This window comes from Muscardinus avellanarius (assembly GCF_963383645.1).
Source record: "Muscardinus avellanarius genome assembly, chromosome: 7".
Lineage (NCBI taxonomy): Eukaryota > Metazoa > Chordata > Mammalia > Rodentia > Gliridae > Muscardinus > Muscardinus avellanarius.
The window spans coordinates 70,858,765-71,002,943 of record NC_137793.1 but is presented as its reverse complement, the minus strand read 5'-3'; positions in this window follow the sequence as shown (position 1 = coordinate 71,002,943).

Below are 144,179 nucleotides of genomic sequence, written 5' to 3'. Positions count from 1 at the left end.
TGCCTTCTCTCAGGGCCAACATGACCTGCAAGAGAGAGAACAGCTCCCCAAAAGGGGAGGGGGTCCCGAGAGGGAAGAGCCCCAATTTGCCATCCGACTAAGGCAAAGGCCTGACTGTTTGCGACCTCTTTTGATTAGGGTGACTTTGGGAATTCTGGGAAGCAGCTCTCAGGATTTGCATAGGGTATTTGCAAGTCCTTGAAGAATCTCCTTTCAGCAGTGCCAGACTTGTTCAGTGGGTTTGTTGATTAGTAAACAGATGGCTTTTGTGAAGCTCTGGTCCTTCTTATCTCTGAGCCTTTGGAATTTCAGGTATTTGTCACCCCTCAGGAAACTCAGGAAATTAACTTTTTTCTACTGAGGCCTTTTCCCTATCTGCCTATTTCCTTTTTATCTCCTCACTAGGAATACAAGGGGATCAGTATGAGTGTCACAATAAAAAGTAAAACACATCACCTCTCCTTTGTAGAATGATTACAAAAGATAATCTATTTACATATTTGAACAAAATTAATCTCTCCCTACTTTTAATCTTTAACAAAACTATTATTAAAAGTGAAGCTCTGAGTCATTAGTCAAGATGATTAAATGCAATTTTATTCACTCCCTAAACTTCATGCCTCTAAGCTATTTACCCACAATTATGATGTTGAAATAAATATTTTAAATAAATTATTTTTCCATTTTAAAAATAACTTTTACTTTTCTTTTTCATATTTTCTACTTTACTCTTTAATTAGACATGAAACTATCCTTTGACCATAATTTGCTTCCATGGTACCTTTGTATAAATAAGATGACCCCTTTCGACACTGCTTAGTAAGAAGAGATTTAAAAAAAAAAAATGTTACCCACATGTTCCACCAGGCAGGATGGAACATAGGCTGGAATTTAGCTCCCCTTCATGGCAGCCATCTGACATTTATGGGCAGAATTTGGCATAAGCAACCATAAGCATGCAACACCAAAGGGTGTCATTAGAAAATCTCTAGGAATCATTTCAGAAATCTGCCATAGCATTTCTACTGAAACAAAATTTGAAAGATTTCTAGCATTTAGTGAAAGGGGGTCAGCTGTGCTTGATGCTCTGAAATGTCCAGGAACTCACAGAATAATTCCACATACTGCAAAGCAAAACTAATATTATAAAAACTGATATAATCAACTTGAGCTTTATCTTAATCCTTTTACATATAAATGGAAAGATCCATTTAATAGTTTTAGATAAAAATTTAGGAAAAAATGTAACTATTGGGCAAATTTAGAAAACAAATTGAGCTTTGCTACTTTACAAAGGTTTGGCCAACATTTGGAGGTATTTTGCTGCCAAGAAAAACTCTGGTTATAGAGTACTTTCCTAGCATGTATGAAGCCTTGGCTTTGATCCATGGCACAGCAAAAATAAATAAATAAATAAATAAATAAATAAATAACAACAATAACACTAAAGACCCCTACCTTATAGATTATAGCATTTGTGTTTTTAACACAGACACTTGTATTACTAGTAGTTTTTCTATTCATAATGATTGAACAAAAGACAGTACATATACCTTTAAGTATTACTTCAAAATGTCAGTTATAAAGGAAAATAATAACAAAATCAAAATATAAAGTTGTGTTTTATAGTTTTGGCCATAAAAGGGAAGCTATCAAAGTGCCTTCTTTCCCAATGTCCTTTTTTTCCTTTTCCTTTTTTTTTTTTTTTTTTCTTCTTTTTTGGTGGTGGTAGTACTGGGGATTGAATCCAGGGGCATTCTTCCTGCTACACCTCCAGCCCTATTTATTTTTTATTTATTGGGAAATAGGATCTCACTAAGTTGGAGATGGCCTCACAAGGTTGCTGAGCCTAGCAGACCTGTGATCCTCCCATCTCAGCCTCCTAAGTACTGGGATTAAGGCATGGAAACTGCTCCCCACTTTTTTCTAATGAAATAGTAAAATTACCCAAATTAAAGAAACATTTTACCAAAAAAAAATCCTAAAAATGTTGTCAAAAATACGTCTTATTTCTTGCCCCTGGAATATTTAAAAAGTCTTTTCATCAAAAAAAGCAAATCTTATAAAGAGTACATATGATTGCGAAATATGGTAAGCTACACATTATTGGAGAGAAGTTAGTCTTACTACCTGTAAAAGAATTTACTAGAATGATGATAAAAAATGTAAACAAAATAATTTTTTACTTTTTCCATTAAGTAGTGTTCTGATTCAAGGACAGCTGATGAGAGGGCCAGTGGTGTGAAAAATTAATCACATGATGAAATGCGAAAAGCAAGGCTTTTTGACAAGTATATGAAAGCATCCTGTAGGATAATGGAGATTTATTGCTCAATTTTGAAAGATTTGCATGGAAAGAAAGAACTGTAAAGAACTCATTTTCCAAACCCATGAAGTACAGCAAATAATTGCAAGAGTTGGAATTCTTCAAAATACTAAATAGAAAAAAAATCTTATTTCTAATATCATTGTATCATAGATAATGGAACCAGCAATGATTTAAAAATAATAAAACTTTGTCCGCAACTTAAGGTACCACTCTTTGAGCAGTTCATTTTGTTCTTCATCAACAACTACTACACAAGAATCTTTGTGAAACATTTCATTCAGTAGATAAACTTTTAGTCTTAAATTGATAAACACCCAGACCAGTATCTTGACAAGTTATTTAGAAATCTATAAAATTGAAGCCAAAGAATTTCATCACAAATAATTTGATAACCACAGAGTTATAACTTCAAACCCATCTTTTAAAGAAGATGCTAAATTACTTATTATAGCATGTTTAGTTTTCTATTTAGTGGAAAAGAGTTTCAGTGCTTTATTTCTACAAAGGGCAGTTAGTATGAATATACAACAATGACCTCTGTAAATAAAACTAAAAACAGATCAAATAATGGTATGAATTGTTTTAACAAGTCTGAAGCAAAATGTTATCAAATTAGTGGAGTTCCATGAAATCAACATAATCTTATTATGTTTGTATGATTTACTATAAAATGTTTCATATTACTACTCAATATATTTAGCATATATGTGTCCTACCTAGATTAATGATAAGAAACCTTTGCCACAAAAATGCTTATTTATTTCATTTTTGTTGTCTGTTATTTTCCTGATAAATGCAGTATTTATTAAGCCAGTTGTTTCCTTTGAAAGTTAGAATCATAAGTAGTTGTAAGAATTCGGCTTGACTTGACCACAGGCAATTTGAGTTCTAATCATCACTACTGCCCTTGAAAAAGTTTCCCAGCACACTAGAAATAATTAAACCACCAGAGTGCACAAACCCTGGCGCCATCAGTACCAAGAATTGGCCTGGCATCCTCTGATAATCTTGGGATAAACCAAGCTGGCTGTGGTGAAGTCACTTTTATCCTGACAACTCTATGACCTCAGTCAGTTGCCTTCTGTGCAATCTTAGATCTCTCTCCTCAGTCTCAGAGCACCATGGGGCCAGTTCTCATACACCAGGGCCAGGTAGTCTGAGCATAGTATTTTATGCTTTATTTGAAATGTTCATCTTTAAATAGATGTTACCACAGTTCATCTTCAAATACTATAGCATCAACTTTATTGTGTGTGTGTGTGTGTGTGTGTGTGTGTGTGTGTGTGTGTGTGTGTGTGGTACTGGGGTTCCCGGAAGCCCTTCTGCCTCCGAGCTACACTCCCAGACCTATTTTATACTTTTTTATTTTTGGAAACAGGGTCTCTTAAGCCAGGGTGGCTGGCTTTGAACCTGGGAAATCCTCCTGTCTCCGCCTCCCAAGCACGGGGACCCGGCATAACATCAACTTTAAAAGTAACATATGAAGCTTACAGAAGTATACTTTTATTTTCTCCTCATATCCTATGTGATATTACTGTCCTTTAGTTTTCACTCCTGCATGTGTTATAAATTTCATACCTCATTGTTATTTCCTTTACCTTACCTAAGCACAAATATTTGGAGAAACCGGAAAAATGAAAAATCATTCTTTAGTATTTGAATTATATTTGCCATTTCTAACTCTACATTCCATTGTGAAGATCTAGTTTCTAAGTAGTATCCTCCTTCAAAATTTAGATCTTTTAACATTCCTTAAAATGCATGGTAAACAATTATCTCTGCTTTTGATTGTGTAAAAATGTCTTTTATTCATTTTAATTTTTGAAGGATGTTTTTCCTGATTTGAGATCTTGATTAACCAAGCTTGTTTTCTTTAAGTTTTTATTTAAAAAATGTTATTACTTATTTTCTGGCTTGCATTGTTTCTGATGAAGTCAATGGTAATCTTATAAATCTGCTCTTGACACATATTGTGATTCCTCCCCCACAAACAAATACAATGCTACCTTTGAGATTTTCCTTATTCTTATTTGTACATTTTAGTATAATGTTCCTTTTTGCAATTTTTGGGGGTTAAGGTTTAGTAGATTTCTCAGACCTCTGTGTTTATAATTTTCATTACATTAGAAATTTTTTAGTATTATATTTGCAAATCTTCTCTGTATTTTCCTTCTCGATTTTCTTTTCTTTCTTTTGTTTTTACATTCTAATAATTGTAGCATGGTCTTTTTTTATCTCTACTTCGATGTGGACAGCTTCCACTGTTCTGTCGATGTTCATTGATCTTTCCTTGAGGTTTCTATTCTGTTAAGTTCATGCAGTGAAAATTTTCATTCAGATAGAGTGTTTTTCATCTTTAGAAGTTCCATTTGTCTTCTTTTTGTAGCTTCATTTCTCCTTGAGTTTATATCTTTATTTAAATGTTCATTAATGCCAACACCTCTATCATTTTGGTTCTGTTTTTATTCATCATTTTCCTTCTGAAAAATTATTTTATGCTTCTTTGTATACCATACATATGTTAATTGATTTGACTAGGTTGTTCATTTTCTTGATTTTGGTGCTTTCCTTTAACACAAGGTACTGAAATCTTTTTAGCAGCACTTAGCAGGGTTAGTTTGATTCACTACATCCCAATATTATACTTTGGTCAAGCTTTGAATGGCTGCTCATAAGACAGGGCTTTGCTGGGGTCTCCAATCAGTGTTTAATCAGGTCTTTCCACAGAGACTACACCAAATTCAAACTCTTTGCGTCTCCAGTAGCTGCTCAGCTTCTAGCTGCTAGGTGCACACTCTTTACTCAGCTTCCTTAGGTTCAGTAGGACAGTTAATGTAGATTCCTGGAGTTTCTCTTTATTTCTCCTTTCTTTCTGGCTCTCTGACCTGCAAATTCTGGCTCCCACAACCTCTCTAGGTGCTGATCTCTGTCCCTTTATTTCAGAAGGATGGCTGTGCTATGCTCTGTAAAATTTTCTGCTCCCTTAGCCATGGTTCCAGAACATAGCACCAAACTGAAAAAAAAAACAAAAAACAAAAACTCATGACACACCTTCTTGGTTTTCCTTTTCTCAGGAGTACAGACTTTTGTTGGCTTCTGTCCAACATCTAAAAGCATTTGCTTCATGTATTTTACACGGATATGTATTGTTTACCACAGGAAGGCTCTAATAATACTAGTTACTCAGTCACGACTAGGAATTTGAGTCCCTTATTAATTTTAATTTTCTTCTTATACTGCTCCCAGAAGCCTCCTGGATGTATTACTTTTTTTCTTCCTAATTCACCCTCTACTTCCTACCACCTGCCAAAATATTTGGCCTTCAAAGTTTTAATAAACACCCGAAACTGAAAGTATTTCCCAACACATGGAAGGATTTTAAAATAGAAGATATGTTTTTTGTGCTAATCTGTCATTACTTTGCCCTAGGTCTTCCATATGTATTATTTTGACCCTCCACTTATGAGTAAAATACAACTCACTTGCTAGGTTGTCATATTTCCTTGTTTTATTCACCTTCTTGGTCTGCAATTTTTTCCAACGTGTTATCCAAACTTCAGTTAAGGTTACTTCTTTCTTTCCCTTATTATTCATAAATTTGTCTAGGTTGTTAAAGCCTATTTGAACACTACTTGCTATTCAGTGTCTCTCATGCCCTTGCTGTTTCATTATTCAGTAGGAAATAGTGTAATTTCTTGTTTGTCAAAAGACCCAAACTTACTCACTGAAAGCTGGGGAAAACATCTGACTATTCACTATTTCTTCTAAGTAGTTATGTCCAATCACTTATATAGCAAAATAATATGCATTTTGAGTTCCTTATTAATTTTATTAATTATTTTGCTATAATATTTTCTATTTTCCCATTTGAGAGTATTTCATTTATATACATTATATTTATGTATTTGAAATTATGTATAGTAGTTCCCCATTTTCTGCAGGGGTTATATTCGAAGACCCCCACTGGATGCCTGAAACTTCAGAAAATGCCAAACTCTACAATTTAATGTCTTTCCATCTTAACACTTATCATACACTGGGGCCATAATATTTTTTAGTTTAAGATGCAACAGCAAAATGATTTTTTTACCTTCTTCACAATTTCTTAGAAGATTCACATAGATTTTAACAACCTCAGCATAAATTTTTATCATTTTTAAGTAAATAACTTTCACCTTTAAATTTATAGGAACACTTTACTCTTGAGCATATAGGAATTGCCAACATTATTACTCTTGAGCTTTGATGCTTTGTCAAGACAAGGTTGCTGAACAGAAGTACTACCATACCACAATTCCACAACAGACATTCTTATAACCCAGATGGTTAATTGACCAATTGGAAAGTAGAATATACTGCATGGATACTCTGGATAAAGGCAAGATTCATATCTCATATGGGACTAAGAAAGATGGCACCGGATTTTTTTATATTACTCAAAAAGGCATACAATTTAAAACTTATAAATTATTTATTTATGGGATTTTTTATTTAAAAAATTCTGGACCACAGTTGACTGAAACTACAGAATGAGAAAATATGGATAAAGAGGAACCATGGCTTGTGGAAAATTTCTACTCTCTGTTGCTTTACTTTCAGATAGTAAAAGGGACATTACAAAATATTAGCTAAAAGAGGACACTGAGTCTTATAGGTTTAAAAACCACTGATTTACCTATTTACAACTTATGATTTGATTTCCATGTTCAAATCATTATCCTGTTGGAAATATAAAAGTGAAGTGGACATTGTCTGTGTTCTTGAGGAGTTCATGACTTAATAGGAGAAGTATTGTGGAGCTTCATAAACAATTATTGACACAGAGAGGATGGTCAGTAATTGCAAATTAATAAAACTAGGCATGTGAATAGCTTAATAAAAGGCAGTAAGTGAAAATTTACCTAATTATGGTACAAGTGGAATACTGAAGTATCTGGAAGAAGAAAATCTTAGACCTGAAGTGACTGCAACAGGGATGTTGGAAGAAAGGCTTTTACATATAAACCATTGTGTATAAACCAGATTGGTGTAGAGACAAATGGCAAAGACCTTCCTAGGCAAGGCAACAGCAGACCACAAGTGGACAATCACACACTATGTTGAAAGAATGACTAGTAACCAAGTCTGTCTGAACCTTAGTAATTCAGCTCAAGTAGAGGAGTAAGGAGATATGAGGCCTGAAAGTTAAAGCTGGCCTGAGTGTAGACACAACTAAACCACGAATGATGCCACCAGGGATCGTTCCTGACACAGTGAAAAGCATGCGTGGGAGGGTTAATCTGGCTTCAGTGTACAGGGAAAATATGATTTCAAGGGATGAGGCTTAACCTACAGGCCATTCTCCATATCATATGCTCACTAACTATGTAAACCACAGAAAAATATCCTTTTCAAAAGCATGAGACATCAGAATAACATTACTGTTTTTAATATCTTGTATATCTGTAATAAAGAAATAAAGAGAAATGAGGTGGTATTTATGCCATATATAAGTTTAGGCAAAAAATAAAACAACAGAGTGAAATAAAGGAACAATACAATGGAATAATAAGAGGTCATTTTAGGAACCTGAACATGAGAAGGAGGGAGAGGGAAGGGAATGGAGTGAGAATTGGGTAAGGGCTAGTTAGGCGATGTGTGGATGTATGCCTCTACCATCTTGTACTCCATTAAGATGTATGACTACAATGTACCAATAAAAATTTTAAAATAAATAAATAAATAAATCCACTGTTTTTTGTTTGTTTGGGGGTTTTTTGTTTGCTTTTTGGATTTTTTTAGTACTGAAGATTGAACCCAGGGACTTTTCACCTCTGGCCTACAACCTTAATTAATTAATTAATTTATTTATTTATTTACTTATTTATTTATTTATTTTTAAATGGAGTCTCACTAAGTTGCTGAGGCTAGCCTCAAACCTTTCATCCTCCTGTCTCAGCTTCTCAAGTGCTGGGACTACAGGCATGTGCCACCATATCCGGCTATTATAAATACTTTCAACAATATACTGGACCCAAAATGTTGACATATGGGCAGAGTCATAGTTTTAGTTTCAAAAAGTCTGTCCTTAAAGATCTTCCTATGTAGGAGGAAACAGACTCAGATAGAGTGACTTTTGAAACTAATTAAAAACATCTAAAAGGACATGATCAGCAAGCATCAGAAGAATGTGGCTGGATGTTGTTTGTTATCTTTCATCTTCTAGATGCTTTATTATTTCTTTTTTTTTTTTTTTTGGTGTTACTGGAGGTGGAACCCAGAGGCTTTCTACCTCTAGGCTATACTCCCAGACCCATTTTATATTTTATTTGGAAACAGGATCTCACTTAAGTTACTGAGAGCCTCACTAAGTAGCTGAGGCTGGCTTCGAACCTGCGTGATTCTCCTGTCCCAGCCTCCCAAGCGCGGGGATTACAAGCGTGCACCACCACACCCGGCTATTATTTCTTCTCAGTAACACACTCTGTGAGTTTTCCTCTCTTTGGAGTAATTAATTCTATACACTTTGCACTTACCTGTAGAGAACGAATATTGCATGATAGAGATATCTTATCTATACCTCCCTAGGAGCCACAGATTCACTCTCTTAAGGTTTCCCTCTCTGACAACAGACAATACTATTTTAGGTATTTCAGATTCTAGGCAGCAAGATAAAGTCCCTGTCCGCAGACCTAAGCTGAGATGACACATCAAGCCTGGAAAGTGGATTAGAATTTGCAATGGTCAGAAGAGAGAGCAAGGTCTGTAATCTTGTGGTATAACATTAAACTCTCGGCTCACACCACAGAAGTCCATTATGGGCCTCAGAAATCCCCTGGTTACTTCTACTCCCACTCCCTATGAAAATAATTACCAGTCCATGCCCAAAGATTAAAACGGCCACAGCATGAAACAACATCAATGTTCCTCTTAGCATACTTATTTGCTTAAGCCTTCTTCCAGAATATCCCTTCAGTCAGAATTCCAGGCACTGCTTAAAATGTGCAAACTTGCTACGCTTTCATCTCTGCCTATTTTGACTAGGCCCAAGTCTCTTCCTCTAAGTGGGGTGTGATTTTTATTTTTATTCTTTCTCACATAAATCATACCTTTCTTCCAGTTGGTGTCTCCTGTTTTAACTATGGTAACCAGGCCCAAAGCCTCTCCCAAATTGAAGAGAGAAAGAGCGTCTCAGAGGACAGAAACCCATTAAAGGTTTTTTGTTGTTGTTGTTTGTTTGTTTGTTTAGTCCCAAAGTGGATAAATGAAAAAAACTGAACACTGAGTTGGCAAAAGAACAAGCATTCTGTGAATGGATGAGGTGGTTCAAATTCACTTCAGCAATTGAAGTATTAATTTTAATAAACCTCACTCTAGTGAACTATTGGTTTTGAAGGATTTGAATTCACTTTGGATTCTGGTTTTGTTTTGTTTTGTTTTGTGGTACTGGGGTTCCTGAAAGCCCTTCTACCTCTGGGCTACTCTCCCAGACCTATTTTATACTTTTTTATTTTTGGAAACAGGGTCTCTTAAACCAGTGGGGCTGGCTTCGAACCAGCGCGATCCTCCTGTCTCTGCCTCCCAAGCACGGAGATTACAAGTGTGCGCCACCACGCCTGGCTGAATTCTGGTTTTGAATGAATTGAATTCACTTTGTCAATTCAGTTTTTAGTTCTTATCAACCTCATTATAGTGAGCTTTTGGTTTTTAATTATCTGAATTGCAGCAGATTAGGACTCTGATAGCATATAACATGAAAAATAGCAAAGAAATAATATCTTCCAACATTTGTTCAATAAACACTCCTATCCCTTTTGAACGAGATAATGAATAGAATTGCATATATTTACTAATGTCAACTCAAAGCCAAAGAGTACAGCATCCAAAAGTTTGAACTATTATGACTTGAAGTAGAATCTCAGTAAAGTATACTAGCTTCTGTGAATCAAGTTCTGTATCTGTAGTGTTATAAATAACAAAAATATCTGATGTGTATTAAGCATTTAATATTGGTCAAATAAGTGCTTTACATGCACTATTCTCACTTAATTCTTACAGTCTTTTATTACATACTCCTGTAAAATTTACAAAAACAGAAATTGAGACTTAGAAAGGTAAAATTACTTGCCTGAGTAAATTAGTGGGTGATAGGTCTGAGGCTCAAAACTAAAATCTTTTCTTAAACACTGTGATATCTGCTTACTTTTTATAATATCTAGATGACAGTATGCGTTCTAATTATATCTCCAAACATAAGTGTATTTTTTTTTTTTGGTGGTACTGGGGTTCCTGGAAGCCCTTCTACCACCGGGCTACACTCCCAGACCTATTTTATACTTTTTTAGATGGAAACAGGGTCTCTTACGCCAGCGCGGCTGGCTTCGAACCTGCGCGATCCTCCTGTCTCCGCCTCCCAAGCGCGGGGATTACAAGCGTGCGCCACCACTCCCGGACTAACATAAGTGTTTTAAAAGTGTTCTGCTGAATTTGTTAGTTACTTAATAGTTAGGACTAAATTTTATTTCAAGCAGCATTATATATAGCTAAGTGGCTTAAGCAAATTTGGAGATGTTTATTGTCTGATATTCCATGAAGTTGGCTTTTGTACTGGGTTCAAGCAGCTCAATATGGCAGCAAGGACCCATATTCTTTTTCTCCATTTGTTATCATTAAGGGGGAGGAGTGGCATCTCAAACACGTACAATGACCACTAGAGTGCCAGGTGCTGAGTTCATGTTGAAATCAGAAAGGAGGTGAAGTGCTGGAGTTAACTGTATCTATCCCCCCTGTTAGAACATGAGAAGCTTTCTCAGAAGTCTCAGCAAACCCTTCTTATATTCTAGTTTCATGATCTGTGTCATATCACTATATGTAGCTGCAAGAGAGGCTGTAAAAGACGTGATCATTTTGGCAGTTTCTATGAGTGGAAATAAGAGAAAAAGGGATTGGGAGTGAGCACAGCTAGTCACCCAACAGTGTTTCCCAAAAGCAAGTATTCAGAAAGAAGTTGTCAGTTAGCTTTGGTAGCTATAACAAAAGTATCATAGAACGGGTGGCTTAAACAAGTGAACTTTATTTCTCAGCTCTGGATCTTGGAAGGTCCAAAATTAAAGTGGAAACCAACTGGATTCCTGGTAAGGCTCCACATCCTGGTTCATATATGGATACCTTATTACATCTTTACATGGCAGAGAGAGAATGACAGGTCTGTGTCTCTTCCTCTTTACTAATGGGGTTAGCCTCAATGAGGGCCTCACTCTCTGGTCTCATCAAACCCTAAGGCCCCCACCTCCGAATACCATCACACTGGTGATAGGATTTCAACAGATGAATTTGGGGAGGAGGAAGTATAACATTAGGGATTCTGTGATCAATATATTATAGCATCTATCAACTGGTTTTATATATATATATATATATATATATATATATATGTATATATATATGTGTGTGTGTATATATATATTATATATTATATATTATAATATATTATATATAATATATATAATATATATAATATATTATATATAATATATTAATATAATTAATAATATAATTATAATATTAATATAATTAATAATATATATTATATATAATATATTATATATAATATATTATATATATTACATATATTATATATATTATATATATTATATATTATATATAATAAATTATAATATATATTATATATTATATATTCTTATACAGCATATTTTTCCAAAGATGGGGTCTTGTAGGAAGCAAAGAGGTAGAGTTCATTTTGGTAATGTTTACCGAGAAATGGCTGTGTGCAGCTATGTGTCTGGAGCATGCACTTAGTTATAAGCAGTCCACACCCTGGTGTCTTGTGAAGTATGGCAAGGAGATGAGGAAGTGATTCAGATTAACATGCACACAGCTACACAGTAGTGCGCGATACACACTATGAAAGAGCAGCAAGGAAAGTTCAATGGCTGCAGCAGAATGAGAAATTATATTTCACTTGGGGAAGCATTTTGCTACAGAGAGAAGTATGTGGCTATTTTGTAGAGGAGGGAAAGAGAATCCTCAAGTAAATGTCTCTTTAATTTTAAAACTTCAAATACTATAGTTAACTACGTATAAAAGCTAAGAATGACAAGCACAGTATAAACACCAAAACGTGCTGAATGAGTAAGAACGTGCCCTGACCATGTTCAAGCCAGGTAGCAATTGCCAGACCATCATTCGGTGCACTGAAATTCCCCCGAGGCCACGTACATGTGGGCATTCTTGATAATCTTACATTTACATGTCACCATTGAGAACCTTTGGGTTTTCCTCTTTCTTAATCATTTAATGGGCTTGAGATTCTAGCCTGGTCGGAGACTAAGAATTGTTTGGTGTGTTAGAGAAACACATACCATTTTAATTGTGCTTGGAGACAGAGAGACTCAATGAGGGAGACTAATTAAAAAACATAAATAAACTAGGAGTTCTGCTTTGCTTCACATCATATCATTATGGTTCAGAATGAAAGGCAGAGCTTTACTGCGAGTCAAAGAAGCAGCCAAGACCACTGATTTAGGAGCAGGGCTAAGAACTATATGTAATATACAAAGTGAAGAATTGAGGCAACTATAATATTATAATTACTTTTATTGTATGTTATGGTTATAATAAAACATTATTTATGGCATATACATTACATACTCTGGCCATAATCCATGAACACATTATATACATTTTAAATGTATAATTCTCACATTAAAACGATGAGGCAGATACTCTTATTACCTTCATTTTATAAAATAAAAAATAAGGCTTGGGAGTTCAAGAGGCATGCCAAAGCTTATTTCTTCTATTCTGGGTGTTTAACAGATACTAACAGTCAAGTGGCAAGTCTTGTTTCAAATCATGAAATATTCAAAGCTGTGCTTTCAACCATCATGCAAACTGAAATTTCTGTTGCAAAGAAAAGACAATATAGAACTCTTACTTCAAGGATATTTTGGCAGATTCCTGACCTAGACAGTATTATCTTGGAATCAAGTAATCAAGTATAAAGATAGATGATATGAAATATTCAAATGTACATTAAAAGCAGTACCTCAGTTGGATGTATGTGTTATTTCAGCAAACAATACTATGTGTGAATGTTAGTTTTTAGAGCATAATAATAATAACATAATAATAATGGCACTAAATATCCATGCATGTGTAGAGGTTGGCAAACTTTTATGTAAAGGACAGATAGTAATTATTTTTAAATTTTTAGGTAATATAATCTCTATGACAGTTACTCAATCTTTCCATTGCAGTGTGAAAATAATCACAGATGATACACAAATGAATGTGTTTGTGTTCAAAATCAAACTTTATTTATAAAACGGGCAGCATTTTATTTAGATCATGGTCCAAAGTTTGCTAACCCTGATGTTAGAAGTTGAAAATAATCCCATTCTATGAAGGAAACTCTAAATGAGTGCTAAGAAAATAGATGTATTCAAAATGTAAGCAATATCTGAATCTCATTTTTACAAAGGGAAAAAGCTAACTTGGTTTTTTTATTTCACATTCAGTTGTATTAAATGATAAGAGGAAAAGGTCTTATGTTAAACAATAAAAGTAATTTGTAAAAAAAAGTCTAGATTTTTAGATTAACTAAACATTGGAAGGCACTTCAGAGGCAATATTAATATACAAAATAATTTTAGAAGAACTGGAGTGAAGTTCAGTATCAGTCAGTATATATTTAATGACCACATGGTATGTAAGCTCTGTTAGAGAAATATAAAGGTGAAAAAAAAACAGTGAAAGAAACAAACAAGTATTAGAGAGTTACACCTATTTATTGTATGATAAATGATTATGTCATTCTTTATTAAAATATTTTGATATGGTAATCATCCCCAGAGATAGAAAATAGACCATCCTTTATTAAATTTTTAACCATTGAGACAGGCGTGATGGCACAGGCTTGTAATCCCTGCACTTGGGAGGCAGAGACAGGAGGATCGCGCAGGTTCGAAGCCAGCCGTGCTGGCTTAAGAGACCCTGTTTCCATCTAAAAAAGTATAAAATAGGTCTGGGAGTGTATCCCGGAGGTAGAAGGGCTTCCAGGAATTCCAGTACTACCACCAAAAAAAAAAAAAAAAAATTTTAACCATTGGAAATCATGGAGCAGATACATATAAGCTTTTGAAATTAGTTACAACTCAATTACTCCAGAGTTTTATAAAGCAGAGAAAAAATACCTATACATGGATGTACATGTATTAATAGACATCTCTACATATATGTAGATAAATATACAATAATATTTTGTACTATATATGGTATGTATGTACTATATTTAGTGTATATATGTATATGTCTAGTATATGTGGTGCTTGTCTAGTATTTGTGGTGCTTATGCACTGTGTTAGGTGCTTATGCACTGTGTTAGCTTCCCATAACTATAAGGAATGACCTAAGATAATCAACCTAAAAAGTAAAAAGGATTGCTTGGGCTCACAGTCCATAAGTCAATTGGCTCCTTGATTTGGACTTGTGGCATGGAAGTACATCATAGTGGAAGCACAAGGTGGTACAAACCCTTAAAACATAGCCAGGGTGCAAATGTAAACAAACAGAAATTGGGATCCTACTATTCTCTTCACACATATATAGATAATAATACGTAGTCTAGAGATTATAAAAATTTCCACATTATTTGTCTCGTTAGCCTTTACATCAAAAGGTAGTTTTATAAACCTTTGGTGAAATAACAGTGAATAGATTTGTAAAGAGGACATCAACCCTAAGGTACCTGAACCTATCAGTCCTTCCCCAACAGACGGCCTAGAAGGAGGAAAATGAGACCCACATCATGCTGTTCTTCAAACCATTTATCTTCTTTAAAATATGGGAAAGCCATTGAATTGATAAGCAAGACTTTTTTAAGCATGCATAAAACATATTAAATATTTGGCAGCAAGGGATTTCCATTAGGCTTGCATGGGAGTTAATAAATCAACAGAAGCCACTTACTGAAACATTTTCATGGGTCCAGTGGAATTCTAAGCAAATATCAGGTTTAAGAATGAAAAGTCAGTTATATTTTCAACATAATCTAACGTTCAAAGAAGTGTAAAAGATGCTTAAGTGTTAATATTTTATGTTTCCCTGCTCTCAGCAGTAAATGCAGCCCATTAAAAAGAATGCTAAGCCATAGCTGTTAGCACTGGCACAGGACCAAGGAAACACTGAACCTTCACAGAAGGGGGTTAATTGCTACACGAAGAGGTAATTTATTAAGGAACACTGAAGCCCTGTATATTCCCCAATGTGAGGCTGAATGGCAAAATCGTATGCGAATATTACATTTGATAATCAAGGCCTTTTCTATGGTAGACTTCAGAACTAGCTAAGCTAAACAAAAAGGCGAGGTGAAGAAAAATTCCAACACCATTTTTCTTTGTAGCTCCCATAAACCCTAACTTGGTGCCCTCCAGTCTGTTGGCCCCACAACCAGGAAGGGTTGCAGCTCCATAAACTTTTCAGTGGCTGATGAGAAAGTCTCCTATAACTATCAGGTTGAGGAGCAGCATCAATTGTCCTTTATTTGTCCAAATCTGATATCTTCTTCTTAGTGTCAAATTTAAATTTTGCCATCTGTCTTATCATACTGAGCTGGACTTTCTTTTCCATCATAGTTCAGGCCAATGTGATAACTAGTAGCTTATTAAATACCTGGTGTGGAGAAAATACTGAGTCCACCTGTCCCATGCCTAAAGTTCCCTTTTGGCAGAGTTTTATACCATAGACAGTACAGGTTTGGAATCTTCTATTCTAGAGCTGTCTCCTAAACGTGTGTCATATGTTAGGGTCACTTAAGTCTAAACCAGGAGAGAGATTTCTTTCTCAGCCTAAGTGGACTGTACATTCCACCACTCCTCCCTTTTCCAGCCACTACAAAATTCCATTGTTGTTCTTGCCTCTTTTCTATTTAGAGCTTGATGTGCAGGTTGCTGTATTTGGTATGTGATCTTATGGCAAGAAGGCAAGAGACCCACTCTTTCTTTCTACTGAGCAAAGGGGATAGCCCTAAGGCAAGCATTTGATGCTTTCCCCAGGACAGGATGCACTTGTCCTTTGGAGATATCCCAGCAAATGAAAGGCAGGAAGATTTCTTGCTGGAGGAGAGAGAGAAGCTTGGATCTGCTAGGATGCAGATTCATGGGACTTCCCGGATCCTCAAGGTGCTTTCTGTCTTCTTCTTTCTAGCATCCACTTGGAACTCTAGAATCTTTTCTTAGCTATATGGAATTATTCTAAATACTAATAGTTATATACTTATGACAGCTGAAAAATAAAACTAATTTTTAAGATTTTTAATTCAGTATTATTCATTCAGTATTATTTTTGTTGTCATTTGCCCCACAGATACTTTCTTACTTGGATGGATATATCACTGGGCTTCAGAAGCCTCTATTCTGATTTATTTTGCTATTTTGTTCCTCAGCCAACACAGATTTGAAAGGCATTAGGGAACACTATTAAGCTCATAAAATTAAGTCACACATACACATAGAGTCATGCATACACACTTCTAAGAGTTATTCTTGTTTGTTTTTATTTGTTTTAAAGTGTCTGTTGGTTCTTGTTTTCTGTAATTAGTCTACTGAGCAATGTCTTATCTTTTCTCAAAGTTTATCTTGGAATTTATATAAAAGGAATTACTTAGGTCATCAAGGTCAATATCCTCCCTATTTCTTTTTTATTCCTAATCCTCATTTTCAATTTTCTTTCTAAGGAATTGGAAGAAACCACAGGCAGATGAGTAGTTAAACAATCCCAGAACTTTTCATGTCACTTGGACAAGAGCCAGGCACATGTAAAGGTCTTCACTTGCCAAAAAACACACCAGGGACCTCTTAGGCAATCAAAAATTGCTACATGTGTGCAAGAGCTAACATCTTGAACACAATAGAAACCTTTAATTTAATTATCCTGTTTCTCATGCATTTACTCTCTGAGCATCCTGACATGCTAAAATGTGGAACTCTAAACTGGAAACTATTGAGTGTTATTTGCCTGGCAAAGCCACTCCCTCCCGATCACAAGTGGACAAAATGAGGAGCAACAGAGGGCTTAAGTTTATATTCAAGAAGCCCTGAGAAATGAGAAGGGAGAGAAAGAGAAGCAACAGAAGAAAATCCAACTAAACAGAGAATAAACTATAATCAGGACAAACGCTTAGAGTAACAAGAGAAAATCAAAGAAAAACTCAACAAGGTCCAGTTCCTTTTGCTCGTGTAATTCTCTTGGGAACTCTGATAGCATGCTTAGGGACTGACTCTCAATAAAAAGCCTTTATTTGCATGATATAAGGATTTGTTTTCGCTGTTGGCATATGTTCTACTTAAAGAAGGAGGACTACCTCCTGTCTTTCCCACATGTGAGTATTCTATCTAAAGTACACAAGACATTATTTTCTACCTGCCTCTGATAGAAGAATTAGAGAGAGTATCCCCGAGCAGTTTTATACACATTTATTACAGTGAGCCAGATCATTTTCCATAAAAAAGAGAGTAGCTCTCAGCAGGAAAAAGAATGTATAGAATATGCTGATCTTGAATACAGACTATTTATATAATATGTTTTATCACCCATAGATCTTACAGAGCTAGGTTTTCTCCAGGGATACATTGCTAATACTTCAACTTCTGTATATGCCAAATGGAAACAAAGATTGTTTAAAAAGGTAAATACAGTGCTGTCATTCTTCCTAGCATAATACAGATGCAGTAGATGTAACTAGAATTACTACAAAAGCTGAGTACCTTTTACAAGATAAATTTTTACACAAATTATTAGCTCAAGTTAAGTCCCTTAAGCACCCTGTGTTTCTCAGGGGTTTCTAGACTGCAAGTGGCAAAAACTTGGCTCATTAACTTAGGGGAAATTTACTGGTATATAATGAAACATTGCAATTATTAAGCAAGGTATTGAAGTGAAGTGTTGAATAATCAATTTACAAGAGGTATGAGGATGCTGCCAGTCCTCAAAAACAAATGCAAGTAGAGATTCAAGCAGCAAGGGCCTTCTTTCTGTGTCTCTTCTCTTTGCTTTTCTCTGGATATTGTTTTTTATCTTTCTTACCTCCAATTTCCTCTACAGAGCAGGAAATATGCTCCCTGCCCAGTCCTAAGCATCATACTCCACAGCTTTTAACAACAGAAAATTTTTTTGCCCTATTCTTTATTCCCAGTTAGAAAGTGCAAGTGAAAGATTCTGATTGACTGGCTCTATCAAGCACTCGCAACTCACAAGCCAAATAATAACCCTCACCTCAGTGTACTGTAATTTACTCCTTCCTTGTGCAGGAGATGGCTTCATCATATGATTACTATTAAGCAGTGTGAGACTGAGTGTCCTTCCCTTCAGTTCAGCACCAAGCGCAGCATCATGGTAAATAATCTACGATGCATTCAATCAATGTGGGAGTCCTGGATGGGCTACTTGTAAGCTGAGACCTTCAGACAAATCATCCACTCTTTGAGCTTGAGTTTTTTCCTCTATGAAATGGAGAAAAGAAGTTCTATCTCAAAAGAAATACTGAACAATGCAAGCAACATCAATGGATATTAACATTCACTATGCAAATTATTAGTCCCAGTTAAGTCCTTTTAAGCACTCAGTTACTCAGGAACTTTAGATTGCAAGTGGCAATCTAAAGGAAATTTGAAATGAAGGAGGATTTAATGTATCATTCCTATCATGAGATCTTGCAGAAACCAAAACTGTCTTATAGTGATATACCCCAATCAGAGGATGCCTGGGATTCATGGTGGGTTGATTGAGAAAGGTATAAGGGTTTCTTTTAGAAAAATGAAAATGTTCTATGTCTGGATTCAAGAAGGGTTACATGAAAGTATGTATTTGTTGAAGGTCTTTGACCCACACACTTAAAATGTGAGAATCATATTTCATTTAAATTACATCTTAATGAAAGTAAAATTTATTTTTAAAGCATATCTTCCTATGAAGTTCAGTATTACATCAAATGAAACAGGATGCATCAAAAACATTTCAAACATAAAGTAATACACATACAGTATTATTTTTCATTCTAGTAATGTACTATTACAATGCTAATATAGCTAAATATAAGTCAGTCTCTACAACTAGAAATTACCCTACCCCACCTGGTAGGGTATTTTTTTCCCTTCTCATTACAGGGGTTCAGTTAGCTAAATCCCAGTTGATAAAGCTTTTAAAGTTATGCCAACCCTAATACCATGTTAGGGCATTTGATCTGCAAGAGAGCTACAAATCAATGAGGGACAAAGATTCCACATGACATGAGTAACCACTAGACTCTTTCCCCTGTAGGGAAGTAAGTCTCCTGAGCTCGCTAAGTTGAGCTTCCTATGTGCTTCAGTTATTTATTGCTTCTTAATAAACTGCCTCAAAATGTAGGGCTTACGACAGCAATGATTTATTATCCTCCTGACTCTGCGGGTTGGCTGGACCTCAGTTGGACCTTTTCCACTGGTGTCAGCTGGGGTCAGCCATGTGGCCACAGTCAGCTGGGAGCTCGGTTGGGACTGGAACACCCAGGATAGTGGACTCACATATTTGGCACCTCGGCTAGAGTGGCCGGACTGGCCAGGAGCTGGCTGGGTTTTGCTCATTCCATGTGAAGTCATCTAACCCAAGCTTCTTTCAGTGACATCTAGATTTCAAAAGAATAAAAACAGAAGTTGCAAGTCCTCTGAAGGTTTGGCCTCAGAAGTCCCCAGGAAATCACATCCACTGCCTTGTGTTGATGAGAGCTAGTCATAAGTCCATCCCTGACTCAAGAGGTGGGGAATCAGACCCTTAATAAGATGTATGCTATTTATGCCCTGTACTGAGAAGGATTGTCAGTAGACATCTTCAGCAACACACTATTACACACTGCCTTTCATTTCTTCTGCCCATATAAATAACCATGCCCAAGGTCTGTTAGCCAGAAAGATGCAGGCTTCAAAAAGAGAATTTCTAGACACTTCATAAAAGAAGAGATACAAAGGGCCAATAGATACATGAAAAGATATTCTTCATCACTGGCTATCAGGGAGATGCAAATCAAAAGTACACTGAGATTCCATCTAACCCCAGTCAGAGTGGCAAGCATAAAGAAATCAAACAACAACAAATGCTGGCGAGGATGTGGGGAAAGAGGAACTCTTTTACACTGTTGGTGGGAATGCAAACTAGTTCAACCACTATGGAGATCTGTGTGGAGATTCCTAAGAAAGGTGGGAATAGATCCACCATATGATCCAGCTATACCACTCCTGGGTATCTTTCCGAAGGGGTTGAATTTAGAGAAATACAGCAACATATGCATACCTATGTTCATAGCAGCACAATTTGTAATAGCCAAAATATGGAACCAACCCAGATCTCCATCAACAGATGAATGGATAGCAAAACTGTGGGAAATACACACAATGGAATTCTATTCAGCCATAAAGAAGAACAAAATTATATCATTTGCAAGAAGATGGAAAGCCCTGGAGAACATTATGTTGAGATCAGCCAAGCACAGAAGGAGAAGGTACATATGTTTCCTCTAATATGCCCAAACTAGGAAACACAGAGGATACCAGTGGGACTCCAGATAATGGAGGGGAAATATCAGCAAAGTTTGAATGGAAAGATAGGAGAGGAGGAAGGCTGATCTTGATTAATGAGGGTCTACATCTGAACATGTGTAAAATTATGAATATGACATGGTTAACCTGGACAACCATTGGTGGGACGGGGGAAGGAAAAACAGGGGCGGGGGGAGAGGGCACCAAATATAGTTTAAATGTATACTATTTATGTTCAATAAAAAAATGTTAAAAGAAAAAAAAAGAGAATTTCTTTGTTCATGCATGCAAAATAATAAACATTACAAATCTACTATGTGCCAGACACATTGTGTCCTAGACACCAAACAAAACTCTCCTAACCCAGTGATTTACAGGCCAACAAAGTCACCCATACTTTCATCAGATCATATGAAGAAGAGCTTTTATCTACCCAGATTTTAGAAAAAATAAAATACTTTGAAGACAAATTGGCTTTTCCTCTGTCTCTAAGAACCCTTAATCCACTCTATTTTAGCAAGATCATAGTTTTTTGTCCTTTTGGAGATTACTAAGGTTCAGAGTAAATAAATACAAATAAATAGATGATCATGTAAATTAAGGAAGTAGTTTTTAAATGTGAAGATAGTTCATTCTTATTCTACTAATCATTCTATTATTGTCACCTATGTAATCCATTCCATAAAAAATAATTGCATCTTCTCTACTATGCTGCACAGAAATACCACCCTTTGCCTACCTTCTCTTTCAATTTAATAAAACTTCAGAGCCACCATTATAATACTGCAAGCTGAAAGTCATAACTCAAATAGCCTTACCCCTGAAGAAAGTTAGGAAAGGGAGAAACCCCCAAGAGGAATGTAAAACCAGGGTATTAAGAGCCCTTTGCTGGCTGTCCAGAGTTAACACTGGCCATTTCTACAAGATTTGTCTATCTACTATATTCCTTTGACCCTAACATACCTTTTCTTTCCACATTCTCTCTCCAGACCAGAACTTACTGATTCTCTGGCCAAGTCCTTCAAGGGATTAAATTAATCACAAAAGGATGTCAGAAATCCACAGCAGGCTCCTCCTTTACCTCTCCCGGAGGCCTTCACGTTTTGATCCTCAGAACAGAAGCAAATGATCTCAAAGCCATGGAGCCATAATGGAATCAAGCAGTGGCAGGAGGGAGATTCACAGAGACTGAAGTCTCTCCCAGCATCACTACAGTCATATAATATATGCAATTTTTATCTGCCATCAAATAAATTTGGCTACTCCAAAAACTCCACTCATTTTCTCCTGGAAACTTTTTTATTTTAATAGTTAGTAAATGGCTGTCAAGAGACACATCAGAAAAGAGCACTTAATTCCTTGTGGAAGCAGGCCACTGAAACATGCTCATTTGTTTGAGTCAGAGGCCTTTCTAGAGAACTTTGGGTTCTGGGAATTGATTGAATCAAAGATCATGAGGGGAAGACGAGGTCAAGGTCACTATAGCACCGCATGGCTGGGATTTAGTTAATCATTGGTGTGTGGGTTTGCTTTAACAAAGTGGAGCAGACTAATAAACAGAACATTCTATATTTTGGAAAATGAATGAAGTCCAGTACTAGGAGACTTTTGGGTGGAGAGTATTAACACTCTCTGGAGCCAGAAATGGGACCTCTGAGGTTTCTCGTGGAAATTATAACATTTGTGGATTTGAAAATAAAGAAGTGGTCAAATCTTAGAAGCTGAATGAGAAAGACTCGTTTGGGTAAGGTACCTCGCAGGCTGCACAAACAAATCTTGGACATTGTCAGGACTGAAAATGCCCTTAGGTAGGCTCCAATGATTTGATCTCAAGCCTTGGTTATCATGGGAGAATTTACTTCTCAGAATCTGTTTTCCTCTGTCATAAATGAAAATGATAATGAGTGTGTACCTCAAATGCTATAATTAAAATTAAGTAGAAGGTTCTGGAGTATTTTGAACAGTATGTGGCTCAGAGTAAATGCTCTGGAAATGTTCCCTTTTAGTATTTAAGTATTGTCAGCTCTGTGTCATGCTTACTATAGAAATGAGTGGATGAACAGATATCCCCACTGTCATGATGGCACGGGCATCTGCCTCTCACCAGAATGAATCATGGCCTTGCAATTAATTGTTGCAGCAGAAGATGTATTTTCCTAATTATGTTGTCCAAACCTGCATTTTCCAAGCATATCTAGTTGTCCATGAAAGGAGAAGGCCTGACAATATGCAGAATTATAGAAAGAAGGTAGTTTGGACTCTTAACCTTCTTTCAAATATCATAATCTGTAATGTGGGGAACAAAAATGCTAGGTGATCCAGGCTTGGTGGTATATGCTTTAATTTCAGTACTTGGGAGACTGAGACAGGAACATCATAGGTTTATGGCTAACTTCAGTTACTTAGTGAGACCCTATTTAAAAAAAAAATTTTAAATAAAATTAGGGTTGGGGTGTATTAGCTCAGAGGTAGGACACCCAAAGGATTCAATTCTCCCAATACCACACACACACACACACACACACACACACACACACACACACATGATTCAGGTGAATAATTCACAGTATACCTAAATCTCAAATAGCTAAAGAAGCATTGCCTCATTTTAGACAAGGCATCCCTTAGGTTTGCAATGCTAAGTAGAAACACTTTCCCTCCTGACCAAACTAGCCATCACTCTCTCTTGAGAATCAGAATTATTCCAAGAGCGAGGATCTGTGTATCAATCGTGGATGACACAGTAGTTCTCTTATCTAGGTCAAAGTCCATTGTATGTTCTGTATAGATACTAAGCTAGAAGTATGTGTTTTTCATGACAGGATTTATAAAAGTAGACAAACATAATGCAATGTAATGTGCAAACTAGCTGGTGAAGCTGCAGAAGCTCTCTAGGAGGCCCAAAAATAAGTGTTAAGAGATAAAAAAAACCTCTAACCCTTGAGACAACTCAGAAAAATCTCACCGTATAGGAATTACTTTTTTATTATAAAATAATTATCTGATTATTTTCAGGAGGGACTCAAAGGAGGACTCGGACTCGGCCAGCACCCATGCAGTTTCTGGGAGCAATTTTCTCAAACTGTGACAAATCTAGTCAGATATTCTGGATTAGGAAAGAAAAGGGGTGCTATAGTAAGTGAGAAATTTGAAAGAGAAAACACTGGCTATTGTGAATTAATAACTAGGTCAATTAAAAATGCCGGTCGACCAAGAACATTCTGACTTTCTCTTTCAATGATAATAGTGGTTTTGAGCACCTGGTCTGTGCCCACCCTCCTCTCTATTTGTTGGCAATAGAGAACCCCCTGGTTCCTACAGCTTGTAATCTCATAAAAATGACAAATGGTAAGTAAATAATAAAATAAATATATAGTTCAAATTCAGCTAATGCATTGAATAAAAAGAAGATAGGATAAAGGGTGGAGATAACAGAGAAGCCAGGGATGTAATAGCAAGTGGTCAGAAAAGACCAAATAACATGAGTCTCGTGTCTCTGGGACATTATGATGGAGTCAGATGAAGTCCCTGTGGATGGTAAAGTCAGACCCAACTTCTTCCTTCAGATTTGTATCTATTTCTGACTTTTGGTCAAAGGTGTAGAAATAAGAAAGGGCTCAGGCTGAGAAATGAAAGTAATGAATTTTGCTTTAGTTAATTTCCGCCCTATAAGAAGCTTTCCTTTTTCTATTTATCTCTAGGAGCTGAGATTAATTTCCCCAAAGTAGCTTGAAAACTAGTCAGAAGGAAATAGCGAGGACTCTTTGAAGGTTTTGCTGTTCCTCGATTTGCCGTCAGTATAAATAGACCATATTTTTTAAAATGAGCCCCCCAAAACCCAAAAAGGTGGAAAAATAGAGAAGCTAAAAATAGATGACCAAAAGAAAAAAGTTCCTGTAATTTTAGGTTTAAAATACAAGGCTGAGTAATCAAGGAAAGTATTTTTACTGCCTTGTCAATATTTTTCCTGGAAGCTCAAGTAAATAGCCCTTCTTCAGATCTGTAGTGTGCGTGCCTAATGGCCTTAGGTGTCTCTGACCACAGAATAACTTTGTCCCTGAGAAATAGAGCAAACAGGAACTCTGCGGTTTTAGCATTCCCCACAAATAAGTAAATATATGGATGTATGTAAGAAAAGGTTCAGTGCCATAGGAACAGATAATCCAGGTCTAGTTGAGAAGTATTTCCTTCTCTTGGAATCTTTCCATGCGTTACAGGCAGCCTCGCTTGCCGGAAGTGATCCTGTCCCTATTTTCTGCATCATTTGTATTCTCTTTCAACTTAATGCTCAATACCCAAAAACTGTGCAGGAAAGCCAAAGACAAGTTGTCCTTTTTTTCAAGTTGAGCCTCATTTATTTGCCAATGAAAAACTCACTAGTTTTCATTTCTTCTGACTCTGTTGCCAGAAGAAGCAGGCAGTGAGAGTTTAAAATGATGAGGAGGACCTTCAAGTACACAGAAGTCCCCAGTTCTAGCTGTCCCTGGGTTTTATAAGGCATTTGCTCACAGCCCTGCCTCTCAAGCAAGAGGAATGGCATGATTTTGTTGGGTGAGCAGCTCTGTGTCTAGCTGGGACATGTCTCTGCTGACTAATTCATGAGGTCCTGTGATCCTAGACTTTAACACAAATCCATTGTTGGAATAACAGGCATTTCTCCAAACCATAGAGCCATCGTTAGTCAATATTGGGTGGAAAGTAGGTGCTATGAATTGTCAAGGGTAAACAAATAGCCCATCAGATTCTCATACATAACCCTGAAGATTAAGGATGCAATATGCACTTTCCTGTCAGACATGACTGACAAGCTTCAATCTGGATTTGGCCAGCGGGCAGCCAGTATTGTTAACAGTGGGGAAGGCTCATTCTCTTTTCCAGGAAGGTCCAATGTGAACCAATACCTCCATTTATCTGAATGCTTCTGTCTAAAAAGATTTGAAAGATCACTTGGACACTGGAAGATCATAATTCTACCCCAAAAGGAAAAGATATTTCTCATAAAGAAAAAATACAGCGTTGCTCTTCTAGATGGTTTGGCAACATCTGACCTTAGCAAGATGCCAAAACTTTCTGTTAATTTAGTTGAAAAGCCAGTTAGACTGGTCTTTTTCAAGAAAATAATTCTTCAAATAGCAAGTAAAGAATTCATTCCAAGAATTGTGCGGGTTGAAAATATCAAATGCTCTAAGAAAACACAAATAAATTTATCATTGATCAACCTGATGTAACTAATTCTCAAAAAGCTAGCATATCCTAAAGATATCCACAAACAAACCAACAAAAAGGGGGACAACTGCCACATTTTTATGCAAAATGGCTGGAGGAGCCTGTACAAAGAGATAAATGTTACTTGCCTGATATTTTTGAATTTGATAAAATGTGGATAAAAATGAATAAATACTCAGCTGTCATGTTGATGTAGTCTTGTTTTTATTGTTCACAGGAAATATCTGAGATCACTGCACTGTAAACCAGTTTGTCCTCACCATTGACACATCCATGACATTTCTTCCTCCAGAAAGGCTGTAAATACTAAGCAGACTAAGGCAGGGACTGTTTTTCCCACAGCGTCTTGAGTCTGGACCTGTTTATCTTTCTATAACAACAGAAACAGATGTATTTTTGTGCTTGCAACTTCCCAGATGTATTACTCTAAAATGCTGTCTGCTGTTCAGAGATGTTGTTAGTGTTTAGAGGAGAGAAGGATTTGCCAAGTTAACTGATTGACTCAAGATACTACCATTTCTAGATGCAGAGTCCGGTCTCAGCAGGGAATGCTTCATGTGGAGACACTCAGGGTCCTGCTGAGCTGTGCAGTGGTCATCAACTCTCATCAAGGTGGATGTCTACCAAGTTAGGGTTCCGGGAAGAACTGGCTGGCAACAATGAAAAATGAGCTCAAAATTAGTGATTAATCAGATTACTTATGTCCAGCCATCACCTTGGGTCAAAACTCATCATAAGGCCTTGTACAAGGCTCAATGTTGAGTTAAGGTCAGTCTCTTTGGTTATTGAAAAAGCCAGAGCCAGCCAGGTGTGGTGGCGCATGCTAGTAATCCCGGCATTTGGGAAGCTAAGACAGGAGGATCATGGTTTGTGGACAGCCTAAGCTACTTAGCGAGGCCCTTTGCAAATAAGTGAGACCCTGTTTCAAAATAAAGAATTAAAAATAGGGCTGGGGGTATAGCTCAGAGGTAAATTGCCCCTGGGTTCCATCCCCAGTACCACAAAAATAAAAAAAAAGAAAAAATAAGAAAAAAGAAAGGAAGGAAGAAAGAAAGAAAGGAAGGAAGGAAGGAAGGAAGGAAGGAAGGAAGGAAGGAAGGAAAAGCCAGAGCTAAAATTTGGGTACAAAGCAGGCAAAATATGACAACCACCCAAAAATAATTAGAGATGCCTATTTGTAGAGAGCAACCAACATTTCTTCAATAACTGTGTTTGTTGTTTTCACCAATTGTAGCCTTTACCAAAAATCACACTTTTTTTTATCTTTGTACCTCTGTACCAAAATGCTGAGCAACATATACACTAGAAGGACATTCCATTTTGAGTTATGTAAGATTAAAACTATGTAAAACTAAACTCTAACAACAATAAAATATTTATATATATAATATTATATATGATCATATATCACATATCACAGAGCAGTTAGCAAGATAAACAACACATTCAAAGGAGCAGAAATCATACAAACCATGTGATTAGACCACAAAAGACTTAAAATAAACACCAATAACAGAAAGATATTTTTAAATTCCTTAAATATTTGGAGATTAAAGAACAAATTTCTAAATAACTCATGATTCAAAGAGAAGTTCTGGAGGAAATTTTTAAATCCTTTAAGCTAAGAAAAACATGTAACAAAATATGTTGTATGCCACTAATGAAGTGATTATAATTCACTTAAAGAAAATATCACTTCTGACCCCTCAAGCATTCAGAGAATAATATAGGAACAGTAAATAATTTTATGCCTATTAATTCAACAATTTGGTGTCCTAATTTCTTGAAAGACACACTAATAAAAATCATAAAAGAAAAAATAATCTTAATAGTCCTAACTTTTAATGAAATTGAATTTGTAGTTAAATATCTTTATGTAAAGAAAATCCTAAACATGGGTTATTTCACTGTTTAATTCATCAAAAATTTAATGAATTCTAAACAATCTCTACTAGAAAACAGAAAGGAAAGGAACACTCACCAACTCATTTTATAAGGCAATTATTATTTTAATGTCAAAACCAAAGATATTACAATAAAACAGAAGGCATATATCCTTCATGAATATAAACACAAAAATCCTCAAAACATGTTAGCAGATAAAGTTCAGCAATATATAAAACAGGTAATATATCATAACCAAATAGTTTTTATCCTAACACAATACTGGTTCAACATTTGAAAATCAATCAGTGTAATGTAATAGCCTTCACTCATTTTACTGCACTTTACTGAATTTTGCAGATATTATCCTTTTTACAAATTGAAGATTTTTGGCATCCTGTCATCAAACAAGTCTGTTGGCAACATTATTTCCAATAGCATGTGTTGACTTCATGCCTCTGGTCATGTTTTACTAATTTTCATGGCATTTGAAATTGTTTTATTATGATTGTCATCTCTTATGATACAATCTGTGATCAGTGGTCTTTGATATTTCTATTGTTTTGGAACATCGAAAGCTGTGCCCATAAAAGGTATCAAACTTAATCTATAAATGTATGTGTTCTGATCACTCCACTGATGGGTAGTGCCACCTCCTCTTTCCCTCTCCTCCTGTTCCCTGGATAAAATAATACTGAATAAGATCAATGAATAATTATACAATGGCCTCTGAGTATCCAAATGGAAGGAAGAGTTGCATACCTCTCATTTTATATCAAGAGTTAAACATGCATGATAGCACACACCTGTAATCCCAGCATTTGGGAGGCTGAGACAGAAAGATCACAGATTTGAGGCCAGCCTCAGAAACTTAGGAAAGTCCTCAGTAATTTACCAAGCCTCTGTTTCAAAAAGAAAATTAAATAGGACTGGAGGCGTAGCTCAGCTTTAGAACTAAGGTAAGGCTCTTGCAACAAACAGCCAAGTTCTGAATACAAAGGAAAAGTATGTGAATTAAATTTCAAATGTACTCCAGTGAATGGTAAAAAAGTGAAACATCCTCATTGTTGATATGGGAAAAGGGTTAGTGATCCGTTTAGACCATCAAACCAGCCACAACATTCCCTTAAGTCGAGACCTAACCCCAAGAAAGGCTCTAAGTTCCTCCAAGACTGTGAAGGCTGAGAAAAGTAAGGAGCCTACAGAAGAATATTTTGAATCTTCCAGAGTTTGGTTTATGAGGTTTAAGGGAAAAGGCCATCCCCATAACATAAAAGTGAAGCAAAGCCACAAGAACTGAAAAAGAGGCCACAGCTAGTCATCCCTAAGACATGGCTAAGATATTGATGATGGTTGCTTCACTAAATAGATTTTCAATGCTCATGAAACATCATTCTAATGGGAGAAGATGCCATCTAGGATTCTCATAGGTAGAGAGGAGAAGTTAATGTCTGGTTTTAAATTTTCAAGAACAAGCTGACTTTCCTATTAAAGGCAAATGCACTGGTAACTTTCAGTTGAAGCCAATGCTTACTTACTATTACCAAAAAAAAATCCTAGGGCCCTTAAAAATATTACTAAATATACTCATCCTGTCCTTTATATGTGGAACAATAAAGCCTGGGTAACAGCACATTGTTTTTCAGTATGGTTTACTCAATATTTTAAGCACACTGTTGAGAACTACTGCTCTATTACTGCCCGTTGACAATTTACCTGGTCACCCAACAACTTTGATGGAGATGTACAATGAGATTAAATTTTTTTCATGTTGCTAATACAGGCTCCATTCTCAGCCCATGGATAAAGGAGTAATTTCAACTTTTAAGTCATATCATTTTAGAAATACATTTTGTAAGGCTATAGCTTCCAGAGACAATGATTTCTCTGATATATCTCAAGACAATAAATTAAAAATATTCTTAAAACAATTTGCCACTCTAGATGTCATCAAGAGCCTTCATGATTCGTAGGAGGAGGTCAAAATACCAACTTTAGCAGGCTGATTTCAACTATCATGGACTTTGAGCAGTTAGGTCTTCAGTGGAAAAAATTATCTACCAAGGTGGCAGAAATACCAAAAGAACTAGAATTAGAAGTCGATTCTGAAGATGTAACTGAATTTCCACAATCTCCCGATAAAATTTTAGCAGATGAGAATTTGCTTCTTAAAGACAAGCAAAGAAAAATAGTTTCTTAAGATGGAATCTATTTTTGGTAAAGATTCTGAAAACATTACTGAAATGACAACAAAATTCAGAATATTATATAAAATTAGTTGGCAAAGCAGTTTCAGAGGTTGAGAGGATCCAATTTTAAAAGAAGTGCTACTGAAGTAAAGTTCTTCAAATCAGCATTGGGTGCCACAGAGGAATTTTTTTTATAAAAGAAAGAGTTAATCAATGTGGCCAATTTCACTGGTTTTTCTTTTAAGAAATTGCCACAGCCACCCCAACCTTAAACAATAACATCCCTGATCAGATAGCAGCTATCAGCATTGAGGCAAAACCCTCCATCAATAAAAGATGTAGATGTACTGATGGCTTGGGTAGTCATTCTTACTTTTCAGCAATAAAGTATTTTAAAATTAAGGTATGTATGTTTTGTAAACATAATGTTGTTGCACACTTAGTAGACTAGAATGTAGTATAAAAATAACTTTATATGGATTGGGAAACCAAAAATTTTTTATTTTATTGAATTATTAACTTTATTGCAGAGATCTATAGTAATAGACTAAGAAAAATTATATAGTCCTCTCAATAGATATAAAGTACTTAACAAATTCAGCATATAAAGTGATTTTAATTCTTAGCAAACTGAAAGTCAAAAAAATAAGTATCCTTAATTTGATTAAAAGCATCTACCACAAATAAACACCCTGTTCCTTAGTATTGCACTTGCTGGCAAGAATCTGAGGTCCTAAATGCTATCTTAGGGGAACTATTCAGCATCATATCAAATGTCCTAATCAGTGCAATAATGCAATAAAAATAAATCAAATGTATACAAAGAAAAATAAAACTAAGATTATCTCTTTTCACAGAAGACTTGATTGTGGACATAGAGAATCCCAAAGAATTAACCAAAATAGTTAATAGAACTACTAAGTAAGTTTACTAAGGTTGCACAGAACAAGGCCAATACACAAAAATAATTTGTAGTTCTATAATTAATGGTGGAAAACTGAAGTAAAATACCATTTACAATAGCATTCTAAAACTGCAAATCTGGGTATAAATCTCTTAAATTTTTGGAAAATCAATATGGTGAAAAATATAAAGCACCAATCAAAGAAATACTTAAATTGAGAAGTAAAATTTGTTTATAAAGTATAAGACTCATTACTAAGCTATCACCTTCCTCTAATTTAATCTCTAGATTTAATGAAATCCAAGCAAATTTTTATAGATTTTTTTTTTGTTTTTTTTGTTTTGTTTTTTTTTTGGTGGTACTGGGGTTCCTGGAAGCCCTTCTACATCCGGGCTACACTCCCAGACCTATTTTTACATTTTTATTTGGAAACAGGGTCTCCTAAGCCAGCGCGCGCGGCTGGCTTCGAACCTGCGCGATCCTCCTGTCTCTGCCTCCCAAGCGCGGGGATTACAAGCGTGCGCCACCACGCCCGGCTTTATAGATGTTTTAAACTGGTTCTAAGTTGTATACAAAAAGGCAAAGAAAAGAAAATAGAAATAAAAACTTTTGAAGAATAACAAAGTTAAAAGATTATACTCCATATTAAGACTTACTATAACACTCACCACCAACCAATTTTCCTCATGAACAGACACACAAAATCCTCAACGAAATAATAGCAAATCAAATCTAGTAATATATAAAAGGCTAAACTATGTAAGCCAAGTGGTGCTTATCCCAGAAATGCAAGATAAATATCCAATAATTAAGATGGCATGTTATTAGTGAAAAGATACACTTGTGCAAAGGGTCTCATGTGATTTTAATCAAGGTATCAGTTGTAGGTTACTCTGCTCTAAAGATTTGAAAAAAAGAATCTGCTTCCAAGTTCACGTGGGTATTGACAGAATACAGTTCCTAACAGTTGTAGAACTGAGGTTTTCTTTGCCTTCTGGTTTCTGCAGGCCAGCTGCAGCCCTTGTCATATGGCTCTCTCCATCTGCCAGCTAAAAAGAGCATATCAAATCCTTCTCAGGATTAAAAATTTTGAACTTACTTTTCTACCAACTGGAGAAAACATTCTATTTTTAATAAGGCAGAACAGAAAAACAACTGCATAAATACTACAGTCTAGTTAGTAAATTAGGTTATTCCCACACCAATAACTTCCTTGTTGGTAATCCCACAAGTCAACAAATCTGTAATAAACCTCAATGACATTTGCATAGCCTTTTATGCTCTGTAAAATAACAAAATCAGGATATGTTCTTTTATCATAAAAAGGGTCCAGACACTTGGAGGAAAAAATCTTAATAGGGCAATGTTAGAGTTCTTCCTACCACAGGATCTAAATGCAAAAGAACCTTAACTATAGTTTTTTCATGCATAATATTTATTTATTTATTTTATTTTTTTATTTTTTTATTGGTGCACTGTATTCATACATCATAATGAGTTTTAAAAAAAACTTTTGTAGACATACATGCACACATCACCCAATTAGCCCCTACCCTATCCCCACACCATTCCCTCCCCATCCCTCCTTCCCATGCTTGGCTTAATGGTTGACATCTAGTATTATAGCAATTAACAATGATAATCTCACAGAACAGTTTCATTTGTCTGATACCAAGCTTTTGATGACATAAAGACAACATTTCAATATTTCTTTTTGCTTTCTTTCTTACCAGAGAATTCTTTTTCTTTTTCTTTTTATTTTTATTTTCTTTTTTTTTGGGGGGGGTGAAACTATCATACATTTATTTATTTCTTTTTCAGAAAAAATCTATCCTAATGTGGAATATGGACTCTAGAAACCCAAAACGATCTCAAAAAAGAATATAGCTAGAAGATGTATGTTTTCTGATTTCAAACCATATAAAGCTACAATCATTGAAACAGTGTAGTACTGTTATAAAGGCAGATATATAAACCACTGGAGTTAAATAAAAACCTAGAAATAAGTTCTTCCATATATTGTCAAGTTATTTTTGACAAGGTTTCCACGAACATTTGGTGGAGGAAATAATAATCTTTTAACTAAATATTGTTGAAAAATAATAATTACATGAAAAAGAATAAAATTGGACCCTTACCTAATACCATATACAAATATTAACTCAAAATAGATAAAAGACCTAAATATAAATCTTAAGACTATAAACTTTTAGAAAAAAATTTGGGTCATTAAACCTCACAACATTGAAATTGGCAGTGATTTCTTGTATATGATTGCAATGGCACAGGCAACAGAAGGGTAAACAAACTCCCTAAAAAATAAAAAAATATTGTATATCCAAAGACAATGTAAACAGTTAAAAGTTACTGATAGAATGGGATAAAATATTTCCAAATGCTATATCTGAAGGTATATTAATATTCCAACTAGAAATCCTAAAAATTAGCAACAATAAAAGCACACAATACAATTCAGATATAGGTAAAGGACTAACATAAATAATGAATCTCCACAGATAACCAATCTTAGTTGTCTGTTGGATGGAAAATCTTGTTTCTCTGGTTCTGGTGTGTGTTACCTATTTCTTCTTTGTAGTTAATCTCTTTGAGTATTTTCTCTAGCACTGGTTTTGAAGACATAAATTCCTTCAGTTTCTGTTTTTCATGGAAGCTTCTTATTTCCCCATCTAATTTGGTAGAAAGTTTTGATGGGTAGGAAATTTTTGGCCGGAAGTTGTTTTCTTTCAGAGTTTGAAATATTTTACTCCAAGCCCTTCTGGCTTTCATAACTTGGTTTGGGAAGTCTGGACTAATTCTAATTGGTTTGCCTCTGAATGTCAGTTGGCCCTTTGTTTTTGTTGCCTTTAAGATTCTCTGCTTGGCTTCCACATTGGTCATTTTGACAATTATATGGCGTGGGGATCCTCTTCTCCGATCCTGTCTAAAGGGGGTTCTATAAGTTTCCTGGACCTGTGGATTGACCTCTTGCTCTGTTTGGAAAATTTTCTGCTATTACTTCCTTGAAGAGATTGTTGATCCCTTTGGTTTCACCTTCTTTTCTCTCCTCTATTCCAATTATTCTTAGGTTAGCTCTCTTAAAATGGGCCCATATTTCTTCAATGTCAGATTCCTGCTGTCGGATATTTTTTTCTAGATTAGAACCTATGCGTTCCTTTTTGAATTGCTCATCTTCTAAGAGCGAGATTCTATTCTCCATGTGGTCTAATCGGTTGTTTGTACTCTGAATTGAGGCCTTTACTTCATTAATTGCATCCTTTATCTCTCTTTGGCTCTCTCTGAATTCTTCTCAAAACACCCCTATTATTTCTACAGTTATTTTCCTGATTTGATCTTCTAGAAATCTCTGAATTTCTGTTTTATCAGGTTCTGATGTTGTGGGGTTGTGGGCATTCATTGCTCCATTGTTATTTCTCTTTTCCATGATTTCGGAAGTTTGTGCCTTCTCTGGGTTCTTTCCTTGGGTCGCTAAGACTTCACTTAAGGTGCTCTGGATCTCGAGTCTGTGGTATCTCAGTCCCCACTACTCCTTTACTAGGTTGTATGGCAGAGTCTGAGACCCAGGGAGTCAACTGAGGATGCTTTAGACCATGGAGGGTGCCAGGTTGGGCATTCTCCTATGGTGTGATATCTCTGCCACCGCCACTCCCCCACTGGTCAAGTCCCTGGGAGTGCAGTACTGGGATTTCTCCTCTAGGGTCCGAAATTTGACTCACTGTTGTTGAGTGCGCCGATGGAGCTGTAGTGGACTCGGTGAATTCGCTGCTGCTGCCTCCGGTGGCAATATGGCGCCGCTGCCACGCCTTCGGCCATGAGGCTGGGGTATTCCTTTTCTGGTTTTGAGCTCCACTCTGAGTCCCTGAAGGGTGTGCTGAGCCCAGCCACTGGGAGCTTTAGATGCTCCCTGCGACGAAAAATCTGCCGAATCCCGCCCGGCTGTTCCGCAGTGGCTCACCTCAGCTCGCTGTCTCCAGCTCCTCTCTGGAGCCTGGTGGGCTGTTGAGTGTGTTTTTCTGGAGCCATCTGGTGAACTCACCACTGCCTCCAGCAGTAAGGCTGCTGCCACGTCCTCAGCTGTGAGGCCGGTGTATTTCCTCTGTGGCTCTAAGCTCCGTTCTGAGTCCCCCTCCTCTTTGGGGCCTGGTGCTGCAAGGAAAGATGGCGCCTGCCGCTCCACGCCGCGGCTCCAGCCGCAGCACTGCGATCTGGTTTCTTTCTGTGTCTCGTTTCTCCAGCCCTCTTTTTCTCTGTTTCTTGTAATTACATTTTTTGTTTCTCTGCTGATGGTGTTTTATGACTATGAAAGGCACTGATTTTGTAGTAATAGAGATTGGTTGTTAGCGGGGCTCGTAAGCCCCGCTTTTCTCCGTCGCCATCTTCCCAGAAGTCTCCCATAATATTTATTTTTTATTGGTGCACTTTAGTCTCACATCATCATGTGGATCATATTGACAATGGCATACATTCACACAGTACTTGGTGCCCCCTCTGTTTCCCCTTTTCCTTCTCTCCCAATACTGAGTGTCCAGGTTAATAATGTTATGTTCACATGCATATATATATATATATATATATATATATATATATTCAAGTGTAGCTTTTTCATTAATAAACCTTCTTCTGCCTCTACCCTTCCTTTCTGGCCTTGCTGAGGTTAACTATACTTTAAACCTTATATAAGAATTAAATCAAAAGACATTGCTAGGCCCTAGCTTTAATCTTCAGGACTGCAAAAAATCAATTTTTAAAAGGATCATTGACCTAAATTAATAGAAAAATTATAAAACTTGTAAGACAAAATATTAGAAAAAAATCTTCCTGAAATTGGATTAGGCAATGAGTTTAATCTATGACACCAAAAGCAAAATTCATTTAAAAAAGAACAACAGAAGCAACAATGGACTTTTTCAAAATTAAAAATTTTTGTGCTGTGGAAACACAGTTAAGGGTATAAATAGAAATACAGAATGAGAGAAGTAAGTGAAAGTCATTTCAAGAAACTCTCAAAATTCAACAAGAAAACAAACAATCCAATTAAAGTGGGCAAAAATATAAATACACACTTCACCAAGTCAAATATATGGACAACAAATAAGCATCAATAATTATTAGAGAAATGCCTATAACCATAATTAGATATGCCTATGCCCATGAAGAAATGGCTAATTTAAAAACTAACAATATAATAAGGATACAAAACAACTAGAAATTTCATGCTTGCTGGTGGAAATATGAAATGTACCATAACATTATTGTACCATTTTGAAATTTTTTTACAAACTTAAGCATTTATTAAGCATATTAAGCATAACCTCAACTCAAGTAAAAATTTATTTTCATATAAAAATGTAGCCAAATGTCTATAGCAACTTTATTCATATCACCCTAAACTGCAAAGAATCCTGATATCTTTCAACTGATGAATAAATAAATTAACATGGTGCTTCCATACCATAATATATTACTCAGCAACAAAAAGGAACAACCTATTGATTCCTACAAGCAGTGGATAAATCTTAAAGTGAACATTACTAAGTGAAAAATATACCAAACCTAAAATGTTACATAGAAAAAGCTGTGTGATTCTATTAACAAAACATTTTGGACAAGGAGAAACTCTAGGGAAAGAAAATAAGTCAGTTGCTTTTAGAGGTAAAAAAATATGGCAAGGGAATGACTGGAAAAAAAAGCAGCAAAATAACTTTAGGGTTGATGAAACTTTTGTCACGACTGTGGAGGTGAATATGCATTTTTAATTGGTGCATCATAATCATACATCACGATGAAGTTCAGAGTAAAGTGATACAGGCATATCGCACACAGCACTCGGTGAGCCCTCCCCCAGCTCCCCCACTCACTCACCCTCCCAAAGTGTGTGAAACATTATGACTCCATTCCTATTGATACATCTGTGTATGTACATCATATCCATTGAAGTGTTTTTAAAATGGAGTCTCCCTCCCCCTTCTAACCCCATCCTTTCCTCATGTTTTTGTTGGAACTTACAAAGCTGTATTTCACAAAGAACAGATTTTACTGTATGTAAATTTAAAAAATATCAACCAGAATGTTCAAGGGAAACCAACATGGAATACAAACTCAAAAAATAGGCCCAACTCTAATACAAATGAATGCCCTACCCCCACTAAAGTAGGTAGGGAAGACAAGAAACAAACCTGGATTACTTTGAAAAACAGTATTTCAGTTGGCTACTGTAAGACTAAAGAGAAAAAGAATTAGACAACATTAAACTCAAGAAAGTAAACTTGCTTTTATCAGAGGAATGAGTAAGAAATTTTTAGACTACTTTGTGTGTGTGCTGCTATTGAAAAAATAAATAAGTATACTGGAGATAATGAGAACCAGGATTCCCACTGTCAGAAAAGTTACAAATAAAAGGCAGGCTAGGATGAGCACTGTTGTGCTGGATTGGAATCAGAAGTAGCAGTATCAACTCATCTTTTTAAAATATAAATTTTTAAGTTTATATTAAATATAAAGCTTGGTGGCCCAAGCTTGTAATCCCAGCATTTGGGAGGCTGAGACTGGAGGATCGTGGTTCGCAGACAGCCTCAGCTACTTAGGCCCTCTGCAACTAGGTGAGACCCAGTTTCAAAATAAAGAATTAAAAAAAAAATAGGGCAGAGAGTGTAGCTCAGAGGTCAAATGCCCCTGGGTTCCATCCCCAGACCCACAAAAAAAATAAAAAAATAAAAATTAAAAATTAAAAAAAAATTAAAAAAATACACACACACACACACACACACACACACACACAGGTAAGCAGATACAGAAATAAATATAGATGTCTGTATATGCTTGAGTCAGTATACATATGTATACTGTCAATCTTTCTCCACTGAGAAGGCCTAGAACTGATGATGCTTCTGTCACTTTGAACATGCTTAGTATCTAAATCTTGGTTTTTAAAATTCTCCAACAAAAGAAACTTGAGGATCTTGGAGGAGTGTTGAATTTCAGGACTGGGCAGGGAAAACATAACAATGAGCTTTGATTATCATATAGTGTTAGAAAGTAAGAAAATGGTCCCAAAGGATGAAAGAATATCAGATGATTCCAAAAACCAATTTAAAAAAGAACCAAATTGCCAATCTGGAACAAATTAAACAACAAAATAAATAACAATTGCATTATACTGTAACTCATAAATTACAATAAACACAAGTTTGACTGATATGACCATGCAATTGAAAAATAAACGTGGAAGAAGGAATAGCTCTTCTGATTAATAAATACAGAAGAAATAAAAATCTTCAGTGGTTTATACCCTCTGATTCTACTAGGTCAAAGTTTGAAGAGAAACAGGAAATTTGAATAGTCTTGAATTTTTTCTAGGCCTTTAGTAATTAAAAAAGAAAACTCAGTAGCTTTACAGTGAAGAAACCCATCATATACTACCATAACCACATGACCAAGATTAATCTCACCACTAGTGAGACATATTTATTCCCTCTGCTCCCCATATGACACAAAGTAAAGAACACATCAAATTCTCTGGTGTTCTTGCCAGAAATACATAACCTCAATCTAATCATGAGAAAAACATGAGACAACCCAAAATAGAGGAAAGGTCTAAAAAACTACTGAGCAATACTCTTTAAAGGGTCAAGATCATGCAAGGCAAGAAAAGATTGAGGAATTATAACAAATTGTGGGAAGACTAGGGAGGCATGACAACTATGTAGAATTAACACATGTAGAATCTGGATTACATCCTAAAACAGAGAAAAAAGTCATAAATGGAAAAGACTATTGAAATCCCAAATAAAGCTTCTAATTCAGTTAATATTATTGTAGCAATGCTAATTTCTTGGGTTTGATCATTGTATTACAGTTACGCAAAGTGCTAACTTTCGGAGAAACTGAGAAAAGGTAAAAAGGATTCCACTCCTGAAACTATCCAGTAAGCCTAAAATTATTTTAACTTAAGTTTAAAAACTTAAAAGGAAAAGTGAAAATACTTATCAGGCACTGGTTCGTAGGAATGATGGAATTCTGAATGGATAGGATGTTGAAGACTCCTTTCTCTTGAAGCTGAGAAAGTTTCTTTGTTAAGACTAGTTTTGCTTCCTAGGAGGAGCTCTTGATCAATATCCTTCAAAAACTCTGCCCCCCCACACACTAAACTATAGCAAGTTCTTTTAAGTCAACATCTGAAATGAGTAATAGGAATTGTGTCTTCATAGCAACTAAACAATTTCACACCCTGTTTTTTTTTCTCTTTCTTTCTTTCTTTCTTTCTTTCTTTCTTTCTTTCTTTCTTTCTTTCTTGTGATGGTACTGGGGACTAACCCCATGGGTTTTCTACCTCCAAGCTATATTGCTATAGTTGGATATAAAATATCCCCCAAAGAACTCATTTACTAAAGTTTGGAGCTGATGTAATTGAGTCATCAGGGCTGTAATCCCAGCAGTGATAAATCCATTGTAATAGACTTATCTGGGTGGTGATTGAGGCCAGTAGGGTCTGGCTAGTTGGGTTTCTGAGGGTGCATGCAGCTTTGTGGATTATATAAACAGTTCCCCTTGCTTACTTTCTTGCTTCTGATCTCTATGATGTGAAGAGCTCATCCTACGTGCTCTCCCTCTCTCCGTCTCCCACCACCATGTCCCGGTATCTGTGGTACCTGGCCTCACATGGATTGAACCTGAAACCATAGAAAATAAATCTTTTTCTCTTTAAGTTACATGGCAAGTCTTTTAGTTTATAGCCATAAGATTCTGTCCAGAACATATACCTAACCATATTTTTTATATTTTTATTTTGAAACAGGCTCTCACTAAGTTGAGAGTGCTTTTCTAAGTTTCTGAGCCTAGACGCAAACTGGCAATATCCTGCCTCAGCCTCCCAAACACTGATGGATTTTTGATGTTCTATGAATTGATAAAGGCTTAAAAGTTTTTTCTTTAATTTCCACAAAAATTAGTAAGCCTTAGATGTTTTTGCTTTCAGATTGTCCCATATATCAACGGCCTAACTAGTTATATTTTGGACACAGTCCTAATTATTGCTTCATTGTATTATTTTGTCCTTTGACACATGCATTTATTTTACTTGAATGATAGCTACTTTGAGGCCTACAAATAGCTACAATAGGTACAAATGATAGCTACGAAGGGCCTAGTTAGAAATGTCATAGCCTTGGCCTGTTTTTTTCTTTTTTTCCCCAGCCTGTATCTCCCTGATGAGGTTAAATTTTTACTTTGAAATTGCATGCGATAACTCTCTTTTCTTCTTCAGTAAAGAAGGAGTTAGTTTTTAAAAATGTGAGAGGCTCCAAATTGGGGGACACTATTTTCTTCCTTGTTTGTGAAAGTCATTATTTTTCAAAAGTTTTACCTGTTTTAAAAGGCCTTTGTTATGGTTTGCATTTAGAAAGCTCCTTAGACCCACAGAGATGAGGCAGACATGTTGGGAGTGGGACTTGGTTGCTGAGGAGGGCACCTCGTGGTTGTAGCTTTGGAGATTATACATCATTCCTCCTCTCCTTGCTCTCACTCTCTGCTTCTGACTGCTATGATGTGAGAGCAGAGCCCATGAGCTCTTCTCTCTCTGCTCACCATGTCATAAATGAGCTCCACAGATTTTGCTGGGCCTAACATGGACTGAACCCCTGAAATCTTCCAAACTGTGAGCAAATAAATCTTTCTTCTTCAAAGTCATGGTGACCAGGTGTTTTGGATCACTAATGAAAATACTAACAGAAACAGCCTTACTGAAGAATAAAGAACCTGAAAACATGCTGACTTTCTAGATTTTTTCGGTTTCTTCTCTTTAATATACAGTCTCAGTTAAAACAGGTCATACTATTTGTTGTAGGCAAGAATGAACAATTAATTACCCAGGAAGGCTTCAGAACCAGAAGAGGTTCCGAGAGCTATGTACCAGGCAATATGTATAGACAGGAAGTGGAAGTGTAATACAGAAAAGGCTTGGCTGGTTATAGTCAGGAATTTGCCTTACTTTGGCATGCTATGATAAGCTTTGGCCTTATACTGACATGGTCTTATTAACTGAAAGCCTGTGATTGGCAGATGTTGACTGCAGTGATTGACTGGGATTCAGATTTGGTTACAAGAATGCATTCATAAATTAAGCTACATTTTTGTTTGCACACTAAGTTAGGTTGTAGCTCACTACATAGAAACTCAAAGTATAGGGGCAGTTTTATGGCCATATTTAATTTAATCTAACATAGTAACTAAATTAACTAAAATATAGCTAGGTAAATAATCGAGTGGCATACAGATCAAAAGGCCTTCATGATACTGTGCCTTAAATAATAGCAACATGCCTGTCTCTCACATAACAGTCCAGAAATGCTTCCCACTTTACTCTTGTTCCTCTGCCATTCTATATCGCATTGTTCTTTTAAAGATGGGACAAGAACACGAAAGAGTATATGTGCAGAGTGTAAGGTTAGGGCCAAGAAATGGCACCTGCTTTGCTTATGTTTTATTCATGAGGACTTAGTCACATGGTCACACTCCACATAGTTAAGGCTCAAATGGTATAGTTTTCCATGAGTGGCCACAGGTCCAACTACTATTCTAATTCTATAAAAAATGGAGAGGATGTATTTTGATTGGCACTTGGTTTCCATCATACACTTTGTGACACATTTCTGCAGTTTTCCTCTCACTTCCTGATGTGTATGTGTTACTGGAAATTGAACCCAAGGACATTCTTCTTCTGAGATATTACCTGCAACTGTAATATTTATTTTATTTTTAAGAAGTTTATTAGAAAGATAGAAATACAGAAAATAGAAATACAGCTCCATACCAGACTGGCATGGAGGGGTGACTCGAATGAATACACCCCAACTGTATTTTATTTTGAAACAGGGTCTCACTAAGTTGCTGAGGCTGGCCTTGAACCTACAATTCTCCTGTCTCAGCCTCCCAAGTACTAAGATTAAGGGCTTGTGCCACCATACCCAGCTACTTCTTGACCATTTCTTCTTACTCTCCTTCACTGCCCTCTACTTCTCAACTTAACATCTACATATTTGTTAAGGATTCGTGTTCTAGGCATCATTCTCTGGGCCTTTCTGGCTCTCTAGTAATATTCTCTCCTATGATTATCTCAGTGAATCCAATGGTTTAAAGTAACATCAAAATGTCAATCCCTAATTCTCTCTCTAGCCTTGACTCTTCCACAAAATTCAGGATATATCTACACACTGACTGTCACGTAACCACTACTTCAGGTCTCAACTTGGCGATTCAAACATATCACAGACAAAACTGTACTTGTACTCCTTCAAAACTATATCCCCCCCCCAGTATTCTGTCAATTTTGATAAATTGTACTTCCATCCAGTCACTTTCCCAAGCCAAAGAAATGTTTTTCAGAAATACCTTGATTTACAATTTCTCTCATTCTCCACATCCAGTTGGTCAAAATAGTATTATTAACACTACCTTTAAGATGTATCCTTAACAGTTGTGGTGGCGCATGCTTGCAATCCCAGCACTTGGGAGGCTGAAACAGGAAGATGGCAGGTTGGAGGCCAGCCTTGGCAACTAAGCAAGATGCTATTTCAAAATTTTTAAACTAATAAAAATGTGTAGGCTGGGAGTATAGCCCAGTAGTAGAGAACCCCTGGGTTTAGTCCCCAGTATCACACACACAAACACACACACACACACACACACACACACACACACACACACAAAACTAACCTATCAGTAGTAAGCTGAATGATGGCTCTTCCAAGATTTCTATGTTCAAATCTCCAGAACCTATGGATATATGATACAGGATGGCTAAGAGGCCTTGCAGTTGAGATTAAGTGAAGGCTATTGAAATGGAGAGATTAAACTGGATGATTTGGGTTGAGCCAATGTGATCACAAGAATCCTCCTAAGAGGAACATCAGAGCTAGATCAGAAAGAGAGAAACATAATAGTTGAAGAATAGGAAGAAAAGGTTATGTGAACCAGAGGCAGGAGCCAGGGAATGAGGTTGTGTCCGGGAGAAGGGTGACTTCCGTGAAGGGTCAGAGCAGTTCCCAGTTGGGAAGAGAAGGGAACTCAACTTGGGACTGGCAGACCTTTGGCTTACATGATGGAAAAGAATCTCAGCATGCGCTAGTCAAATTCATAGATAGATAAATACACATTCAAAAGAGCATTCAGGTCACCTCAGAGTGAGAAAGAGGCAGATTTGGGGGCACCTGACTCTTCTTTTACAGGAGACTTCTGTGAGGGGAAGGGATGTGAAGATGATGTGGTTTCTGTTGTATGATCGATAAATACCTCTTTTAAGATAGTCCACAATGCTCAGTGTATTTATAAAGACTTGTAATTTCCCCCTAAATTTGGGATTTATAGGACGCTGGGGGTAGGGTGATAGGTCTGGATTGAAAAAGGAAGGGTATTAAGGAATTCTACACAAACTCCCATTTAAAGTCACATTTTCTTTCTTTTCATGTCTTCTTTCTATCTCTTATAGTTCTTCTAGCCTACCTCAGTTGGACCTCAAAAACTATAAAATCCAAGGAAATCGATTCTCCCCTGAAGCCTTGAGAAAGAACAAGGGCATTACTGAGACCTTGGTTTTAGCCTAATAAAAACTGATTGCAGATGTCTGATCTACAGAACTGTAAGATAATAAATTCATGGTGTGAGCCGGGCGTGGTGGTACATGCTTGTAATCCCCACACTTGGTAGGCTGAGACAGGAGGATTACACGGGTTCAAAGCCAGCTTCAGCTACTTAGTGAGGCTCTCAGCAACTTAGCGAGACCCTGTTTCCAAATAAAATATAAAAAAATAGGTCTGGGAGTATAGCCAAGAGGTAGAAAGCCTCTGAGTTCCAACTCCAGTACCACAAAATAAATAAATTAATTAATTAATTAATTTAATAAATAAACTCATGGTGCACAAGCCAGTCAGCATGTAGTAATTTGTTAAAACAAAATAGCACACAAACATACCTCCTGTCCTTCTCCATTTCCACTGCTTCCATAATATTTGAGAGGCAGCTGAGGGTGCAGATTCTAGAGCCAAACTGTCAGGTTTTGAATTCTAGCTCTGCTACTAAACTGCTCTGGACAAGCCATTTGGGCTTCTAGCTTTCTCATCTGTAAAATGAAATCAGGAAGGAGTTGTCACAAAGATTTAATGAGCTGCCATATTTACTTTTTTATCAAATGTTTGTATAATTTCAATGTGAAAAACTTTACATACATTTGTTATTAAAGTCTCAGTATCTGTGAAATGGGTCACCAATAAGAGTTGAGCAGTGTGAGTATGAGCCAGTACAACACACAAAATTAACCACATGGACTTTTGATGCCCACGGGGCACTTTTTATGGAAAAGAATAGATGTGAAGTTTTTACCTTGAGGATAACTCAAATGTAGTCAGAACCCATATCAAGTGAGTTTGCATCAATTGACTGGGTAAGGAATTCACTTGTGTATGTCCAAATATAAGGCTCTGGAGAGGATATTGATGCCATTTAAAAGAATAGATGCAACCTAGCTTAACAGTGTAATGCTGCAAATTTTTCTCCATTATCAGCCAGAAGTGAGACATGTATGTGCAAAAGCTTAAAAAGGCTTAATATCATGCTACACTTTACACTAAAAAATTACTACTGTGATTGGTCTGTAAATAAGCCCAATGAGAAATCTAGGAAGTCCATACACACACATCAGTGAGCAGATATAGTTTGCTTATTTATAGCATGTTTCTTTAGGAAAAATTACTGGTGGACACATTTGGATCACATTTATAGAGTTATAAAAAATAAATATTTGGTTTTGGTCAGTCTTCAGATTTTGGGCTCTGAATGACTTATGCTGAAGTAATTGGCTCCTTTTTAAAATGTACCATCACTTGACCAGAGTCCTTGGAGCCTATTAGAAATTGTTAGGTGCTGAGGCTATATACAGGGGTCTTCAGCAGATTGTAAAGGCACATTTAATTATGAGTCAACCACGAAGGAGCTGCATATTTAAGCTACTTAGAATAGCACTTGGACTGTTGTATTTGTTATTACTATAATCCAAGCCCTCAATATCTATGATCTGGAGCATTTCAATACTTTTAGCTGTTCCCCCAGCTTCCTCTCTTGCCCTATTATCTCTTATTCACAGAGCAATACGAATGATATACTGAAAACAAAATTATACAATCCTCCGATAATACTCCTCCAAAGGATTCCTATTGCAATTAAAATTAAATTCAAATTGCTAGCCAAGGCCTACAGGCCTACTTGGCTGATACAGGAGGCCTTCCCATCCTACTTCATCTCCATTCTCTCTCTCTCTCTCTCTCTCTCTCTCTCTCTCTCTCTCTCTCTCTCTCTCTCTCTCTTTCTCTCTCTTTCTCTCTCTCTCTCTCTCTCTTACTTTCTCTCCTGCTCAGTGTTCATTACCACACTGCCCTTCATTCTGTTCCTTGAGCTCACAGAAACTTGTTTCTGACTCAGGGCCCTTGAGTTGGCTACTCCGGGGCATGGAATGCCATTTTCCCAGGTCTTCCCAAAACAGACTAGTTCTTAAAAAATTCTCTCCTCTCAGAAAGGCCTTTCTTCATGGTTCAAGCCAAAATAACTGCCTCTAATAGCCATTCATTTATTTATTTGATGTTACTTCCATGAAAAGAGCCTACTGCTATACCTCATTGCTCAGCACTCTATCTGGAATACTACAGATAATACTTGCTAAATAAGTAAAGAGTTGGTTGATGTATGTTGAGGCCATTTGTTGAGGTATCACATTGTTAAGCTTCATGTACATTATGAATTAGGTCAAAAAAATTGTAGAGTTTCTTTCTCAGCAGAAAGGTTCTACACAAAAAACAAAGAAGTAACACATCCAGTGATGATTTAGTAAGATTTTTCTCACATTTTTTTGTTAGCAATTATCTGTGAGAACATGTTCTATCCAATTATTAAAAAGGGTTCTTTAGCACTGTATGAAAGATTGGACTATATTTAACTTCTAAAATCCATCCCTTTTAATTCTTAGTCCAATTATTTTGCTAAGCTTTGTTTGCTATAAGTGAAAAATTATGTGTGTGGTCTATTGTACCTACAGGAGGTGAGATCTGCTCTCAGAGTTTAACACTTTAGAGACTCATGGTTGAAAGGCCAGGGTGCTTATCTTTCCAAGTAAAAAAGAGAACTAAGATCCCATAGATGAAGTGAGTAGAACAATGGTTTCCACAGGCTGGAAAAGGGAGAGGTGGGGAGAGCTAGAGAGATTGGTTGGTCAAGGGCTACACAGTTATAGTTAGGTAGGAGAAATGAATTCTGAAATTCTTTTGCACATTAGGAGAATGTGGTCAATAATAATGATTGTCCATTTCAAAATAGCTGAGAGGATTTTATGTTTCCCCACAAAGAAATAATCAGTAGTTATAATGATGGATATACTCATTATCCTAATTTGATCATTATACAAGGTTTATATGTCTTGAATCTCTACCTTTTACCCCATAAATGTATGCAATTATTATGTGTCAATTAAGAAAAGAAATGAGATCCAGGAGCAAATGCAAGGTGTATCTCTTGTGGTCCATAAAATGACTCCTATGAGGTCCCCACACAGTGGTGAGCCCATGGACTATAGGTGTCTGTTTACACAAATTTTCACCCTTTTCTTTCATGTTTTTTTCATATTTTCTACTCAGATTCAAGCTGTATCTAGATACAAAAAAGGCTTTTCTCAGTCACCATCTCTCAAAAGATTTTCCAGTACCTTCCCTTAAAATATGATACATTTTGTGGATTTAAAGTATCCTTTCATATCTGTGGGATTTTCTGGAACTTTAAACGTGGACATAGTTGACTAATTTTTAGTGTAGGTTAGAAAAAAAAATTGGTAACCATTCTGTGGTCAATCTTAAAATGCAACAAAACATGACATTGGGGTTGAGGGTTAATAGGAGAAAAGAAACTCCTGGGGGTGGCTTTACTCTTTTTCTCCCTAAACACACCAACACCTAACCCTGGGGTGGCTTGTCCACATGACAAGTGCATACCTGGCATATCAGCTGACAGCCAGAGTGCCCGCTGTTCCTCAGAAGAAAACATGGTATATCTGATAATCTCAGAGAACAAAGGCTCCAGTTACTTCATCGCTTTCGCCTGAGGGTCTGGAATTAATTGTGTTCCTTTATACCCCATCTAATTTTACAAAATCAGACTGCTCCATGGCAGTTTACTAATTTACCACCTCATCTAAGATAAGACCTTGCCAACAGTAATAATATTAAAAAAAAAAACGCTGTCAGACCTGCTGAGTAAGGTCCTGCTCACTGCCCCTCCTCACAGACACACAATGACACAGCTCACTTGACACAAAGCAGGTAGACTCAGCACCAGAATGACAGAGTGCCCCAGAAGTTCACCTCTACAGAAAGAACAACTGAGTCTCCTCAAAGAACTCTGAGTCTCTGCTCTGGCATCTGTCAAAGAAGTAGATAGGGTAGAAAGAAATAATTTGCCTACTTTAAGAAAGACATTTCAGTATACTTACCTGATACACATCTATTGGGTACTTAATGTGTGAGGAGCACTGCAGTAGTCGCCCATCCTTTTCCTTTATTTGCAGTTTTATGTGTGTGTGTGTGTGTGTGTGTGTGTGTGTGTGTGTGTGTGTGTGTTTATGATATTGGGGGTGAAACTCAGGGGCATTCTACCTCCAAACTACACCCCCAGCCCTATTTTTTATTCTTTATTTTGAAATAGGGTCTCACTAAATTGCAGAAGGCCTTACTAAGTAGCTGAGGCTGGCCACCAACCTGCAACCCTCCTATCCTCCTGTCTCATCCTCCCAAGTGCTGTGATTACAAGCATGCGCCACAAAGCCCAGCACAGTTTTATTTTTCATGATTTCAATTACTTACAGTTAGCCACAGTCTAAAGATATTAAATAAAACTTTTTTCTGAAAAGTTCAGAAATAAAAAACGTGTACATTTTGAATTGTGTGCTGTTCTGAACAGCATGATGAATTCCCAAGGTGTTCTACTCTTTCCCAACCAGAAGGTAAATCATCCCGTGTCCAGTGAATCCATGCGGTATGTGCTTACTATCTGTCAGTCATCAAATCAACTATCAATGACATTGCGGTGCTTGTTTTCAAGTAACTTCCACATGATAGCCTAAAGCTATATCCCAATGCCTATATCATTTACCTCACTTCATTTTTTCACATAGACTGGTTTGACATATAATGGGGATTTCATGGAAAAACCAAAGAGCAGAAATAACTAAATATTCATAACTATGTTTCCCACTGGTCTAGTTTTGCTAGGATACCAGGTTGTACCTCCCTCATCATTAAACACACTGTAGAATATAAGTGTGAGATCTGTGTGAGTGTACCTACTGTGAGTGTGGGGTGTACAAAGAAAAGCACAAGAGTGTGTATTTCCCTTTGGACTCAGATTCCATTTGCAGATATAACTATTTGTTTAACAAAGTCACACTGTATTATGTTACAGTCTATGATTTATTAGCAGAAGCATGCTTTTTAAACTTCACTTTCTGAAGCAGTGATCATTTCTTGACATGTTTCATTACTGAGAAATGACATAGACATTTGTTATATTCTCAGATAATAAAATATTACCCTGCTGAAATACCTTCATGGAATATTAAACAAAATAAATGTTCTTCCTTTTCTTTATTTATCATATAATATTAAAAGTGAAGATGTAGCCCTTATGTTTTCTTTCCTGGTAGATGACACATTGGAAAGTATATATCCTTCATCCAAATGGCTTTTTTTAGGGTAGGTCCAAAGCCTCCAAGAACATTATAACATCATTTCAATCATTCAGCTTCCCAAAGGTCATTTCTAATGTATCTTTCTTTCAAATCATGAACAATATAAACCAAAAATGCTTCTACAAACTTGCTCCTTGTCTGAACCCCAGGTTCAAGCAATGATGGAAATAGCAAAGACTGAGGAGTGATCCAATATAAGGGTTGAAGAACTTGTCTCCTTAGAAGCTGATTGCCTACCAGCCTTATAAAAATGTTGTAAATATTTAGCAGCCCACATTCTGGAACTTTCCATATGCACATAAAGGCCATATGAAATATATATATATATATATATATATATATATATATATATATATATATTTTACCATTGCCATATAAAAAACATTGTCTAACATGAGTTAGGGAAAGATTACATATCCAGGGGGAGATAATAGACACCCATATCTACACAGTACACATATTTGTTACTGTAAGGTTTTTCTAATTCAACTGATTGTCTGAATGAATCAATTCATCATGGAAATAACAAATTATCTTTACAGTTTTACCATATGTATTGTATATAAAGTGAACTTTTTTCATGGCTACCCTTAAGGTTGAGCTGAATTCCTAGTATGTCTATGTTTTTCCAGTTTTCACATGGAAAGTCATCATAAAACTGAGGGGATCTTTGGTAAACACCAAAAATTTTAGAGAAGGAAACTCTGTAGTTTTAACATGGTTGTGGAAAAGTAGTATAAACAATCAGAACCACCTCAGTCTTAAGGTCAGGGGGTCTAGATTCTACACTTTTCTTTGTTAATACTTTAAATCAGACCAATGAACTAAGTATTCCATACAATGGTTTTCCAATATGTCTCCAGGGACATATTGGGAATATAAAAAATATTTCCTCTATCTACTTTGAAAGGTACTTGGGAAAATAAAGTGAAATTACAAAACAAGTTCAGCAATATGGGATTGCAACAAATGAAGTTGCAGAGAGGCTGGCTCATAGAAAGACCAAGTCGGTTCCATAATTCGGCTATTGTGAATTGTGGCTGCCATAAGCAATACCATTTGCAGAAAAATGAAATGAATGAAACTAAATAAAATAATAATATTATGCTGAGATCAACTAGTAACAAAAGTCTAAGGATCTTATGTTTTCTATCACAAATGGAAGCTACAAAGAAAGTAGAAAACAAAAGGAACTCTTTTTTTAGTTTTTTAAAATTTTTTATTGGTGCATTGTAGTCATACACCTTAATGAAGTACAAGATGGTAGAGGCAAAAAGACGACTGGAAAAGGGAGATAGTGAGGATAAAAGGAGCACTGATAAAGGAAACAGACCCAATAATGCTATGTTTATATATGAAGATATCACTACTAATCTCACTAAACTGTACAGGGTTGGGGGTGGGCAGGGTGGTATCCATCCTGTGCTGTACACTTGTACATTTATATCACTTTGACACTCACTACGATATATAACTACAATGCATCAATAAAAGCATAAAAATAAAAATAGATGACACCACTGAAAATAAAAGTAAATAAATAAAATTTAGTAATGCCATCATAACATTATGCAAAAAGTAGTGACTGAGTATTAATTAGTGAATCCTTACAGAAAAGACTTAGCAGTAAGCCTTATGAGAGGATGAGCAGCAATCAGCCTGTTGTCTGGGGGCAGGAGGCAGAGTGAGCGCTGATGCTGGAGCAGAGACAATGATCAAAATATACCTAGAAAATAGACATGGTGCGAATGAGGGCAGACCTCTAGTGAAACGGCCATACTTTGAAAAGAAACATGTTTCTCTAGCCAAGTTCTTAAAGGATACTTAATGAATCTACAAAATAGAAATTAAATGTCGACAAGGTTCTCCTGATTCAGATACTTCTCAACATAATCTAAGGAAATTATTATTAATTTAAGGTTTTATTTATTTAACTCTATTACTTTTCTGAAATTACATATAAGCTAGTATACCTGAAATAAAATGATCTTTCAACAACCCAAGTATAAAAGTATACAGAAAATTACAAATCACTTTCAGATACAAGAACAATATAGTTCTTGTAAAATATTAATAAAATCTCTTCTCTGTAGTGTTAATAAGCCCCTTAGCCAAATAGTCAAGAAAAACATTCTTCTTATTTTTTTCTGTTGTCTCAATACTGTTCTCCAAAACTGCATATGGCCACAATTCTTACTAAAACAGGCTACTCTAATTGCATCTGTCATAGAGTGGCCAGTCTTCAATCTCTCTACACTATTCCAGATTCACATTTAAGATACAGGAACTCACTTTTCCTGAGAGTAGCAACAGAACATTTCATGATTGTCTTAATATATTTTTGTTGAGACTGGGTTAAAAAAAATGGAAGTGTCTGAGAAATAGAAAGAAGTAAGACTCTCCCAATTACATTCTATGAGGCCATCATCACATTTATACCAAAACCAAATAAAGACAGCTTAAGAAAACTAAAGGCCTATATCATTGATGAACTTAGATGCAAAAATGCTAAACAAAATATGAGCAATGTGCATTCAAAACCACATCAAGAAAATCCTACACCATGACCAAATAGGGTTCATCCTAGGGATGCAAGGCTGGTTCAACATATGAAAAACAATCAATGTAATTTACCATATTAACAGAATAAAATAGAAAAAAATCATATGATTATTTCAATAAATAAAAAAGTGTAAAAAGCTTTTTCTTTTGGAGTAGAAAGATAATAACCCATCCAATCACAACTTTCAAGAAACACATAGTGCAAAGTGAAAAACACATTTCAAAGTGGAGAGTACTGAGCTCAGAAAATGTTTTCTTCTCACCCAAAGCCAGAGAGACCCATCTGAAGAGGAGGAGAGTTTTCTTCTCAAAGCCATAGGGCAGAGTCTATTCGAATTTGAGGAATGTCATGTCGTAGAGGTTCAAAATTGTATGAAATTACACAATAAAACTTCAGGAACAGGTTTGCCAGTTAGAAAAGCAATGCCATGGTTTCAGTGTCACTTCTTTTTTTATTTTTTTTTAATTGGGGCATTGTAGTCATACATCTTAATGGGATAAAAGACTTGTGGAGAAATACATGCATAAATCATCCAATTAATCTCAAAATTCATATGTTGATGGTAATTTGGGTGGGATATTTAGGGTAATTTGGATTACACAATTGCATCAGAGTAGACTGGTGGCTTTGTAAAAAGAGAAAGACTATAGCTGATACTTCTTCTCTAATGCCCTCTATCCTGTCATGGGGCAACAAGACCATCCTCAACAGATGCTGGCACCATGCTCTTGGCCTCCTCAGTCTCAGAACCACTGAGTTAAAATTTTTTAAATATTTTATTGGTGCATTGTAGTCATACATCTTAACTGGGTACAAGATGGTGGAGGCATACATACACACATCATCATTTAGCCCTTCCCCCACTCCCATCCTATTTCCTTGCCCCCTCCTTCTCATGTTTGGCTCAGTGGTTGGCTTTGATGTGTTTAAAAATGTTCATCATGTACATTAGGAAATTCCTCTCTTCTCTCTCCCATCCCCCTCAGCTCACCTTCTTTATTCATTATCTATGAGTTCTTCTTCCTCATCTAGAGTTCCTCCTATGACCCTTTTTCTCCCTAGCCTCGAGATATTAGGGAGAGCATCCAATTTCTTACTTTTTGTGAATGACTAATCTCCCTTAGCATAATGTTCTCTGGTTCCATCCATTTCCCCGCAAATGATGTAATTTTGTTCTTCTTTATGGCTGAGTAAAATTCCATTGTGTACATGTCCCAGAATTTTTTAATCCATTCATCTGTTGATGAACATCTTGGCTGGTTCCATAGTTTGGCAACTGAGAATTGTGTGGCTATGAACGTAGATACACATGCATTAGTTTAGTAGTTTTGTTTCTATTCTGTTGGGTAAATACTCAGAAGTGGTATTGCTGTATCATATGGTAGACTCATTTCGAATTCTTCTGATAATCCTCTATACTGTTTTCCAAAGTGGTTGCACTAATTTTCAATCCTACCAACAATGTATTAGAGTTCCCACTTCTCCACATCCTTGCCAGCATTTGTAGTTGTTTTTGTTTTGAATGATTGCCATTCTAGTTGGAGTTAGATAAAATCTCAGGCTAGTTTTGATTTGCATGTCTCTGATTGCTAATGATGTTGAACATTTTTGCATATATTTATTGGCCATTTGAATTTCTTCTTTTGTGAAGTGTCTATTTAGTTCACTTGCCCATTTTTTGATTAGGTTATTTGCTTTCTTAGTACTGAGTTTCTTGAATTCTCTGTATATTCTAGATATTAGTCCTCTATTGGAGAAATAGTTGGCAAAAATTTTCTCCCATTCTGTCAGCTCTTTGTTGAGGTTCTTGATAGTTTCTTTTGTTGTACAGGAGCTCTTCAATTTCATGCAATCCCATGTATTGATTCTCCTTTTAATTTCTTGTGCCTTTGAGGTCTTGTTGAGAAAGTTTTTACCTGTGCCTATGTATTGAAGTGTTGGACCTACACCATCTTCAAGGAGCCAAAAGGTCTTGGTCTGATTTCTAAGTCTTTGATCCATCTTGAATGGATTATTGTACAGGGTGAAAAAGTAGAGTTTATTTCCATTTATCTGCATATGGTTAACCAGGTTTTGCCAAAACCATTTGTTGAAGAGGATATCATTTTTCCAATGTATGTTTTTCCCCTTTGTAAAAAATAAAAAACAAAAAAAAAACAAAAACAGAATAGCCAAACGATGGAGGAGGCATCACAATACCTGACTTCAAATTATACTACAAAGCTATTGTAATAAAAACAACATAGTACTGGCACAAAAACAGACACATAAATCAATGGAGCAGAATAGAAGACTCAGAAACAAATCTGCACACATTTAGCTTATTGATTTAGCTTTTTTATTTCCCCTTTTGGTAAAGAGTTATTACTTCTGCATATTGAATGTCAGAATTAGTATTTGCAAAATAATTCAACTGACCTGTAGTGGGTTTTAGCATCTGCAAGAGGCCAGTCAATCTGGTTATTTGTACTGGCTTTTAGTAGCACTGTGGCATGCATGTGACCTACTCAACCTAAAGCCAAAGGAACCAGAACTTGCAATGTTTCTTTACCCATTCTCACCCTGGCCTCGCCCACAGCCCCAAGTCTCTCTATCCTCATGACAATCTTCTTTTATCCAGTCTCCTAGGGAGATGACAGCAGGCCCATAGGAGGGAGGCAGGTATAGAGCCTCCAGCTTATGTCTCCAAGTCAATATTCCATGCTCTTTTCTTATCTCTAAATTCTAAGATACATTAGCAGTAACTTTATCCAAAATTGGACACATATAACTAGTAATCTACATTTGGCTTTTCCAGCTTGGTTATAGAATTTGAATTCCCATACACCTCCAAATGAACTCCTGAAACAGGCCTCAGTGAAAGGGAGGTAAAACAAAGACAACGACATATGGTTTATCTTTTCAATAATTACATTTTCAAATGTAATCCTATACACTTTTTCCCCTTAAATAAAGTCTTGTTTAAAACCAAATGTTCCTCTGTTAACAGAATAGGCAAATGGGAGTCCGCACACGGATATTGAGATATTCAGTGGTTTCATGGTTTTGAAAAGTTTGAATTAACATGCTGTACTTGTGGCCTTCTGGAGAATAAGGCTGTGCAAAGGAAAAAGTGGTTAAGGACTAGGCTTGTGTCTTCCACATGGACAAACTCTTTTGGGCCACACTCAGTTGCAGAATCAGCTTTTTTCTTTCTTTCTTTCTTTTTCCCAGAGAGCACAAGGCAACTGTGCACGATAACACGTCCCACATGTCTGTAACAGAGCCGCATTTTTCTTGACCAAAGAAGAAACTCCACCTTCGGACTCTCATCCTAAGGGAAGGCTTCCACAGAACCAACTAAGTCCCCAGAGTCACTGCCAAAGGGAAGCAGAAATTTGTTTAGAAGCTTTAAAACAGCTAATGCAATGACAAACACTATTTACGAACAATCATATTTTTAATCGGTGTCCGTTTCTTCTCGTGACAATGTTAAGGTTATCATACCTTTCCAGATGCCTGAACTTTCTGTTCACCTGTCAGGACACAACTTATTTCTCCACAGGGAGGAAATCATCACATCTGTTAATGTCACTTCTAGGAAATCAAGAAGTAACAGAGCAGAAACCTCACAGTCAGCCAGGATTCCAGAGATGGCTGCTACAGGCTAAGAGGCAGAAAGGCAGGTCATTTACAAAAGTCAAGGATGCGGCAAGTACTATGGTTTTGTTTTCTCCACCTGCATTTAACACTCCTTCTTCCTTGTTCTGCAGAGAGAGGTAAGCCGAAAGCTACATTTCTCAGACTTCTTAGCAAACAGGGTTATGGGTGTGAGAATTAGATTCTATCAGTTGGATGAACTTGCCTCAGGCCATCTGCATGCAGATGTCCCTACTAAAAAAAAAAAAAAAAAATCATGGAGATGTCTTTATTGAGATGCCATCTGTGTCAAATACCAGATTAATGGATGTCAACAGGTGGCTAAGGCAGCAGCAATCTTATGGTTAACATTAAGGTTAAGGTGTCTTGCTACAATCATAAATAATCTTATACTAGCCCTTACCTGCAGTTCTTGCAGTCCTTCTACTAATTTTATAAGTATATAATTCCCTGTATTAAATCTAAAACACTCAGACTGGTTTTGTTTCCTGTGCTTAATTCCACTAATACTTGACTTTAGGATCTGTGATCTTTAGGATGAGCTATAAGGACTTAGGGGACAAAGTCTTAAAAATTGATAAAATTTATAATTAGAAAAGATTGCATAAATATATATCTTCCATCTTCCATTTAGTCCTAGCCTCCTTGTTTTCAGAAAGTAAGTCTTAAGACTTAAGAGAAAGCTGGGTATGGTGGTGCAGGTTTTTAATCCCAGCATTTGGGAGGCTGAGACCAGAAGATTGTGGTTCATGGACAGCCTCAGCTACTTAGTGAGGCTCTCTGCAACTCAGTGAGACCCTGTTTCAAAATAAAGAATAAAAAATAGAGCATGGGGTGTAGCTCGGAGGTCAAATGCCCCTGGGTTGCATCCCAGACCCGCAAAAAAAAAAATAAAAAGACTTAAGAGAAGCTGTATCATTTATAGTCCAATAAGATGAGGCGACATGATGTGAGAGAAGAAACAGAGAACGGGTAAAAGCAGAATTGGATGTGAATCCTAGAGTTGTCACCAATTAACCTGTGGCTTTAACTATCCCAAGCATCATTTTTCTTATCCGTGAATTTGATGTAATCAAGTCAGAATATACAAAACCTCATAGAAAATCATAGATTTTCTCCTTTCTTTTGTTTCTTTATTCATGGACACATGAGAGAAGAAAGCCAGGTTAGAACCTAGGCTTCTTAATGACTACAAGTAGTTACAAAGACAAATGAGAAGCAAGCTCTGAAAATGGTTTTGTGACTACAAGTAGTTACAAAACAGATGAGAAGCAAGCTCTGAAAATGGTTTTTTGTCTATGTGCACTGTTAATCTGTGGATACCCAGTGCAAAAGCAATGAAAATCTTGACCACAACACTTGTACTAAGAGAGTTATCCAATGGGGAAAAACTGGAAGATGAGGATCACTGTTATAACCAGTTTCTGGAAATGATGCCTGTATTGAAGGAAAAAAATCCCAAAAGGTCTTTACTGGTAACGTTTTCAGTGACCTCATAGAAAAAGAAATGAAATTGTCAAGAAATGACAGTTCATGAGGGAGATGGCTGGTTATGCTCCAGCAGAGAGGAAATTGAGTTGATATCAGGAAGATCCAGCAGCAGTTATTGAGGACTCCCCCTGCCATGCCGAGAGAATGTGGCTAGATTTTACTGGCAGGAGTAAAGAACAGAGTGTCTTCCCCAAAGGGCAGAAAAGAGGAGGGATGCTAATCTTTGAAGCATCAACTTAAGAGGAGTAGCAGAAGTTTTACCCTAGTTATTTTGCATTCATCTGCACCTACATAGATACTCAAGGCCTTACCAGATAGTCTGGGACCTTCATCCTATGCCCACTGGGAGTCTCAGTGCAACCATGAGATGCTTGCATATGCCCAGGGTTTTGTTTGTCTAGTTTCTTCCTGTCCAGACATGTTTCCCCTGAGGTGACTAGCTTGAGGTGACATCAAAACAGATGCAGAAACTAGATTTCTTCCTGTATTTCCACACAAACTATCATGAGCATAGAAAGTTCTGAAGATCTGGAGGGTTCCGGAAAAGGGTATGGAAAGGGCCACATTGCCTTTAATCACCTCCTCCTCCCCTCTTCTCATTTTATCTGCCTCCTCTGATTCCCACCACACCAACCTGTGGTGCAAAACAGTACACCTCTCCTTAGCAACTTCTCCTAAATCTGTATGCTCAACCCCAAATGCATGTTGACTCTGGATGCCAATACTAACAAATCCAGAATAGATCAAGGAGTTTATTTTGAAATAGAAAATTTAGTAAGAAGTAAAACTGTAAAATAAATAAACCATCAATTGTCAATAAATCAAGCTAGTGCTCTTAGAGAAAGTAAAACACTCCTTAACTTTGGTTGATTCAGTATAACAGTACAAATAAAGTAGGGGTGGAATAAATTGAACTATTTTAGCAATCAAGAAGAAAATAAATCAGTCAAGTAGGCTATCTAGAACAATTTTCTACAGTGCAATAAATCAATGTAGTCATTACATAATGTCACTAAAATAGTTCCATGTTTCTCCATCAGATTCTCTTATCTGTTTCTTTTTTCAGTTTACTCATTTCTTGAATAAATATTTACTGAGCATCTCCTATGCTCCAGGTGCTGTTCTGAACAATGTAGGTACAGAAGCAAGAATATAAACAAATGCCCTGCCCCTCAAGAAGCTTGCATTTTGTGGAAGAGACAAACAATAACTATCTAAACAGGAGCACACAATAAAGTCACATGCTGTTCAGTCCTAGAAAAAAATAGAGTAATGGGATGAGTGACTAGGATAGGTGGGGTGGAGTCTAGACAAAATGGTAAAGGAAAAACTCTCTAAAGAGGGTTCTGTTAAACAGTGGCCTTCTTAGTCATCAAGAAAAAAGCATGGAGGACCAAGTTCTAAAGCAAAGGATGTGAGTGAAAGATAGCAAAGAGGCCATTGCAAGGCGAGGAGTGGGGAAGGAAGAAGGACGCAGATGAGGGGAGATGAGATCAGAGACACACGCTGAGCCTACATCACCAACAGCCTTGCAGGTCGTGGTGAGCCATAGGAATTTTATTGCCATCATCAGTATGGTAAGTTGCAACCACCTGTCAAACACTTTTTTGACTGAATCAGAAATAGAGCTAAAGGCTTCTTATTTTAGAAGGATAACCGGCAGTTAATGGTTTGTTCTTTTTCAGTACTAGGGATGGAACCCAGGGCCATTCTACCTATGAGCTACACACCCAGCCCTGTTTTTTATTCTTTATTTTGAAACAGGGTCTCACTGAGTTGCAAAGGGTCTCACTAAGTAGTAGCTGAGGTTGTCCACGAACCGCGATCCTCCTGTCTCAGTCTCTTAAATGCTTGGATTACAAGCGTGTGCCACCATGCCTGGCTTAGTTTATGGTTTTTTTTTTAACATGTAAAAAATGCACAGTTACATGCTATATTTGAGTCTGAAACTTCCCCCAAAAGCCCATGCATAGAAGGTTTAGACAACAGCCTGTAGCACCATTAGGAGGTGGTGAATTTTCAGAAGGTAGAGGCTAGCGGGAGAAAAGTCATTAGGGCCGTGCCCTTACAGAGCATATTGGGGCCCCAGCCTGTCTTTCTTGCTTGCACACTTCCAGAAAGGAAGCGGCCTTGCTCCTCCACACTCTTCCTGCCTTGATGAGCTTTCCTTCCACAGGCCCAAAAGCAACAGGGCTAAGTGTCCATGGACTGAAACCTCTGAAACCACAAGCCAAAATAAATCATTCCTCCTTTCAAGTTTATTTTCTCAAGAATTTTATCATAGTGACAGAGAGTTAATACAGTGTGCCATCAGACACTCTGCATTGCCCATCACATCCTTCTGAAAAATATCTCCACAAACAAGAAAAGAAGTCCATCCTTGCAAAACTGTATCTTGGGTGCCTAATTTCACACCACAGGTGAAGATAAGTTAAGCACCTGGAGAACTATTTGGTTTTCATCATCTATTAAACTTAGCAACAGAACCACTCAAATATCTTATTTTATTATAGTTATATTTTTTGCAAATCGATGGTGATGACTCTGAAGAGAGGTCACATGATTTCTAGACATTGTAATCCTTTCCAGCCTCTAGAGATGGGGAGGAAGAGTCAATAGGGTGCAAAAAAAAAAAAAAAAAAAAAAGCTGAAACAAATTATGTAGTGGGCTTAAAAACCCACCATGTGGTGAAATATTCTTCCTTTTTCCCTTTTTGATTTCTAAAAAGCACTTCCTTCCATGCTACACCCACCTCCCTTGGGGCCTTCTAGTCCGTCCATTCAACTGCATCATTTATGAACTGATTTTTTTTCTTAACCCAAGCCAAGGACATTAGGTCTCCAAGACAAAGATCAGCACCTCCATTCCATTAGTTCAAGATTTCTCTGTGGAATTCAGTCCAGTGCTAAAGACACTCACCCTAACTTTGAAATACAATTGATGCTATCCGTTTATTTAGGCAACAACATTTGAAAACAACAGTTAAGCCAAGCTATCAGCTCCCAGATGAATTTCTCAAGGAGCCTCCCACAGGCTGCTCTATTCCTTAACAGAACAGAATCTCATCCCAGGGTCGAGGTATAGCTTTAAATAATGTGAGGAAACCAGCCTATTGTGGGATCTTGGACAATCACTTGTTCTCTTTGGATTGCAGTTGTCCAAATATATAAAAGTAATTAGTAGGAGGAAAAAAGCAATATGAAGTAAGATACTCATTGAAACATTAAGCACAATGGTGAGAAATTAGAAACACTTTGAAAAATGCTAAACTCATAACAATACTTTACTGAATTTAATTAATAATGAAAAACTAGGATTTGTGCAGAATGTTTCTTTGTAAAATATTTGTAAGTACACCACCTAATTTGTAGAAACCTAATAAAAAGCAGAACAATTTATTATTTTTATTTATATTTTTTGAGGTACTGGGGATGGAACCCAGGGACATTCTACCTCTGAGCTACACCCCCAGCCTTATTTTTTATTTTTTTTTTGAAACAGGGTCTCACTGAGTTGCAAACAGCCTCACTAAGTAACTAAGGCTGTCTGTGAACCATGGTCTTCCTGTCTCAGCCTCCCCAAATGCTGGGATTACAAATGTGCACCACCATGCCCAGCTTCTTTTTATTTATTTTGACCACCTTAGTTATTTATTGTTGACAGAAAGTAATTGTTCCCCCTTATGGGGTAGAATGTGATGTTTTAGGACATTTACTCATTCTATAATGGTCAACTCAGGATTTTTAAGTTATTCATCACCTCAAACATTTATCAATTATTTGTGATGAGAACACTCAAAATCTACCTTTCTATCTATTTTGAACTATATTATATGAAAATATTTATTATAATAACCCTTCCATGTACTAGAACACCTGAACACATTCTTCCTATCTGGCTATGACTTTGCACCCTTTAATTGACCTCTCTCCATATCCCCCAACCTCTATCCTCCCTGCCTCTGTTAATCACTATTCTTCTCTCTACTTCTACGAGCTCAGCCTTTTAGACTCCACATACAAGTGAAATCACTCAGTATTTTTTCTGCGCATGGCTTATTTCATTTAACATTATGTTCAGTCTTTATTACTGCACTTGACAGGATTTTTTCCCTTCTATGACTAAATAGTATTCATTGTGTTTTGTATGTGTGTGTGTCCTTTTCATTATCCATTCCCCTATTAATGGACACATCAGTTGATTTCCTATCTTGACTATTTTCAATAGTGCTACAATAAACATAGGAGTGTAAATGTCTCTTTGATTTATTGATTTCATTTCCTTTGTGAATATATATATATATATGTATATGTATGTCTATATGTATGTATGTATATATATATATATATATATATAGAGAGAGAGAGAGAGAGGAATTGCTGAATTATATGATAGTCCCATTTTAATTTCTTAGAAATCTGCATACTGTTTTCCATAATAGCTATACTAATTTATATCCCCAATTAGGAAACTATGACTTAGGCAGGTTAAGTGATTTTAGTATGTACAAACAGATTGTAGGTGACAGAGCACTTACTCAGACCTATTGTGGCAGAATGATAGGGTCATGTAATTTAAAGGCAGGAAAGTTTTGTTCTGAATATCAGCTCTATCACCATCTACCATTATATATTTTTGAAGGTTGTTAATCAGAACCAGTCTCAGTTTTCTCATAAACAGAAAAAAATGGTTGGGGTGTGCAACTAAACACATTAACATATGTAGAATATGGAGCCTAGTATACTGCTGTAATAATACATCTCAGTATTCTTTCTCTTCTTTCATTATTTTTTTTCCTTTGGAGACGCATTTATTCTTCTTTCATTATTAATCCCATAACTTTTCCACCAACTACACTGTTCTTTCTCTGTCATCAGTAATACTAGTAACCAGGTCATTCTACTTCTTCATCTGCTTGATCTGGGGAGTGGATCCCAGCGTGCCACCCAACTTCATTAATAATGCTTTGCCAAAGTCCACCTACACCCAAATAGTCAGAGAATGAAAAGTCTTTTCTATAGCAGCAGAGTCCACTAGTCTCATTCCTTCTGACTCTGGCTTCTGGGTTGTTTTTATATCTATAGGCACCTGTTGATACCTTCATTGACCTCTCTAGTGTTAGAAAACAATGCAAGTATTTTCATGTTTCTGAATTTTTGGCACCTTCTGAATAATTTGTGTTAAAGCATTAATGAATGTCAAATAAGACTTGGAAGTTAAAAATATTAAATTATCCAGAGAGTTACAAGTTTTTCTTTCCTTAAGTCTTTTGTTCCTATTTCAAAGGACATCTCCCCATTATTTCCTCAGAAAACAAAGGCTTCTCTCTTCCCAAAAGGAAAGAAAAGATAGCTGTACAGCTGTTCCTCTATGAGTTCCAAGATTCATAATTTCAGAGCTCCTCCCTTGACATTTTCCCTTATCTTATTACCCCAAAGAAGAAATATGGCATGAGAAACAGGTACTGAGATAGTCTCTACATAATCACTCTGTTTCTGATCTAGAAACAATATTTTTTACTATAAGAATAGAATAAACACAAATACAAACCATCATCTTCTAGTCTTGGCTTATTATCCATCGAAGTCTGAAATATCATTCAGCCCCTCTCCTGCTTAATAGAATCTGGCTTATCATCATCTATGAAGTCTCTTCAAATAAATGCACAGCAAACTTCAGTCTGATATTAGTTTCAACCCTAATCAGATAGGATTGAATAAAAATAAGAAATCTGCTTGTTTTGATAACCAGAGTGAAGACCATAAACCAAATCCTAAATTTTTATTTAGAGAATGAGAGAGAATACTCAATCAGCTACTGGCAGACATAGTATCACAACCTTGCATTAACTGTTTTAACTATGTAGGAACACAAAAGGGATCTCTTGGGTTATCCCTTTTTTCTTTTGCTAGAGTCAAGAACTTTAAAATTTATGGCCCCTATAACAGAAAAGTTGGAAAGAATATGAAAACAGGGCTTCTTCCTTCTTGACCTACTGAAATTGCTCCTACCAAGATATTGGAAGGGAAAAAAGTCTCCTTGATTACATTGCAATCAGTCTTTAGTTTTGGGTAGCTAGCTTCCCACATTGAGCTTCATGATATTTAGAAGTCAAACTGTCTTCACTGAGAAGCACATAGCGGGGGCAATCTCAGTAGATTGCTGTGGTGCAAGCCTTTTGTGATATTAACATTTTCTGAATCCAGGTCACCATGAGATAAATTGAATCCATACAAATGACTCACATTGGCAAGAACACCAACCAGTGAACCTGAGAGCGATCTGATCTACTCTTGTTTCTGATCATTTCTGGTACCCAACGCAGTTTTGACCTTGGTCTTTAGGTTTCTGGTTACTTTCAGAAGAATTCTTGGTTTAACTTTTGTACAATGCTTAGAAAGCCTCTTCTACTTACTGCTTTCCTGATTCAAAGCATAGCCTTCTGGCCTCCTGGCATCCTTGCACCATCTACTCCAGCCCTACTTCTTACTGCTTGAGTCAATTAGTTCAGCATTTGACAAGAGTAGAAATTTAGAAAACCTGGTTTACTTTATCATCTCCAATGTAGATTTATTCAATGATTTTGAACAAGCCACTCAACCATTCTGATGGTTTGGTGAGTGTGTGTGTGTGTGTGTGTGTGTGTGTGTGTGTGTGTGTGTGTGTTTTACTGGGGATTGAACCCAGGGGCATTCTGCTCCAGACTTATTAAATTGCGATGGGCTTCACTAAGTTGCTGAGGCTAGCCATGAATTTGTTATCGTCCTATCTTAGCCTCCCAAGTGCTAAAATCAGAGGCATGTGCCATGATCCCTGGCTTGATCTTTTTTCTTTCAAAATGTAGATAGTCATTGTGGATTGTCTGATGGAATCTCACTCTAGCTAGATTGTTCTGCAATTAACCAATGTCATGAGCTAAGATGCTACTCACCCCCTCACAAATCCTCCAGCATGTCTCCCTTAAGTTTAGAGTTCAGAAAAATTTTGATGGATGTAAAAGATGAACATCAAAAAACTTAATAATTAAATTCAATTCAATGAGAAAGTATATTGCCCCAGTGGCTGTTGTCTGTTAGCATAATAGCATAAACACTAGCAGGGCAAAATGACTTCATGGAGTAATTGTCCAGCATGCCAACATATCATCCTCCCTATTTTTACTTTCTAAAGAGCAATGGAAAATGTCAATGCCCTGCCATTTTGAAAAATCAACAGGATTAAGAATATCAATAAATAGAATTTACTTGAGAAGGATTTAGATGACAGGAAGGATCATTTCTGACCATGTGATTGGGCAGTTTGTCTGCCTGAAGGACAGGCTCATTATTTCCATGCCATCTTATCCTATCATCTCATAGTAGAGGTAGCTTCTGCTGGGGCCTGGCATCCTGTGATATTGACCTCTTTCCTTTGGGGCTATAAAATTTCAGAAGCCTGCAGGCCCCACCAAGCTCACTTGGGAGGAACATGTAGCCAGTTTCTACTCTTTAATGGGTGAGAGACCATAAAAAAACACATAAGATACTGAGTTAGAAATGATCATGGTCTCTGATCTATAACAACCAGGCCCGCATATACAATTGCCTGCAACCAGCTTGACTTTTAAATTAGACTGCACCAAGTGATCCCATTTCCTTATATCAATCATAGGAGAGTGTGCTGTGTTTAAACACAGGACAAGGCCCTTTTATCAGCTGCTTTATAAGCCTAACATTCCCTTCCCACCCAGATTGGCCAGTTAATATACCATGGTGAAATTTTTGGAGAATTACTCTGCCATATGGAAGTAGCAAATGAAGAACATAAAAAGCTGAAAGAGGTAGGCCCTAGTGTATAGTGGTCTCAAACTCACATTATTCATATACATGTTAGAAATACAGGGAACAGGAGAAGGTTGGAGAGACCATGGAAGCCATTTCTTTCCAATGAGTTTCTCTCTCTCCTTTTTACCCTTAGGGCAGCAACTAATTGCTTCTGTGTTGCTTACAGTTGGGCCTGGGATTCTGTTCCACATATTTGTTATTCTCAGGGGGGGAAAAAAAAACATGTATCTGTTCTATATTTAGGTTTTTGAGTTTCATAAACCATTCACGTTGTTTTCGGGCAAGTTCCTGAGCAGAGGTGGGTACAGAGTCGCCAAAATTCTGCTTCACAGGAGACTCCTTCCCTTAATAAGGGAGAAAATAACTACTTTTAACCCCATGGTTTGTTTATTCTTTTCAGTGGGGGATGTGCTACTGGAAAATGGTAGAGAGGAAAGGATGGGGGTGGAGGGGTCAAATGGGATAGATATTTTTAAAAAGAAAATATGTTCCCTGGTTCTCAGAAAACAGAGGGGTAGAAAATGGTCTGGCTATTACCTATTTCCCTGTGATTAAAGTCCATTCTCCTCTTCTCTCCCTGCCCTTTATATTTTTTCCTTCTTGTTCTTATATCCAGAGCCCACACAACTAAAAATGTTTTACCTGGGAAGTCTTTATGAGGCCCTGGTCATCATGGTCCTGAGTAACTCTAAAAAAAAATATTTTAATGGCAAAAATAATTTTTTGTTTTGGCCATCTTCATAATGCCAAATCTTGACCCCAGTTTGGAAATACCTTCAAATGTCTGGAAACCTGACCACTGCCAACACCAGGACTTCTTCATATCAAACTCTTCAGTGCCTAGGGAGTCAGAACTCAGCAGCTGCTAAAACTAGGGAGTGAGAAGAATAAAGTTTCCCCTCAAGTAACTTGAAGAATTGCCACAAAAGTGATCTTCATATACATAAAAAGTAAAAATACATGACAATATATTGACATTTGGTGAATAAGCTCTGAATTTACTAGTGCCAGGCAGATCTAAGGCCAGGTTTCAAGCTATACAAATAGCAGCTTGGAAATATTATAGGGTCTTTCCTTTTTTCCACACATAAAGGTTTTTATGCTGATATATTAGTCCTTAAAAGATGGTTAAGAACTATACATTCTTTGTCTAATGAATAGAAATACAAATACTCGAGGTTCATAATTTTTTTATTAAATTATGAATATGACATGGTTAACCTGGACAACCATTGGTGGGAGGGGGGAAGAGAAAATGGGGGTGGGGGGGGTGAGGACACCAAATATAGTTTAAATGTATACCATTTATGTTCAATAAAAATTTTGTTTAATAAAATAAAATTAAATTTAAAAAAGCCATTCAGGCTTCTTTATGACTTTCAAATTACATATTAAACTCTTTTTTTTTTTTTTTTTGGTGGTACTTGGGTTCCTGGAAGCCCTTCTACCTCCGGGCTACACTCCCAGAACTATTTTTTTATATTTTTGAAACAGGGTCTCTTACGCCAGCGCGGCTGGCTTCGAACCTGTGCGATCCTCCTGTCTCCACCTCCCAAGCGCGGGGATTACAAGCGTGCGCCACCACGCCGGGCTCATATTAAACTCTTTAGCGAAGCATATATGATCCTTCATGATCTGGTCTCTTCCTAATACTCACATCTAATTTTGTCATATATCTTCTTATTGTTTTATAAGGTCAAGATGGCATTAACATGCTTGCCCCCAAAGAAGGTCATGTTCTCGGGCCTCTGCGTTTTGTTTTGTTTATTTATTTTTGTGGTACTGAGGATTGAATCCAGGTGTTTTCTACCCTGAGCTATACAGCCCTTTTAATTTATTTTTTGTTTTGAAGTAAGGTTTGCCAAATTGTTGGCTTTTCTTAGTGCTTTAAAATTTTCAAAATATTTTCACAAATAATATCTTCATTCTTACTTCAAATGTTTGAGAACAATTGAGAAGATATGTTCATAACCCAGGTTGGAGGGATGATCAAGCCAAGTCTCAAATAGTTAATTAGCCTGCTTGAAGTCAGACAGCTGGCAAATGGGGTGACTTGGTGGAGGCTACTTACTGCATAACAAGATACTGCAATCAACATCTGTTAATTTACTCTTTCCTTGGGTCAGGACTCACAAGGTAAATATCATAGAGGCTGAATAGCCTATAGTTCTCGATCAGTACCCCAGAGTTCTCTTCTGAGCTCGTTTGAACCATCAGAAGAATTTAGTTTCTTGTGACTATTGGAGATGAAGTCCTGTTTTCTATTTGCTGTTGTCAGTGACTCAAGGCCACTCTGAGCACCTAGCCATGTGGCCATCTCATTAGAGGGACATTTACTTCTTCAAAGCCAGCAGGAGAATCACTCTGTAGTCCGTTACCATGGAATCTTACAGGATGTAATCTGAGGAAGAGAAGGACTATCCCATTATATTTCCAAATCCTGTCTATTCTCAAGAAAGGGGATTATATGGGATATATAAAACCAGGGTAGAGGAACTTTCGGGCCATCTGAAAATTCTGATACAGCAGACCTGATGTTATCATTACATTAACATGTTGAGACTCCAAGGACCTGCCAGTATTTTGGTCATAAGGATGTCCCACTGAAAAGTTGTCATTTTCCCTGTGGTTTCAATTTGGATAATTTTATGCTGAATGATTAATCATTATCACATGCACTGTATACAGTTTTTGTTTGAAGTAATTATGGTCCATAGAAATATGTGACCTGGGAAGTGGAGATAGCTAGATACCATTTTAACTTTTCTGTGCCCAGGAACACCTCAATTTGGTATTCCAGACAACCACTAAAAGTTAATCTCCAGGAATAACTGTGCTTTGAAACTTCAGCTTTTCAGTTTTTTCTTTTTGTAGACTTTAGCTGAGGAAATACTAGTGGTCCCTGTAAGGATGGGCCATGGAATAGAGACCACGGTTACTATTGGTGTGCTGACACAAATAGGATTATGTCATCCAGGGAGTCTGAGTTGGGTCCAGAGTCCTCTAAGCAAAAAAACTTTTTGTTCTGGATGGTAGAGAGTTGGGAATTTACCCATTTGCCTTTGGGCAATTTGTGTCTTCTGTACTTGTATATAAAACGCATCTATTCCTTGTCTTTCAGAGGTCATTTTTTAAAAGAATTTTTTTTTTAGTGTATGTTGCTGTATCTTTTCTGGCATGGTGAAAGAAAAGGTCAGTATCCTGGGACTTTTGGAGTATTTACCTCAGTTTGTGCCTATAGATGTATAAACATAAAAAGAGTTGCTTCACTTTCTGGAGTTCAGCTAAGACCTATTTGTTTATAGAAAGCTAGAGCAGCTATTGTTTAATTTCCTTCATTAGGAAGCTCACCAAATGTGTTGGCCCTAAGTTCTCTATTTTTCTGAGCCAGCTGGAAAACCCCACAAGTTGCAAGGAAACACTAAGCCACCAAATCAGACACACACACACACACACACACACACACACACACACACACACACACAATTTGAGTAAAAAGTCTCTCTTGACCCAATTCTATTTTGCCCCTTCTACCCACTCAGATTTTATTTATTTTCTTGGAAAATGAATCCTTTTGAGTACTTCCTTTTGTTGAGACTTTCTTTTAAGTGTATACCCACAGGTCATGCCAAGAGACACTGACACCAACATGCTGGGTGCGTGAGCATTCAACTTCTGCATGATGCTGTTTTCAGTACTGCCGGCTCTGCAGTATGGTGCAGATTTGTATTATGCATCTCTGGAAATTTAGGATCAGGAGACTTCTGATTTAGTGTGAGTTTTATGTCAAGAAATGGCTTATTGAGATTGTAAATAAAGTTAACAGCTAGCACTTACTGATACTCACCGTACTAGGTGATCTTTCCAGTAGTTTTCATATGCTGTTTAGACCTCAGCCCCTCTATCAAGTAGAGACTATTGTTTCCCTAATTTTATATTAGGAGTTCCTATTTACTACCTAAGGGAATAAACTTCAAGCATGCTCATGCACTGAAAAAGTCAAACATTTTTTTTTTTGGTGTAACATTTATAAAACTTTCTTATCTATCCATTATCAAATGTCTTTAAAGATCTTATCAGTTACAATGTACACTGTGAGCCACAGAATTACTTTCACTGTTGGTTACAACATCCTGTTGATGATTTCTGGTTCTTGTGTTGATCAGAGAGTTTTGATCCATTCCAAAACCATATAATGTTCTTTTGTTCTCAACCAACCAACCATCGGGGGGGGGGGGTTCTATATCTGAATTCTATATTAATTCAGAGGGTTTTTTTGGTGGTACTGGGGATGGAACCCCGGGGCCTTCTACCTCCGGGCTATACTCCTAGACCTATTTTATATTTTATTTGGAAACAGGGTCTTTTAAGCCAGCTAAGGCTGGCTTCGAACCTGCACAATCCTTCTGTCTCAGCCTCCCAAGCACGGGGATTACAAGCATGTGCTAACACGCCAGGCCGAATTTAGAGGTCTTTGCTACAGTCTTTCTCTAAAAAATTTCTGCTAGGAATATGAGCAGATTGTCATTCAATTTCTGTTGAAATAACAGAGAGATCATAGTACTCTATTTCATTATAAAGTCCATCCTTGCCTTAAAATGAGATTTTTCTCTTCTATATAGCATTCACAAATGTCTTCATATTTCTCAGCCTGAACTTTTGCTCTTCTTTTATCATTTCTAGAGAGAGTCCCACTACATTTCTCAGCCTGGCCCCAAAGTCCTGGGCTCAAGATACTGGGCTTTGCTCTTCTGCTGTTGAGCATTTCATTTCTAATGATGAACACCACTCCACATGATCCCCACTGTACAACCCATTCAGTTTCAGTTGTACAAATCCATCCTAACCACTAGAAAAACATCTCCAACTGGGGTTCTTCAGATGGCTCATCAGGAACAGCAATGTTTACACGAATGATTGCACATTGCATTTAGTAAACCCCCTTTAAAAAATTCAGAGTGAAAGTGTTTTTCACTACTTCACTTAGGCCTTTTATAGCAAGTTAATGAGGTTTCCTTTAAGTGGATGGTGCAAACAAAGGATGGAGTGTGTGTGGAGTGAATAGGACTGGGTGAGGGGTGAGGATGAAGGGATTAGTGCCCTGGAGGTGAAGCACTGGAACTGGGAGGCTTTCTATATCTGCTTTGTGACATGGAAGAAGTATCACAGAACCCACTAACTCTAACAAAAGAAACAATTATTTTCCAGTTAGGGGAGACAACAGCAAGATTGCTTAAAAAGAATGTGCTGGGAAAGACCCTGGGCCCCACAGCTTGCTTTTCCACAGAGTGGATGGGCACAGCTGGATTTGTTTTGTGTGTTGATTTGGTGGATTGAGGGAGATGAAAACTCGTGAATTCCTTCATGAGTTCCTCCAAGGTCACATTGCTGTTTCTCTGATGGGGAGGGCACACAGTCATGCATAGTATTTGCATTCAATTCATAGGTATTTACTTGCCAATCTATATTTCTTGCCAAACTATTCCAACCAACTGAAGTACTTCTATTTCACAAGCATATAGGAGAAGTGTGTGTGTGTGTGTGTGTGTGTGTGTGTGTGTGTGTGTGTGAGAGAGAGAGAGAGAGAGAGAAAGAGAGAGAGAGAGAGAGAGAGAGAGAGAGAGAGAGAGAGAGAGAGAGAAAGAGAGAGTGTGTTGAAGTAGGATGAAGTAGGGAGAAATTATCAAGTTTATAAAGGTTTGTCAAACATCAAGAAAGAAATAAGAATAAGAAATAGATCTGGATTCTAGTCTTGTATATAATTTTTTCTTTTTGGTACTGGGGATTGAACCAAGGGGCTTTCTACCTCTGAGCGATACCCCAGCCCTATATTTTGAAACAATATCTTACTAAATTGCTCCTGTTGGTCTTGAACCTGAATTCCTCCTGTCTCATGCTTGGCTAGTCTACTATTTCAGCTGAGAACTTTGAAAAACCACTTTACTTCTCTGAGTCATAATTTCTTTATTTTGTAAAACGTGATGTTGAAATAGAAGTTCTCTGGGGTTTCTTTAGTGCTAACCTATTGGAGATAAGGTTTATCTTAAATGAGCTACAGAGTCTTAAATGTTAAGACAATTCATATAATTCATTCCCTCTTTCAAAATCCATGGAATGAATAACAGAGTCTAAATCTAGCAAGCTGTTAACTCTTAACAACTCCTTGCCATAGGCATAACTTACTCATTTCTCATTTCTTTTAATTTTTCTGTCTTTCATTCTTCTTCCTTATTTCTTCTTGTTACTTTTAACTATCTTTTACCCCTCTTCCTTTTTTTGTTCTGAATGACTGTGAACATGATAGCAGTGGATATTAGTTGGAACTCTGCATGGTTATTGAGATAAAATTCTTCAGAAAAATTATAGACCTCTCTCTGCTTTGACTAAGTGTTATATGATTTATTTCTAACCTAAAATGCTTCCCCCTTTTTAGGTGGTTATAGAGGTATTAGTTGATAACAATCTTCTGCCTTACCTTTTTATTATGAAAAGAGAAAAATAAAAACATATCTAAGAGTGGCTGGGCCTCCAAGAGCAAAGTCACCATCCCACCAAACAGAGCCTTTGGGTGTGTTTGTGTTCATAGCACTTGAGGCCATTAGTGTCTTCAGTTCATGTGTGGGTGAGAGCTACACAGGCATTTTACTACAGTTATTTATATATATTTTTAAATCCATCAAAATTTCACTGAACTAATAAACTCAAGGCAGACATACTGGAGGATTTGTGAGGTAATGAATAGTACCCTTTGAAAGCTCTATCCTGTTTTGCAGACAGCCCATGGTGGTCAAAAGTTGTCCAGCTCTCATGAGTAAGAAAGTTGCTTTCCATGGATAAAACCTGGCCTGGAAGAAGAATAGACCAGATCACTTGGTGATTAATGTTAAGTCCCAGGAAGGAAAAAATCTCAAACTTTGATGGTATTTCCCCTCCATTATCTGGAGTCCCACTGGTATCCTCTGTTTTTCCTAGTTTGGGCATATTAGAGAAAACATATGTACCTTCTCCTTCTGTGCTTGGCTGATCTCACTTAACATAATGTTCTCCAGGGTTTTCCATCTTCTTGCAAATGATATAATTTTGTTCTTCTTTATGGCTGAATAGAATTCCATTGTGTGTATTTTCCAAAGTTTTGCTATCCATTTATCTTTTGATGGAGATCTGGGTTGGTTCCATATTTTGGCTATTATGAATTGTGCTGCTATGAACGTAGGTATGCATATGTTGCTGTATTCAGCCCCTTTGGAGCTGGCGAGGATGTGGGGAAAGAGGAACTCTTTTACACTGTTGGTGGGAATGCAAACTAGTTCAGCCACTATGGAGATCTGTGTGGAGATTCCTAAGAAAGGTGGGAATAGATCCACCATATGATCCAGCTATACCACTCCTGGGTATCTTTCCAAAGGGGCTAAATGGCTTTTAAACAGGTTGTGGAAAGCCAACTAGAGCAGCGATGTAGATAACTGATTGGAAAAAGGAAAGAATCCAATTTGAAGGTAATTTGAGTAATCCACATAAGAAAATATAAAGATGACATCAGTGCAGATAAAAACAGAGATGAAATTCAGAATATGAGAGAAAGCGATTTGAAAATCAGAATTCAATTGACCAGATTTAATTTAAGAGAGCAAAGGGTCATGGTTGAGCACAAGATTTCTATTGTGAGTAAAGGGATGATGGCAAGATTGGAGAATATTACAAGCTTCCTAAATCTGGCCAGAGAAGGAGAATAACATTATTAATACAATAAGGAAAATGGATGTCCTAGATCTACTGAGGCAAACATTATCCAGAGAGTTTTCCTTATTAATATTCGTGGTTTGGGCAAGAAAGGTACCTGGGACTAGAACAAGACAATTATTTTTTCTTACTGCAGATTGAACCAGCAGTGTTCTATCTCTGGGCTAGACCTCTAGGCCTATTTTATTTTTGTATTTTGAAACAGGGTCTCCTCTAAATTGCTGAAACTATCCTCAAACCTGTGGTCCTCAAGTCTTAGCCTACCAGGCCCTGCTTTCCTGTGTCTCTTGATGCCTTCAATGGCCAAGAACATAGATAATCAAATGCACCGCAGCCATTTTGGGGATGGGTAAGTCCTTACCTTGCTACAAATCCACAGTAAGCATCTGGAAGGCAGAAGCAAGCATTCATTGCTGGCGTATTAGCCTAGGACTTGAAAGTCACCATGGCTTGGTTCAATATAAACATATACTCTTAGAGGAAATTATAAAATGTCTCAGGTAATAAAAGAAATTTTAATCCTCAAAAGTTGCTCTTGCAGTAAAGGAGCAAAAATGGCAAGAGTTGAAAAAGGTTGTCAACATTTTTTTAAATTCTGTTTTTAGAACCCCATCATTCAAAATGTTTTTAATTATTCCTGTTCTTGAATTGAATTTTTCCTGAAAACACACCCTACCACTTTTTAGCACAAACACCCTGTAAAAGGCACTGAGAATGTGGAATCAATTTTTAGATTGTGCACGAGACCTTCTATTTGCCAAAGCACAGCACTCCTCTTAAAATGTATTTCCTGTTGGTCACCTGTGGGGAGTGTTACTTCATTATTAATAATCTGCCTTAAACTACCAGTTGTCTCCCAAATCCACCTTTCTTAGTGTTCATTATTTATGGGTTTTTATCTGTCCCATGCCTGTTTTTTGAACTTAATATTTCATCTCTCTTCAGTCTTTATTAGATTAAGCCCAAACTTGTGCTTTTCTAAGCACTCAAAAATATGTGATATAGTCCTATCATCATGGCCAATTAGAGTCATTTTTGCTACTATTCAAGCAATAAGCAGAGAATGAATAAACATAATCACCAAGAAAGTGTTTTCTATAACTCACTTCTTTTCCTGTCACCTAGAAATTGATGGTTGCCTTCTTTTTTCCCCTCCTTCCCCATCAGAGTTGAGGGAAGATGGCATAATAACAGAAATATTGGATTTGGGATAGCAGAGCTTCTGTTCTCATAAGAGGCTTAGTGACGGGGTAACATCCTGGACTAGTGTCAGAGATAGAAGGGCAGCCTAAGGAAGAAGTATAGAGGAGGCTCCATAGCACCTGATTGAACCAGGGGTGTTCTACCTCTGACCTACACCCCCAGCCCTATTTCTTATTCTTCTTTTTGTGGTACTGGAGATGAAACCCAGGATCTTTCTACCTCTGAGTGGCACCCCAACCTTATTTTTTATTCTTTATTTTGAAAGAGGGTCTCACTGAGTTGCAAAGGGGCTCACTATGTAACTGAGGCTGCCTGCGAACCACGATCCTCCTGTCTCCGCCTCCCAAATGCTGGGATTATAAGTGTGCACCACCACACCTGGCTCTTATTCTCTATTTTGAAAGAGGTTCTCATTAAGTTGCAGAGGGCCTCACTAAGTAGCTGAGGCCGGCCACGAACCTGCAATCTTCCTGTCTCAGATTCAAAGTACTAGAATTACAAGTGTGTGCCGCCACACCTGGATCAACCAGTAATCTTAAAAAGTAAGTACAGGAAAATTAGCAACTAGGTTCGTATGTAGGAGAGCTAGACCCAAGATAGATTCAGATCTTAGTAAGTGGGTAATGCAATAAGAAATAACATGATTTCAGTGTGCAATCTGTTACAGCTCACACTTTTCCATCATTCCCAGTTCATTCTGATTGATAGAATTAACTCAAGGAACAACACAAGGAGCTTTGCTCTGAGACTCTGGAAACTGCAACCAAGAGTAACCTTTAATCCTGCATAGACAGTGAAGAAGCAAAAGTTGCATGGCCTCTTGCAAAAGCTTGTCTGTGACTTTTCTCATTTCACTATAATCCCATTCTCACTGAACTCAGCACAAGCCAGCCAGCAGGAGCTTGCTCTCAAACCACTACCTGACTTTACTTGTAATTGGAGATTCTGCATCATTTATTTCATTCACTAACTCACCACCAAAGCTTTACCTAGATTTATTTATTCAACAAGTAGTGCCATGACTTTAGTGGGGTGAGAGAGATGGGTTAGAAAAAAGAATGAGAGTAATCAAAGGAATGTCTGACTATTCTTCACCTGGATTCACTGGCCATTTATAATCAATTGCTCTCCCTCCTCCTTAGAGTTTAAAATGGTAAGAAATTGCCATATGTCCTAGCATGTTTTCTAGAATTCAGTAATCTCTCTTCCCAAATGCTTCTTTTGGGGTGGCTTCTTTAGAAACTGAACACCACCTGGCTTCCAATGTCTTGAACTTTCTTCCATGAACCTTCTCCCCAGTGCTAGACAAAGGGAGACCATACTGGAAAGCTCAGATTACATAACTTCATTTGACAAATATGATACAGGCCCAAAACTTCGTATTTCACAATACAAACTTTTTATGAAGCAACTTTATATTTCAAACACAATATGGCAATCAAGGCACATGTGATTATCCAACCACCTCCCCAAGTCCCAAGGCGACAGTTAAAAATATATGGGGAAAAAACAAAGTCCTTCACATCATCACATCAGATCCGCTGTTTTCCCTTGGATTCCTTCCGCTTCTCTCCTGAGTTCTCCGGGTGGCCAGGCTAATGCCCTTAGAGACTCAGTTCACTACCACTCCCAGAGACTGGGGGGAAAACCCTTCTTTGATCTGAGGATGAGTGTACTGAAATTCCTCTCCGGGGCAGCAGTATTGTAACAGAATGGCTATTATCTCAGATGAGATAATGAATGAGAAAATGCTCTGTGAACCATAAAGTCCTAACTGTTGGTGATTGCTTTATGATTGTTAGTAATTTATTTATTAGTATTGTTATTACTAGTAATAAAATGAATCACCAGGCTTACTGCTCTAGAGTTCTTATTTGGGCTGCAATGTCTCAGAAAGGTATGGTATGAGAAGCTGTGAGAAATTCAGTGAAGAGAAATATTATTCATCACTGTTTCAGTCTCCAAAAGGAGTTGTCATGTTTACCAGAGCCCACCAGAATCTTAGCTGACTCTAAAAGCAACTTTGCAGTGTTGAAATTGCTCTTGGTTATCACTGATAACATGCCCATGATTCAGACTGAGGAGGGATTTTTGGCTGATGAGGGCCCCAGTAATTCCACTACAAAGATTGTCTCTCCAAACCTGGAAATGGCTAATGGGCCTGACCACCTTCCCCCTCATCTGTCCATCCTCCTTTCCACAGCCTTTCTTCAGACCCCTCCCCCTAAAGTTTCCCAACTAACTCATAACTTGGAATAAACCAAAAAGAAAAAAAAAAAAAGATTATGATTCAAGTGAAAATCTGAGTAAGCAAACGTATTTGGCACTAAGAGCCATGGAAAGTCAAGTCTGCAGCCAGAGGTGGTTACCCGACTCTGCCCATAATTCTACACAGACAGCTACACGCAGCGACCGTGGTAGGTTCAGATGAGTGTAATGGGAAGCCCTCTAGAATTTTGACTTTTGAGTATTTTTCAATAAATAGGTCCATTTAAGCTCCAGTGGAACAGACTGCCAACTACTTTTCTCAACCAGGACTTTTAAAAGAAAGAAAGAAGAAGAATTTATAATGATCAAAGATAAACTAAAATATTAGTCTGGAAGAAATACAATTTTAGGTTTAGAAGTTGGTTTTATGAGGGAGATAATACTCCCCTTCTTTTTTCCAGGCCTATAAATGTAATTTTTATTTTATTTTTGCCCCAGCCTTAGGGTTGCTACAAAGACTGAACACTGAACACTAAGAAGATTATTTCATTTCTTTTCCAGGGGGTACTTGGCAATAACATTCTGATCCTCCTTGTGCTATTTAGGGGGGTAACTTGGAAACACCCCACCAGCTGCTACTTGTTAGTGGATCTGATTTTCTACTTTTTCAGTCTAATGAAGACACAGCCCTTCTCTATCTGGGGACTATCTGTCAGTTGGGTTAGTATCTGCATGTGTGTGTCTTATGCTCATTATCAACAATTAACACAAAGACCAGATAGGATTGCAGCTACTTCAGCCTCAGGGAAAGACTAATTTTTTAATGTCAATTAGAATATAAAACTTGATACCAAACCACTCATTAAAATCACAGGGCATTCTGAAATTCGTCCAATACAAACAATAAACTGGGTTTATAGCATTCTCTCAAAGTTTTCCTTTGCACTTCAGAAGGTCTCTCATAAGTTATCATTTCTGAGCAGGAAGAGAGAAGCCACTCCAGAGTTCAGGTTCACCCGGGTGTCTGCCTGTATCAGGAGATTCAATTTATGAGAATATTTTAATTTAAATCTTGGGCCACATTTTAAATTCTATCAGGAAACAACTTTGTTGAGTTCCATGATAAACATATTTAGTTACACAACTTAAATAATATACCCTACTGGCTTGAAGAAAAATTAGAAAAATGGCACTGCTCATAGTTTCACTGTAGAACATCATTGAGATGGAGATATAGAACGATGATCTTTTATTCTAAATTATATTTCCAGCCATTGTGAGACACCAATCAGGTTCTCTACGAGACCCACATTTAGATATGTGTATTGATGCCCAAAATATTTATGCAAACATACAACAGAGAATTTGTCCTATTACAGGAAATGCAAACCCAAAACTCACCTTTCTCATTCAGTTTGGAAATAATATAGTCTCCAAGGAATCTCCAAACAGCAAAAATGTAATGAGACAATAATAAAACACAACACAGCAGGGCATGGTGGCACCCACCTGTAATCCCAGCACCTGGGAGGCCGAGATAGGAGGATTGCAGGTTCACAGCCAGTCTCGGCAATTTAGCAAGGACCTCCAAAACTGTTTCAAAATAAAAAATAAATAGGGTTGGAGTGTAGCTCAGAGGTAGAATGTCTCTGGTTTTAATCTTCAAGAAAACAAATAAGTAAATAAAATATGTCAGTGTTACAATATTTCCAAATAATGTTCTTAGTACTGGAGGTGAGATTGACTTTCTTTCTTATAATGTGTTTCCTAGTTCTCCAGCCCCAGTTATGGAACACTGCTCCTGCTCAAAGGACAAGTTACCTAACATCTCTGAGGCAAACCCTTCCTCTAAAATGGGGATAGCTGTGATTCCTGTCTCAAAGACTTGTTGATATTAAACGAGTTAACACAGTTTCTGGCACATAGTAATCACCCAGTGAATACTAGCTCTCATCACTATTCCTAGACCTTTTTCTTGCTGTGTATTTTCTGTAGCAAACATTCACCTTGGCTATCACGGGAGGCAATAAAGACGTTCCTGAGAAAGAGGTCATCTCAAGAACAGTCAAGCAAATAGAAAAACACTAATGGAGGGCCAAAGAATCTACTTGCTTATGTTAAAGACAAGGGAGAGATCCATTTTTTGTATTTTTTTAAAGGGAGCTGGAGAAAGTAGATGTGTTATGAAAAGAAATACATTTGATCTTTGTCCCTAGTGTGTGCAACAGAGCTCCAAAAACTCAGGGAATCCCCTGAGTGATAGAAGTGTCTTTTGTCATTCACAATGAGCCTTTTTTAGTTACCTCTGAGTTTATGTTAATATAAATTAACTTGGAATGAACCCTGAAGATAGCATCAGGATAGGGCTGGCCACCTGGAAAGTGATTGGAGGGTTAGAATTTTTCCTCTCACTCACCAACTTGGGGAATATAAGGCTGGAAATAGAGTTCTATAAAAACTCTAACAAAATTTTTTTAGCTTCTAGGTTGGTGACTGCTCATGTCATAGAGTTTGGCACACACCAACTGCATGGGGATGGAAGCTCCTGCACTCACAGTCCTCCTGGACCTCGACCAATCAACTTCTTCATCTGGTTGTTCATCTGTATTCTTCAGACTTTATAATATCTTTTATAATAAACAGGTAAGTATAAATGTTTCCATGAGTTTCCTGATAATTCTAACAAGTTAGCAAATCTGAGAAAAGGTTGTAGGAACCCAGTTGGGCAGATATTCAATTGACATCTGCAGTGGCAGCAGTCTGGAGCATCTTTGCCTTTCCATCTGTGAGTTCTGCTCTAATTCCAAGTAGTTTGAGAACTAAATTGAACTGTAGGACACCAGGTTGGTGGCCAGAGTTGGAAAGTTGTTTCCTATGAGGAAAAAATACACACATTTGTTGTCAAATGAGTTGTGAATAGGGAAACAGTTTTCTCAGTGTTTCACATTTTCATTTATTATATTAATTTCTAACCCTCTTACCTGTTTGTAAAAAGACTCCAAAGTCCAGAAGTGGTGATTCACACCCATAATCCCAGTTCTTGGGAGGCTGAGATAGGAGGATCACAGGTTTAGGCCCAGCCTCAACAAGGGCTGGGGCTGTAGCTCTAAGGTAGAATGTCTCTGGAGTCAGCCACCAGTACCAAAGGGGAAAAAAAGAAAAGAAAAGAAAAAGATTTATATAGTAAGTTTCCCAAGAAGGAAAATAATTTGGTGGCCTAGAGCATTGAGAGAATATTGCTAAGCTATCAGCCCACCCCTAACCCCACCTACCACCAAATAAAGAAAGTCTAAACTGGCTTCTCCTCTCTTCTAAAAATGGTAGGTATGTAATCAACCTCTCGGTATGTTCTGCTTCTTTATAAGGGCCTTTCTAAGAACAAGCTCTGAGACGTATTTTGCTCAGTGGAGAACCATGCTGCCAACAGATTTTGAGACCAATACTTCCAAGTTACAATGGTTAACCAAATTATCAAGGAAGAATTTCAGAAGGAATATCGGAAGAACATTCTAAGCATGGGCTTTTGAAGCAAACAGATCTGGCTTTAAATCTTAGATTATGCTGCCATATATTACCTTGTGATCTTGAGAAAATTAGTAAATTTTTGCTAGCCTGTTTCCCCATCTAATGTGACCTTTCATCTCAGTTTTCAGGGGCCAGTCCAAGGGTATACTAGTTGTCTCCTTGTACTTAGAGAAAGTTGCCCTATTAATATAAAAAGATCTTTCCTTGGATAATAAATTTTATGATCTCTCCATCCTTTTCTAAAATGAAAATTATAGTCACTTTACAGGGTAGTTATGAAGGCTAACCACAATATACATTAATTGTTAACATAATTTCTAGCACATAGAAAACGATTAGTAAAAACTAGGGTTTTTTTTCTCTATTTACTCCAAATCTACACTGTACTAGAGTACAGTAGCCATTAATCCCACATAGCTGTTGAGTATTTGAAATGTGATTGATTCAAAATGAGACATACTATAAATTCAAAATACAATATAACATTTTAAAATAAACAAAAAGAAGATAAAATATTTCAGTAATAATTTTCACATTAATTATATATCCAAATAATATTATTTTGAATATATTGTCTCACATTAAATATAATATTAAAACTAATTACACCCATTTTACTTTTTATTAGCATGGCTACTTAAAAATTGTAAAATTATGCCGGGCGTGGTGGCGCACGCTTGTAATCCCCGTGCCTGGGAGGCGGAGACAGGAGGATCGCGCAGGTTCGAAGCCAGCCGCGCTGGCTTAGGAGACCCTGTTTCCAAATAAAAAGGTCTGGGAGTGTAGCCCGGAGGTAGAAGGGTTTCCAGGAACCCCAGTACCACCAAAAAAAAAAAAAAAAATTGTAAGATTTGGGTCTGGAGATACAGCTCTGTGGTAGAGCATGTCCTTCACTTTCTTTGGATTTCCATTGGGCAGCAGACTCTAGATGATCTGCTCTCGCCACACATACCTCACACCACCTGCACCCCACACGTACCCTACTGCCTGTAATTCTTCTTTCCCAAAGTCAAAGCAAGAATTAAGTATATTTTCACCCCACTTACCAACATTTTATTTTTTTTTTTCTGGGTATTTGAAGGTAAAAGGGCAATAATAAACTAAAGAGCAAAACGAAGTTGACTTTGACTATGGATCTTCTAAGCGATTTCTCCTTAGGGATAGAAACACTGACCTAGAGTACATTAGGAAAGCTGAAGAAACTGGGCCAACACTGGAAACCATCTGTGTTGGCAAGGAGGAGGAGCCTGGTTTGCCAGAATCGATACTGCAATTTCTGCCCCCATCAGATTTGCTAACTCTTGTGAATGCTTGTGAAAGAGCTCAGGTCTCCAATCTGACTAGCGCACCATCGGAGCTATTTCAATGAAAAGAAGTATCTCACTTCATGAAATATCACCAACTTTCAGCACCAAAATACCTTCTCAGATATATATATATATATATATATATATATATATATATATATATATATATCAGCTTATCTCTTGTCAGATGTCTCAGCAGCACATGTGTGGAACAAATAAAAAATAGCAAAGCAGAGAGCAAATTCACCCCAAAACAATCATTTAACCCAATCAACACATGCAGCACAGATATAGAGATAGAGAGATATATAGATAGCCAGTCTCAGAAAGTCAAGGGTCATCTGTTTTCACTCATATGAGGAAGCTAGAGAGAACATAGAAAACTAAAGAGACTTCACATAAATGAGAGGAAAGACCTATAGAATAGTCAAAGGGGATTGGAAGAGGGAAGTAGGGAGGGAGAGAAGAGGCTTGAAGAAGGAAACTGTTGAAATAACGCTATGTTCATATATAAAGGTATCACTATCGGTCTCACTAGCATGAACAGGCAATGGCAGGGCAGTGTACAGAGAATCATACCAAATGCCATGTGCATGTATGTCTGCCTTATGTTGAAGATCACTATGACATATAACTACAATGTACCAATGAAAGTACATTTTTAGAAAGCACATGTTCAATTAATGAAATGCTAGAAAATTAGATTTTGACAAACATTTTTTGTGTGTGGTACTGGGGTTCCTGGAAGCCCTTCTACCTCTGGGCTACATTCCCAAACCTATTTTATACTTTTTATTTGGAAACAGGGTCTCGTAAGTCAGCGCAGCTGGCTTCGAACCTACGTGATCCTCCTGTCTCCGCCTCCCAAGCGCGGGAATTACAAGCGTGTGCCACCACGCCCGGCTTGACAAATATTTTTAATCAAATAACCTACTTAACAAAATCTTTTCAAATATGAAATATTGATTGATTGATTAATTTTTGTGTGGAAGAACCCTATTGATTGAAGCTGTTGCTCTGACATCACGTGGAGATAGACACCTGTCATCTCTGCCAGAGAGGTAAAAGAAAAACTGATTTATTTTCTTTTGTGTGGGGGGGTAGTTTTGGGACTTGAATTCAAAGGCATTCTACTTTGGAGCTAAACTTCCATCCCTATTTTATTCTTATTTTGAAACAGGATTTCACTAGATTGAAACGAATCTCACTACTTGCTGAGGCTGTTCTTGAACCTGTGATCTTTCTGTCTCAGCCTCCCAAGTACTAGGATTATAAGCATCAGCCACCTCATATAGCTACAAAATCTGGTTTCTTAGACCCACTTCAAACAAATTTTAGTCATTCTACTGAGTTTTTCACATTTCATCCAGTTGTGTTAGTATGGTACAGAAGGGCATGTTGACATCACTCCCCAGCAGGGCACCATCTTCCCTGAAGGTCCTCTGGTTTGGCAGGAGGTGGATGACAGATAGTGTGAGAAGAATTGGAAAGATGGATCTAGTATTAAAATGTTCCATGAGATGCTTCGTGTCTGAGCGCCACCAGCTCTCATCAGCTAATTCCTCTCTCAAAACCCCTCCCCATCAGAGTCCCCTTCTTTCCCTTTGAGTTGGAGCCAACACCTTGGAGAAGCAAGGGTCTGGAACAATAAATAGCAGCTGAGGTGGAAGCAAACCCAGCAGGCCTCTCACTTTCCCTCTCTAACCACAACAATTGGAGGAGACTTTGGCCTGAAAACTCTATCTGCTACTAAATGGCACCCAGATGGGAATAGCAGCTGCTGTCTTGCACCAGCTGTACCCTGCCCTTCCATTTTCAGGACACGCCTGCCTGCGGCTGAGCACGAAAGAGAAGAAATGGGGTTGACAGGGAAGTTTATGGGGCCTCTCTCTTCTTCTGCATACTTTTCCTTTTATCTTCTTCCCTTCAGCTTCTTGTTCTCACCTTCATGCTGTGGCGGTGCTGACAAAGAGAACTGCAGCCGGGCAAATGTGCGGTGAGTAATGGCCCCAGGCCCTAAATACCTAATGCCTATTGTATGTGTGTGGGAGACAGGCCAGAGGGAGGGGAGGAATTTGGTCAAATGGTCCGGGTAGGAACCAGACCTTGTGGTGTGGACCCTGCATGCATTCAGAGAGTATCTGAGGCTTGATACCTGTCTTCTAATTAAATCTGAGGATCTCATGTGCACGGCCTTTTGGAATGCATTGTTCAAACAGATTCGATTCCTGCCCAGGGGCTTTTCAAGCCACTGACCACTTTGAACCTAATTAGAAAAAGCAAGAGGACACTGGAGACATTTAATAAAAGGCATCGAGTTGCCGCTTCATCTTCATGACCTGGGATTTATAAGGGAATCTCACTGGCTTTGTAGCAATGTAAAATAAATAGACATTAGATGATGACAGGGGAAACAGAATTGCTGCCAAAGCTAAAAAGAGCTTGGCAAAAGAAGAAAGAACTAGTACACAGTCAGTCATTATTTACTGTACAAACCTTTTCATAAAGCATAGAAGAGAGATACATAGGAATAATGGGCCCTTGCTAAAAGATGAAAAGAGCTTTCTGTAGCTTACATTATCCCCTGACGAAGGCGCTGACCTGTCCCAGTTGTTACACAATCTTATTGTTCTACTTGGCCATTCAGAAAGCTCAATGAACAGCCCTGCTCTGGGACTCTTAAAGGCTGAACTAAGTAGTGCACACATTTCCAAGGAAAGGAATAAAACTGTAACGGATGGAAATAACTAATTAATTTGTTAATCCTAGCAGACTGCCTTGGTCCACTGCATATTTTCCGGCCAGTTAATCATTCTTCAGCCTGCAATGCTAACACAGAAATAAGTGCAGTTACCTAAGCCACCAGCTTCTGTCAGAAAGGTCCAACCGCTCATTATTCCAGTGAAAAGGAGGGAGGCTCTTGCTTTTTGTCGGTGGTGGTGGTACTGACACTTCCAGGAACCCCTGTGATGAGTAAGACTCCCATTCTTTCACTTTTTAGAAATGGTTCGGTTCTTCATTATGTCACTCCCTCTCCACCCCAGAAAGCTGAATTCATGCGGTTTCTCTAAAAGCTGTGACTACGCGATCCAACAATAAGAAATTATTTTTAGATATTAATGAAGGAAAGTATTTGTGTAAACTGTAAAGTTCTTATGCTGTAAATTGCTATAAGCATAAACCAGACCTAGATTAGAACAGAGATGCATAATGGAAAAATTTGAAGAACCAAAGTATGCTACTTAGGAAAGCTAAATAATGGTCTATTGTTCACTAGATTGCATTTCAATCACTAAAATCATAAGTAGACTTATAGGTAGACTTTCATGTGTGTGTGTGTGTGTGTGTGTGTGTGTGTGTGTGTGTGAGAGAGAGAGAGAGAGAGAGAGAGAGAGAGAGAGAGAGAGAGAGAGAGAGAGAGGTGGAATGGGAAAGAAAGTGGGAACAAATATGTTCCTACAGCACTTGAGAAACTTGGAGAATGAAAGGCCCAAAATGTATGCAGGCGAATACACAAGATAACCACTCTGAGGCTAGAGGTGTAGCTCAGAGGTACAGTGTATGCTTAGAGTACAAAGGCCCTGGGTTCAATCCTCAGTGCCACCAAGTAAAAGAAGGTTGGCCCTGTGAACTATACTGATATCTTTTTTAGTACTCAAAGCAGAGCAAACCCTCATTTAACTAGGCGAGTCAGAAAGGAGTGGGTTCAGATTGCTCCTACTCTTGAAAGCAATGTGAGGCCATGTAAGAAGCATTCAGTGAATGAGTGCCCACCATGGCTCTGTTTCTTTGTGACCAAGAGCTTTGGGAAAGTCACTTGCCTTCTCTAAGCCACCACTTCCCCAAGGGGAAAACTGGGGAAGTGATGCCTCCTGACTTGCAATATTGTAATCGAAAAGATCAAATACTTTGGTTATGGGCAAATCTTCTGAAAGCTGTGAGGCCCCATAAAAATATGTAATTTACTCTAACAAAGAATCATTGCATGTATGAGCAATAGATACACCATTTCCAAAGACTTTGAGAAATAGTACTACAATAATCTTGAATGTAATTTAATCTTTCTTGGAAGGTTAAGGAAGAACTTGAGAAGGTAGCAGTGTCTTCCTCTACCATGAATATGAGCATCAATCACATACATATTCAACTGAATTTAATGATGAAATTAAAATTTTTTAAAATTTATATATGTGATTATTTGAACTATGGATTAAAAGTAGTTACCCTATCTCATTATGCTTTTCAACTTCCTCATCAGAAGTAAGGCATCCATTACAAATATCAATTGACTTTAAAAAATTCCCATAAGGTATCAATTGAGCAGTATGAAAGGGGATAAGAGGATGTGGGTTTGGGGAATGTCCAGAGATGCTGCCACTAGGAGAAAGATACTGCTTACTTAAGACACTAAGTCTATCATAATGTTGCCATAATATACTGCTGTCTGGTAGAAAATCATTGTAATAAACATAAAATTCTTTACTGTCTGCAATATGACTGAACACCATGTGGTGTACAACCTTCCCAATGATGTATGATGGTCCTGGGGTATGTAGTTTCACCCTTTATACCTTTGTTTTGTTTTCTAGATTTTTTTACCAAATTTGTGAACCACTATTTATAATATGTAAATAGTAGTTCAAATAGATAACACTGAAAAATGCCCCCCAAATTTCAACATCAGTGATAAAGTTAAACCCCACAGAAAAAAAATGTATGGATGTTTAAGCGTAAATATAGGCTCAGGGTCTATGATTTCTAGCTTATTTTTCTAAATACTTATTGTGTGTCCTCATTCACAACACTTAATCTCATTTGCTTCTTCATACATGTTTACTAAGTTTCATAATCCACGTACTATGTAGGGTATAGATAAAATGACTAATCTATAATCTCTAATTTATATAAATAAATTATTATATTTTATTTTTAATTTATAGGCATATCAAATTATAAAGTCTGATCAGCCGAAGTAAATTTTTTTCTATTTCTGTTGTGTTGTCTAGCATCCCCTTCAATGTTTTAAATAAATATTAAAAGTATAACAGCATTGGAAATCATCCAGATGTCCAACAATAAGAGAGTGCTTATAATAGTTATATGTTGGAATGCTAGTAAAATATTAAAATGATAAAGCAAAAGTACATATTGCTTAGAAAAAAAGAAGCTAAAAACCATGTACATAGTGTGCAAGTTATAATAGACAACGATAAAGGATGGATGGGTAGGTATTCATATTTATCCATAGAATAAAACTAGAAGGATATAGCACTATGTTTCCATGGCAATTCAGGGGCAGCGTGAATATAGGTGATTTTCACTTTAATTTTCTGTTTATACATTCCTATGAATACATTTCTGTTCGGTGTTTTGTTAGGAAGGCTGTGCTGGGAGAATTTCTACCTCCCACAAGTAACTATCTTGGAGGAAGAAATTGGGAAGAATCTGGAGGTATATTCAACATTTTACTTAAACAAGTGGTATCCACCCAGTTCACACTGGCAGAGCTTTTCAGACTCAAGTCTTACTTTCTGTATGCCTCGAGGTTGATTTTTGTGTTTTATTTTAGTTTATTTCTTCAATTATCTCTCCAACATAAGAAAATAAAAGGTGTGTCTTGGCATACTGGTTCAGAATGGATAGAAAAGATGCAAAGGATGAGGACACAGAAATGGTGAAAACTATACCAACTTTCTCTAGGTGATTGGTATCTACCTCATAAATGCTCCTCTAAACTGTATTTTTATTTACACCGTATCTATGTATGGAAATTATAGTAAATTAGGTTCCTAACTCTGTGTTCAACTATGGGAATATAAAGACAAAAAGATTCAGCACTCCCCACCCAGACACAAACTGACACAACCAAGAGAAAGAACCAGAGGATCCACTGTTTTCAAAATAAACACTCATTTCACTAAAATCAGTGGATGGTTCTTTTCAAAACATAATTATACCTTATCCAAGGAGACAACCATTAGGACAACTGAAAACAAGTCACCTCACAGGTGTCACTGGTGAGCATCTTCTGGAAGCACCTGGAGACAAGACATCTGTTCTGGGTCTATAAATGAACATTGAAATGCAGTGTGCTCCTGGCACGGGGCGTCTCTCTGCAGATCTGCCAGTCCAGGGATAGGAAAGCTGGAAAAGAGCATTGATGTTCTTGGGAAGGTATGGGAAGACACAGAAGCATCAACATAGTTAGGAACAAGGGATGATTGTGGGGCAGTTTATTAACTGAAAATAAGTGTACTCTCCTTTGTGAAATGGCTTGATACTGAAAACTCAAACACACAATAAAAGGACATGCATAGTCAGCAGAGAAATCTCAGCTTTGAAAAATCTGCCAGGAAGGATAAAGTTTAGAATGGATTTGTTTTCTAGCTTCTAACAACAACAACAACAACAACAACAACAACAACAACAACAACAGGGATTCCAGAGGATCTGAATAATGAATCACTTTCCTCTCTCTCCCCCTCCCTCCCTCTTCTCCCCTAAACTCATTCTCTCTTCCCCTGTGTGCACTGGAGAATAGAGAAATAACACACAGAGGATTGAGATATTTTGCATCCTCTTTCTCATGAGGCATCTACACAATAAAACAAAAACAACAACAACAACAACAACAGCAAAAAACAACAAAATGAATCCCAACACATCCCAGATGAAAGAACAAGGGACTCACTACAAGACAAAACAAAACTCAGATTTTTAGCTTATGAGGCACTGGATAATGCTTGTAAAATCGTTGTGCTATAATGTCCCCCAAGAGATTTTAAGCATAATCTTTTCATGATGAAATAATTAAGGCAACAAAGATTTCATTTTACCATCCCTATTTGTACCAAAGTTCTGGGCTCAGACAAATGCCACACGATCTTCTCCTAGACAGGTATAATTTGTGCTTTGTGTGCATTCAAATCAATAAAGTATTTCTTTAGATAATACACTGTTTGTAAGTGATGTCTAAATGTGCAAGGAAAGACTTTACCCTTCATTATAATTGTTCCATGCTTCAAAAAGGGGGAGGGGTTGGGGAGGTAGCACAGTTAAAACCTATAGTTTTTCTCTTGAGCAAACCAGCCCTCTTGCAGGAGACAGAGTACCACCCTAGGAGGAGGCTTGAAGCATGTCCTGAAAAATGAAGCCCTGCCAAGAAGTCTTCTGCTCTCCTTGATGTCTGAAGGTAATAAAGGTATTTCCCAATCAAGTGTGTGAGGGCTCTGGGAATTTCTTCTTAAGCTACACACAGAATAACCAAAGGACAAGCTTTTGGTTTCTACAGTCCAATGTTGGACGGGATTTTTGATGTTTGGAAGCCTATTACATAAATGTTGATCTCTGGAAACCTATAATGACACTGTTGAACTTGAAGAATAAGAGCTCTTTCCTACGATGAGCAAAGAGATAGATTTTTACATATTTATTTGATACTTTTTTCTTAGTTTTTTCCCCTTTTCTTCCCAGAACTAATGGGAAAAAAAGTAAATACTTTCAAGAGAGTTATGGGTCTGTCTTGGTAGTTTTAAAAAGATAAGACTTATGAGAAGTGAAAAGAAAGGGAAGATAAAGCCAGGGTAGAAGACGGAATGGAGCCAAGAGCAGAGCAAACACCAAGGGTGTGGGGAAATCTGCAGCCTCGGACCAGCCCAGGTAGTGTCTCAAGGCTGGTCCCAATTTTCCCTCCCTGCATTCATTATGAAAGCACATGTGATATTTTTAATACTGAACTGAAACTAATTAAAAAGATAATTTTATAAATCTGAAAAGCAAATTATCCTTCCCTTCCACATTGTTAACCATAACTGGCATCCATTTTTTGTTTAAAAATAATACATTTAAAACAAAAGAGAAAGTTCTCTTTAAACATGCAAGAAATCCAAATTCTAAATCTTCTGATGCTAGAAACAAGGATAAACAACATTAAAAAAAATCATTCCAACAGCTGTTTCTGAACATGAACTATAAGGAGAGAATCTCACAGCGTTCTTAACCATCTGTCACATTGGGGGAAAATGAATGTACACATTGATGTAATGCTCCTGGGAGGTGGGAGGAGTCATGGATTCTTTGAGTAGAGATTGGAGAAAGGTTGGGGTATAGCCATAACCTGTGAACAGTGGTTGACTTGTTTGGAATGTTGATTCATGACCCTACAAAGGCCCTATTTTCCCTATTTTCCAGGTCAAATGTACACCTGAAAAATGGAGATGGCACCATTAGCAGAGAGGTTATGTAGCCCTGTAATGTATTCTGCTAAGGTCTATAGCCTGTGCTTCTCTCTCTCTCTCTCTCTCTCTCTCTCTCTCTCTCTCTCTCTCTCTCTCTCCCCTTATTCCCTCCTCTCCTATTTTGATAGCTGCCTGCTGTTTAAGCAAAGCACTGGACTCCTGACAGCTGATGCCCAGGTGGTCTCAGTATCAATCTAAACAAGTTGACATGAAATTGATCTTCCAGGCTTGGGACTAGAGGAACTGGTGTTAACAAAGCATTCCACCTTCCGTAAAGGTAATTCTTTCATCGTCAAGGGCAAGGCAGGGAGAGAAGAGCTGACACAGGTGTCCTAGCTGCTCGCCCGTATTTGCTTTTGAAACTCCAGTTAGGATGACATCATCCTATCAAAGGACCGTGCTTGTTCATGTTTGTTTATGTGGGTTGTCAGTATATAACCATGCGATTATAGCTGGGATCAACCCACTATATTAAAAAGATGGAAAAATTAAACCACAAGAAAAAAACTATCTGGGCAGAGAAATGTTGATGGAAGCAAACAAGGAAAATGAACCCTGGGTGGAAATTTCCATAGTTTTAAAAACAATTTGAACTAGGGGTTCAGAAAAACACATATAGTTGACTCATAATCATGCCCACCAATAAAATTCAACTAATAGAATAGTTCATCCAGAAACAATTCTCTATTTAGGTTTTCAAATCAATACGTGAATTTTTTTGGAAACAGACTTATTTTGTTAACTATGTTTGGCTTAAGATTCACTTGGCTTGGCTTTGGCACTTCATTAATCTTTGAGAGCAGGTATAAGAAGTTCAAAAATAGAAGTCAGAGTGACCTTTGTATTTGTCTGAACCTAGGGTTGTCAGTGGGGGTGGGGGGCTCTGTAGAGAGAAAATAAGCCACACTCACAGGTTTAGTTTGGTGGCATGAATGGGGGCATTTCTTTCTTGAATCTCGCTGAGTTGGAACAGCTGGAAACGAGGCATGAAGTAGAGCTGCCATGCATGAATAACACTAATCCCTTATCTATCAGAGTTGTCCTGCGATCAGAATGATCTTACAATCACTATGAAAGCTGATTGGAAAATGAAAAAGCTAGATAAGCAACTGCCTCTTCAGTTTCTGTAACATTAGAATGAGTTGATGTTGGAGAGAGCCAGATTTTTCCACTTAAAGCATGCTCTGAAAATTTAACATCAGCCTTGGAAGATGAAAATAATTTTAAAAAAGCTGCATTTAAAGAACAATGCATTTAATTTAATGCATTTAAAAGCATTCATTAGTTTGGAACAATATGAAATTAGAGTTAGCAAATATGTAGGCTCTGTAGTGTTAGAAGAGTTGAGTACCAGTAGTGAAAGATCTAAAAGTACACTTTGTCCTGGGTTTTTCCAGAGATGTCTCCTAAAATGCAGCAAGAAAACATTCTGGACAAAGGGAACAAAATTTATCTCACTTCTCTACTCCAAACAGTGGCACTTCATCCTCTCTATACCAAGTTAGATGAGATTTCCCACTCCTAGGTATCTTTCTAACGGGAATGAAATTAGAATATTGTAATGAAACATGCATATCTATGTTTATAGCAGCACAAATCACAGTAGCCAAATTATAGAATGAGCCTAGGAGTTCAGCAACAGAAGAATGGATTAGAAAACTACCAGCCATATACACAATGGAATTCTACTCAGCAATAAAGAAAAAAATTGTATCGTTTGCAGGAAAATGAACAGACCTGGAAACATGTTGAGATTATCCAGTCACAGAAAGTAAAAGGTCATATGATTCCTCTTATATGTGGAAGCTAGGGAGTAATCCAGATACAAGAGAGACTTTAGATAACGGAGGAGAAACTCTAGTGGAGTGAGGGAGATGGTTTGGGGGGGGGGGCTGATAAAGGAAACACTTCCATTGATGTGATGTACATATGCGAGACTGTCAGTGTCAATCTCATTATCATATATGGGAAACGGAGGGAGTGGAGAGGGAGCAAAGGAAGCTCACCAAGTGCTGTGTGCACACATGTCACTATGACTCTGAACTATATTGTGATGTAAGACTATGATGCACTAATAAAAGCATATATAAGCCAGGTATGGTGGCGCATGCTTGTAATCCCAGCATTGGGAAAGCGGAGACCAAAGGATTGCGGTTTGTGGACAGCCTCAGATACTTAGCAAGGATCTTCACAACTCAGTGAGGGCCTGTTTGAAAAATAAAAAGACTAGCCGGGTGTGGTGGTGCACGCTTGTAATACCTGCACTTGGGAGGCGGAGACAGGAGGATCTTGCAGGTTCGAAGCCAGCATGCTGGTTTAGAAGACCTTGTTCCCAAATAAAAAATATATAATAGAAAAAATAGGTGTCTGGGAGTGTAGCCCAGAGGTAGAAGGGTTTCCAGGAACCCCAGTACCACACAAAAAAATTAATTAATTAATTAAAAGAATAAAAAAACAATAATAATAAAAATTTAAAAATTAAAAGACTAAAAAATAGGACTGGGGGTGTAGCTCAGAGGTAGAATTCCCCTGGGTTCCATCCCCAGTACGACAAAAAAGCATATATAAAAATTAAATATAAAACAAAAATAAATACTTTTCATTAAAAAGAAGTGAAAATAAAAGTAAATAATATTGCTTATAAAAATTTCATGTCTTATTAACTAATCAAGTTTTCGTGGAATGCCTCAACTATTTAATTGTGTTCTAGTGATTATGCCTTCAGAGAGATATGGGGAGGGTAAGGCAGGTTTCCTTTTCACTGGATGGCCCCTTCCTAACATCCAGTTTAGCAAGCCTACTTCCCTTGGCTTCTCCTCTCTAACATCCATTCATTCCCTTTACTGAGCATCCACCTTACCTTGTATTGTATTAGGCATCAACACTCTAATACTCCTGTAAGTTTTAATCCTATGGACAAAGGTGGTTGAACTCTATCAATTTTTCATGTTGCCCCTAAACACCTTTAACTTACATATGATTTTATGTTTGTATTGTAAAAGATTCTAGATTTCCACATTCTAAGTTAGTGGGCTATCACAGAAGTGAATCTTCTTACTTAATATCTTTGCAGTATTGGCATGTTGCTCTCCATCATATCTAATGTCTTGGTTTCTAAAGACCCATAAGTCAGGAGATGGCCAAGATATCACATGACTTCATAGTGACCAGCACAGTACAGATCTTGAAAGTCCATCTCAAAAATATTTGGGGTTGGTGAAAAGCTATAGCAGAGTGGGATTTGACGTTTTTAAAGCCTCAGGCCCTGCATTCATACACTCAAAGAGTAAAAGCCTGGCCCTTTCCAAAATGCCTCTCTGATTTAGTTCTCCAGGCTTTATGCCTGCTCAAATCAATGTTGATTTGCCATCATGCTTGCACCCAATCCTGGCTGTGCCCGGCAGGAGGAGCACACAACAGTATTAAGGGGCCAGGCAAATCTGAAACAGCCCATTGCCCATTAACCAGTTTTACAAACAACAATGAAACAGGAAATAACAAAGCATGATCCTTGAATTGGTACTTCAGCAAAAATACTCAAGAGTTTTTCCACAGTCTGTAAATTGCTCCAGCTGTGTTTTCACGGTTTATGAAATTGAGAGGGGCAGCCTCTAGAGACAAATTAAAACCCTGGATCTGGTCAGAGATGATTTTACAGTAAAGGTGCTCAGTTATATGGCACTGTCCATAGATACACACAGAGCTATAAGCCAAGCTCTACTGAAAATAAAAACAGTTTTCCTTGTATGTTGTCCACCCAGAGGGACAAGGACTGGCATATATCAAAACACAGATCAACCCAGAGAATAAGGTCTGTTTTATTGCTATGTTTTACCAGGAGAGGATAAGGGTATAATATTTTATTGTGAAACAACTAATAGAAGGAACAGAAGAACATGTGGAGATGGCCTCCCTGAGGAACCAGGCAAGTGGTGGATAAGGAGTGCCACCTTTTGGCTGTTGAATGCTCTGACATTCTCTGCAGGGAAAAAAAAAATACTTTTGGCTTAGTGAATATTGAACGTTGCAATTCAATTTAGAAAAGTTTCTGAAAGCTTTTTTCTTTTTTTTTTCAGGTATTTTTGAGTCTCCTCTGCTTAGAACAAACCTTCTCAAACTTCCTACGCTCTGCCCAGTCAATTATCGCCTAAAGGGTGGATGTTAGTTACCATTGCTCCCTGATGCTCCCCAGAGTACCAATGAGTAGCCTCAAAACCAGGAGAACATTGAACAGTGTACATTTTTTTTTTTTAAATCGCATTGCATCCCTGGTTGGGGTTGGCACAGAAGGAATGAATAGAGAGTCTGATTGATCTAGCACAGTGCTCGGAGTCTAATAGCCCTGAACTTAACCCAAGCTATGACATTTTGGAAGAGATTTATGGTACCTGGTTGGATAAGCATGGAGTTTTCCAGAGAAATAAATTAAATACGCACATAACACAAATAGCATGCAAGCATTGATGCATGTCCCAGAGACTCCCCACCTCGAAAAATATATAAAAGAGCCATACTGGTGCCCACTAACTGTGGCAAAATGGGAACTTTTGGAAACTTAAGAATTGACCAAAGACATGGGCTACCACACCGTGAAGAGATAGGAAATAACACTCCATTCTCCCAGAGTACAGGAATTTCAAAAGAACACAATTTAAAATATTTCTTTACTCACACTCCTAATAGAGAATGTAGATACTTAAAAGAGTTGAAACTTTAAGTCTTCCCTTTGGGAGCATTTCAAGGAAGCTCCAGAAATTTCCTCCTCTGCTGATTATTTTGTAAGAAGCATCAACCCTTATAGTCTTGGGAGGGAAAGCCCTGGACTGATCTAAGCAACTGTTAAACATCTTGACTATAACCATATATCCTTCACCTCATCTTCAGGCACTTTTTTTTTTGGCGGGACATTTGACCTCTGAGGCTACACCCCTTGCTCTATTTTTTATTCTTTATTTTTGAAATAGCATTTCACTAAGTTGCAGAGGGCTTCACTAAGTACCTGAGGCTGTTTGTGAACCGCGATCCTCCAGTCTCAGCTTCCTGGATGCTGGGATTACAAGCGTGTGCCACTACACCTGACTTTCAGGCACTTTCTAAGTCCTAGGTGCCAGTCCCTGGAGTGGACCACAGGGATCACAAAATAGTGTCATTTCAGAAGTCCTGTTTCTGTCTTCCTATAGTTAGACAGCAAGAAACAATCCAGGGAAAAGAATTAAAAATCAGAACAGTATGGAACTGAATGCTGAAACAATACACCACTCCCCCCCTAAAAAAGCTGGGAGACCTACTCTAATGTTTGGATATATCACATTCAGAAATGGCTAATTTTCTATTCCATTTTTCTTTTCTTCCCTCCCTTCTTCCGTCTCCTCTTTCCTGCCTTTCAATATCAGCAAATCTGCCCCACCTTTATCTCTGAAGCTTGGCTGCCACACACAGGTCTCACTTTGATGGACAGTTACTGAAAACTCTTCTTCTGAGAGCTACTGTTCTCAGAATTCTTATCAGGTGACAGGGATAGGAGCTTTTGCAGTAAAATTTCCTCCAGTCAGTTGTCCTCCTAATGATGCTGACAGGCACTGATAAGCCATGTTGTCTCCACTGCAGAAAGCATGAGTCACCTCCTGCCCAATCAACTCTACAGGCTGTACACAACCAAGAAGAGCTGATAAAAAGTTCCCTTTAACTACAATGCACCAAGAAAAAAAAATTTAAGTTCCCTTTACCCCATTTTTACTGTATTTTTATGATATTCTTTTGAGTGATCCAATCCAAAAGTAACAAACAAAAAAAATATTTGACCAGAATCGGTTGAGATGATAAATTTTACTTTCTCATGACCAACAAAATGGTCTCTTGTGCCATCCCTGCCTTCCCACCCACAGGTCTTGGTCTTGTCTCCTCTTGAATGGTAAAAACTAGGCACACAATCAGAACCAGGCCAAGGAGCAGCCCAGGTGGCATGATGTACCTGTAAATCTATCCACTCATTCCACAAACGTGTTTTGTTCGTATTAAGGTCCCAATGAGACCATCATCTCAAATGAATCATCCCAATTAAACACCAAAACACCCCAATAAGGCGGGTATTGTTATTGTTTGATTTGACTGAAGAGGATGCTGAAGTTCAAAAAAGTGAAGTTAATATCTGAACTAGAAATGGGCTTGTTTGCTTTGGGGGATAGGGGGTACTGGGTATTGAACGCAGGGAGTTCTACCACTGAGTTACATGCCCAGTCCCACATATGTATGCATCTAGATATAAAAATATATAGATATATTTTTTAAATAAGGTCTCACTAGCTAAGTTGAAGTTTTCTCTAAGTTGCTGAGACTAGTCTTAACCCTGTGATCCTCTTGTCTCTGCCTCCCAAGACTGGGATTACAAGTGTGGGCCCCCCTGCCCAGAATCAGACTTTTTAAATATGTCAACAGATTTAAAGAAATTAGTGGAAGGAGAAATTTAGAGAAAATATAAAGAGACGTTCAAAGTAGAAATAGGAGAGGGCCGGTAGTGAGGGGATAGATAAAGTAAGAGCCTGGACACAATGGATAAAAGTATTTCAGACCAGTTAAAAATCTTTCTAAAAAGTGTCCAAAAGTAATCATTGAAAAACAGTGCAAGAAAAGGTAATGTGTTAATAACTGAATATCTTTCTAATCACAGTCTCTCGCATTTATTTTTTACTTTGTGATATATGCAAAATTGTACACCTTTAACTTTAATTATTTCTCTCAACCTAATAGGTAAGATAGGCAAGAAAGATAGCTGTATAGCCATCATTTTGCAAGTTAATAAACAAGGTCTGGAGCAATTAAAGTCCTGAGTATGGATGTGGGAATCAGAATTGGATTTGTGTATTTTTATTTTATAATATGCACACATCCTAGAAAAAAATCAAGCAAGCCCGGGGTTGCTTTTCTCAGGTATAGTTAAAATAGACTTCTATAGACTTGTTACAGCTAAAATAGACTCAGCCTGACTGAAGCTAATTTTGTTAACACTCTTATTTTTGTCGTTTTTCCAGAGAAACAAAGTACTAAGGATAGGAGATCAAAGAAGAACAATTGAGTCACCACCACATGCTGAGGAACCAAAGCCAAAGCTTTTAAAATTCTTTTTGGATGGAACTACTTTGTTCGGCATCTAAAACATAACAAACTAATTATTAATTTTTAATCAATTCTATTTTTGTGGTACTAGGGATTGAACCCAGGGGCATTCTACCGCTGAGCTATGCCCCTAACTCTAGTTTTTATTCTTTATTTTTGAAACGAAGTCTCACCAAGTTGTGGAGGACCTCAATAAGCAGCTGAGGCTGACCACAAACCTGCATCCTCCCATCTCAGCCTCCCAAATACTGGGATTACAAGCGTGTGCCAACACACCCAGCTCAATTCTATTTTTTTTAATTTACAGATTTTGTTACAGAGGAAAATGTACCCTGTAAAAAATATGAAATACCATACCAATGTGTTATTATTGTATAAAACAACCAGCTTCACCTAGGGAGAGATTATTGGTGATTTGCTTCAAATGTGCTAGGTTAAAATGATAAGTATAGATTGTAGGTCTCATTAGAAATAATCTGCTCTTCCAGAAGACTGAAACCAGGCTACAATTTTATAACCAATAGAAAATAACGGTTTTAGAATAAATTACTGAAAAAAAGTTAAAAGCTATCAGGAAAAAGGGAATGGCATGTTTAAGAAATAAGATACAAAATCATCAATTATTGCACTCTTAAGAAAATAAGTGTGTTGTGAAAGTGTACCTCAAGGCTTTAGTATCAAAAACAGGAAGAAAGATGGTGGATAAGAAATGACCATTTATTTTATTTCTAAATTTAAAGGAGTTCTGCTGTTACTGGTATCAGGCACTTGATAGAGCTATCAGGGTAATCAATCTCAGAAAGCTGGCACATTGCCAATTAGAACTGACATCCAAGATACAATAATGGCCTTCTGGGTGCCTAACTAATTTGAGCTTGGCTCTGTTTTCTTTTCTTTTCTCTCTCTCTCTCTCTTTTCTTTAGTACACTTTGGTTTTTAGAGCAACTTTAGATTTACTGAAAACTTACAAAAATAATGCAAGGAATTTCTATGTACTCCACACTCTGGACTGTGACAGTTCCTCAGACTTTCCTTGTTTTTGATGACTTTGACAATTTTCAGGAGTAGTGCTAGAGTATTTTGTAAAACACCTCTCAGCTGGGATTTCCCTGATGTTTTCTTCATGATTAGACTCAGGATACTTCAACTTTGAACCCCAGGCTCAGACAGCATTCCTCAGTTTTCTCCACTGTAATTTTCCTCTTTTTCCCCTTTCCATTCTCTGCTCTTTGAAAGGAAATCACTGCGATGGATGCTCATGTTTAAAGAGGAAGGAGTTGTGCTCTCCCTCCTTGAAGATAAGTATCTACAAAAATTATTTAAAATTTTTCTGCAAAGGAGATTGATGTCTTTCCTTATATTTACTTATGCATTAGTTCATTCATTTACTAGTATCAGTATGGGCTCATGGAGTTTTGTGTGTATGGGAGCTACAGGGATGCACTTGATTTTTGTGTGTATAGGAATTGACCTCAGGAGTTCTCTACCACTGAGCTACAACTCCAGCCTTGTCCTTCTGTTTACTTTTTATTTTGAGACAGAGATTTTCTAAGTTGCCCAGACTGGCTCCAAATTTGCTATCCTCCTGCCTCATCTTCTCTCATTGCTAGAATTATAAGTGTATGCAACCATGTTTGGGCTTTATTTTATCTTTTATGTTATAATTTAATGCTTTTTGTTAAAATTATTTCAACTTTAGCCATGGGAGACCCATTGGTTGGTTTCTGTATCCCTTTGACAGAGCCTCACCAATGTAGGATTTTATTTCTTCTCTAGTTTATGTGTTTATTTGTATGGTTGATTGGTTGGTTATTGACTGATTTTCTGAAATTTCTAGTACTAAAATACTCAGTATCTTTTTTTTACATTTCCTACCACTACAATTTGAATGTGTCCTTCAGAAGTATATGTTAACCAGTTGAATAGTGAAAGTGAATAAGAGGAGAGAAGTGGAGAGGGGCAAAATGAAACTTGAGGAAGTGAAGAGTTCAAATAAGGTATGTCTATAAATGAAGATAACAGTACCAGTCTCACTAATAAGTATGGGAAAGGAGAAAGGAAGAATCAGGTGAGACACAGAGGGAACTACACCAAGTGAAGTGTGCATGCACTTACACATCACTTTGAATTTCTCTATGATGTATAATTACAGTGCACCACTAAAAGTATAAGTAAAATGTTTTTTAAAGCATATGTGGAAACTTAATTTCCAATATGACAGCGTTGAGAGGTGAAAACTTTAACAGGAGATTTGGCTACTAGAGCTTTGCCTGCATGAATGGATCCATGTCATTGTCCAAGGAGTGGGTTCACAATTGCAAGAGCAGGTTCCTCATAAAAGAACAAGTTCATCCCCCTTGCTCTTCTCTTTTCCTCTCCTCTCTTCTCTTCTTCTCCTCTCCTGTCCCCCTCCCCTCCCCTCCCCTTCTCTTCCCCTCCCCTTCCTTCTCTTCTCTTCTCTTCTCTTCTCTTCTCTTCTCTTCTCTTTTCTTACATTCTCTTCTCGCTCTCGCTCTCACTCTCGCTCTTCTGCTTCTATCCTGAGGTGATGCAGCAAAAAGGTTCTCTCCAGATCCCAGCTCTCAATCTTGGTCTTCCCAGCCTCCAAAGCTATGAGACTATAAACTTCTGTTTCTTGTATATCACCGAGTATCAGGTATTCTGCTAGAGCAACACAAAGTGGACTAGACAGAAAATTGGTAACAGAGAATTGCTGTAACAAATACCTGAAAATGTGGGAGCAGTTTTAGAACTGTTTGATGGGCAGAGCCTGGAATAGTTTGGGGGAGCAAGCTAAAAAAACATCTAAAGGGCCATCAACAAGATATTAGGGACAATTCTGGTGAGGGCCAGAAGAAGAGAAGAGCTCTTGGGAAAGTCTGAAACTTCTCAGAGATTAAGCATTGGCAAGTAAAGGCAATTCTGTAGAGGTCTTAGATGGGAATAAGAAACAAGAAATTGGTAACTGGAGGAAAGACTATTCTTGTTTAAAAGTGGCAAAACAACAACAACAGCAAAACAAAGAAACAAACAAAAACTTGGTTGAATTGTCTTCAGCCCTTAAACCTTTAGAGAAGGCAAAAATCTAAGAATAATAGTTGGTATCTGGCAGAAGAAATTTCTAAGTAAAAGATTAAAGAGCTTTATGAATTTATTGATGTCCATACAAGAGAATTAAAGAAAAGAAAAATAGGTTAAAGATGGAATATATGTTTATAAAATTAATATATATGTATTTATAAAAGAAAAGCAGAATCTGGTCTGCCACCCCTCCTCCAGCTCTGGCCCTTCTGTCTTCTTCCATGGATGATATGATAAGTAGGCTCTTGCCAGATTCTGGCCCCTCAATCATCAATTTCCGAGCCTTTAGGAGCATGGAAAAAAAGTTATGTTCAGTGTCAGGTATTCTATTATAATAGCACAAAATGGACTGAAATACCTACTGATTCTAGTTTATACCCATTCACCAAATCCCTTTTCTTTAAAGATCCTCGCTTCTTTTTATTATAAAGTAATATTAAATGCCAAGATGTAATATGATCCCAATAAAAACAAATAGACAAATAGGATTACATCAAACTGAAAGGCTACTATACAGCAAGGAAACAGTCAACAGAGTGAAGAGACAGCCTGTGGAATGGAAGAAAATATTTGCAAGCTATATACCTGATAAGAAGTCAATATACAAAATATATAATAAACTCAAATGACTCAATAGTAAAAAGAAAATAAACCAGATTCTTTTGTGTGTGGTACTTGGGGGTAGAACCAGGAGCTTTCTACCTCCAGGCAACACCTCCAGCCTTATTTTATAATTTATCTGTAAACAGGGTCTCACTAAGTTGCTGAGAGCCTCACTAGGTAGCTGAGACTGTCTTTGAACCTGTGTGATCCTCCTGTCTCAGACTCCCAAGTGCTAGGATTATAAGCTTGTGCCACCATGCCCGGCACAAACCAGGGTTTTTAAAAAATGAGTAAAGAACCTGAGTAGACATTTCTCAAAAGAAGGCATAAATGGAAAATAGGTATATAAAAAAATGCTTGGCATCACTAATCCTGAAGGAAATGCAAATGAAGACCATAATAAAATACCATGTAATACCTATTAATATGGCTATTACCAAAAAAGAAGAAAGATAACAAATATTGTTAAGGGTGTGGAGAAAATAGAACCTTTGAAGACTGTTAGTTGGAATACTAATTAGTACAGCTATCATAGAAAATAAACTAGGACTTCCGGGAAGATGGTGACCTAGAAAAGCGGGGCTTAAGAGCCCCGCTAACAACCAATCTCCAGTACCACAAAATCAACGCCTTTCATAGCCAGAAAACACCATCACCAGAGAAACAAAAAAATCACCAGGCTCCAGAGAGGAAGGGGACTGAGAACAAAGCTCAGAGCCACAGAGGAGATACACCGGCCTCACGCCCGAGGACGTGGCAGCGGCGCCATACTGCTGGCAGCAGCGGCGAGTTCACCGGATGGCTACAACGAGCCAGGTGAGCCGCTGCGGAACAGCCAGGCAGGATTTTTCAGCGCAGGGAGCATCTAAAGCTCCCAGTGGCTGAGCTCAGCACACGCTGCAGGGACTCAGAGCAGAGCTCAAACCCAGAGAACAAATACGCCAGCCTCACGGCCTAGGGTGTGGCAGTGGCGCCATATTGCCACCGGCGGCGGCAGCAGCAGCGAATTCACCAAGTCTAGTACAGCTACATCTGCGTACTCAACAACAGTGAGTCAAATTGCGGGCCCCAGAGGAGAAATCCCAGTACTGCACTCCCAGGGACTTGACCAATGGGGGAGTGGCAGTGGCAGAGATATCACACCATAGGAGAACGCCCAACCTGGCATGCCCCATAGTCTAAAGCAGCCTCGATTGACTCCCTGGGTCTGAAACTCTGTGATACAACCCAGTAAAGGAGTAGTGGGGTCTGAGATACCACAGACTCGAGATCCAGAGCACCAAAAGTGAAGTCTTAGTGACCCAAGGGAAGAACCCAGAGAAGGCACAAACTTCCGAAATCATGGGAAAGAAAATAACAATGGAGCAATGAATGTGCACAACCCCACAACATCAGAACCCGATAAAACAGAAATTCAGAGATTTATAGAAGATCAAATCAGGAAAATAACTGTAGAAATAATAGAGGTGCTTCGAAAAGAATTCAGAAAGAGCCAAAAAGAGATAAAGGATGCAATTAATGAAGTAAAGTCCTCAATTCAAAGTACAAACAACCGATTAGACCACATGGAGAATAGAATCTCACTCTTAGAAGATGAGCAATCCAAAAAGGAACGCATAGTTTCTAATCTAGAAAAAAATATCTGACAGCAGGAATCTGATATTGAAGAAATATGGGCCCATTTTAAGAGAGCTAACCTAAGAATAATTGGAATAGAGGAGGGAAAAGAAAGTGAAACCAAAGGGATCAACAATCTCTTCAAGGAAGTAATAGCAGAAAATTTTCCAAACATAGAGCAAGAGGTCGATCCACAGGTCCAGGAAACTTATAGAACTCCCTTTAGACAGGATCGGAGAAGAGGATCCCCACGCCACATAATTGTCAAAATGACCAATGTGGAAGCCAAGCAGAGAATCTTAGAGGCAACAAAAACAAAGGGCCAAGTGACATTCAGAGGCAAACCAATTAGAATCACTCCAGACTTCCCAAACCAAGTCATGAGAGCCAGAAGGGCTTGGAGTAACATATTCCAAACTCTGAAAGAAAACAACTTCCAGCCAAAAATTTCCTACCCATCAAAACTTTCTATCAAATTAGATGAAGAAATAAGAAGCTTCCATGACAAACAGAAACTAAAGGAATTTATGTCTCCAAAACCAGCACTAGAGAAGGTACTTAAAGAGATTAACTACAAAGAAGAAATAGGTAACACACACCAGAACCAGAGAAACAAGATTTTCCATCCAACAGACAACTAAGATTGGTTATCTGTGGAGATTCATTATTTATGTTAGTCTTTTACCTATCTCTAAATTGTATTGTTTGCCTTTATTGTTGTTAATTTTTAGGATTTCTAGTTGGAATATTAATATACCTTCAGATATAGCATTTGGAAATATTTTATCCCATTCTATTAGTAACTGTTAACTCTGGTTACATTGTCTTTGGATATGCAATATTTTTTTTTTTATTTTTTAGGGAGTTTGTATACTCTTCTGTTGCCTGTGCCATTGAAATCATATCCAAGAAATCACTGCCAATTTCAATGTTGTGAGATTTTATGACCCAGATTTTCTCCTAAAAGTTTATAGTCTTAAGATTTATATTTAGGTCTTTTATCTATTTTGAGTTAATATTTGTATATGGGATTAGGTAAGGGTCCAATTTTATTCTTTTTCATGTAATTATTACTTTTAAACAATATTTAGTTAAAAGATTATTATTTCCCCCACCAAATGTTCGTGGAAACCTTGTCAAAAATAACTTGACAATATATGAAAGAATTTAGCTCTAGGCTTTTATTTAACTCCAATGGTTTATATATCTGCCTTTAGAATAGTACTACACTTTTTCAGTTATTGTAGCTTTATATGGTTTGAAATCAGAAAATATATATCTTCTAGCTTTGTTCTTTTTCAAGATCGTTTTGGGTATCTAGAGTTCATATTCTATATTAGGATAGATTTTTTTTCTGAAAAATAAATATATAAATATATGATAGTTTCACCTAAAAAAAAGAAAAGAAAAAAATATTCTCTGGTAAGAAAGAAAGCAAAAAGAAATATTGAAATGTTATCTTTAAGTTATCAAAAGCTTGGTATCAGACAAATGAAACTGTTATGTGAGATTATCATTTTTAATTTTGGATAAATTGCTATAATACTAGATGTCAACCACTAAGCCAAGCATGGGAAGGAGGGATGGGGAGGGAACGGGGTGGGGATCGGGTTGGGGCTGACTGGGCGATGTGTGCATGTATGTCTACAAAAGTTTTTTGTATCCCACTATGATGTATGAATACAGTGCACCAATAAAAAATTTAAAAAAAGAAAATAAACTAAAAAATAGAACTATCATATGATCTAGCACATTGCTGAATATCCACCCAAAGAAGTTAAATTAATATTTCAAAGCATTATCTGCACCCCCATGTTCATTGCAGCATCATTCTCAATATCAAACATGAAATCAATCGGAATGTTCATCAATGGATGAACAGAAAAAGAAAATGTGGTGTATATGCACAATGGAATACTATTCTGCCTTTGAAAATAAGGAAGTCTTGTCATTTGTAACAACTTGAATAGAACTTATGCTAAGAGAAATAAGCCAGGAATAGAAAACAAAGACTATATTATGTCACTTACACAGCAAATCAAAAAAGTCAAATTCAGTGACAACAATAAAATAGTGGTTATCAGGGTGGATGGTGATGATGGAGTCAGGGATTGGGGAGAAATTGGTTCAAGAATACAAAATTTCAGTTAGAAGGAATAAGTTTAAGGGGTCTATTGAACACATGGTTACTGTAGTTGATGGCAACATATTTCATGCTTGAAAATTGCTAAGAAAATAGATTTTAAAAATACCACAAATAAATAATATGTATGTGAGGTAATATATAGGTTAAGTAGCTTTACCTAGCCATATCATAATGATACATATTTTTAAATGTCATGTTGTTTACCACAAATATATTACAACTTTTATGTGCCAAATAAGTAATAAGCAAACAGAAGTGGGCAAAGGGCAGAAGCAGTCAATTTGCAGAATAAATAAAAAAGATTATAAGAAAAGAAAAATTGAGAAAATGAGAAAAGAAGAAAAAGAAAGAAAGAAAGAAAGGAAGAAAGAAAGAAGAAAGAAAAAGCAAGACATAAAATCTAGACACATTCATTGCTACCGAGGTGGTTTGACTCTATTTTTCTATTTTTAATATCAAAGAATTTTAATTGACAGAATTCTAAATTCTGTCAATTAAATTTTAAATTTTAAATTATTTAAAGGTTTTTTTATTGCAGTACTGGGGATGGAACCCAGGGTTATTCTACCTCCGAGCTACACCCCCTACCTTATTTTTTTTTTTATTATTTTGAAACAGGGTCTCACTGAGTAACTGAGGCTGCCACAAACCTTGATCCTCCTGTCTCAAATGCTGGGATTACAAGTGTTCACCACCATGCCCAGCTAAAATTAAAGAATTTTAATTGAAACTATTTATTGGACAACTGAGCATGGTGGCACATGCTTCTAATCTCAGCACTTGGTAGGCTGAGACAGGGAGATTGCAGGTTTGCAGACAGCCTCAGCAACTTGGTGAGGTCCTCCACAACTTAGTGAGATCCTGTTTCAAAATAAAAAATAAAATAGGGCTCATGGTATAGTACAGAGGTAAAATTCCCTAAGTGCAATCCCCAGTACCAAAATATATATTTATTATTGAACATCTCTAGGAGTCTGAAACTATATTGGATATCTAGCTATGATTTACATTCCAGCGGTACTCCTTCATGGGTCTTATGTTTTGCTGAGGTTTAGGGAAAAAATAGGTAAATTGGTTTATCAGAAAATGATGAATACTTTAAAAAAAAACTGTATTGGTGAATTATGCTTACATATAATAGTAGAATTTATTGTTACATAATTGTGCGTATACATAACATCATCAATTTCCTTCCCTCTGGCTCCCTTTCTCTACCGGGCTCCCTGTGATTCTCAAGAGATTCCTTTGTTTTTCCCCCCTTTCTGCTTTAGCGTCCACATGCGAAAAAATATATATGTCTCTTGATTTTCTGAGTCCAGATTATCTGAATTAACATAATGCTCTCAATTTCCATTCATTTTTCTGAAAAATGACATAGTTTTGAGGAGATAGAAAGGAAATAGGCAGATAAGGAAGATGCCTTGGTAGAAAAAACTTAATTTCCTAAGGGGCAGGGGCCAAGGCTCAGAGATAAGAAGGACCAAAGCTTCACAAAACCATCTGGTTACTAATCAACAAACCCAAGAGACATCACTGGAGCAAGTCTGACACTACTGAAAGGAGGTTCTTCAAAGGACATGCAAATTCTGAGAGCTGCTTCCCAGAATTCCCAGGATCCCAAACTCACCACAACCAACAGAGGACATGCAGACATCTATAAAACCTTAGACTAGCCACCAGGACGTTTTTTTCCCTCTCGGGGAACCCCTCCCCTTTGGGGAGCTTTTCTCTCTTGCAGGTCGTGTTAGCTTTGAGAAAAGGCAGAGTGCAATTGAGGGCACATGGCTCAGGCTACTCTCGGGTAGTGACCTGAAGGCCTCTGCTGGACATCAAGGCTGACCAGGGCCCCAAGGGGTGACCTGTACTTTTCTGGCAGATCACGTGGCCTCTGGAAGAAAGCAGCTTGCAACTGAAGGCATTCGGCTTGGGCTACTCTCAAGTATTGTCCTGAAGGCAGCTGCTGGACTCCAGAGTTCCAACAGCCCCTTTGGGGTGTTTGGCCACTTTTCCCTATTCCTTGCTGCTTCCAATAAACCATTTACTTCCCTTCCTGCGGTCTGCTAGTGTCATTCTTCACTCACTGTAGACAAGAACCCGGTAAGGAAATGCCGAGTTTCTTCTCAAGAAACTCCATTTCATCTTTGATGAAACACGGGGTTTCTTCTCAAGAAACCCCCTGTTTCAGTTTCATTCTTTTTATGGCAGAATAAAACTTTGTTGTATGCATATATTCCACATTTTCTTTATCCATTATTTGTAGAAAGATGCCTAAGTGGATTCCATAAGTCATCTGTTGTGAACTGTGCTGCTTTAAACATGGGTGTGCATATATTGCTATAGTCTGCTGACTTTAATTCTTTTGGATAAATATTGAGGAGTGGTAGAGCTATGCAATGAGTATCCTTGAAGACTAAATCTCAGAGGGGAAATGGAATGGAACAAATTTTGTTTGTTTGTTTGTTTGTTTGTTTGTTTGTTTGTTTTAAATATATCAGAGAAGCCAAGTGTGGTGGCGCATGCTTGTAATCCCCACGGTTGGGAGGCGGAGACAGGATTGCACAGGTTCGAAGCCAGCCGTGCTGGCTTAAGAGACCCTGTTTCCAAACAAAAAAGTATAAAAATAGGTCTGGGAGTGTAGCCCGGAGGTAGAAGGGCTTCCAGGAACTCCAGTATCACCAAAAATAAATAAATAAATAAATAGATCAGAGAAGACCTCTCTTGAGGAAGGCCTGCAAGGGGGATTGAATGAGCCCTGTGGATATGTGGGGTAAAAACATTACAGGAATGGGAAAAACTAATGCAAAGTCCTTGAAGTAGGAATATGCCTGACATACACATGGGACAGAAATGAATCCAGCACTCCTGGATCACCAAGAGCAAAGAGGAAAATAAGAAAATGAGCTCGTAAAGGAAATGGGCTGTGCTGCAAGGGGCGTAAAGGATGTGCAATCATGAAGGGTGTGTAGTCATTGTGAGGGCTTTGGCTTTGCTCTAAGAATTATGGAGGGAGGCCATGAAAGATTGATAGCTTGACTAATTATAAATGAAAAATGCCATTCAAAATTTATCTCTGTGTATTTCATTTTGAACCTGCGCCACAGGGATCATGAACACACATCAACTCCAAATCACTCCAATTCAAGAGCACAACAAAAGGGGGGTTCACAGTTTCAACATGGCCATCAGTAATTTAAAGTAGTGGACGTGTTTTGAGAAATCCCATGTGGTTCTTGGCCTATGGAGTTTCTGTGAGCTTGCCCCCCCTCCCCCGGGGTGGGGAATTCCTAGGTGCTGTCTATAAAGTTCTGAGAAGGAGTAAGCATTCAGAACATTCCCCAAGCTCCTCCAATGTACTCAGGAAAGAGGTTTCACTATCAGCCTTATCATTAGAGTGTTTTGTAAAGTGATCTAAAGATTAAGAGGGGCTTTTGATAGGCGTGGGAGGAAGGCCCACTTGGGAGTGTTAAATAACAGCTCATAGGAGAGAGCAGCTGCCCTTAATCTGCTCTCGCTCAGATTTCTTTGTGTCCTTTTCCTGGACCCCTTTATTTTTGTCTTGCTTTCCCAAGCCCCTACTGTTTTGTACAGGGCATTTCCAGAGTTACCTAGTTCATAAATAGGGAGAAGAAAAGAGAGTTTGTGGGCCTCAATCTATAAGCAAGCCTTCTATGAATTCTGAAACTAGAATGAATCTCTGTCTCTTCTTTAAACCCTGTTTCTTTGTCTCTCCTAGAATGTTTTTGGGAGGCACTGGATTGAGAATAGAGAGGAGTTCAGACTGGTTCCTACCACTGAGAAGCTGTGTACCCTTGGTTAGGTTACTTAATCCTTCAGCCTCAAATCGAGTAAACACACAAAGGAGAGAAAAGCAAAACATCTACTCCAAAGGGCTAGCGAACAAGTCAAGGGAACCACAGAATATACAGTGACCAGAATATTGATAAGGTCTGTACTTCCACTAAACCTTTTTGATTTACACTTTCTTTTGTTGTAGTAGAAGGGCTATATGTATAAAAACCATCTTGTTCATTTCTGCAACTTTCTCAAATCTAGCAGTGACTTGTGCTAGTGCAGGTTCAACAGCTGTTAGCTAATTTATCACATGCATGAAGCTTAGAGTATCACCCCACCTGGTATGCATTCAAAGGAAAACACATGCCCCCAAAACTACTCTCATTAGCTTTCAGGAATCAGGATGCACCTTTGTGCACATGTTACTGACTTGTGCTAAAGCTTTGCAGAGCTCGATAATATGTGTGGGCTCAATAAATGTTGCTGACTGAGTGACAGCTCAGACTCTAGGAGAGACAGAGAATCAGTAAGTTCATTGTTTACCACGCATGACTCCTGAAACCACTGCCTTAGTCCACACACAGGGAGACCAGGAAAACCCAAACACTCAACCTGCTGCCATTGTCAAGGACACATAGGTTTCACCAGGACTCACATAAAGCTCTATTTTGGCCTCATCGGGAGCTTTTTAACTTCCCCATTAAAGTGGGGGTTGATTTGCTCATTGAAAATGGAATAAAGTCAAAACGATGGATGGGAAGCTGCTCAGAGAACGGCCACTTTGGCCCGTGAGATGTGGTGGAATAGAGACTGGCCCAGACTACTTGAGACCAGGCTGCCACTGTGTTTACATGTTGCAAGTTCACACCTCTTGTTGGCTCTACTGTCCCCATATTGATGAGGGGAAAGGAAAGCATCCCTGAAAGTTGACCTCAAAGCACAACCAATGAGGCCAGAAATACCTAAGAGACATCAAGAAAAAGCCTTGAGGGCCACATTGGAGGCATCCTGTTCCCACGGGCAATGCCCCAGCATCACTCAGCCTGCAGAGAGGGGATGCTGCCTGCCAAAGACCACCCACATCCACCAACTTTCCCAAGATTCAGTCCTGGAAGATGCATGTCATGTCAGACTGAGGAAACTCCTGACCTTCCATCATGAGAGTCTCTTTGAACTACGCATACATCTTGGGAAGCACTATATTGCTTCCCAAGCCATGGGAAGCAGTGTCTGTGTGGTCAAGTAAAAGGAAGCAGTGGGCAGGCTTGGGGTGGGAGATGTGCCTTCTAGACATCCTCATCTTCTGAGATGCCCTGGGAGTTAGCACAGAGCAAGGCCGGCAACCACGCTCTGAGCCTGGCCTCTTCTGTCTTGGTGTGCTGACTACTGTAGTTTAGATCTGGACTATCCTCCAAAGGTTATTGGGAGCATGCTCTTGAAGGAAATACTGGGATTCCAACATCCTCCTGCTTCTCTCTGCATCCTGACCACGTGAGGTGAACCAGGCTCCCTTTGCCGCGAGCTCCCACCATGATGCACTGCGCTGCCACAGGGCCATAGATAGCAGTGAGGCCCAGCAACCACGGACTGAAACCTCAACTGTGAGCCACAGTTAACTTTTCCTCCATAGTTTGTTTATCTCAGCTATTTTGTCACATCAATGTAAAGATAGCACACTAACAATCAGAAGAAACGAGAACAGGGCTGAGGGAGGTTCATTTAGACCAGAGAAGCTCATGCTGTTGTCATTAGAGTTTTTAAATATCCCAAAGTGATGGTCACCCTAAATCAGATCTCTTGGGGAGAGTTCAGGAATCCACATTTTTAAGTGTCCAAGTGATTCCTAAAAGCAGACAAGTTTGAGAACCAAAGATTCAGGCCATTGGCACCCTCTAAAATACAGAGACAGAAGAAAAAAGTCAGGCACTGCACAAACCTCCCCATCCCTGTCCTGCAGCCTCTGGAAGCCAAGCCCATGAGCACCCTTATCCCAACACTAACACACATGTGTCGGCACGTATTCTTCCCATTTCTAATGTTGTCTAGAGGGCTGAACACTCCTGTGAGTGATTTCCTAAGAGTAACATTTTAGTATGCATAACCAAAAGGTTACAGACACATCAGCTGTGGCAATCCTTTTTCAAGACAAAGAACTCTAATAAGAATCAACTAGAACCAATCTCTGCTCAATTTACAAGGGACAAAAAGCAACTGCCCCGCTAGCCGCCAGTGTATGCCTCAGATGCCAAAGGTTTGGAAAAGGCTAGGTTTAATTGTTTCTAAGGAGAACAGGAAATATTTATTTAGGATTAGTGGCAGCTGCTCCAAGGGTACAGCTGGGGATGGTAGAAGATATAATTAAGAAAATTGTGTGAGGGAGGTCTGGAAAGCCACCAGAAGGTAGGGGAGCCTCCAGTAGATGTTGTTTGCATAGCATTTTTGTGCGGGGGCAGCTGAGCATTAATAGGCACTTAGAAGGAGAAAAAGATAAACATGCCGTCTAATTAGCAGCTGACTTAAGGTTGCAAGATCAAATGCTGGGTAGAATCCTATTATAGCCCACCCCACAGGTCCTCAAAATTGTTTTGTTGAGTGATTGCATCATAATGAGTACCTGCTAGAAATTATCACCCATATCTCCCTTTCTGTCCTCTCAAAATTTCCTCCTCACCTGCCCTTTCACAAAGGAATGTTCCCTTCTGAAAGAGAAGCATTCAGGAAGGGTGTGTCAGTTAAGTTTATAATCATGATAAAGAATATTCTAGAACTATCAAAAGTAAAAAAAAAAAAAAAGTGAGCTATTTAAGTAATGAGCAGAAGGTATAGATCTAGCCGCTCTTGGCTCATATGAAGTTTGAATTATTTCTGATAAATAAAAAATAAAAATAACTTCTTTGTTTCCCCACACCATATTATTTGTTTGTGTACTACACATTGATTTCATTCTGTCTTGGTTTATATTTGCTGTCTTACCTGGCTCCTCAACCACATTAAAAGTAATCAAAGATCATAGGATTGATTTTATTCATCTTTTAAGGACTGTGTTAACAGTAGGTAAAAAAGAGTGAATGTTCCTGAATTTGAATTTTGGTAGTTCAGATTCCCTCCAGAGATTAAGATAATTTTCTGACTGTAATTTTCTTCCCTACTATACTATACAATACTAGAATCAAATGGCTTTAAGATATGCCTACCAGTAAAAGGTGGCAGTGTTCAGGTGACATCCTTTCAAAAATATTGGGATTTTAAAGGACCTCTGAGAAAAATAGCCTAGTCCAGTAGAGTGGCTTTTCCAATGATACTCAGCAAGTTAGGGCAAGCCACCCTCCAGGTGGCTCAGATCAGGTGACATTCCTTTTTCTGGGATCCTTTGCCCAGATTCCTGCTTTCTCATTCTGGAAAGTTTTTCCCTAAGTGTTCTTTTGTTCATTAAATCCTCACTTATTTGCTGAATAATATAATTTCAGAAATAGCTTGAATCTGTTTAATTCAAATGTAATTATCTATGTCTCCACCTCTATTCTCCTCTTGGTTCTGTGAAAATCCTCAGTAAGTAATAAGAGCTATCATGGATGCTACAGTCCCTTCTCTCTTCAAAATAGCCACTAGCCACAGGAAGGCAATCCAAATATAACTCATTAAAATCATAGGAAGTTTACAAACCTATTCCCCAGTTTCCATAGCCAACTGAAATGCTCAAGAGGCACCTATTACCAGTGTTACTCTATTGGCTAACACAGATACAGAGTATTTCCATCAATGATTAAAATTGCTACTAGAAAAACTTGACAGGTAAAAAGAAGAATCCCTTATGCTAATAACCATGACTAAGTCTATCTGCTTTGTCAGATTCCTAATATTGAGATTTCAAGTAGGCAAATATATGCAAAGGTTCATCAGTGAACTCCAATGAACCTAAATTTTAGTCTCATAGAAGACTTTATTCAATAAAGACCATAATTTACCACCAGAAGAATTTAAAAGTTAACTAGCAAATGTTTGAAACTCTGCTATGGCCTAAAAAAATTTATTCTTTGTCAATGTCAAATAATCCATCAAACCAAATTCAATATTTCTTAACATGATTGGCGTATTTTTTGGTCAAAGGAACCTCTCATTACAAAATTTCATACCCAGGATAAAGTTATCTGAAGCCAATGTTTTTGAGTTTCTCCCATGATCCAGGTATAAAGTATAGCTGGATGCTTTACACTTTATTGTTCTAATCCTTTTAACACTTCTTAGATATAAGAATCATATATTGTAGGTGAGAAAATGGGCCACAGAGGGTTAAATTTCTTGGAAATTTTAAGGTCAACCAACTATCCTGTTTGCAAAGGACTCAGAGGTTTTCCAGGATGCAGAATTTTCACTGCTAAAACTGTGTGCAACTTCTGTTGGCAATCAAAGGAATAACTGAGATAACCAATTATCATATCGGATCATAAAACAAATGATCTCAGGACAAAAATCCAACTGAAGTCATTCTAGCCCAAAAGTCCAAATGTAGATATACCTAGAAAAAAAATTCACATATGGTTATATAACAACAATTTCTCTCCCTTACATTTTTCATAATTTTGTCCTTATTTCTTTCCTTGGTTTCTAGACATCATTGGATGGCAAGTCCAATTTGAAGATTTAGAGTCTATGTGACCAGATTTTCTGTTTTTGTTCATTCCCAGCTTTCTTCCTACATAAATTAAGCTTTGTGTTGATATTCCTGTTACTAAAACAGCCCCATAGAGTTTCAGGAGTTTGTTTACTGGCTTGGCAAGACAGTTTGTACTGGTTTGGCACCTCCTCCAATACAATCCAACATTTCTGACTCCTTCCCACATATTATTTAGCTTATCCTTTAAAAGAGTCAGGTGAGCATTTTCAAGTTCACTTCTTCCTTGAGTTTTTTGACTGCTTTGTGTTCAGAAGAAAGAGAGATGACAGGCTCTACTACAGATACCTTTAGTGTAAGCTTCATCAGCATCTCCTAGAAAAAGGAATGAAAGAAAATTCATAAGTCCTATCCCAGACTTGGAGAATCAGAGTCTTTATGAGAGCAGACCATCAATCTGTGTTCCAAAAGTTCACCAGGTGATCTGTGTCCACATTTAGGTTTGAAAAGCACTACGCTGCATTAGATCAATGTTTCCCAATATCACTGAACTTAAGAATCACCTGCAGGTGGAATAGGGGCACAGCTCAGAGGTGGAGCGCATGCTTACCAATGCACAAGGTCTTGATTTCAATCCACAATACCAAAAAGGGAAAAGAAGAAATTAAATCACCTGGGAATATTTTTAAAGTTCTAATGCCCACATCACACACAAAACAATAATGTCAGAATTTTGGGGTTTGAAACCCAGAGATCAGCATTTTTTAGAAATTTCCCAGATGATTCCAATGTGCAGCCCAAGTTAAGAACTGATACATTAATAGAAGTGAGTTTTGTAATTTTTACAGTAATTTTCTGCCCCTGCAAAATAATGCAAGGATACTTGGAATGATTTCAAATAAGTTTTCCAAGTACATCATCTTTTGGAATGATAACAAACAAGAAAAATGATGGCAAACTATCATAAGTTTTTTGAAATTTCGAGTGAATAAAAGTCTCCTCCAGGGGCGGTAAACACCCAAATGCAAATTGTTCATAACAAGTTTCAGTTCTTTCAACAAGTGAATAAACTAATGCCACCATAGGCAGCATGACATTTTCTTCCCAAGGTCAAATTAGATGACAAGGGTAAGTTGGCAATCAAAGGAATAGCTTTTTGATATCTGTTTTCTATTACTCTCATTATAGAAAGTGATGATAGTCTATTTGCCATTAATGTTTCTACAAGTCTGTGATTTGTGGCCAAATATTGAAGTTTACTGGATGGTGTGGTAATTTTAAGCACAGCCAAATGATCAGAGATAAAGGAAATGTGTTGAAATGGGGCATTTTTGCAGTACTGGGAGCCTAACTCTCTTTTTGGCCATTGTAAGTGATGGTGTAACCATGATAGCCCGAGGCTGAGTTTATAAACTCAACCAGTTTGATAGAGTTTGACGAAATTAATAACCAGCCAATTCATTCAGCCCATCAATTTGCTTGAAGTTAAATTTGATGAAAACAAATTTAATTAAATTTGTTCCACGATTGACCAGCATTTTGGTTTTTTGCTTTTTACTTGAAGAATAATGTGATTACTATACAAAAAGTTGATACAGAGGTCACAAAAATTAAATCCTCTCCCTGAGGAGTCATGCATAATGGTGACACTACCTCTCTTTTGCAATGGCCTTCATATCAGAAATCCCCAAGCAGCTGGCAAACAAATCAGAGCTGTGAGATTGGTCACCTCCTTCTTATTTTTCATCCTAGTTCTAGAAGATAGGATCGTGTGTGTGTTTTTAACCATCCTACTATTCATCTGTGAGTATGATTTAATAAGCACAGTTTGGAGACAGTTTGCTTCCCACACACCCTGGTCACCGATGATGGCAAAGCCCAGCATGGGTCCAGCCTTCCTCAAATCTGCTCTCCAGGAACTGGAGCCCAGTGAGGGTCTGACCAACAGCCAGGCCTTCTGCAGCCTGCCTCCCCGGACAGGACAAGAGGACCTTGCTGGTATCAAGCTTGGCTGGGGCAGCAGCCTCTGCTCCTCTGAATTCAGTTGCTGCTGCTGCTGCTGCAACTTTCTTGCCTTTTGTTCAAGGTCACTGAGGTGCCCATGGCCACTGGGGACAGAGGCTTGTTGGGCACTGACAGTCACAGTGGTTGTATTGATTGTCCACCAACGAGAACAGGGGCCTCTGTTCTCGTTCTCAATTCATCATTGTATTGTCATTTGTCAGTGTTCTAACATGGAAGTGAATTTTCTATGCCTCATACACCTTTGGGTCTGAATAGTAACCTGCCTCGGTGCCCAAGTGCAGACCCACTCCCCTCCACCCCACCCTCCCCATCCACAGTGAGAGCCTGCAGGATTGAATCTGTGCAGAGCAGGCTCTGTTGCTGTTCTCAGCCATCCTGACATGTGTGTGATGATAGTGTCCTTGTAGCACATCCATTCTCCCAACTGCTTCTGGGGAAAAGTTTCATCTAATCAATGCTAACTTTTATTTAAAATGTTTAAAAGAGTGTTTTTAACTCTTAAAAATAGCAATCATCTTGTTTTGTATATATGAACTGTTTTTAAGAAAACAAATAAATCAAATCAAGCACTACCAAAAAAAAAAAAAATAGAATCGATGGAAACCATGAAACTCTCAAGTTACTTTGGCAAACAGTTCTTCTAATCCTAAAAACGAGAAAGTTCTTGATTGTAAATGTGGGGCACCCAGCAAAAGAAGTCAGAACCACTGTGTTAGCAACCTATCACTATACTGAAATACCTGAGGAACTGAACTTATAAAGAAGAAAGGATTTTTGGCTCATGGTTTCAGAGGTTTTAGTCCAACAGGCCCTGTTGTTTTGAGGCCTGTGTGGAGGCAACATGTCATGACAAAGATCATGGGATAGAGCAAAGATGCTCAGTTCTTGGTGGCCAGGAAGAGAGAAGGCGGGGCAGGCTGAGGACCCCACATTATCTTCAAGAACATTGACCTAACCCACTAGACCTCACCTATTAAATGTTTCCACCACTTCCCAGTAGTTCTACCTCCTGGGGCTCTCAGCTCTAATGCATGCATCTTTAAGGAACATTTCAGATTCAAACTATAGCACCAACAAGGAAAATAAGGTCAGCCTAGGTATCTGTGATCATAAAAAGAAAAGCCATGAGATGTGAGCAGTAATGCTCACTGGAGATAGAACACCATCCTCTGCATTTAAACATCATATATTCCATTGTGGTCAGGAGAGTGGCACATCCTAAGGCTTACTATACCATAATCAGGAGAAGAACACATTTATTAATGTGTCCAGAGGTGCTCTAAGATCTAGGGCTTGTTTTCTCTTAGCTAGAAAAGCAACAATATTTTAAAGAAATATGCACCTACCCCTATTCAGACTATCTACCCTCTACTAGATGTTTTCCAAAGCATAGGATTCATGCTTCTGCTGGAACACGAGAGAATTTTAAGGACATCACACTTAAAATATGAGCTCAGGCTGGGCATGGTGGCACATGCTTGTAATCCCAGCATTTGGGAGGCTGAGAGAGGAGGATCACAGTTTACAGACAGTTTCAGCTTAGTGAGGCCTCTGCAACTGAGTGAAACCCTGTTTCAAAATAAAGAATAAAAATAGGACTGGGAGTGTAGCTTGGAGGTAGAATGCCCTTGGGTTCCACCCCAAGTACCACACACACACACACACACACACACACACACACACACACACACATATATATGAACTTAGTATAAATTCAGAGCATATGGGTACAGAAGCCCTTAGCCCATGTAGTTTCCTCCCTTGAATTCTGTTCTGCATCATGAGAAGCTTCACATGCTCTTCCATGGACTCAAAAACACTAAGCAGCAATGACACCCTTCCACCTAAGAGATGCCCCAGCTCACCCTTCAAACTTAGGAGTGCGTACACTCTGAAAGCACAGACCATCCCCAGGCGGATAAACATGGGCGCACCTGGTAGCCAAGGGTGTCTGGATGAGCTGTGACAGTCTAGGGTGAATAGAGTCTGGGAGGGCCTGTGCCTTTGACCTCATGGACTCTTCTTTCCATGAGAGGGTGTAGCTGGGAGACAGGTGAAGCCAGAGCCTCTGAAGAATGGGGTCCATTCTGGGGACTAAGCCTATTCTGCCACTCTTCCTCCAGCAGATGTTCTTCCAGCCTGTTTGAACCATTCCAAGGCCAAGAAGCTCATCACTTTATGAGGTGTCCAGTAGTGAATAAGGGCCATAAACTCAGAAAAGCTGCAAGTGCCAGGAAGTAACATAAATGAGGGAAAGGAGCTGATGCATGTCCAAAGAAAGTTATGGGGAATGTGGTGAGCCGGAAACTACATGCGCTTTCCAAAGGAAACAGCCTCTGGGCACAGGGAGGCTGAGTTCAGCATTGCTGGATCTTTCAATTAAAAGGAAAGAGAGAGAGAGAGAGAGAGAGAGAGAGAGAGAGAGAGAGAGAGAGAGAGATATCTCTAAAACATTGCACCATTTCTTCATCCTTAGATGTTGGCAATTAATTCCAAATTTGATTTTAACACTCTTTAAGAGCAACAAGACACAGCTGCTAGTGGGCAGTGGGTTTTTGCTTATGGTCTACCAGTTTTCAACCTCTGAAAATAAGTCTTCTTCTTTGGATTATATTGAAGTCTATCTCCTTGATAACCCACACATCTAGAGTGACCGAGAATTACTCTGGGTCACCTAAAATAAGTTACCCTTGGGTAAATCTTATTTTGAGATGAGGTCGCATTTCCCCCAAATATCCTCTTCTTGGTGGACTGCTTAGCAAACCTCCTTCAAGTGCTACTTCTACAATATGTCTTCTGTATCCCACAGCATCACAACCACCCACCCCTGGACTCCAGTTTTTCTGTTTGTTTCACGAGTGGGCAACAGGATAAGGTAAAATGCTTCACTCATGACTGCTTCTCCTTGCTAGAAATTTTTCCTTGGTTTCATATGCTGGTGCCCAGAAAAGGAAAAGATGGCTCAATTCTAAACCTTCTACTTGTACACGGCTGGCAGTTTCAGTCGGTGGGTGGAAGGCTAACACCGTGAACAGAGCTCCTGATTAGTCAGAAAGTATGAAACGAGGTGTGTATTTGATCTACTGTCAGAGAAGCAGATGTAACACAGAAAACGTGACATGGGAGAGGTAGGACTTAATGGATCATCCTGAAGTGCCTGGAACTGATTAGCCGTGGTGCAGCTACACGCAGGTTTTAATTGATTGATTTGAGTTTGTGGTCAGAAAATGACTGTCGGCTCCAGCTTATCTATAATTATCAGTAATCAAAACCAGACCTCTCCTTCCTTAACAGGGCAGGGCTCCTCCAGCATGTTTGACTTTTCTACTTCTCAGACTTTCTGTAACCACTGCCTGATAGCTTTCCTGGCCATAACCTGATACCTGGAGACCATCAGCAAAAAGACTCTGGGGGAACGAATCTGAAAGGCTACAGGAATGCTGCTCCTTCATTAGCTTCAGAGTTCCACTCTCTGGAGTTCAAGACAGCTTCAAATTAATAGGAGGTCTCTCCTTCACAATCTAGCTAGTCTATTACAGGCAAAACCAAGTGAAGGATTAAAATAAGAATTCCCGTAACTCTAGCCCAAACTTCTTTTTTGACCTAAAAAAATGATCTCAACACTAATTAGAGGCTGGAACTATTTCCAGGAGTCAGAATATCCCTATCCTAGGGAAGGCACTACTAATCGTCCAACAGACCACCCAATTCAGAAACCTGGACGTTATTCGAGACCCCTTCTCTTCCTTATCCCCCCACCACATCCAATCCTTAAAGCGTGCTGAGTTCACCTTTTGGATCTCTGTGACCTTAGAACAGTGCTTTGGGGCCAGGGGGCCTGGGTTCAGATCCTGGCCCCATCACTTGTGAGTTGACTTGAGCACATTATTCTCCCCACTATGTCAGACTGTCCTCAGCTCTAATGCAGAGTTACTGTACTTACCTTAAAAGACATTGGATAATAACTAAATGAGGTCGCATATACATCAAATGTTGTGTTCAACAAATACGTACTTAAGAACATACTTAAAATATTATTATCGCCAGGTGTAGTGGCACATGTTTGTAATCCCAGCATTTGAGAGGCTGAGACAGAAGGATCTTGGTTCACGGACAGCCTCAGCTACTTAGTGAGGCCCTTTGCAACTCAGTGAGACCTTGTTTCAAAATAAAGAATAAAAACTAGAGCTGGGGGTGTTGCTCGGAGGTAGAATGCTCCTGGGTTTCATCCCCAGTACAGATATATATATATATATATATATATATATATATATATATATATGTACAGATATATATATATGTTATTAATTTTCTCTGTCTTTAGCCATACCAATACAAACTAAGTTCAGGACAATGAATCTCATGGCTAGATGAAGAAGAAACAGAAGGAAGAGTGGTGGAATAAGCAGGAAGAAAAGGCAGGAAGAAGAGGAGGAGAAGGAGAGAGGATTGATGGTAGTGACAGCTGCCTTTGCTACCTCTGAAGTCCTATGCATTTCCTTGATGCCACCTTGGGGCTACAACCAGCCATCTCAGGTGACATCTGTACCAGAACTGCACTTAAAGCTACAGGGTGTGAATACTGAGAGCCTTGCCACCAACTGCAGAGTGACAATCCATTGCACCAAGTTATCTTTTTTTTTTTAAATTTAAGTGTGTGTGTGTGTGTGTTTGTGTGTGTGTGTGTGTGTGTGTGTGTGTGTGTGTGTGTGTGGTGCTAGAGGCATTCGCCTCAGGGGCATTCTTCCTCTGAACTATACCTCTTTTTTTTTTCTTTTTTTGCTGTACTTGGGATAGAACCCAGGGACATTCTACCTCTGAGTTATATCCCCAGTCCTATCTTTTTTGTTTTATTTTTGAAACTGGGTCCCATGAGGTTGATGAGAGTTTCACTACTTGCTAAGGGTGTCTTTCACTTTTGATCCTGTGAGTCCCCTCAAAGGTTGAGGCTTTGCTATGGATTGAACCCTATATTCTACCTTCAGGCTACACCCCCAGACCTTTTTATTTTTTATTTTAAAACAGGGTGGCATTAAATTGCTGAGTTTCTTCTTAACTGCTCAGGCTACCCTTGAACCTGCAGTCTTCCTGTCTCAGCCTCCCGAGCACTGGGTGCCACCATGCTCTGCTCACTCTTTACCTCTTAAAATTGAGCTTTGTCACTTCAATCCCCCCCAAAATGCAGCTCTTTCAAAAATCTGACATTGTGCAATGAAATGGGTCCTTGGCTTCTTTTCTTAAAGAATCTGAGTTCTCTATGACTCTAAGAGAAGGATTATTAACCTCATTTTAGAAATGAGAAAAACAAATCTCAGAGGTATAAAGAGAAAAACCGAAACTTGCTCTAAGTCACAGTGCAGAGCCGGGAGCCCCTGACCTGAAGCTCATGTCACCCAAGCATGCAGTGTGGTCCCTTCACCCCTCCCTGTGAACTCACTGTATTGTGCATGCTCTTTTCTCTGTGCTTTCTATTCTTTCCTGAGAGCGGAGAAGAGCAAACGCTAGAGTAGTCTTTTGAAGAAAGGCCCTAGCTTTGACTCTTTTCTATTATTCTGATCCCACCAAGAAGCTAACCAAGAGGTTTGTTAAAAGTGTATACCACACCGGTGGCATCTTACTGTATGTTCTTTAAGTGTTATTCAGAATGCACACAGAAAAGAGTTCAATGCTAATTAGAGTCTGGAACTGGGCCTGGGATGAAGGTATGAATTGGACCTCTGTCTCCTTCCCTTCTATCTTTGATTAGCACATCTCCCTTAGTGGACCAGGCTCCGTGACAGCTGGGGGATGAAATGGTAAGTAAAGTCCCACCCTCCTGCAGCTCACATTCTTGTAGGAAAAGACAGAAAATAAACAAGTGAAGGAATAGATAAGTGAATGTCAGGGGTAATAAATTCTATGCAAAAAATAATAAAATCGTCTAAAGGATAAAGGGTTATGTAGGGTGGCCAGGGGATTTTTTGTGTGTGTGGTTACTGGGGTTCCTGGAAACCCTTCTACCTCTGGGCTACACTCCCAGACCTATTTTTATACTTTTTTATTTGGAAACAGGCTCTCTTAAGCCAGCGCGTTTGGCTTCGAACCTGCGCGATCCTCCCGTCTCCGCCCCCAACTGCGGGGAATACAAGCATGTGCCACCACGCCTGGCTTTAGGGGATGTTTTAAAGGGTTTGAAAAGGAGGTAACATTTAGACAGAAATGGGAATTGAGTGGTCGATTCCAGGTAAAGGAGACAGCAGATGCAAAGGTCCTGAGCAAAGGACACATCAGGCATGAATGGAGAAGTCTAGGGGGCAGGAGGGAGAGGGGTAGGAGTGGAGACCAGGGTAATCAGGAAAGAGTGAGGGAAGAGGGAGTAGGCAGATCATTGAGGGCTTACACTATAGGCCATAGTATGACTTTGGATTTTACTCTGAGGGACACACCAGGGAAAGGTTTCAACAGAGGAAAGGTGAGATCTGCCTCATGTTTTTAAAGGCTCACTTGGGCTGCTCTAGAGAGAACAAAGTGTAGGCAGCAATTAAATCGCTTTTGCAGTAAGTGAAACAAGAGATTAGGGTAGCTCAGACAAAGGCGCCAGCGATGCCTGAAGGTGTCAATGACAGGCTGTTTTTCAAAGACAGAGTCATCAGCTGCTGGGCCGCTTCAGTGAAGATAGCCTCTTTCCTGGCCCAGTTCCATCATCAGCAACCTGAAGACAACCAGACCCAGCCCATGGAAACACTGTGCCGATTAAATGAGATAATTTATATGAAGGCAATACCTAGTGTTGGTTTCTTTTGCTATTCGGGACCAAGTCTTCAACTTTATGCAACACTTAATTGTATATACACTTAGATCCCAGAAGGGAGATATAGCACCTTGTCCTCAGACGTCCAAAAATGATTTTGAGCCTATAGCAAAGGGTTTTGAGCTGTATACTCTTCTATCTCATTCTTCAAATTAAAAAAAATTTTTGATTGCTATAAATGTCTGCCAGGTTGTATCATCCATACTAGGATGTTGGTGCATCTGAAAGTATGAAATGGTGAGACAATTAAGGAAGAAAGAACTCAAGAGAGAGTTTACTGTGTGGGCTAGATATGGGAAATATTTGTGAAAATATTGCAGAGTATTTTAGTTTCCTTTGTGCTTTTCAATATTTTCCAAATCAACACAATTAAAATGATATTGAGTATTGAATTATATATTTATTTAGTTAGGAGAATTAGAATCTCTGAGAGGAAAAGTAAAATTAAGAAATTAAGTGGATGGTATTATAAATTAGTACAACCACTATGGAGATTAGTAAAAAAGGATCCTCAAAACACTTGGAATGGAATTTCCATATGATCCAGCCATACCACTCCTCAGCATCTTTCCAAAAGAATTAAAGTCAATCTACTATAGTGACACTTCCATATCCATGTTTATAGAGACCCAATTCAAATGGCCAAATTACGGAAACAACCTAGGTGTCTATCAACAGATGAATGGATCAAAGAAATGTGATATGCGCACACAATGGAATTTTACTCAGCCAGAAAGAACAAAATGGATAAAACTAAAGAATAATGTGCTAATGATATTAGCCAGTCTCAGAAATGTAAGGGTCACATATTTTCTCTCCTATGTGGAAGCTAGAAAAAAAAAAGAAAATATAAGAAACTTTAAGAAAACGAGGAGATAACCCAGTAGGATAGTGGAATTGAATTGCAGGAGGAAGGTGGAAAAGAGGAAAAGGAGGTTTGAAGAAGGAAACAGTTCAAATAATGCTGTGTCCATATACGAAGGTATCACTACCAACCTCACTAATGTGGATGGGGAGAAAAGAGGAAGGATTGGGTGGGGACGGAAGGAAATACAAGTGCTGTGTGTGTGTATCTTTGTATCATTTTGAACCTCAGTATAATTTATAATTACGATGCAATAAGAAAAGTATATAAAATAAATTAAGCAAAATTATAAGGGAGAAAAGGGAAAAATGACATTTTGTGAGTACCAACTATATTTATATTTACTATTTTTGTTCTGCATGCATGATAAATGCAAACACACAGGACTGAAAATGATAAGAAAGGTTGAGTATCCCTTATCCAACATACAATGACCAGAAGTGTTTCAGATATCGTATGTATTCGGGATTTGGAATATTTGCATATACACACTAAGATGTCTTGGGGATGGGAACCAAGTAAACATGGAATTCATTTATGTTTAATTTATGCCTATATACATAGCCTAAAGGTAATTTTATACATTTTTTTCTGGGGATTGATTTAATACCAGGGGTATTCTCAGAGCTACATCCCTAGCTCTTTTTATTTTGTTTTATTTTTTAATTTTATTTTGGGGTTTTGGTTTTGGTTTTTTGTTGTTGTTTCGTTTTTTTGCTAGGTTGCTGAAAGTCTTGCTAAATTGCTGAGGCTGTCTTCAAACCTGTGATCCTCCTGTCTCAGCCTCCCAATTACTGGGATTACAGGTGCACACCACCACACCTGGCTACCTGAAATTTTTAATGCACCTGCATTTTTACTTCTACCCATTATATGGAATCAGGTGGGGAATTTCCACTTGTGAGGCCATTTTAATGCTCTTAAGTTTTCAGATTTTGGAACACAGTGGAATTTTAGATTTGGGGATTAGGGCTGTTCAATGTTTATTTAGGTATCTATGGTTAGTTGTAGGGAAAAAAAAGAACAGTATAGGAACAGCATCCAAGCAAGGATGCGCATGATAGGAAGGAATCTGCAGGTGCCCAGACCACAGCTCAGTTATCCTCCCTGTGGAGCAAGGGTGCCAGAGAAAGTGTCCTTCATGAAGCAAGAGCCATGGAACAATGTAGAGCTGAAGAGTTCACAGTGCAGTCTGGCCTGGACTTTTTATACCTGCTGGTGACGCAGGTGTATTTCTGCTATGCCCCCAGCCCCCATGGCAGAGCCCTTGAGGTCTGGCTGAGATTGGTTCCAAATTCTCAATCTCACTGTTATGAATAAGCAAAGCTGACAAGCTTGGACACACAGCCTCGCAGCCCCTCAGACCTGTGATTACATGCAGCGGCACTCTTAACCCACACATTGTATGTCTTGGTTCTTTCAGAGTCCCCTTTCTTTCTTTCTTTGAAAGGCAGTTGTGCCTTCTAGGTTCCATCTGGTTTCTCTTTCTGCAGATTTGTCAGAATAATTAGATCCTGAACCAACAAGGATGGAATGAAAAAACAGAGTATTCTGTCCAGGTTCAGGAAAAATATCTGCAAGATAAGTACTTCCACTGCTAAATCTAATCACCACTGAGCACAAGTCTAGCACATCTAGGTGGAGCATCTCCACCTCTTTTCTTCACCTCGCCCCAAATCTCATTCCATCATTGTATCTTGGTATGAGGAGGGAGGGGAGAAAAGAAAACAATCCTGCTACACAAATGAGAAAAATGAGACTCAGCTTTCCCTGACTTGCCTACTCTACAACCTTAGAGAAATCTAACTTACAAAAATCTTTTCTTTGTAAGCTTCCCACCTCTAATCTAAACCAAACTTGTGCATTTTACCAGGCAGCTCATTCTATCTCTTACTGATTTTCAGACAATGTCCAAGGCCCTGACTAGCTCACGTATATTTGTGCAAACCAAAAATGTGCTTCTTTGTCTTGCAGATACAGCTAGAGTTCAGCTTCCATTTATACTGGGTATGATGCCCCCAAACTGGTAACAGCCTGCTCAATCCCACATTCAGCTTCTTAATATGGCAAGTTCCACAGTGACAACCCATCATGAAATTATTCCCATGTGAATATCTTGCCTCGCCATGCATGGTGGAACAAGCTTGAAATTCCAGTACCTGGGAGGCTGAGATAAAGGATCACAGGTTCAAGGCCAGTCTCAGAAATGTAGCAAGACCCTCAGAAACTTACGATACCCTGTATCAAAATTAAAAATAAAAAGAGCTGGGATGTAGCTCAGAGGTAGAATGCCCCTGGATCCAATCCTCAGTAACAACAACAACAACAAAAATCTTGTCTACATTTTAAATTAGCAATATTAAAACTTAAACCTTTTCTGTTTTGTCCACTCTGAAACACTTCTGCTTCCCACTCTGGACTCAATAGTTATTTGAGCTAGCTTCTCTTTCTCTTCGCATTTACGTTGATACCAAATCTCAAATCTTTTTTTGAAAAATAGCAAGTGTGTTTTTTCCTCCAATGGCAAGCCTCTCTCTGTTAGCCTGTGGATTTCATTCCTAGACTCCTGAAACAGATTCCTGGTCTGTTTTATATTTTAGCCTCTTTCACTTCCAGGCCTTCCAACACAACAAGAAGAATTATATTTCTTGGCCACCATTTTTAATCATGTTAATCCCTTTCTCAGAATACTCCATTTGCTAAAAAAAGAAAATTCCCAAGATTTCATACTTCTTACCAGCATTAATCCCAAAAACTTTTCCTCAGTTTTATAGAGCACTGGACTAGGTTGGGTTGTTCAACAGCCAACTTCAGACAAACTTTAATGTTTTGTGTGTTTGTGAGCCCTTCCCTTGGATGGACATATGTGAAAAAAGACAGGAACGAGAAAATGGAGCAGGAGGAGGAGCAAGGCTGTGGTACAGACCTGATATTCTTAGCCAACCCACTGAAGTGAATGAGCTCTTCAAGTGGTTAAGATAACTACTTTGACATTAATAAAAAGATTAAAGATCATACAAATCAAATTTAAAATGATAAATTGATAGTAAACCTAATTTCTTAATATTACCAAAGTAGAGAAAAACAATGGTTATATTTATAGACGCAATATATACAACAAAATGTTTCAAGTTGAAATCTACCCAAAGTATGAAGTCTTTTCAATACATTTGATTTTTTAAAAAATAGGTCTGGGAGTGTAGCCTAGAGGTAGAAGGACTTCCAGGAACCCCAGTACCACCAAAAAAAATTATAAATCTAATTGTGAAAATATGAAAGATATAATAATAATAATAATAATAATAATAACAAATAATAATAATAAACCAGGTAGAAGATAACCTGAGAATGTAATTTATAAAGATAACATCACTAGCCAGGAATGGTGGTGCATGTCTACATTCCAGTATTTTCAGAGGCTGAGATAGGATGATCACAGGTTTCAGATGAGCTTTGGCAATTCAGCAAGACTCTCAGCAACTTAGCAAGACTCTGTTTCAAAATAATAAATAAGTGAATAAATAGGGTTGGAGTGTTTCTCTAAGGTAGAATGATCCTGGGTTCAATCTCTAGTTAACAACAACAACAAAAAAAATGTAATATCTTCAAGTCTTTGGGATAGGTAATGATTTGATAATTGGATATCAAGATCAGAAAATACTGATATATTAGAAATTAAAATTAAAAACTTAATTTCAACACAACTACCATTTAGATAATGTAAGAATAAGCCACAGAGTTGGAGAAGAAATTTAAAAGCACAGGGCTTGTATCCAGATAATTTTTAAGCTTATACAAGTTAATTATAACTATACAGATAATCCAGTGAAAAGAGAGCAAATACCTAAGCAGACACTTCACACACAAAAAAAACTAAATATTCTTAACCTCATTGGTAGTTAGAGAAGTGCAAATTAAAACTCAATGAGACATGAAGTATATACATAAATATATCAAAGTCAATCACTACGCCAAGCATGAAAAAAGGGAGGGGGAGGGAATAGAGTGAGAATTGGGGAAGGGCTAAATGAGTGATGTGTTTATGTATGCCTCTACCATCTTGTACCCCATTAAGATGTATGACTACAATGCACCAATAAAAAATTTAAAAATTAAAAGTAGGTGAGCTACCACTACATACTTGTGAGATCGATTAGAATGAAAAAAAGAGTATGCCCATGTTCACATAGGTATGTAGCAAAATGACAGAGTAGTAGGTTTTAATTTAGGTAGTGTGGATATATGATGTAAAAGTAAAGGAGGGATTAGAAATCAATCTAAGATTTTTGGACTGAGCAACTAAGAAGATGGAGTTTAATTTAACAAACTATGGAAATCATCAGAAACAGTAGTCCAAGACATAAGATTGGGGGCTGAGTTTAAACATCTTCTGTTTGAGATGCCAGTGGACATCTAGTTAGGCATTTGAGTGCATTTTGAGTCAATAGAGAGGTCTGGGGCAATTCTTCAAGCCTCTATTGGATAAAATTGCTTCCTTAAGCCCCCAATTTACTTTCCAGATATAACTAAGGAGCTACCAGCATTTAGATGTGTGTTGTTGTTGTTGTTATTGTTGTTGTTGTTGTTGTTGTTGTTGTTGTTGTTGTTGTTGTTGTTATTGTTTTTGATGATTTGGTACAAGACGTTGATCCCTGGGGCATTCTACTTCCAACCCTTTCTATTTTTTATTTTGAAACAGTCTTGCTCAGTTACTAAGAATCTCACTGAGTTCCTGAGGCGAGTCTCAAACCTGTGCTCCTCCTATCTTATCCTGCCAAATACTGGGACTACAGGCATGTGCCATCATGCCCAACTGCATTTAGACGGTTTAAGATAACCAAAGTAATTGAAGTACCTAAAAATAGAGATAAAGTTTAAGCATTAGACCAAAGTGTTTTATAATTTTCATTGTAGATGTCTTCTACCTCTTTGGTCAAATTTATTCCTAAATATTTTTGAGGCAATTATGAATGAAACTGTTTTATGGATTCATTTTTCAGTATATTCATGATTGATATATATAAATGACAATGATTTTCATAGGTAGATTTTTTTACCCATCTACTCTGCTAAATCTGTTTATCTGCTCTAGAAGTCTTCTGGTTGAGTTTATGGAGTCTTCTAAGTAGAGAATCATGTCATCAGCAAACAAAGATAATTTTGATTCTCTCTTCATTTTGCATTCTCTTAATTCCCTTTTCCTGTTTTATTTCTATGGCTAAAGTTTCAAGTACTAAATTGAATAGGAATAGCAATAGTGAGTATCCTTGTTTTAAAATTAATCTTAAGGGAAATTCTTTCAGTTTTTCTCCATTCATTATGATGCTGGCCATTACAGAGACCAATAGAATAAAATGTTCAGAAACAAATAATCATAATTATAGTCAGTTGACTTTTGACAAATGTGCCAAAAGCATATGCTGGGTAAAAGGCAGCCTTTTCAACAAATGGTGTTGGGAAAACTTGTTATCCATTTATAGAATAATGGAGTTAGAGCCAAGCCTTGCATAAGTATCAACTCAAGATGGATCGGGGAACTAGAAATTAGACTAGAAACTTTGCAATCACTAAAGGAAGGCATAAGACCAATACTCCAACATTTAGTTACTGGTAGACATTTTCTCAATGAGATTCCAAAATCTCAAGAAATTAAAATAATAATATATTAGATAGCATTAAATTACAAAGCTTCTGTGCTGCAAAGGATACCATCAAGAGTCTAGGGAGATAGCCCACAGAATGGAAGATCTTTCTCGGTTGTTCCTATGATAGAGGACCAATATCTAGACTATAGAAAGAATTTTAAAACTTTATTCTAAAAAATTGTACTGTATTTATTCAAAAGAATAAATACACATGGAAAATACATCCATGAAAAAAGTGTCTGACATCATTAGCAATCAGTAAAATGCAAGACAAAACTACACTGAGAATCCATCCTATTCTAGTTAGTATGATAATCATCAAGAACAAAAACAATAATAAATACTGGCAAGGGTGTGGGGGAAATAGGAACTCTTAATATTCTTTTGGTGGGACTACCAACTAGTATAGCTGCTCTGGAAATCAGTGCGGAAGTTTCAAAGAAGATTGGGAAGAGAACCTCCATATGATCCAGCCATACCACTCCTGGGTATCTTTCCAAAAGAATTGAAGTCAAAATATTATAGTAATACATGCATAGTCATATTTACAGCAGCGCAATTCACAACAATAAAATTATGGAACCAGCCTATGTGTACACCAACAGATGAATGAATCCCAAAACTGTGTTATATACGCACAATGAAATTTTACTCAACCATAAAGAAGAACAAAATTGTGTCATTTGCAGGAAAATGTATGGAAGTAGATGATTTTATGCCATCTATGATCAGTTTCAGAAAGTTAACAGTAATATGTTTCCTCCCCTATGTGAAAGCTAAAGAGAAAACAGGGGGGGAAAGGGGCTCTATATAAAGGAGTGGAGAGTTCAATAAAGCAGTAGAGGGGGCTGGAGGAGAAAGGAGAAGGATAAAGACATAATGTGATCATTTAAATAAGGCTATGTAGGAATATGAAATTATCAATACCAAACTCAGTAACATGTACAGAGAAGGCAAGGGAAGGAGTGGGACCTGTAGGAAAACATACCAAGTATTGCATGCATGTATATTCCTATCAATCTGTACCTTAGTATAATGTATAATTGCAATGCACTAATAAAAGTACTTTTAAGTTTGTACCATATTCCAGCACAATGGGGAGGAGAAAGTGAAGGGGTTAGAGTCAGGAAGTAATGTGCTCTGATGTGTAATGAAAGGATTGGTCTTTCTATGCAACCAAGAAGACACCAGGCAAAGGAGAAGGACAAAAGTAGAAGTAATTTGGAAGCTGATCAATTACCTGAGCGAGAATGGTTGGTGCCCTGGATTTGGATGGTAACTGAAAGAGAAGTGGTCACATCTATTGAAAGCAGAGCCAATGGGACTTGTGACTAAGTGGGAGATAAAAGTCACGGGGAAATGACACAGAAAGAATGACCACAGGCATTTTGCTTGACAGGTTGGGTGCTACGCATTGAGATGAGAGCTGTTGCTCATGAAAATTTAAATACATTCCCATACTCACCCTTGAAGTACCAGAGCCAAGACTCAAATTTGGATCTTACTTTAATTTTTCAATATTTTTGGCTTGGGGAACTGATTAATGTGTATTAATGTGTTTACTTATTTAAAAGTCTCCCTTCGAAACTAAGCTCCTTGATGACAGGGATTTAGTGATAGATGATACCTAACCATAGGATTCAAAAGCACATTAATAGTGGTTTTTTGAGAATATTTGAAATGAAATATGACAAGGATCAGGTCACTCTTTCCTGAGTCACCAATCTGATTCTTTCATGGGGCTATAGATGCATCCTATTCTGTTGTCTTGGATTCTGCTATAGAATCGAATCTTATTTCAGAGGGCTGAATACTTTCCTAAGAAAAAGTATGGGTACAATTACAAACATATGCTCATGGAGATAAAGCACATGCTAGTTATTGTCCTACAGGCAAAGTTGTCTTCATGAAATCAACAACAGCTTTTATTTATTTAAGAAAATCAAACAAAAGGATATCTCATCAGCCATCTCATAACATTCTGTACTTGATTACCAGCTGAAACACCCCAAACTCAGTATTAGTTTTTTATAAATTAAAAAAAAACTTAAGGTTTCTAAGATCAATACAGTTCTCATTCAGTCTCTGCATGGTTTCGTTCTTCTTATAAATGATTAGGAATCACATTATTCCATGGAATTCCCACTCATCCTTCTGAGAATATTTAAACGTGACATGTTAGAAGATTTGATTAACCCCCAAACTAGTATTTCATTATTCAAATTTTTTTCAGACTTGTGTCTTAAATAATAGGCTTCTCAGAAAAAAATTATTTAAAAAATAATTTTGTTTAAAAGTAATCCTTTTACTTTCTATGTAACATAAAGACTTGAGGCTTTCCTTAAAGGTATCTTAAACTGATTTACCTCTTTCAATGACCATGTCTAAATCAAATTGTATCACTCTATCAATTCCATTTTTTTCTAACTACCCTTCAGAAAAAATTCAAAGTCATCAGAGTGAGGCAAATAGAAAGGGAGACATATTCCCCCTGGACAGCCATTCTTACAGCTGTTGAACTGTGCCCAGGGTATCCACTTCCATCTAAGGGATTTGGCATTCCTGATAAATATGGGAAAATTTTTCTGAGAAGGCTCATGAAAATAAGAGATCTTTCTCATTCCACATACTTATCAACTTAAAACACCCTGGCTCAAATCTCTTTCTGATAAATACCAAGATCTTACCATATGATTAAGCTTTATAGTATTAAAACACACACTATGATATCTCCTAAGCGAAACTTTTTGGATATTTTATTACTTTATTACGGCACATGTGGGTGAGAAAGTCATTTTTAACTTGTCAAACAAGACATGATCCAAAGATCTCTTTATTCAATAAACCCACATACATATACACTTGAGTAAAGGGGGAAAAAAATCTCTGAAATTACTTAGGCTTCTGTTGGGTAACACTAGGTGCTGTTATGCTCCTCATTCTTATGATTTTTATCTCAAAAATAAGAGGAGAAAAAAATGAATTTTTAGCCCTACTCACTAATCTCACGGCCTCAGGGTGGGGGAAAAAACACATCCTGCTAATTTAGGGCAAGAATGGTGCTGGTATGCAGAAGAGGATATTGTAAGGGATTTATGGATGTATTTGAGAGTGAATAAATTGAAGTTCCAGAAAACCATGAAGAGAAACTAAAGAAGGAAACGGGGACTGTGCTGAATATATGTAAGCATGTGTAGAGTGAGGTTAGGGAGTCCCAGTTCTGGGTTTGATGGAATCACTGGTAACAAACATATGCTTCTCCAAACTCCTGAGACATTGGCTAGAATATATGACATTAGAAAACATAGCATCCTGTGTGCAGGAAGATAAATGCTATGATCAACATGATTTTCTGCAGGAGACACTTCCAAGGCTGCAATAAAAGTGGAAAACATGCAAAGCTCACCCACCTAATTGAATTTAAGGAACAGAGGACAGAGTTTAAGGAGGCTGGGATCTAATTGTAAGAGACACAGAGCAAAATTTAAAAAAATACAGAAATCTACATGGTGGTTCAATCTTAGTTGAACATTAAGCTACCTTTTCATAGGATGGAATTGTACAAGTCCAGGCAAAAACAGCTACTGGGAATTGTGAGCCAGTAGTTGAGTTGCTGCCAGGTAGAATAAAGAGACATTGTTGACCACCCTGAATATGTACTAGAGCCCAGTGAAAAGGCAGGCTTCACAAAGAGAATTAAATTAACTCTGAAGTAAAACTTACTGCAGACTCACCCAAAGTTTAAAACACACTTCAAGCAGATCAAATTGAATTTTAACTCACTTAAATCCCTGCTGAAATAAAATTCAGCTTTCTAAAGGAAGGCTTTAGAAATTCAACTTTCTAAATTCAAATTGCCAATAATGTAGCATTTATGATATCTGGCATCCTAGTAAAAGTTACTTAGAATGCAAAGAATCAAAAAGATAGGGTCAAAATAGAGAGGAAAATATGTAGAAAGACAAAGATAACATAAGTTGCAGATAAGAATTTTTAAACAGATGTTATAGATATACACAGGATTTAAGGAAAATATGAACAATGAAAATACACACAAAAAAGAGAAAAACAGAAAATTGTCTCTTTAAAAAAATAAAGTTGACAAGCCATGAGAAAAATGAAAAAGAAAAAAACAACAAAATACAAATTAACTTTATCAGGAAGGGAAAAGGAGTGTCACTACAGAGCATTCAGATGTTGAAATCACCATAAGAAGATGCTTTGAACAACTTTGCATATGGATGATAACCTAGATAGAATGGACCAATTTCTCAGAAAAAAAAAAAAACAAACTACCCAACTCACCAAATATAAAATGGATAGTGTTAATGGCCGTATAATTATTTTTATTTTGTTTTTATTTTTTGTGGAACTGGGGATTGAGCCCAGGTGCATTCTAACTCTGAGACACAACTCCAGCCCTATTTTTTATTTTTTACTTTGAAGCAAGATCTCTCCAAGTTCCAGAGGGTCTCACTTAAGTTGCTGAGGCTGCCTCAAAACTGCAATCCTCCCAAGTACTAGGATTACAGGCATGTACCACCACACCCAGCTCCTATAATTATTAAGGAATTAAATTCATAATTTAAAAATTCTCTCAAACAATCTCTAGGCCCAGAAGTTCTTGCTGGAGAATTTTACCAAATGCCTAATAAAGAATTAATACCCATCCTTCACAATCCCTTTCAAAAAGAAGAGGAAAATGAATAGTTCCTTATCCATTTTTCAGTGTTAATGTTATCTGGATATAGAACCAGAAAAAGACAATATAAATAAACTATGGACTTATATCTATCTTGAATATAGATGCATAAATTCTTAAAAACATATCAGCAAAAATAATTCTGCAATATATAAAAAGAATTTTATACCATGGCCAACTGTGGTTTATTCTGTAGATATTCATTATTTTAAAAGTAGTCAGTGTAACCAATTATATTAATAGGCTAACAAAGGAAAATTCTATGATCACCTTGATCAGTTCAGAAAAAAGTATATGATAAAATTCAATACCCACTCCATGCAATAGAAATGAACATGTAAACACCAAAATTAAAAGGATGAGAGTAATAATAATGGCTGAAAATTTAAATGCTCAGGCATACATCTAAAAACAAAATTGTACAGAAACCATATGTTGGAAACTGCAAATGCTGATGGGAAAAATAGAAAATCCAAATGGAAATATTTACCATCTTTATGGATTAGAAAACCTAACACAACAAAAATACTGATTTCTCCCAAACACAGCCAACCCAAGTTTAATGTAATTCCTCTCAAAATACCAGGAAGATCTGTTGTGGATATAGAAAGTATTCCAAAATTTATAAGAAAAAAAAACAGGAAAACATAACAAGATTTATATATGCATATTTTATATATATGCATATATAAATGTATCACTTTGAATCTCACTGAGATGAACAATTATATTGCACCAAAAAAAGGACCCAGAAGTAGCCTCACAGAGATACACCCAGCTGAGTTTGGACAAAAGGACAAAAGCAATTCAAATAGTTTTTTAATCAAATAGTGCTGGAGTAATTGGACATCCATAGACAAGAACCATGACCTAAGATTAACACCTTATGCAAAAATTAGCTCAAAATAGATTAGAGGCTTAAAAGTAAAATGCAAAACCATAAAACTTCTTTTTAAAAATGTAGAAGAAAATCTTCAGGACCTATGGCTAGGCAGAGTTTTTAGATTTGGCACAAAAAACACAATCTATAAAAGAAAAAACTGCTACATTTAACTTTATCGAATTAACTTTTGAACTGTGAAAGACTATTTAAGAGAAAAAGATAAACTATAGACTGGGAGAAATTATTTACAAACCACATATCTGACAAAAGAGATGTATCCAGAATACTAAGATAATTCTCAAAACTCAATAATTTTTTAAAAATTAAACTAATTAGAAAATGGCAAGAGACATGAAGCCACTTTTTACTAAAAAGAATATACAGATGGTAAATTTCCCTCCTTTGTATTTACCCTAAAGAAATGAAAACATATGTCTGCATGTTGTACACAGATAGTCACGGCAGTTTTAATCATAATAGCCAATTCAGAAACAATCCAAATGCTCATAAACAAATGAATAAATAAAAAAATGTTTTGTAGCCACACAATGGAAATTAATTGTCAATAAAAGGTAATAACACAAAAAATACCCCACAAGGGATTTTGAATGAATCTCAAAAATAATATGCTGAGTTAAAGAAACCATATGCAAAAGCTTACATGTGGGACAATTCTATTCATGCAAAATTATAGAAGAGACAAAACTAATCTGCATGAGGAGACAAGATAACTAATTGTCTAGAGTTAAGGCAGGATACAAATATCACACTGAACCTTATTAATGTGCACAGTTAATAGGTGCGAACAAAACACTTCTTAAATTAAAGTACTTTTTTAAAAAGTGGAATACAGGTGGAGACTGACTTCCAAGAGACTTGAGGGAAACTTTGAAGTAATGGAAATGTGCTAATATCTTGATTGCGGCAGTATTGTTTGCATGAGAATGTACAATTGCCAAAATTTACTCAGCAGAAACATATTTTGTAAGTAAATTTTACCTTAATAAGGTTGATTAAAAATATAGTCTAAAACATCCAACAAATATATATATATATTTATATAATGTGTTTATATATAGTGTGTATATATTCATATATAAAAATACATTTAAACTAATCATACACACTGTATATAAACACATTACATACACACACACAAGACTTCATTTATTTTGTCATTTTTAATTATATATATTCAGTACACTCAGGAATGTCTTTTTATCACAACACTATTAAATTCTGTAACATTCATGTATCTCTGTCATTCTCTGTTAATTTTAACAATATGATGTAGCTGACTTCAAAATACTATCTTACTTTTTTCTATGGAAAATAAACCCATGAACTCAAAATTTTTTAAATGTGACCTTGTTGTTTATAAAGTGCTCTTTCCAAGAAGGAAGTACAATGCTCACCAGCCAGAGGCTGGAGATTACCAGTTCTTTCGTTCATGAAAATTACAGGTTTGCTTTCGTTCAAGAGTTCAAATTAGGACTCTTCCAAGAAGAATTTGTGTGTGTGGTCAGGAGGGGAAGAGGTGCCTCCTGGGAGTCAGGAAGGTTTTGTGATGCTCAGCAAAGGCAGTGGCGAGTGGATTTATAATCCCAAGAAAGAAACTTCAAGAAGGCTATTTTAAAAGTGAAGCCAAGAACACATACTAGAGAGAGCTCAGAGTATTTGCTCATAAAACAAGAATAATACATAAAAGGGTCACACTGTTTGACAAGGGATATAAGAATCCTTTGCTGAGACTTTCCCTCCTTGGAAACTAGAGGCCTGTAGCACAATCTTATTATGTAGGGGTCAATTACCTCATTTCTTGGTGGGTCAGAGGCTATCAACCCACACGTTCTAGTCAAAAATATTTTCAAAACCAGGTATTTTTTCTTCTTCTCTCTTCTTTTTTCCAAAGAAAAGAAACATTACAAAAATGTCAAACCTGGTTTTCTTTGAATGCCAAAAATATGGACATATTTTCACTAACTTTCTATATTTCCAAATATTGTTTTATAAGTATTACTTTTGCAATGGAAAAATATAGCAGACGTGTCATTATGGTCCACAGTTATTGGTAATGAAAAAAATTCAGGGACAACAATTTGCTCTGTTTTACTCTTCTATAAATTTCTGTTCCTTTTGCAAGAAAATTGCTGCATATTCTAGTCCTTTCTATTAATAACCAAAGTGTGCCTTCCTATACCACAACTATTTTATGCCTGTTGGTGTCTTTTTCCAACACACGTGTCCAGTATGCCAAGGTTCCCTCCTACACACTAGGAGCCACACAGACCACAGCCACCTGGGGAAGGGCAGGAGCCTCCTCTGACTTTGCTCACCTATGGAAGGAATTCCTTGTACTTTATCTCAGCCTAATACACTCAGGAAGTTAGTAGCCAAGTTGTTTTAACTCAGGAGGAAAGATTCCAAGTAAGTATAAGATAAACAGTGAAAAAAAAATTGCCAAAAAAATGCATACAAAAAAATTGTATGCAATTAAAGAACTGTCCCTCTTTCTCCAGATTAAGTTTATCTTTTAAACTGGTGGCAATTTATAATAATCCTTGGTTACCACAAGGAGGCTGAACATTGAAGGAATGATTTTCAGCCCTTTGCTGGCAAGAAAGTCCCCCCCCCCAATCCCTTTACACCTTCTCAAAGGTTAATGAGCTTAATTGAATGCCAATGTGCTGCCATGCCAGAATTCAAACAGATGTGCTCAGGAGTGGAATTTAGGTTTGGGTTTTCAAAGTGTTTTTCTCTCTCTCTTTTCATAATGGAAAAATTATTGTGGAATGTGTACCTGGCTCATGGCTTTAGGCCACCTTGTGGAGGGTCCTGAGCTATCTTCAAGTTTGTGATAATCGTTTCTTTAAAAACAACTCAAAAAAAAAAAACATTTTTCAGCTTGATTGGCAGGCCTTCAACTTATATCTTAATGCAGTTGTCTGGGGACATGGATCATCTCTCATTTGCAGATTTTTTCTCATGTTAGTGCTACTGGTAATCTACTCTCAGTAGAGAGTCAGACCCGTGACTCCATCACACTCTGATTTAAAGGCCATACAGGGGGTTTTGTGTCCCTGTCTTTTCAATAAATAGCCTGTGTTATCTCTATGTGTCAGCAGAAGTGGTAGCAGCACCTGGGAGCTTGTTAGAAATTCAGTCTCGGCGCCGTTCATACCTGCACTTTGACAAGCTCCTAAGCACTGCTGATTATCATTTCACCTTCACCAAAATTCTAGCAACATATGGTGTTATCTACATTTTACATGAGGAAATTAAGGATGAAAAGGGTTAAGAGAAACACATTAAAGTCAACAGATAGCAACAAGTAAAGCTGGATTGGGGGTCATTTAAAAACAGATCATGTTTCTGTTCCATTAGACTATGTCTTAGCCCAGCAGAACACTAGGAGATTTGGGGTTGCACTCCAAGCTCCCCATTCATCCTCCTGGCCCCACACACTGCAGACTGGTTAACTTGCCTGAGTTTTGTTTGTTTTTGTTTTTGTTTTTGTCCTGCTTCGTTTGTGGAATTGCTACCAAATGAATGAAATTAATACATGTAAAAAACACTTTGTAAAGTACATAGTATTGGCCAAGATTAATCTCTTCACAAAATCTTTTATGTAAGTCTCTTACTCCGTTTTTGCCAGGATATGAAGTCAGAGAAAGCAATGGTGTGAAATGGGACCGGGCAGCCTTGGTCCATCATCCACACCAAGGGTATAAAAAGGTTGAAGTTAAAGGGTTGAAAATTTTTTTTTCTAAAAAGTGTTTTAATTGGCAGTGGAGGGGCAAATCATTTCTTCTTAAACTCAATCTACAGCAAGCTACTCTAAGACCATAGAGAGGGCTGATTTTTCCCCTGAAAGAAGAAAAGTTCACCTGGAAGAAGAAATCTACCAGAAACCTCCCACCCCTGCTTGCTTTCCAGACTAAAGGGGTACTGCATTTTGATACTGCCATGCTAATTGTTAAACCAGACAGCAATTAATTCTGTATCTTGGGGATAAAAGTGGTGTGTGTGTGTGTGTGTGTGTGTGTGTGTGTGTGTGTGTGTGTTACTGCAGATTGAACCTAGAGGCATTCTACCTCCAAGCTACACTACCAGCCATTTTAAGTAGTTTTGTTTTCAATCAGGATTTCACAAGGTTCCTGAGAGTCTTGCAAGGTTCCTGAGATAGTCATCAAACCTATGATCCTCCTGGTTCAACCTCCAAAGTATTGGGATTAGAGACGTATGCACTTTTTATTATCTAACAGTCTCTGAAAATTTCTGAACCTGCTCCAGATTTCAACCAAAAGTCAGAGGAAAACTAATCCACAGATTTGGTTTAAAAGACAGTAAGAAAATAATTAATAATAATAATAATAATAATAATAATAATAATAATACAGCTTGCCGTTTGCAATCTGTAGAGAATTGCTCTTCTAAAGCCCTGGTATCCTATTATTAGAGCCTTACAAGCCAACACTAGATCAAAAGGTATTGTATTTACAAAGCAAAAATTAGTTTTAAAGATAGAGGTCACAGAGAGGCAAAGCGAGCAAGTCAGCTTCCCAAGATTGCCTGTTCTTTATTCTAAATCGAAACCCTAAAATGCATCCTAATCTATCCTCTAACAGCTGCTTATCATGCAGAGGTAGGTAAAGCTCCCCACCATGAAGGAGGGCTATTTCCATTTTTCTGTAGGAAACCACAGATATTCTTGGTATGCTTTATTTCTTAATTTTTTTGGTGCATTATGACCTACATAACAGTGAAATTCAATGTTACATATTTGTACATGCCCATAAAATAATTTAGTCAATATCATTCAGCAGTACAAACCCTTTCTCTCCCCTCCTAAAGCCACAGATCTTTAGAAGAGTGGAGAATTATTCTTCCCCATATCAAATGCCCAGATGAGGATTAAAGTGTTGGACTAGTTAACATGGGCACAACAGAGAGCAGAAGGTTCAGCAGACCCAGAAAGTCAGGCAGGAACTACAGCCCTGAACATAGGAGCAAGGTACAGGTTGTCAATTCTAGCTACTGCCAGTCATTCCTGGGTAGCTGAGAAGCCAGGAGATCACTGTGTATGTTGTAAAAAAAATATTGAACAGATCCACCCAAGCTGAGGAGCATATTCAATCATGCTATATGTCAGGGTGGCTTCGAATGCATTCCTCTAGCCCAAACCTTTGCAGGGAGCTCAAAAGCTGGACATCTCTTTCTCTCTCTCTCTCTCTCTCTCTCTCTCTCTCTCTCTCTCTCTCTCTCTCTTTCTCTCTCCCTTCCATTCTCTGAATCCAGCCCTGCTTCAATCTACACTCAGCCATCGGAAAGTTTCGAAGGAGACTTTTCAAAGCAGTCAAATCATTGCCATCCTTAAAAGCCTCAGAGGCTTCCATAGCTTTTAGCTAGGTTAGCCAAGGTCTCTCAGGATTGGCTCCTTACCACGTCTCTCACAATTCATATATGGAAATCTAATTCCCAAGGTGATGTATTTGGAGATAGAGCCTTTGGAGGTGAGTAGACCATGAGAGAGTAGCCTTCAAATATAGGATTAGTGAGTATATAAAAGAGAACCAAAAGGCATCCCTTGTTCCTCTACCACGGGAGGACATAGGAGAAGATAGCTGTCTATAAAACAAGAAGCTGTCCCTCATGAGACCCAAATCAGCTGGCTCCTGACTCGTGCACTTCTCAGCCTCTTGAACAATGGAAAATAAATATCTATTGTTAAATAGCCACCCAGAGTCTGTAGTATTTTATTATAGCAGCCTGAGTGGGCTAAGTCAGGGATCCTGGGTTCAGGGGCAATAAATTCAAACCCTAGGAAACAGGCTACTAGGTAAGTTCCTGTTCACTAAAAGAACCAAGGACTAATTTCTTCCACATAAATTCTGTGATTAATAAAATAGGAAAGAGGATGAGAAATTTGCTTATTGAAAAAGTTATTGCAGTACAAAGATTCAGCTATCTGGGATTTGGAGTTAAAATAAGAACCCAATAGTTTGAGAAATTTTTGCTAAAATTTGAATGGGACCAACCATAACATGTGCTTACTGATGAAATGCTGAGGTCCCCTTAAAAGGCAGAAGTGGGGCTGATCAGAGATAGGAGAATGTTACAACCCAATGAAAAGTATACACAGGGTCAAAGAGCCTCAAACCCACTTTTATTAACAACCCTTTTTAGGTACAAAAGACCTTGTAGCTCCTTGAAGAGGGCATAGGTCCAACACTTCAATGACTAGGCACAGGTAAAAACTTTATTACAAGTCACAAGAAACTAAAAGGCAGATCAATACATGGGATTGCATCAAACTGAAGAGCTTCTGTAAAGCAAAGGAAAACTATTAAGAACCTCAACAGAGAGGAGACAGAATGGAAGAAAAATTTTGCCAACTGCTTCTCTGATAGAGGACTACTATTTAGAATATATAGAGAAATCAAGAAACTCAGCACTAAGAAAAATAACCCAATAAAAAATTGGCAAGTGTATTAAATAGACACTTTACAAAAGAATAAATTTAAACAGTTAATAAATGTATGAAAAATGCTCAATATCATTAGCAATCAGAGAGATGCAAATCACAACTACCTTGACGATTTACCTAACTTCAACTAGAATGGCAGTCATTAAAAACACAAACAGTAATGAATGCTGGTGAGGATGTGAAGAAGAGGGAACTCTAATACATTGTTGATGGAATTGCAAATTAGTGCAATCACTTTGGAAAACAGTATGGAGGATCCTCAGAAAAATGGGAACAAACCTACCATATGATCCAGCAATACCACTTCTGTGTATCTTCCCAAAAGAATGGAAATCAAACTATCAAACTAATGTGTGTAGAGCTGGATGTGGTGGTACACACTTATAATCCAGCATTCAGAAGGCTGAGACTGGAAGATCACAGTTCGTGGACAGTCCCAGCTACATTTTTAGTGAGGCCCTCCACAACTTAATGAGATGCTATTTCAAAATAAGAATAAAAAATAAGGCAGGGGTGTAGCTCAGAGGTCAAATGCCCCTGGGTTCCATCCCCAGTACTGCAAAAAAAAAAAAAACTAATGCATGCATGCATATCTATGTATCTATGTTTATAGCCGCACAATTCACAATTGCCAAACTATGGGACCAGACATAAAGAACAACAAAGTTACATCACTTACAGGGAAATGGATGGAACTGGAGAAGATTATGATAAGTGAGATTAGTCAGTCACAAAAAGCAAAAAACTGGATGCTCTCTCCTAATATGTGGAAGCTAAGGAGAAAAGGGGTCATAGGAGGAACTCTAGACAAAAGAGGGGAAACCATTGATGAGCAAATGAAGAGACCTAACTGGGGGAGGGGTAAGAGGGAAATTCCCTAATGTACATGATATACATTTACGAACATATCAAAGTCAATCAGTAAGCTAATCATGAGAAAAAAAAGAGGAAGGAGGAAATGGGGTGGGAACTGAGGAACAGCTAAATGAGTGATGTGTGCATGTATACCTCTACCATCTTGTACACCATTAAGATGTATGACTACAATGCACCAATAAAAATTTAAAAAAAGAAATCACTAAGTATATTGAGTCATTCCTGTTTCTTTTTGATGAAGAAAGTAATTTTCTAGAGTGTTATTTGAAAAGAGCAAAGTTGACTTAACTATGCTTGGAGATATGTGAGGACACAGAAATTGAAAAATCCAAGACAATTTAAAAGCTAAGGAAATATAAAACAAGAAAGAAATGGAGAAGACTTGAGCTTGTGTTCTTGAGACATCAGATCCACCTGGAGAAGCAGGAATGCTTATAATTTTCCAAAGCTGTGATTGTTTATAGAATAAAAATTCATTCATAATGCCTTTAGTGGTATCCACAATGGCGGAAAGCATAAAATCAGATATATGTGATGTTTAGTGAAGCTTTCAAGCTCCTCCTTGTCCTTTCCAGATATAAAAGGAGGAGTCAAGAGAATCAGACAAAGAGAAAATTATGAAACTTACAAGATGTAACCACTTTTCCATTCATGTTGAAACCATGTGTACTTGAGCAGAAATGTAATCCGTGTGATACTGATTCATTTACACTATAATCATCAAAATAGTGTTTTTCAGGGGAAATTTAATGTTCACAAAAAGTTTTGAACTTTTTCAGAAGGATTTTTAATTCATTTTTCCTGTGAAAACAGGAAGCTACATTGCCAGCTGACTCAATCATGAAGAAAAAGTTTTGATTTCCTACAAAATTTCAAGACCATGAACTTTGGTGGATTATTCATTATGGGAAGTAGGTTCCTCAGCTACATGAAAAAATGAACAGCATTTGCCTGCATGAGTGGGTCAATTTGCCACTGGTGTTACAGAGATTGACCTCATCCAGCAGGGAAGCTTCATGTCCCCATGTGCTTTTCTTTTCTGTAGAAATCTTTCTCTTTTCCCACTTTTATTTCCACAATAAAGTATACTGATATTGTACTTGCAGCAGGCTCTATTCTATTCAATATTGTTATCAATGACTTTGATGAATGGATAAGATGCTTATTAAATAAAAAATATCAAAATAAGAGAGCCGCTTTGTTCAGTAGGTGAGATATAGCTGGTTAGAACAATATAATGAATTATAAGGAAAACTGAAAGTGATTTCCCTGATAAACTATCCACTTATATAGATTCTCAGCAAAGAGTGCAAAATTTCTAAGAGGTCACATTTTAAGAAGAACCCCAGCAAACTAAAGTGGTTCCAAAGGAAAGAAATCTAGACAGGAAATAATCAAATATCTCAATATTGCAGAAATTGGGAACATTTAGCCTAAAAATAAAAAAGCTTTGGAGAAATGAGAGCATCCTTTAAATAAATTAGGATTAAAATGATGATCAGTGAACTAAATGATCCTTGAGATCCCTTCTTGATCTGATATTCTGTGTTTTACCCACTGAGGCCTATTCAGACCTCAGCCAGTTTAGTGATACTAAAATACTAATAGCTGGCCTAGACAATTCTAGTATAAAGTTTCAACCAACCTCAGAAAATGGCAATGACTTTCACATCAACGTGTGTGTGTGTGTGTGTGTGTGTGTGTGTGTGTGTGTGTGTGTGTTACTGGGGATTGAACCCAGGAGCATTCTACCTCTGAGCCACACTGTCAGTACTATTTTATTTTTTATTTTGAAACAGAGTCTAAGTTGCTGTATGTCTCAATAAATTGCTGAGGCTGGCCTCAAACATGTGATCCTCCTGTCTCAGCCTCTCAAGTACTGGGATCACAGAAAGGTGCCACCATCACATCATCACATCAACTTTTTAATGGTTGTTTTTGTTTGTTTGTTTGTTTGTTTGTTCATTTTCTTTGACTCATCTAACGGGACTGCCTGACCATAGACAAGTTCCCTTTCATAACACTAAAAAAAAATGAAGAAGTCCATGCCACCTTATTACCTTATCAACCCCCTTTTACATAGGCACATTCTCCAAGTCCTTTTCAAATATGTCCAAGAATCATCCCTTCTCTTCTCTCAGTATATGTGATTACTGAATTGAGTAGAAAAAGGTAGGAAGTGTATTTAATGATGGAGGAATAACAATCACGGTTCCTTATGACATCTAAGAAAATAGGAAACTAAGATGAGCTTTTTTAAAGTAACTGTTCTAAAGGTTGAGCATTTGGCCATCTTTTTTTCTGCACAACCATTAACAGTTGGGGCCTGTGGTGTCCAGACCACAGGGCTGAGCATTTGAATGACAAGGTGAGAGAGGGCCTGTTGGTGAGGATTCATTACGTGCTCTATCAAAAATGTTTTATTTGGGAAAACTAAGACAATAAAGTCAACTAACTCTATAAGATAAAGGGAGGGGGCCCATTTTTTTGTTCCAGTTTACCACTGTAAGACTTGAAATGCTTCCACTTCCAAAAAAACTATTAATTTTTACAGTGTCAGCATGCTTTTTATAAACTGTATTTTTATGATACCATGCTTGGTGCTGGAAACATTTTACACTTGAGAGGAAACTCTGAGCTTTTGCAAACTGAAGGAACAGTATCATATTTAAACCATCTGATCTATTTTTAAAAGCACTGTATTTAAGCCTACAGAATTCCTTTTAAGTAGATTCTCTTGCAAGGCCTCTCTTAAGTGCAGGATGCTGTGCTGTCTTTACTTTGTCATACCTCCTACCATATTCTGTGCATTCCAACAATGTGTGCTGTCTACATAGTCAAATTTCTGTGTGTCCAAACACAGCCCACAAATCATTGGAGATTTCTCAAACCCCAATATGAGTTTATCCATTGCCTCCCACATCCTCTTTTGGCAAGGGAAGAGCAGTTCATGTCATAAAAGGATGGGAGAGTTCCCGCAAGAAAAGGCTAAAGGAACTAGACGTGTTTTACCCATAGAAGAGAAAGAGTGATTGGAGCATAGTTTTTTTTTATTTATTTTTATTGGTGCATTGTAATCATATATCACATTGGAATACAAGACTTGAGAGGATATTCAAGCACACATCATCCAATTAGCCCTCATCCAGTCCCCATCCCATTCCCTCCCCCTCCCTCGATCCCATCCTTGTTTGGTGATTAACTTTGATACATTTGTTTATGTACCTCCTGCTTTTTAAAGAGGCTCCATCCCCCCTTATTCCATACCCTCTGATTGGTCACCTTAATTGCTTCACTATAGGTCCCTTTCTATAGCTTGACCTCTTCCTGTTGCCCCTTTCCTCCTAGTTATTGCTGATTAGGGGAAGCATCTGGTTTTTATTTTCTGCGCTATTTCTCTGTGCATGCCACGTTGCAAGTACCAATCCCACTCTTGATGGCCCCAGTAGTGGCCTGGCTACCCAGTGGACTGATCCAGACCTCGCTGGCTCAAGCAGCAGCCTTGCCTCATGGGAGGCCCCGATTCTGGTCTTGCTGGCCCCAACACCAGCCTAACGCCTCAGCTGGCTCCGATCCCAGCCTCAGTGACCCCAGCACCGGCCTAGCCTCAAGGCAGGCTCCGATCCTGGCCTCGGAGGCCTCAGTAGCGGCCTTGCCTCACGGAAGGCTCCAATGTCGGCCGCTGGCCCCAACACTGGCCTAACCCCTCGGCAGGCTCCAATCCCAGCCTCAAAGGCCCCAGCTCCAGCCTTGCCTCACAGCAGGCTCTGATCCCGGCCTCGCTGGCCTCGGCACTGGCCTAACCCTTCAGCTGGCTCTGATCCCAGCCTCGGAGGTGGAGCATAGTTTTTAAGTCCATTGGGTTTTCTTTTCTAAGTCAATAAATAATCAAGTACATAAATAATTATGCTCTATGTCCACAGAGAACCAAGTAAAGAAGTATGTTTAAGTGATATCCAGAGAGTTTTCCGTTAGCAAAAGAAGTTCTTTTTAAGGTTTGAGTGGCAAAGTGATAAAAATTGCCTATTCTGGGAGGTTCTTAGGCCTCTCTTCCTACAGAGCCCCCATAAAAGAAGAGTTGCTCCTTTGTCTTTGATGGCTTCAGTAAGGAAAGTCTGTGAATAAAATGCAAAATTGGGGCCAATAACCCAAGTCAATATGAATTCATCCTCTTATAAAGGCCTATAAAAAAAGTATCCCACTCTTTGGAGGTCTTGTTGAGAAAGTTACTGCCTGTGCCTATATGTTGAAGTGTTGAGCCTATGCCCTCCTCTAATAATTTCACAGTCTCTGGTATAATTTCTAAGTCTTTGATC